General features: G+C 37.1%; 3 protein-coding genes and 1 pseudogene across 5 annotated transcripts; all 4 read right to left on the reverse strand.

Annotated features, from left to right (window-relative positions):
- Positions 1-15,124: 15,124 nt before the first annotated feature.
- LOC114318484 (peroxidase 7) lies at positions 15,125-17,945 on the reverse strand. The gene is made up of 2 exons (XM_028265381.2): positions 16,116-17,945; positions 15,125-15,957 (listed from the first exon to the last, which is right to left on the reverse strand). The coding sequence occupies exons 1-2, from the start codon at positions 16,458-16,460 to the stop codon at positions 15,223-15,225; spliced, it is 1,080 nt and encodes a 359-aa protein (XP_028121182.2). The 5' UTR covers positions 16,461-17,945; the 3' UTR covers positions 15,125-15,222.
- Positions 17,946-21,553: 3,608 nt separating this feature from the next.
- Positions 21,554-93,161, reverse strand: NUA (nuclear pore anchor). Of its 2 annotated transcripts, XM_028265414.2 has the most exons (48): positions 92,577-93,161; positions 92,255-92,401; positions 89,558-89,656; positions 88,014-88,142; positions 86,342-86,434; positions 86,181-86,246; positions 85,202-85,291; positions 84,919-84,996; positions 79,026-79,135; positions 73,065-73,185; positions 72,879-72,971; positions 72,070-72,118; positions 69,786-69,889; positions 69,644-69,712; positions 69,386-69,529; positions 69,177-69,281; positions 68,944-69,057; positions 68,758-68,836; positions 65,717-65,760; positions 65,550-65,623; positions 57,617-57,719; positions 57,327-57,461; positions 57,150-57,248; positions 57,001-57,042; positions 56,864-56,917; positions 56,552-56,731; positions 56,356-56,403; positions 55,967-56,017; positions 53,023-53,106; positions 52,869-52,943; positions 52,592-52,776; positions 52,408-52,510; positions 38,048-38,164; positions 35,187-35,279; positions 34,070-34,228; positions 33,928-33,981; positions 29,340-29,453; positions 26,923-27,000; positions 26,663-26,812; positions 26,516-26,587; positions 25,566-25,721; positions 25,401-25,454; positions 25,181-25,268; positions 25,019-25,095; positions 24,571-24,699; positions 23,975-24,079; positions 23,284-23,458; positions 21,554-23,165 (listed from the first exon to the last, which is right to left on the reverse strand). In XM_028265414.2, the coding sequence occupies exons 1-48, from the start codon at positions 92,880-92,882 to the stop codon at positions 21,778-21,780; spliced, it is 6,282 nt and encodes a 2,093-aa protein (XP_028121215.2). In that variant the 5' UTR covers positions 92,883-93,161; the 3' UTR covers positions 21,554-21,777. The 2 variants fall into 2 exon arrangements, with proteins under 2 accessions (XP_028121215.2, XP_082740705.1); XM_082884579.1 differs by lacking the exon at positions 55,967-56,017 and having other exon boundaries at positions 92,577-93,137.
- Positions 39,575-45,089, reverse strand: LOC145797431 (uncharacterized). Its single transcript, XM_082884580.1, has one exon. The coding sequence runs from the start codon at positions 42,309-42,311 to the stop codon at positions 41,361-41,363; it is 951 nt and encodes a 316-aa protein (XP_082740706.1). The 5' UTR covers positions 42,312-45,089; the 3' UTR covers positions 39,575-41,360.
- Positions 48,423-51,823, reverse strand: LOC145797432 (vesicle transport v-SNARE 12 pseudogene; annotated as a pseudogene). Its single transcript, XR_014338995.1, has one exon. The product of XR_014338995.1 is annotated as a vesicle transport v-SNARE 12 pseudogene (transcript).
- Positions 93,162-144,179: the final 51,018 nt, after the last annotated feature.

Below are 144,179 nucleotides of genomic sequence, written 5' to 3' on the forward strand. Positions count from 1 at the left end.
GGCCCTAAGGTGTCATGCACCAGAGGGGGCTCCGAATCCGGAGACTTAGTTTGGCTAATCGTGATATCCACGAAGGGCGCTCCGAATACGAAGACTTTAATCGGCCCTAAGGTGTTATGCAACAAAGGGAGCTCTGAATCCGAAGACTTTAATTGGCCCTAAGGTGTCATTCACCAAAGGGGACTCCGAATGCGGAGACTTAGTCGGCCCTAAGGTATCATGCACCAATGGGGGCTCCGAATCCAGAGACTTTAATCGGCCCTAAGGTGTCATGCACCCAAGGGGGCTCTGAATCCGGAGACTTAGTTTGGCTAATCGTGATATCCACGAAGGGCGCTCCGAATTCGGAGACTTTAATCGGCCTTAAGGTGTCATGCACCAAAGGGGGCTCCGAATCCAAAGACTTAGTCGGCCCTAAAGTGTCATGCACCAAAGGGAGCTCCGAATCCGGAGACTTAGTTTGGCCAATCCTGATATCCACGAAAGGCGTTCCGAATCCGGAGACTTTAATCGGCCCTAAGGTGTCATGCACAAAAGTGGGCTCCGAATCCAGAGACTTGGTTTGGCCAATCGTGATATCCACGAAGGGCGCTCCGAATCTGGAGACATTAATCGGCCTTAAGGTGTCATGCACCAAAGGGGGCTCCGAATACGGAGACTTTAATTGGCCCTATGGTGTCATGCACCAAAGGGGGCTCCGAATCCGGAGACTTAGTCGGCCCTAAGGCGTCATGCACCAGAGGGGGCTCCGACTCCGGAAACTTAGTTTGGTCAATCGCGATATCCACGAAGGGCGCTCCCAATCCTGAGACTTTAACCGGCCCTAAGGTGTCATACAACAAAGGGGGCTCAGAATCCGGAGACTTGGTTTGGCCAATCGTGATATTCACGAAGGGCGCTCCGAATCCGGAGACTTTAATCGGCCCTAAGGTGTCATGCACCAAAGGGGGCTCCGAATCCAGAGACTTTAATCGGCCCAAAGGTGTCATGCACCAAAGGGGGCTCCAAATACGGAGACTTAGTCGGCCCTAAGGTGTCATGCACCAGAGGGGACTTCGAATCTAGAGACTTAGTTTGGCCAATCGTGATATCCACGAAGGGCGCTCCGAATACGGAGACTTTAATCGGCCCTAAGGTGTCATGCAACCAAGGGGCCTCCGACTCCGGAGACTTTAATCGGCCCTATGGTGTCATTCACCAAAGGGGGCTCCGAATCCGGAGACTTAGTCGGCCCTAGGGTGTCATACACCAAAAGGGTCTCCAAATCCGGAGACTTTAATCGGCCCTAAGGTGTCATGGACCCAAGGGGGCTCGAATCTGGAGACTTAGTTTGGCCAATCATGATATCCATGAAGGGGGCTCCGAATTCGGAGACTTTAATCGGCCCTAAGGTGTCATGCACCAAAGGGGGCTCTAAATCCGGAGACTTAGTTTGGCCAATCGTGATATTCACGAAGGGTGCTCCGAATCCGGAGACTTTAATCGGCCCTAAGGTGTCATGCACCAAAGGGGGCTCCGAATCCGGAGACTTGGTTTGGCCAATCGTGATATCCACGTAGGGCACTCCGAATCCGGTGACTTTAATCGGTCCTAAGGTGTCATGCACCAAAGGGGGCTCCGAATCCGGAGAATTAGTCGGCCTTAAGGTGTTATGCACCAGAAGGGGCTCCGAATCCGGAGGCTTAGTTTGGCTAATCGTGATATCCACGATGGGCGCTCCGAATCCGGAGACTTTAATCGACCCGAAGGTGTCATGCAACAAAGAGGGTTCCAAATCCGAAGACTTGGTTTGGCCAATCGTGATATTCACGAAGGGCGCTCCGAATCCGGAGACTTTAATCGGCCCTAAGGTGTCATGCACCAAAGGGGTCTTCGAATCCGGAGACTTTAATCGGCGTTAAGGTGTCATGCACCAAAAAGGGCTCCAAATCCAGAGACTTAGTCGGCCCTAAGGTGTCATGCACCAGAGGGGGCTCCTAATCCGGAGACTTAGTTTGGCCAATCGTGATATCCACGAAGGGCGCTCCGAATCCTGAGACTTTAACCGGCCCTAAGGTGTCATACAACAAAGGGGGCTCAGAATCCGAAGACTTGGTTTGGCCAATCGTGATATTCACGCAGGGCGCTCCGAATCCAGAGACTTTAATCGGCCCTAAGGTGTCATGCACCAAAGGGGGCTCCGAATCCAGAGACTTTAATCGGCCCTAAGGTGTCATGCACCAAAGGGGGCTCCAAATACGGAGACTTAGTCGGCCCTAAGGTGTCATGCACCAGAGGGGGCTTCGAATCTAGAGACTTAGTTTGGCCAATCGTGATATCCACGAAGGGCGCTCCGAATACGGAGACTTTAATCGGCCCTAAGGTGTCATGCAACCAAGGGGCCTCCGACTCCGGAGACTTTAATCGGCCCTATGGTGTCATTCACCAAAGGGGGCTCCGAATCCGGAGACTTAGTCGGCCCTAAGGTGTCATACACCAAAAGGGTCTCCGAATCCGGAGACTTTAATCGGCCCTAAGGTGTCATGGACCCAAGGGGGCTCGAATCTGGAGACTTAGTTTGGCCAATCGTGATATCCATGAAGGGGGCTCCGAATTCGGAGACTTTAATCGGCCCTAAGGTGTCATGCCAAAAAGGGGGCTCTAAATCCGGAGACTTAGTTTGGCCAATCGTGATATTCACGAAGGGCGCTCCGAATCCGGAGACTTTAATCGGCCCTAAGGTGTCATGCACCAAAGGGGGCTCCGAATCCGGAGACTTGGTTTGGCCAATCGTGATATCCACGTAGGGCACTCCGAATCCGGTGACTTTAATCGGTCCTAAGGTGTCATGCACCAAAGGGGGCTCCGAATTTGGATACTTTAATCGGCCTTAAGGTGTCATGCACCAAAGGGGGCTCCGAATCCGGAGACTTAGTCGGCCTTAAGGTGTTATGCACCAGAAGGGGCTCCGAATCCGGAGGCTTAGTTTGGCTAATCGTGATATCCACGATGGGCGCTCCGAATCCAGAGACTTTAATCGACCCTAAGGTGTCATGCAACAAAGAGGGTTCCAAATCCGAAGACTTGGTTTGGCCAATCGTGATATTCACGAAGGGCGCTCCGAATCCGGAGACTTTAATCGGCCCTAAGGTGTCATGCACCAAAGGGGTCTTCGAATCCGGAGACTTTAATCGGCGTTAAGGTGTCATGCACCAAAAAGGGCTCCAAATCCAGAGACTTAGTCGGCCCTAAGGTGTTATGCACCAGAGGGGGCTCCGAATCCGGAGACTTAGTTTGGCCAATCGTGATATCCACGAAGGGCGCTCCGAATACGGAGACTTTAATCGGCCCTAAGGTGTCATGCAACAAAGGGAGCTCCGAATCCGGAGACATTAATCGGCCCTAAGGTGTCATTCACCAAAGCGGGCTCCGAATCTGGAGACTTAATCGGCCCTAAGGTGTCATGCACCAATGGGGGCTCCGAATCCAGAGACTTTAATCGGCCCTAAAGTGTCATGCACCCAAGGGGGTTCTGAATTCGGAGACTTAGTTTGGCCAATCGTGATATCCACGAAGGGCGCTACGAATTCGGAGACTTTAATCGGCCCTAAGGTGTCATGCACCAAAGGGGGCTCCGAATCGGGAGACTTAGTCGGCCCTAAGGTGTCATGCAACAAAGGGTGCTCCGAATCCGGAGACTTAGTTTGGCCAATCGTGATATCCACGAAAGGCGCTCCAAATCCGGAGACTTTAATCGGCCCTAAAGTGTCATGCACCAAAGTGGGCTCCGAATCCAGAGACTTGGTTTGGCCAATCGTGATATCCACGAAGGGCGCTCCAAATCCGGAGACATTAATCGGCCCTAAGGTGTCATGCACCAATGGGGGCTCCGAATCCGGAGTCTTTAATTGGCCCTAAGGTGCCATACAAAAAAGGGGGCTCCAAATCTGGAGACTTGGTCGGTCCTAAGGCGTCATGCACCAGAGGGGGCTCTGACTCCGGAACCTTAATTTGGCCAATCGTGATATCCACGAAGGGCGCTTCGTATCCGGAGACTTTAACCCGCCCTAAGGTGTCATTCAACAAAGGGGGCTCTGAATCCAGAGACTTGGTTTGGCCAATCGTGATATTCACGAAGGGCGCTCCGAATCTGGAGACTTTAATCAGCCCTAAGGTGTCATGCACCAAAGGCGGCTCCGAATCCGGAGACTTTAATCGGTCCTAAGGTGACATGCACCAAAGGGGGCTCCAAATACGGAGACTTAGTCGGCCCTAAGGTGTCATGCACTAGAGGGGGCTCCGAATCCGGAGAGTTAGTTTGGCCAATCGTGATATCTACGAAAGGCCCTCCGAGTACAGAGACTTTAATCAACCCTAAGGTGTAATGCAACAAAGGGGGCTCCGAATCCGGAGACTTTAATCGGCCCTAAGGTGTCATTCACCAAAGGGGGCTTCGAATCCGAAGACTTAGTCACCCCTAACGTGTCATGCACCAAGGGGGTCTCCGAATCTGGAGACTTTAATCGGCTCTAAGGTGTCATGCACCCAAGGGGGCTCTGAATCTGGAGACTTAGTTTGGCCAATCGTGATATCCGCGAAGGGCGCTCCGAATTCAGAGACTTTAATCGGCCCTAAGGTGTCAATCACCAAAGGGGGCTCCGAATGCGGAGACTTAGTCGGCCCCATGGTGTCATGTACCAAAGGTGGCTCCGAATCCGGAGACTTAGTTTGGCCAATCATGATATCCACGAAGGGCGCTCCGAATCCGGAGACTTTAATCTGCTCTAAGGTGTCATGCACCAAAGGGGGCTCCGAATTCGGAGACTTGGTTTGGCCAATCGTGATATCCACGAAGGGCGCTCCGAATCCGGTGACTTTAATCGGTCCTAAGGTGTCATGCACCAAAGGGGGCTCTGAATCTGGAGACTTTAATCAGCCCTAAGGTGTCATGCACCAAAGTGGGCTCCGAATCCGGAGACTTAGTCGGCCCTAAGGTGTAATGCACCAGAGGGGGCTCCGAATCCGGAGACTTAGTTTGGCTAATCGTGATATCCACGAAGGGCGCTCCGAATCCGGAGACTTTAATCCGCCCTAAGGTGTCATGCACCAAAGAGGGCTCCGAATTCGGAGACTTGGTTTGCCCAAACGTGATATCCACGAAGGGCGCTCCGAATCCGGAGACTTTAATCGGCCCTAAGGTGTCATGCACCAAATGGGGCTCTGAATCCGGAGACTTTAATCGGCCCTACGGTGTCATGCACCAAAGGGGGCTCCGAATCTAGAGACTTAGTCGGCCCTAAGGTGTCATGCACCAGAGGGGGCTCCAAATCCGGAGACTTAGTTTGGCCAATCGTGATATCCACGAAGGGCGCTCCGAATTCGGAGACTTTAATCGGCCCTAAGGTGTTATACACCAAAGGGGGCTCTGAATCCAGAGACTTTAATTGGCCCTAAGATGTCATGCACCAAAGGGGGCTCTGAATCCGGGGACTTAGTCGGCCCTAAGGTGTCATGCACCAGAGGGGGCTCCAAATTCGGAGACTTAATTTGGCCAATCGTGATATCCACGAAGGGCGCTCCGAATCCGGAGACTTTAATCGGCCCTAAGGTGTCATGCACCAAAGGGGGCTCCGAATCTGGAGACTTGGTTTGGCCAATCGTGATATCCACGAAGGGCGCTCCGAATCCGGAGACTTTAATCGGCCCTAAGGTGTCATGCACCAAAGGGGGCTCCGAATCCGGAGACTTTAATCGGCCCTAAGGTGTCTTGCACCGAAGGGGGCTCCGAATCCGGAGACTTAGTCGGCCCTAAGGTGTCATGCACCAGAGGGGGCTCCGAATCCGGTGACTTAGTTTGGCCAATTGTGATATCCACGAAGGGTGCTCCGAATCCGGAGACTTTAATCGGCCCTAAGGTGTCGTGCACCAAAGGGGGCTCCGAATCCGGAGACTTAGTCGGCCCTAAGGTGTCATGCACCAGAGGGGGCTCTGAATCCGGAGACTTAGTTTGGCCAATCGTGATATCCACGAAGGGCGCTCCGAATCCGGAGACTTTAATCGGCCCTACGGTGTCATGCACCAAAGGGGGCTCCGAATCTGGAGACTTTGTCGGCCCTAAGGTGTCATGCACCAAAGGGGGCTCCGAATCCGGAGACTTAGTTTGGCCAATCGTGATATCCATGAAGGGCGCTCCGAATCCGGAGACTTTAATCGGCCCTAAGGTGTCATGCACCAAAGGGGACTCCGAATCCGGAGACTTGGTTTGGCCAATTGTGATTTCCACGAAGGGCGCTCCGAATCCGGAGACTTTAATCGGCCCTAAGGTGTCATGCACCAAAGGGGGCTCCGAATCCGGAGACTTTGTTTGGCCAATCGTGATATCCACGAAGGGCGCTCCGAATCTGGAGACTTTAATCGGCCCTAAGGTGTCATGCACCCAAGGGGGTGTTGAGAAATGAATGGAGCCACGATGAAAAATGGTTTGCATTGTAGAAGTGATATATATACAAGTATCAAAACCCACAGGTCGGGTCAGTGATTTGGTTTTTTTTAAATCTCTGCTTGTGCAGATTGGAGGGAGCCACGGTTCTCTTCAATGCCATGGGCTGTCGAGAAGTGCACAAGTTGATGATAAGTGCTTGGAACGGCCTTCATAATATATATCCAAGTTCGTCCCATGATGACATTATACGGCAAAGGGAGCTTTACGACCAGGAATTCTACTTCGACCGTTCTGGAGCCCACTCGAACAAGTAGTATGATCTTCCCTAACGGGTATTCTGGATTCATATTTAAGCCGAACAATGGGTGAGGCGCCGGAGACAGATCTGACTCGTTGAGGCTGAGTTTGATGAAAGTTTGGTAATACATAACCTCTGAAGTACTCCCCAGGTCTATGAGAATGCGTTCAATGGTGAACCGATTTATGCGTAATTTAATGACCAACAAATCGATGTGGGAAGCTGTTGTGCCGCTAAGATCGGAGTCATTGTAAGTAATTGTCGGAGCTTCTTTGGGCCATTCAATCGGAATACGTTACTTTTGGGAGATTAGATGCGACTGAATTGTGTGCACGGTTGAGGGTGCAGGCAGGCTGTAGATCATATGGATCACGCCAAGTGGAGGTGAGTCCTGTCTCAAGGCTAGTGCCTAGGTTAGCTTTCCCTTTCTCACATACTGTTGCAGTCGGCCGTCTTGCACCAGTTCTTCCAGGTGATCTTTTAATGCGTAACAACTTTCCGTTTCATGGCCGTGATCTTTGTGATATTCGCACCGCCTATCCCTTCTTCGCATGTCGGACGGCCCCACCATCTTTGACGACCATTTGAAGAATGGAAGATGTTAGACTTTGGTCATTATTGCAGTGATTGGTTCTGACAACTCTGTGTACTTCTTGTCGGCACACCTCGAACGTTTGCTGTCGACTTGCAGTTGTTCATTCGTCCGGTGGGAGCATTGATCGCTTGATCGGCGAGTATCCCGCCTTTTGTCTCGTTTTCCGTTGCCGAGGCTCTGGGCTAGGAGGTGGCGCGGAACTTATTGGTTGAGCAATTTCAGGGGGGGCCGTTTTGTTGGACATTTGGCCGGCTTTTATTCTCAAGGCATCATCTTCCACTTTGCAATACTCTTCAATTTTCTTCATCAACGCCCAAACTATTTTGGGGGGTCTTCTGGTCAGGGAACTGAGAAGAGGACTGTCAGGATGTAGTCCCATTTTGAAGGCGGTGATGGCCATGGAGTCGTTGCAAGCATCGTGACGAGGTTGAAGCACTCCCAATAGCGCGCCGAATACGCTCTAAGCATTTCTCCTGACTGAATCTGCATAGCCCAGAGAAAGTCGGCCTGCTTCGGTTGCACCTCGTTGGTGATGAACCTGGCCCTGAAGGATTTCTGTAATTGATGGAAGCTGTTGATCGAGGCCGGCTCCAACTTGTAATACCACCTGACACCTAATGGCCCCAGGCTGCTGGGGAATATTCGGCACATGAGGGGTTCGTTGTCTGCATGCAATGTCATGGCCTGCTTGTAGTGACGGACATGATCAATGGGGTCTGATTTTTCATCGTAGAGAGTGAATGACGGAGCTTTGAACTTCTTGGGCAGGGTCGCCCTTGCAATCCGTCGGACAAAAGGATCATGCTGGTCCTCTTCGTCTGAACTGCTCCTTCTGCGCTTGTTCCTTGTATGTAGACTCTTTTCGGAGGAGCTGGGAGTTTCGGATCGTCCCTTCTTGTTGAGCTCCGTGGTTAATGAGTTGGAGTCGCTATCGGTATCCTTTGGTCGGGCTCGAGGTCGTTGTCCACCGGCCCTCGGGGGTCGTTCGGGATCTTAGCGCATGGCTTCTCTCGATTTTGCGACTTCGAGGGCCAAATCTTGACGGAGACGTTCATGTTCAGTGATCATGTTCTCCAGCCTTTGTTCATTCTGCTTTGCTTGTTCGATGATCGCCTGCATTGTCTCGTGCGCTGAGGTCGTTGGTGAGTCGAAGTTCAAGGCGTGTCTTGCAGCAATGGTTTCTTTTCCGAGCATATTTGCTGGAGTGAGGTCATCTCCCTGTGCGGTCTCGTCAATGGCTACCGGAGGATCTTCAGTCACGTCTGCCATGGATGTATTTGAGTATTCCCACAGACGGCGCCAATTGTGAAGAAGTGGTTTGGAAATACTTTTCGGATCCTGGGAGACGCTAGTGATCCTCAGCTAGTCACCTGAAAAGATACAAACACTCCGGTCGGGGGTGCCGGAATTAGCACTCCAACGGACAAGTTAGTTTAGACACTCAGGGTAGCTTCTTTACTAAGTTTTGTGAAGTGATTCTTACATACCTTTCTATAACCGTTGTTCCTGTATTTATACCTGTTCTTTTTGATCCTCGGGGCCAGGGCCTACTTTTTAATCATTGTCCTTTTTTTTATTCGGCCCTAAGGACTTACACTTATTCGGCACATCTATTATATTCGGCTCCCCACTCTCGTAGGATATAGCCGATTAATATCAGTCTTCCAATGGTACGCACCATCTGATTTTTCCATGTATTCAGCCTCCACATTACCTATGAAAAACGAGTGTAATCATCAACGGTTAAAAAAATGTATCTTTTACCTCCAATGCTTTCAGTACGAGTGGGTCCCATAAGATCCATATGAACCAATTCAAGAGGAAGTTTGGTTGTGAAACTGTTCACCTTTTATGAGGAGCACGAGTTTGCTTCCCAAGTTGACACGGACCACACACATGGTTCACATTCTTACCCACTTGGGTACTCCCCTCATAAGCTCTTTGTTGGCAATCTTAGTTAGATCTTTGAAATTCATGTGACCTAACCTTTAATGCCACAGGTCAATGTTACTTATGATAACTAAGTGACAAGTAAGATCATTAGTGGTAACAATCTCATAGCAATTATCAGATGTGCGAACCCCATGCATGACAGTATTTATTTTCTTATCCAAAATTTCACATTTATTTTTTGAAAATAATACTTCATGATGGGAATCACACATTTGACTAATGCTCAACAGATTAGCTTTAAGGCCGTCAACAAGCAAAATATTTTCAAGCTTAGGAAGGCCAGCGGCACTTATAGAGCCCTTACCAATGACTCTAGAAGTCCCACCATCTCCAAAGGTAACAATTCCTCCTTCATATTTATCAAGAGATGTGAAGCAGGATTTGTCACCAAACATATGACGAGAGTACCCACTATCAAGATACCACATGTGTGGGTCACAACCTTTTAGTGCAATGTGAACAACGAAACACGTTAAGTCGCTCTTTCTAACCCATATCTTTTTGGTCTTAGTGAAAACAGGACTGGCAATCTTGGTAGACGTCTTAGCGTTGTGAACACCCTCATAAATCTTGGTGTTCCGCCTAAACATGTAAGGTTGTCTCCTAACCCAAGAAGTATTAGAATTTCTACCTCTTTTAGACACTTTACCAAACAACTCAAAAAAATAAGGACAAATATGGCCATACCTCCCACAAAAATGACAAACAAACACGGGTTTTACCTCCAGTTTTTCGATCTTACCCCATTTGAATGAAGAGAAGTATCACCCTTGAGCTTTCCCTCAGGTCATGTGATGTAGAAGCCTGTCCCTTTTGAAGTGTCATAGCAGTATAGCATATCCCACTTTTATCACCACTCATTTGTTGAGACCCGATGATGCTTTCAAGTGTCTTTGATCCTTTGTTCCACATATTTATTGTGGCTCTAGCAACTTTGAGTTCTTCCTCTTTCTGACCAATCAGCTCTTCCAACGTGGCTTGTGACATCTCAAGGATTCCAATCTTGTTTTCAAATGTGGCATAGATGCTCAGAAGTTCATTCCTTTCGGTTTCACAAGATAGAAGCTTTCCGCAGAGGTCTTGCTTGTCATTTGAGATCTTGATGACATCCCTTTTTGCAACTTCAATCTCTCCCTTTAGCCTGGCATTCTCGCTTTCACATGCTTTGAGCTTGAGAGTGAGTTTGTCATTGATCTTAGACAAATTTAAAGATTCATCGTAAAACTTTTCATAAGCTTGATGTAGGTCATCACCATCAATCTCATCATTGTCTTCTGAGGTTTCATCATATTCTTTTTGCTCCTCTTTCTTCTGGACCTCATCTAGTCGAGCAACTAAGGCATGAAATTTGGTAGATGGTAGTGAAGATAACTCTCCTTTTTCATGAAATTGACTCAGAATATCCCATGCATCTTTGGCCTTTGTGCAGTGAGCAATCCGTTGTTGTTCTTCATCAGAAATTGCTTCACGAATGGTAGTCAGAACTCTTTGATTGCTCAGATTATCAGCGCTTTCAACATCCTTTTCAATGGCTTGCCAGCCCTCAGGGTCGTGAGCTCTCAGAAACATCCTCATTCTGATCTTCCAGAACATGTAATTACTCCCATCAAAGGTAGGAGCACGGTGCAGATTCTGACCCCGAGCAAATTCCACTGGCTTTGGAGGAGGTTGAGTGAGAGTAGACCAGAATGCCTTGTAAGTACTATCTCCGTCTTCACCGGTTCGGTTTCTTCGAGTTCTTGCTCTGACCCGCTTTCATCATCCCAAGTCACTGTATAGACTTTCTTTTCATTATTTTTCGATGGATATTCAAGAGCAATATGTCCAAACCCTTGACATTCGTAACACTTGACACCTTGCCCCTTTACAATCTTCTTTTCAGTTTTTGGAGCAATTTTTGGTGGACAAATTTTGGGTTTTTCATTACTCTTATCTTTTGAAATAGGGTCCTTGAAATTAGATTTATTTTTCTTTAAATCTTTTTTAAACTATTTAGTAAACATAGCCGTCATTTCGGACTCTAGATCAAACTCAATCTCAAGGGTCTTTGCAGTCTCATGAGCACTTGTAAATGCCACACTATCTTTTTGTTTTTTTCTTAGAAATCTGGTGGGCTTCATAAGTCTGCAAGTTTCCAACCAACTGATCAAGCTTGAGGGTATCAACATTCTGAGCCTCCTCAATAGCTGTAACTTTTTATTAGAACCTCTTGGATAAAGACCTCAAAATTTTTCCAACAACCTTAGCTTCAGGGATTTTTTCACCGTGTGTGAAACAAGAATTCACGATGTCACTGAGTATAGCATAAAAATCATCAAACGTCTCATCATCACGCATAAAAAGAGTTTCAAAAGAAGATGTGAGACATTGAAGTTTTGACCTTTTAACAGAAGTAGTACCTTCATGAATAGTTTCAAGAATGTCCTAAGCCTCTTTTGCTACCTCACACGTGCAAATACGACGAAACTCTTCAGGTGTGACGAAACAAAAGAGGGAATTGAGAGCCTTACTGTTCCAACTCGAGTTTTGATAGTCGAACGCATCTCATTTATCAAGAGGTTCGGGAATATCAATACCATCAATGGTGACAACAAGTTCACTCCACCCATAGATCACACAATGCCAAACTTTCTCATCGATAGATTTTAAAAACGCTCTCATACGAGATTTCCAATAAGAATAGTTTGTACCATCAAGTAACGGAGGTCCATAGGTCGAGTTACCTTCTCGAATTGAATCCAGATCACCAATCATACTCCTATAGTTTTGATAAAAACAAAGAGTGACCTGCTCTAATACCAATTGAAAAACCTAAGTGATTCATGATTAGATCAAGATTTAATTGTACCAATTTCCAAACAGTTAAAACTAACAATCTAATCATCAAGCACGTACGAAAGTGATTTAGATTGTTGTTTCAAGAACAATAAATTGACACAAATGATTTTTACGTAGAAAAAATTACTATTGGAGCACCTCCAATTATGATTAAAAAATCACGAACGAAATGCCACAAATCAATCCACTATGAGAGAAAGAAAGAATACAAAATACCCAAACAAATTACCCAAACTCTTTCAATTTGTCTTCAACGATTTGTATATATTCCACCGCAACCTTCGTCTCAAAATTGATTAGATTGATGTTGATTCCACAACATCCACATCAACTCAACGACCGCACACAGTTTCAAACACCTTCGAACACTCTACGCTTGAATCTCTGGATTCCATCGAAGAAGAACACACTTGAAGATGATCACTCAAACAACCCTTTGATGTGAATTATCAAACCATGTGAGTTTAATACTCGAGCAAACATCAAAGGAAAACTAGCAAAATAGCCCCAAAAGAAAACCCTAGAGCCCTCAAAACATATCTAGAAGCGTTAAACCTAAAAACGAACTTAATCACGTATATATATAGAAAACAGGGGCCACGAACCCCGCTCGAGCGCAGGACTTGCCGCTCGAGGGAAGTCACTAGAACGCGTGCGATAAAATAGGTCTATGCTCAAGCACTGAAACTCATGCTCGAGGGCAAAAACACGCCTCCCAGTATATTTGCAGACAAGCCAAACTACTGAGAATGTGCAAACTCCGCTCGAGCGTAACTTTGGCCGCTCGAGCAAGAAGACCAAAAAACAAGGAACAATTACAACTCAGTTAAACTAAGCTTATTCGAGGAATTGGCAACAAGTAGGGACCTAACATATAGTAATAAAATTCAAATAGACATCACACTTGAAGTCAACCATTTGCCTCTTTTACTTGTAATGTGGAAGGGACAAAAAAATAATTACATAATTATATTCATATTTGTAATTATTTTTGTAAAAAATGTTATGCTATTTTTGCAATTATTTCATTTTCTTTCCATTTATATATATATATATATATATATATATTTTTCTGAGAACTAACGTTAACAACTTCTATATGAAAATGTTTGACTGAAACTTAACCCATGTTGAATCTTTTTTTGGTAGTTAATGCAATTGAATCTAAACCATAGTTCTAAATATCGGCCGGTGCGGTACGGTACGGTACGGACCGACTGATTCGTACCGAAAAATCATAGCACTAATTCGGATATTCACCGGTATACCGGTGAGAATGAAATTCACAGCCGTAGCGTCCGAGTCCCGGTACGTAACGGCGTGAATCCGATATATGCGCCGATACGGGCCGATACAGTCTCTGTTTCTGTTGTTGTTGTGCCGCAGCTCTGTTTTTCTTCTTGATGTGCTCTATTTCTGTTTCTGGTTTTTTTTTTTTTCCCCATCGATCTAAAGCTGAAGTTGCCTGGGTTTGGCGGGATTCTGCAACTTCTGGTCAACATTTTGAGAGAGAGAGAGAGAGGTGGTTGTATTATGGTATAGAAGTATGAGATTAAAGTGGATATACATGGAGGTGCATTGGGAGTCCAAGTTGAGATGGGTAAGAAGAGAGAGTTATTTGGGTACATGGAGGTGCATGGGTTTACGGTGGATTTGTAGATTCAAATGCTTAAGTTTTTTTTTTTTTTTCTATTTATTTGTTTATAGTATGACATAAAAGAGAGAGTTACTTGGATATTACTTGTAGTGAAGAAGCCAGGGACAAGGGTTTTTTTTTTTTTTTTTTTTTTTGGAGGTGGTGTGGTTACACCTGTTTATACACCTACACCTCTATTTATATTAATATATATTTTTATTTTTTTCTCAGTACAAGAAAAAATAAATATTCAAATCAATTTTTTTATTAAAAATTTAACATATGTCAAAAATAAATACAAATCATTTAGTTGAAAATGAGTCAAAAATGTTCCTACATAACGAAATTTTGATTGAAATGTAACAAATTAAAGTTAAAAGAGTCAAAAAAAATGCATAAAATTTGGTTTTAGAGGGATTGCTAATGATTTTTAAAATTTCACGGTTGCGGCACCCGATTTCCGATACGTACCGGCCGATACCGATACTCTGTGATCGATACCGTTACGTTAGTCGATACCGCGATTTAGAACTATAATCTAAACATCAATAAAATGCATTCCTTTCGAGTAGCAAATGTATATCTTTGTTGGACGATAAGAATATTTGAAATTTTATCACTTTCTTGTAATTTTTTTAATAAAATAATATAAGGTGTTGTTAAGATGCATACGTAAAGCAAATTTTAAGGAGCAAGGATTCTCTAAAGTGATTTTTTCCTAAAGTTTCCTAGAGTGCTACATTGTGTGGTTGAGATTTACTGGCAAGTCAAATCAATTTTTCTGATGTGACTTGCCAGTAAATCTCAACCACACAATGTAGCACTCTAGGAAACTTTAAGAAAATTTCACTCTAGAGGATCCTTGGTGAATTTTAAGAAGTTTTTACCTTTTTATTATACTAGCTTTTAGTAGAAAATGAAATTATATATAATATATATATATATATATTTTAAAATTTACCTGATTTATGTCTAGATAACCGTTTCTACTAAACAACCACAGTCAATAATAGATCATATAACCAGCAAAAGAAAGCGGCCGCATGGAATGGAAGGTCGTGGAGTGGAGACCTCCAAACCGACGTACCAGTGTCAAGATATTTTCCTCTCGAAAGCATATGCGTTTTTTTTTTCTTTCTGGAGAGCATTAAAGTGCTACAAAATTAATTTGATAGAACCTCAAACCTCGTAGCAAGAATTAATAGATTGCAGAATCTAATAAAAATTAGTAATTAGTGGTAGTACTGGCACTGTTGTAGCATCATTTTTACTATTTGAGTGCAAATCAATCAAATTTGAAATATATATATATATATATATGGAATTAAAATAGAAGAAAAATGGAAAGAGGAGGAGGAGGAGGAGCGGAAAGAACAAGGCGAATTAAGGAACACGGTAGAATATATTTTTCTCAACAATGAAATGAAATTGGAAGGAGTCTAATAATAAGTAATAGTAGTAGTCGTCGTCATCGTCGTCGCCTAAGGATTGACATAGTTGCAGTTAAGCCGAACTTCGCCTGCAGTACGAACTTGGACATTGCCGAGCTTGATCATGGAGACTGCGAATTGGTTAAAGAAGAGAGAGGGTTGAGATGCCAAGGCAGCAACAAGGGGTGAAGTTCTTGCATCCGAGTAGAGCAACTGATCCGTCTGTAGTAGTCCCATCTTCTTCTCAAGATTTGTGTAGTAAATCTCGTCGAACGTGTTGGGAGTGGTAGCATCCAGATCAACAAACCGATTAAGATTAATATTAATATTACTGTTGTTGCATTGCCTCCTGAGAGAATTCAGATATTTAAGATCGATGTTATCGGTGGAGAGCCTCTGTCGAATGGAATAGCAGGTAGACCTTCCGATGGTGTGGGAGCCAGAGAGGATAACCAAGTCAAGAATGTTGAGTCCGCGTGCTTGGAAGAATTCAATCAAAGCAGTGACATTTTCGTGTCCCTGGGGAACGGAGTTGGCTTCGTTGGCGAGGGAAACTCGGCCGTCTTTCCTACCGAAGGGGACTTCCCAGAATGGACCACCAGCCATGACGGTGGCATCTCTAGCTGCAGCGGTCAGGATGTCAGCACAAGACACTGTCTTAGGAGGACAACTCTTCTCCACCTCCGCCTTTATCTCATCTATCAATTCGAACCCTCTCAGCGTCTTGCTTGCCAAAGCTCTCCTCTCGCTCCCTGCGTGGTTTAGCAATATTGAAGCATCGCATCCCTGCAAATTTAATTTAAACCACGTAAGTATTTACATACATACATACATATATGTTTTATTAGATAGATAGTTTTCCGATTAAATAAATCAATAATCTAGAATCAAGAATCAAAGGGAATCAGATCGATTGATTGACTGATTGATTGATTTACACCCACCCTAACAGCGCAGTCGTGAAAGTGCAGGCGGATGATGCTTGCAGCCATGGTGTAGTCCCTCTTAACCCAAGCATTGACTTTCTGTTGGATGATGGCTTCAAGATTGGGGCATGATTTGAGATAGTGAGTGGGTGACAGGTAAGCTAATTCCGTAGGAGTAGGAGGAATGATTTTTGGCCTTGGCCGTGCCACCGGAACCCGCCACTTGGGAGAAATGGTTTTCTTCATGGTCGTGGGAACAAGTGGTGGTGTTACATCTTTGGCTGAGAGGGCCATGGCCAACTCCATCTCCATGTGATGAACAAGGAGGACTAAGACGATTGAAAAGCACCACCTCCACTTCATCCCTTTTTCTCTCTTCTGCTTTTTCTTCCTTCAAATATATATATATATATATATATAACTTCAATTAGTAGTCTCTGCAGCGAATAGCCACACACACACACACCCAAAGCGTTAGGCTCACAAAACAAAAGATAAATTATTTATGTGTTCCTGTTTTGTTTTTGAAACTTCTTCTGCCTTTCCTTCTTTATATACACATGACAGCAGCAGCACTACAGACACGATTATGTGGTTCCTTGTGGAGAATACGTGACATACACTTTCTTATATTTACCCTGACTTGCCAACATGTCTTGAGTTAGTTGTTGGACGGAGTTTTTATTTTATTTATTTATTTGTTTATTTATTTTTGGGTGTTTTGACAAGCTGATAAAAAGTCAGGTTTTTTACTTTTTAACTTTTTTTCAAGTCTTATTACTTCTCTATTTTTTATATAAAAAAGTTTTAAAAATCTAAAAAAAATTAAAAAATCAATTTTTTACTAACTTTTCAAAACATCACTTTAAATCAAAGGTTGGCATTATTTTAAATGCATATACAATTTAAATAAATAAAAAAATAAAAAAATTAATATTATAATATATACATAATTTAAGTGGTATGAGTCTTTTTATTTGAAATTTATGGTCATAGGTTTAAATCTTACCAACCTCTTTGTGTAACTTTTTCTTTTTCTTTTTTTTTTAATAAAAAGCACTACCACATGGCATGAGAAGAGCAAGACTTTACTACACTAATTAAGGCCTTCACTTAATAATAATATAGAAGATAGATAGATATAACTTTTATACAGGAAGCTTATTGGTGGTTTTTTTTTTTTTTAATTTTTTAAATTATGAACTGAAGTTTAGAAAATATATATATATATATATATATATTTAAATAGAATAATACTCTATATAAGCAGATTTCTTATTATATGTCCTATTACTAAAGCAATGGGGTTTCGTTAATAAATATATATGATCCATTACTTTTGTAGCTAGCTATAAGAAACTCAATTATAAATTCTGTTTATGTATAGTATTTTAATTCTTATAATTTTAATTGGATTAATTTTGACTACTAATTTTAGATTTTGTATCAAATTAGTCCAATTAATAACGTCGTTAAGGTTTTTGGCGCAAAATTTTCATTGCATGAAACATGCCGCTCACATGCATATTTGTCATTAAAAAATGCTAACAATTGGAAGGAATTGGACCAATTTGACAAAATTGAAAAATTCAAGGTCAAAATTCAATTGAAATTATAGGAATCAAAATGATATAAGGACTAAAGTATAAGGACTAACAGTATAATTTGTCCCAAAAAAAAATGGTGTTAGTAATTATATGGACCTTATTGTTTTAGTAAATTACACTAACTCTTTAGAGATTTATATAACTTTAGAGATCTTCCCTATATTTTCAATATTACATGACTTTCTTTACTTTTAAAACTATTGTCATTATTCTCACTTTTATCATCTATCCCGTAGAATACCTAACAGAACGTATTAAAATGTCAAAATTGCCCTTCATCATCTCTTTTTAGCAATGACCTCCCTTGAGGTTTTACATAATTACAAAGACGTCCCTCAACTACTATAATCCTATGGGCACAATTACATTGAATCATGACCCATATCATTTTCTTCCTTCAATAAATTGACCCTCTCTCTATTGTTTCTCCGTCTCCCTCTTCCATTTTCCCTCTCATTTTCATCTTTCTTTTCATAGCTTTTATTTCACATTTCCCTTATTTTTTTTCTTCTTCTACTTCTCAATTCCAGCAAAACTCACACTGTCCCTCTAAAAATTAAAAAAAATAATAAAAAACAATTTCTATTTCTTTTGCTCTCTCTGATACACAGAGTGTTTAGCCATATAATTCTCAGAACATATGAATAAGTACATGAATAAACAAGATAAAAAGCATTAATAAAGACAAAGTGATGTGCATGAAGTGGGTAAAAATTAATCAAGTCTTGGTGCTAGGTCCATTGCGATGCTCACTCCAAGTGGAGCTAGGTCGGACCTCAGCCCTATGGCCAACACTTGCTCCGAAGCAAGACAATCATAGGAGTTTGGCCCAATGTACGAGCGTCACTCCAAAGTGGGCCGAGCAACATGGTGGACCTTCTGGATGGACAGAACCACTCCGAAATGGGTTGAGCAACATGCTAGACCTCCTGGTTGGACAACCGTTCTAGAGCAGACCAACTTAGAGAAGGCCAATTCACTAGAGATCTTTCTTGGGCCCACAAGAGACAAACAACCCTGCTCCTCCCCCTCTGTATGAACAGAACGTGGAGACATGGAGACGCAGAGGGACAAGGTGCATATATGACAGACCTGCATCTGAATGGCAGGCGGAGTGGTCGTCCTCCTCCAATGAGAGATGTCCGCTAATGAGACAAACAAAACAAACCTGCACCCAAGTGTCAGGCTGAGTGGTCGTCCTCCTCCAATAGGAGACGACCACGAATAAGACACATTGGACAGATGGCGGAGAGAGAAGGACTTGAACGACAAACAACCTTCTCCTATAAAAGGTGAACACTATTCACTCTCAAGGGATCCGAAATCCACACACTGAACACATATACACTCTTTATATTCTCTCCTCTCTTTTTCCTCTCCCTGAATCCCTGACTTTACCATCGGAGGGGTTTCCGACCAAACCCCGGTCGGGCAGCCTCACCATTTGTTATTCTGTGCAAATCTTCAATTTCCAAAGCCTGCTGTTCATCCACGAAGTTCAACCCTTCTTCATAGTGCGGAAATCACCCCCGTACAGTGCACATACTCATAATTGCGAGAAATTTGATGGAGACATGTGAAACGTGGTGGACATCATAACTTGTAGCTTTATTATAGACCTAGGTAAATTTTAGGTGAATTCCATATGTTTAGGCCTTCAGTTTCATAATTTGGCCTTTTTCAAAAAAAGTTTTGATTTATCCAGTCTACATGAATATTTATTTTTCTTTCTTTTCTTTTTGGTAATTTTCTTATTTTATTTAATTGTTCTGTGTTAATTAAGGAACTACCTTATTTGGTTGTTTCCTAACTGGTTTAAGGTCATATCATAAAAAATGATTGGAAGTCTTATGACTACTTAATTTTTGATAACTAACTTATAGTTTCGTTGAAAGAATTCTCTTATTTTTCTTATAATTTTGATAGTTTTTGAATTTAACAGATTTATAGAAGAGTTTTCATACTCTTGTTGCTACATGTTTTATCTTCACATTTTTGCGATGCATCAAACTCTTTTTCTCTCTCAAATCAGTTTCCATTACCCATTCCTCTTTCCAATTTATGTTTTTCATTTTCTTTCCTTGTTTCTTTTTCTTCTCTCGTTGATTTCCTCCATGGTTACCGCTACAATTAACAATGCCATATATTTGTTTTGTTTCTCTTCCCTCTATTTTCTCCTTCATTTTTCTCTTCCATCACTGCTAGCCCCATCATCCAACACCATCGCAACTCACTAAACACACACATATATTTGTTTTGAAATATATATGTACATCAAAAATAGTTTTTTTTAATAGCAAAATTAAATATAAAAACATTTCATATTCATAGAAAAACATGAACATGTAAATATTACCAAATGCTACATTATAAATATCATGTGTTGCTTTTTTCTTTTTTCTTTTTTCTTTTTTAACTTGCTTATTTATACATATAGGTAAATTATCATTTTATCTGTTCACAATCCAATGTTTTTCTCAAATTTAGTTTTTCTATTTGAGTCCTTAAATCTATCATTGATGTGTGATAAAAAAAAAAAAAAAAAAAAAAAATGGCCAGACAATATTCTCCAATTTAAAAAAAAAAAATTTGACCCAAAAAAAAAAAAAAAAAAAGTGGAGCATAATCCTATTACAACAATTAAAATAGTTAACATGGAATAAGAGTCAATAAATTATTTGAGAATAATAAACTATTCAGACAATTTGTCATTTATTATTAAAACTGAACTTTAGTTGAAATAGTTAGTTCCCTATGTTTATCTTTGTTTCTTTCATTTAAACTATTTTTTTTTTTTTTCTCAATTCAAATCTTAAAATTAATTCAAACAATATGGATATTCGTTCTCAACAAAAAAAAAAAAAAAAAAAAAAAAACAATATGGATATTTTTTCCCACCTTCATTAATGATTGACCTTGTATAAAAGTTTATGAACTTTATATAAGAATTGAAAGACATCACATATATTTTGGAAAAGTTTTAGAAACAAAATGATAATTTATACTTGCAAAATTATATTAGGGAAAATTCCACTCACCTCACAAGATTTTGGGCCATGTTAATGGAATGGGAAATTATGATAATGTTAGAAAAAGTAAAAGAGGTCAATGTAATTTCAAAAACTATAAAAAAAAGTTCCTGTAACTATGCAAAACCTCCAGCACAGAGCGTGTACTTCACCTTCTTCAAAAATAAATAAATAAATAAAAATTGCCAGTTTTTCCTGTACTTGATTTTCACAGATCCGTCTCCTGTCCAGCCATGCCTTGCACTCTCCAGCAGATGAAGCCATGTGACAACCAGGGATCCAAAGGTGAGGGAAAAGCCACGTTTTGTGCGTGTCTATCAATCGCCCAAACAACCAGTATAACTCTTGTCTACCGCAATTGTCACTTTATTAACAGTGGCTATCACCATATTTGCCGGATTACCAGCCGGATGACCAGCAACTGAGTGCAAGACAATGAGTGGATTGAATAGTGCTGCAGAGGAGGCGATCCAATTTTCACGCCCAGCCCAGTACTTATTGGGAAGGAAGCACCTATTGCTGCATGCCTATTACCATCAGCATAGCAAGGCAATGGCGAACAGCGAAAATAGAAAAATGCTATAGGCCCCAAATTTTCTACCAAATGAATGACCAAACCTCTCACATGGGTGTGAGAGGTTTGGTCATTCATTTGGTAAAATTTTTTGTATCTCTAGCATTACTCCCGAAAATATAACCCTGAAGATCTTTCTGACACGCGTCATCACCCTCCTATTTTCAATTAATTTTTAGTTTCTTGACGTTCTCATCAAAATAACAGTGGCAATTGAAGTGTTCACCCACAAAATCTGCATAAGAATTTTGAAAAAACAAATGTATATAACATAAAAGTCCACCTTTTAGTGCATCTACTGCAATAACATCAACAGAGTCAGAAATTCCCCAGGTAGCTGCTTAAGGTCATTCTGTACAAGAAGAAAATGTAACAATGGATTGCACCGCCAAGAGCACAGAAACACATACAGGTATAAATTCATTCAACTAACTAATGATGTGCACCAACTTCCCCAAAAAAAAAAACCCTTAGCCTCCCTGTCCACCAGAGGACTGTCCACGTCCACCACGAGCACCACGGCCACGAGCTGCTCTTCCACGACCTCTACCCACTGAGGAAGAAATCACTCCTGCCTGCCTTAATAGTGACCTTTGCTTTGCCCTTTCTTGCAGATTAATAGTAGTTGAGCTTGAGCTCTGTCCTACAGGGGATACCTGTTTTACTTCTTGCGTTTCTGCTGAGACACTTGGCCTACCTTGTTTTGACATACCAATTTCTACAGTACCTGTTTTAGTTCTCACCCCAGTAGTAGTTTCTAAGGCGGCAGCAGCTTCAGGGTTCTGATCTGCTTCCATTGCTACCTCCTGGTGGTTGTTACCATCATTCAAATTGTCTGCACCCTCAGCATTCGCTTCTGCTGTATCCCCTTCATCATTCAGAACTTGGGGAGAACTAGTTTCTCCAAAATCGACTGTAGCAGCAGCAGTAGCAGCAGCAGCAACTAGAGTTTCCTCATCACCCACAGGTGAACTCACAGGAGGAGGAGCTAGCGCTGCAGCCTCAGGCTGATTTTCCCCAATTTCTTGGCTCTCCACCACCATCCCAGACATATTGCCACCACTTTCAACATCAGCGACATCGGGGACCAACTCTCCCTCTTCCTGCTCACTTCCAGACTCCACCGCTGACTGCTGGAAATCCTGCTCAGCAAGAACCTTCGACCCTTCATCAAAGACCCCCTCTGATTCATTTTGCTTATACGGTATCTCCTCCAAAACATCATTGCTCTCGCTCTGCAACTCAACTTGATTATTATCACCACCCACCTTTGGCTCCTCATCCTGCTCCCCACTAGTCTCTACATCATCCTTCTCAGCATCAATGGCTTCCTCATTGGAACCTTGGGGCAAATCACCAATAGCATCTGAAGGTTCTTCCACAGCAGGTAGAGTTTCCAAATTTTCCAAAACAGCAGCAGTTTGTCCTTCAGCACCGTCTTGTGAAAAATCTGAGCCTTTGGATTTCTTCAGCACAGGTGCTTCCACATCGGAGCTAGTGCCACATTGAACAAGTGACTCTTCTTGTAACTCAGGAGAGGTTGAAGAAGCAAGGCGTTTGCGAACAGTTGTATGGGTCAGTAGCGTTAGGCTTCCTTGAGTTTCTAAGTTATGAGAGGACACAGACTTTCCATCATTGTTGGATCCCTCAATTTCTGGCATCTCTGTATCTCCCTGAGGCTCTTCAGGCTTTATAATACGAGGTCGAACTAACTTCCTTCCCGTTTTACGGGCTTCAACATTCGATTTTGGTAAAGTAAATCTCTTCTCTCTTTCTTCTGTCGGTTTAGCTGATGGCAAACTTGTTGTGGAGCCAATTGCAGGTAAGATGCTTGGCACCTGGGAAGGAACTGACTGACCTGCGGAGGCATAAACGTACTCGAATTAACATTTCTGGGAAAAATAAAAAAGGGAAGGAGAAAAGTAAGGATCCAATCATCTACATGGCATCCTAAAAGATTAAAATAGTAAAGAGACCTATAGCAAGTCCTGAAGATGAAGCATCCACTACTGGAGAAATGTCTGCCAGAGGAGCTCCAAGTTCACTGGAAACTAAATGAGCAACACGTTCAAAATTTTCCACGGCCAGAAAATAGGCAGCAGAAAGGTCATCCAAGAGAGTCCCAGAAAGAATCTGAACCACTGTTGTACCCTGAAAATAATTAAAGCCAGTGTCAAAATCAAGATGCAGTTATCAAAAAGAATATTTACAAAGAACAAGAAGGTAACAAAATGGCAATCTGGTTGTCTAGGCATCAAAGCTGCTTCTTAGAGAGGATTGTGCTTCGAATACATTAAAAGACTAAGTAAAGCAAATAATGTTAACATCCACCTTTTTACGTTATGAGAAGCCATTCTAAGCAATTTCAGGAACAAAGGAGATATGAATGGAATTGCAATGCCCTACTTTACAAGTGGAATCAGTTGGGGGGTTGTTAAAAAACAAAAATTAAACATAATCAGAGAAAAAGAGCAGCATCAGAAACTGCAGACACAAAGGTGCTAATACAAGAGATGTGTATGAAAAGAAAAGAATCAAAAAGCACTAGTCAAAAATGAAAAAATCAAACAGCAACTAGTGTAAGAAGACAGACCACTCTACTAGTCAAAATTCCACATTATTCACAGAAAGGCATGCAATTGATATGCAGTAGAATAACAGCATTACCTCTGGAAGACTGGTTTTGGCATGCTTAAGCTTCTCAAATTCCTCTGACAACCTCTTTAGGGCCTGCTTATGCTTCTCAAGCCCATCTACCAGCTTGTTTCTTTCCTAAATTGACGTAAGGTATAATAAGAAATACATATCCCTATAAATGTTATATATTCGAGAAAAGAATGTTTTGCCAGAAAGCAGAGCAAGCACAATCTCAACTTCAAGAATTGAATGCAAAGCATTACACTGTCTCCGTGTAAAATTGCATAAATAGCAAAATTTGCAAATTAAAATAATAATAATAATAAAAGAAGACAACTAACATCTTATTTTCCAGTATCAAATCAGTAGCTCAAGTGAAACTTAGGGTCGTTTGGGAACATGTTTTTTTAGTGACTTTTTTATTTTTTGGCTAAAATATGAGATGAAAAAAACTAATATGATTGAAATGACTTTTTGGTTTTTTACGAAAAGCTGTGCAAAAAGTAGAGTGAATGGAAAGGAATCTGACTTTTTGGTATTTGTTGGTGGCTTTTTTAGTGACTTTTTTACTTTTAGGCTAAAATGTGAACTTGATCGAAGACAAGGACAAGGACAGGGACAGGCACCTGATTGACAGACTTTATAGAATCCATTATTGTCCTCTCTGTCTTCAGACGCTTTGCTTTCTCTGTCTTATGGTCATCCTTCTCCTTCTTCAACTCCTCTCTCTGCCTCTCTACAGTTTTCTCTAGAATCTTCGTACGCACAAGTAATGCAAGAAGTGAGCACAAAGGAAAAAGGGGGACATCGGGGGATAAAAATTAAAATAAAAAAATAGAAGAGTGATGATATATAAACAGAAAATTCATACAGAATTTTCATACACAATGATGTGGCTTAATGATGACCTTCAATTTAAAACAAAATACCCATAAAGATGACTTATATTTACAAAACTGCCACTGCCATATCATTCATGTGGTATTTATTGTATAATTTTTATGTATGGATAGAGTTTTCCAAAACAAAAAACTTAGGAAGAAAGAAATCTCTAACAATTCTTGTCACACAAACCTGTATTCTTGTGTCTTTCTCCTTCTCTTTTTCCTTCATTGCATGTTCAGCTAACGCATCCCCTACGCCCCTCCTCCCTGCTAATTGGTAACTAAAGAATGAAACAAAGAATTTGATAGCAAGATAATGCCATGCATTTACAGCTGAAAAGAAAATGATTACCTTGCTTATAGTCCTCTAACTGTTTGGAAAGAACTTGGTTCTCCTTGCTCAGCTCCTCCTTTTCCTTCGACAAGTTTTCCAGCTTCTTCTGCAGAATGAAGAAAAATTTAATAAACAATTTAAAAATAAAAATAAAAAACCAAATACTATCAGAAGAATATATTTGAAGTATGAAATAAAAATTTTGAATTCAAATGAATAATGAATGTATCATAACCACCTTTAATTGAGCTACCAACTTCTTTTGCCTCTCGACCTCATATTTCAGAGAAACCTGAAAGACAATGACAATGAAGAGACATTTGATTTTTACAGGTCGCCAGAATTATAACTATATGCAAGCCACAATAACTTGACTACTGCACAAACAATTGAGCCCAAGTACCTCAACTTGCAAACTTTCGTTAATCCTTCCCTCCCTCTCATTTAGTTCGATTCTGCTCTTTGCAATGTCCTGCTCCAATTCTGATATTACAACCTGTTTTTCGGAAAGAAGTTTCTTATTTTCCTCCAGCTGCGCAACCTTCTCACTCAGATTTGTCTGCATAAAGAAAATAATTTAATAAAATATGAATTCAATAACCAAATGCCAGAGCACACTAAATTGATTTAAAGAAGCTTTTCCCAAAAAGCTATCTTATATAAGCACAACAGAATGAATCCCATATTAACACAATGGTCACTAGAACAAGGGTGACCAAAATTTTAGAGGCTGCTTTGCAGTTCCAGACAGAAAAACGTCTCTCCAGTGCCAAGGAATGGTAAGATGATTACACCAGCTAGGCATGTTTAATATATACTTCAACCCTAATCTTTTTGTTCCTAAATTACAAAGACCCTAAATATACTACCTTGTTGAAAAGTCAATTGAGTATTTACTACTTCATTACCAACCATACCCTTTTGCCGTAAATTAATGAATGCCTGACTAAAAAATAATAAGAAATCACTTGGGACAAAACTGAAATCCCACATCATTATGTGCATTCCTACAGCACAGTGTCTTGAAAGTGGGGACAATAAGTAGGCAGAGGGAGTATATGCTAATGACAGCCAGGTCTTCTTTTAAACCCTGAGTAACACTAAACATGATATTAGTGGCAGTAACTTTAGTCTTCCGTTCTACAATGTAAGGCATACCATATCCAGTAAGTGAATAAACTGGCAGCCGATGAACATACAATGGTTTCCATGACACTAAAAAGATATAATTTTGTTTTTCCTGTAAAGAATGGTAAGATATAAACCATCAACATTGTATCTGAATTTCCAAGAATACAGTAACTTTTTTTGTTTTTTTTTGACAAGTAAACAGAGAAAATAAAAATATGTTACCTGCATCCGTTTAATATCTTCTCTCATGCGTCCATAATCTTCCACATCAATATTCTTGCAGCTCACAAGCAACTTCAAATGATTTTAGAAATTAGAATGATAAAAAAGAGAGAAAACAATATAGAAAAAAGATTAAACAAGCAACACCTCATCAACCCTCTTTTCCAAATGCTCTTTCTCTATTTTCTGCATTTCAATTTCTTTCTTCCAAGCTTCCACCTCAGTTTGACACTCTCTCAGTGAAGTCTCCAGTTGCTCGGTTTCCATCCTTGCTTTATGGGCAACTTCACGTAATTTCTACGAGCAAGTTCAAATTTTTCTGGTTACTAACTGGCACCATTATCATCACCAACAAACCAAAAACCACAACCATAAAACCATGAAAATGATGAATAATCACTCCAAACCTGGCATTCCTCAAAATTATACTTGTTTTCCTCTCTGAGTTGCATGTTGCTTTCACGAAGCAAGTTCACTTCTCTAACCTGCAAGGGTATCAAAAAAAAAAAAAAAAAAATTCAAATATTACAGTATGAACTATGAACACATATATTGGGATTAAGTGATAACATTTTCTATGCTAACAAGAAATATCTAGAAACTGATCTGTTAATCCCAATAGTCTGTCATTCCCTTTCAGGATGTCTCAAAATAGTGTCCAGCAAGTCTAATACCCAAAAACATTTAACTTCCAATTTTACTATGTTGGAGTTGCAGCATTTCATCTTGAAACCAATTCCACTCACCAGCCACCAAAATGTAGAGAAATATTTATGTACTTACAATAACTGGATTGAGGCACTTTATGCATAAAAAGTCTAACCAATCCAAGTATTTTTTAAAATGTAAGCCGTTGATACTTTTCCAATATCATAGAAGAATGAAAAGCATGATACAAAAGGAGAGGGAAGTTAGTGACATAGACCAGTAGTGCATCAATGGTAGAACAAGGAAGACTGGTTTCATGCCACTGTATCAGCTTCTGACATCAAAACTATACTGGTATGATTTTTAAACACTACAGGAAATAAAAACCAGCTTGAAATATTACTTTAGAACTCGTGGGACTTCTAAGTTAACACAAATTGTATGCAATTAGGAAGATTCTAGGACAAGTCAAACTCAATTATGATAGAACATGCCTTTTTTCTACCTCGCATTTGGAATTTGGAGATACAACTGAAATTTCCATGCAAAATGATAAACCCACTTTTGGCAGATTATTAGAAAATTAATCACAGATAAATTGCTAATTAATTGGTAATTAGCAATGGATGCCAAAGTTTAGTCATATCAGTAGATTTGTCATTGCGCTTGATGAGTAACAGTGCAGAATCTTTAGACCAGCAATGTATCACCCAAAAGGAGTCAACCTATGAGGACCTGTTGACAATGAGAAGAAATGAACCTTGCCCTACATATACACTGCTGATAAACTTTTTTCAGTATGCCGGAAAGTAGTTAATAATTGTATGAGATTTAGGTAATATTACAGTTGTCATTTTAATGAGTCCATCCACCGAATTAGGTTAAAGACCAGCCTGTAAACTGTAAGTTAGGCAGTTTGCACAAGGCTCAAGAAATGCAAAGAAATTGAAATGATTTCAATAAGAAACCAACAGAAGTTCACAAACGTATGTAGACTCCATGAAAAAAAACTTGGGGGCAAAATCTACTTTCCTACTTGAGGTATGGCCAAAGAACCCCCACATGTGGTTTTCAAGTAATCTGCAACCGTCACATTTTCCTTCCAAATTGATGGAATTGTGTCGCATGTGCCAAGTTTGAGAGTTGGCAAGAAAAAAGTTAAGTTGGAGTCAAATTCTAATGCAAAAAGATTATATTGCCCTTGTCTTCATCTACCTCCTCCAACCTATGTGAAAACCCTAACCCTAAGCCAGCCACTTCCCTCGCCACCTTCCCCCCACATATTGAGAACACCTAAGAAGCACAGACACAGACACGACATGGACACGCGGGCACGTAAATTTTCAAAAAATGCAGGACACGACACGTTGGGGCCACATTCAAAACATATATTTTTATTATATGTATATTTTTAAATATTTAATATATATTTTATGTCAAATATTTAATTTTACCAAATTTATCAACCTTAGGTATGCTATTTTAGTAAAAAAATTAAAAAAATATAATTTTTTTTGAAAAAAATAGTACTCAGTGTGTCCCAAGCGTGTCCTCAACGTGTCCCTTGCATGTCCAAAGTGTCCCAGCGTGTCCAACACGTGTCCAGATTGTGTCTGTGTCAGACACATGTCGGACACCTATACGCGACCTCCAGAGAAGTGTCCGTGCTTCATAGAACACCATTGCCTTGGTAAGACACGTTCAATTAATTACAGTGACATAAACTTCGATACAAAAATCCCAGTCTATTGAGGCTGAAATGCTTTTGGACAAGCACAAAAACCTAGAACCAAAATTTTAGTATGGGAACCGTCTTATGTCAATGACCCTAATATTTCATGAAAATGACAGCACCACAGGTTTTTGTTTGGGCCGCCAATCATACAAGTCCCAGCACCACACAGTTTACTCTTACAAACAGTGCATCTAGATTCCAAATACTTGCTTCCTTGTGTTACTGACTTATAAGAACATCAAGTCATCCACAATTAAATATATTTAGTTCGCATCCTTCATTTGAAAATAACAAGGTATTGTCACAGCAGAGCTAGAGTCTCTGGAAGGGGCAAAACTTCGAGGTCCACCCATTAATACAAAGAAAGAAATTATGCTAAAAGAATAACAGCAAACAGAAAATATGTTTAAAGCTAATACATTGATCAGTAGTAAAATTAACCTGAAGTTGTAGAGATTTAAATTCTTCCTCTGTGAACAACATTGCTCTTGAAGTTGCTCGCTCAGCATGAAGTGATGCTTGCGTAGTCTCTGATGCCTTTAGAGCACTCTCAAGCTACAAAGAAACCAAAAGAGCTTTGAATATACAAAGAGTTCAGTTCAGAGCACTCTAATTTTGCCACCACAAGCAGAAGTTCATCCATAACCAAATGCAAAGATAATAGAGCATCTCAAACATCTACTAACAAATATGACATCACTTTTTCCTAATTCTTTAATTTGCAGCATAATTCCAAACATTAATTTGCCATGCAGGCCTATCCAATGTATAAGAAATTTTATCAATTACACAAAGACAATATCCATAATAAGCAGACCAAATAAATCTAGTGATGTGGAGAGCATCTACTAACAAATATATTACATTAAAAATGAAAATTTTAAGCCTCAATACTCATAGTGGCTCATAAATGATGTGCAGAAGTAATATATTATCAAAGTTCACAACTACCTTGGGCCAGTCATATAAAATTGACCCGGTCTACTCTTTAAACTTATCTTAGCGCAAATGTTATATCAAGTATTTCATTTGCTTAAAGATAACAGAATATAAAAAAACCAAATCAACTCCATTTCAGCCAAGTACAGCAAGATTAAAAGTTGCAACAAAATTTAGAACTAATTTGGGGTATCTGTAGCATATGCAAAAGTGGTTTTTCTAGAATAGTTTTCCAATTAAATGGAGAGCTAGAAGAATTTCGTTAGCTCACAAAAATGATTAACAATAATGCTGTTAACTGATTAAATATGTTGAACAGGTACGTTTACTCTTATTGGTAAATAATTACAAATCTATTAAAGGTAGGTTTACACAAAGATCTAACAACTAGTAGACAATATGAACATAAATACTCCAATATGCATGCGCATGAATCCATGCATATTCGCCATTTTTCACATATTTGTTTGTGTGTTTGTGAATTCATTTGAGTGGTGTAAATATTAAAGAATGTTTCCTTTTACCAAATCATTTACAAAGACGCTATATACTCGATATTTTTTAGTATATATGTAAAATCAGTTAACTATTTAATAAAGAGCAACATGATCTACAGGTTAAAAAAACCTAAGGCCAAGAGAGAATATAAAAACAAAAAAACGAGAATAAACTAAAACATAGAAACAGATATGGAGTCCTACATAAGTAGGTGCACAAGGAAAGATTGCTAGCACCAAAGGGAACCAGATGCCGAGTGAGCCAGACATCACTTGGTCTAAGTGATTGAGTGAGAGGGGAACAAGTTGAATATAATTGACTGAAAGCAAAATAGGGGTACAAGTTAAAAAGCATCATTACAGAAATGAAAATGGCCAAAAGATATCCTTGTGTAGGTATAAGCTAAGTACGGATTTCCACAATTTTACTGCGTCTCTAATAGCCAAATGCCACCTAAAACCCACAACAGCCTATGTTACACGGACTCGGGTACGGGTATCGGGTGCGGGTGAGTATTTAGGGGTTAGACACTTAAAAATTAAAAATTGAAAATACATACATATGGATTCAAATTTGGATATGAATAGGGGAATACGTTAAATAGTTATTTTTTAAATATATTTATTATATGAAGATGAGTTAAAAAAAGCCAAGGAATAACAGATTTGTTAAAATTATTTTAGACATAAAATAAATTATATTATTTATGGTATATTATATTAAACAATATTTTTTTGAGTGAATAATATTATATATTATTATATTAACATAATTTATATTATATAATATAAATCTAATTTATATTATATAATATAAATCTAATTTAAAAGAAGAGAAAGAGAACAGAGAGAAGAGAAGACGAAAAGAAGAGAGAGAGAAGAATGCAAACAAACTGAGATCAAGAAAGAGAACAGAGAGAAGAGAGAGAGAGAGAGAGAGAGACCACAGGGGAATCGAAGCCCTAGGGTCATTTTCTGAGTGGAATCGACTTCGCGATGATCTCCTTCAATTCAGTCGAGCTCACGACTAGGGTTCACGTTTCGATCTTGCTTTGCGACTCGACTTGCTTCGCAAAGGTGAGTTTCAACCCCCTCTCTCTCTCTCCATCTCTAAGTTTCAACCGTATCCGTTTGTATCTAACCGTATCCCGGCCGTATTCTGCACCCGTACCCATGTCATGTCATGTCGTGTCAACACGGGTACCTCTCACAAAACAGAGAGTCCATGTAACGTAGGCAACAACACCCATAAATAGGGCCTTTGAAAATCTTAGGGCATATTTGGTATCGTTTTCGTTTTCCGAAAACCTATTTTTAGAAAACACTTATAAGTAGTTTTTTGAATTCTAAAAAATTATTTTTGTACAAAAAATGAAAACGGGAAGTATTTTAGAACCTCTGATTATTGTTGTTCCAAAAAACATGAAAAACAAAAACCAATATTTTAAAAACAATATCACATAGGGCCAAACAATTTAGTTTACACATAGGACCTTGGAAAACTAATAATAAATTTGGGTAAATTACACTGACACCCCCTGAGGTTTCTGTTTAATACAAATCCCTCCTCACATTTGAAAAATTACATTCCCCTCCCTAAAGTTTGCAATCTCATTACACATTGCTCCTGCTTTGCTAATGTCATGCCCTAAAATTTTCTAAATGACTATCTTGCCCTTTTTTCTACCATTTCTTCTTCCTATCATCATGACTACATGCTACAACTTTCCATCATTAAATTTTACCTGAACATATTCTTATTGAATGATGATACACAAACATAAATTTCATGGAGAATTTTCAAACACGATGATATAGTTTACTTGTGACCTTTGACTTTAAAACAAAACACCCACAAATATGATTTTTATTTACAAGAATATCACTATCACAACAATTTTTATGATATTTTTTGTATAAATTCTTATATATGAATATAATTTTTCATTTTTTTTTCCACCATTATTTCTAGATTAGATCAATTTAATCTAGATATATTTAAAAAGTACAAAATTTGTAAAAAAAAACTTTTAAAAAATCCATTGAATACAATAAAATAAGATAATGTATTGGATTTTTATATTTTTATATTTTTTTGTATTTGGTGAATTGAAAAAAAAAATCACAAAATATTATACTTCTTAAGTACATTTAGATTAGGTGTATCTAAAAAATTTTAAAAAAAAAAAAAATTCTTAAAATATTAAAAAAAAAATCAATAAAAATAAAAACAACTCTATTTTTGTGAGTTAAACCAAAGAAGATGATTGTTATTCCCCTTGAAATGACATGAACAAAATATCTGCATTATTTTATTATTTTATGTGTATAAAGATTAAGGAACAAATATGTTATTTTAATGTAACAGGAGGTAAGTGTAATTTTTCAAATGTGAAAGGGATCTGTATTAAATAGAAACCTCAGGGGTGTCAGCGTAATTTACCTAATTTATTTTATAACTCCAATTAATATATTTCAAACATCAACTTTCCAATTTCCCTATATCTATACATGGAATTTCTAAAAATTTAGTGTACGAATAGGACCTTAGAAAACTTCAAATTTCATTAAAAACTCAAATCAATATATTTCAACCCATCAACTCCCCAATTTCCCTATACTTAGCAAGTAAATGGAATTTCTAAAAGGTTATTCTACTCCATTATAAAGCAAACACCGTCTCTGATATGGAAGACTGCAAACAAAATTTAAAATTTGAGAGAGAGAGAGAGAGAGAGAGAGAGAGAGAGAGAGAACTCAAATCAGTTTTGGTATGGGAACCTGTGACTTGGCAGAACTTTAAAAAATATAAAAGAGATACTGCATAGGAAGTGCACTTTAACTAAATGTTAAAAACATCTCACAGCCCACATGCATTGCAGTTGCCCCCCCACTAAAGACATCTATAAAACAACAAGACGTCCATATTTGAAAGCATGCCCCAAATCATTCTTTGAAAATCATCAAATCTAAATAACCTCAAATCTGAAATACAGCAGTGCACATTATACTAGCATTACAAAAAAAAAAATGAAGTTTGTGAAATGAATGATGACCAAAACCTAAAGTCTAACAAGTGACATTTTACAAGAAAGTTGCAACTGTGTAGGTTCCAATTAATAAATCACAATCCACAAGTGTTATGAATGGGATGCTGGGAAATGCAGAAAAACCAATTGAGAAATTAGCATTGAGAAATTAGCATCACAACAGAAATTGACATTATGTGAGACATTGAACAATTTCTGATAACACACTGGAAAAATCACTTTCATAAAGATAGAAAAAGAACAAACAAAAAAAAGTAAAAAATAATTTCCTCATAACGTAGCTTGTACATTTGTATTCTAACTTTCATCCAAAGAGGCAGCTCACAAAGTATAGCAAGTCATACATCTTAATCCTACCAGAAACTTTGTTTTCCCCACAAATTTTAATGAATTGTTAAAATGGCAAACAAGTGTCTGCCAGATAATCCCCAACCACATAAGGACAATTGCAAATGTGAGAGAGAGAGAGAGATAGAGAGAGAGAGTAATAGTCAAGTTATATGCAAAAAAATTACACTTGAAACATTTGTAAAAATTGGCTACCTGTGATTGCAATCGAAGCTTTTCCTGCTTTAGCAAAGATATCTCAGTTTCTGCCTGTAAAAGTAGCAATTAAATTAGAACATTACAATAGTCAAAACTGAAATCAAAAATTAAAAAACTTCAGAGGGTGAGATACACATACAATTTCCTTTGACCGGCGGAGATAATTTACCACATTGTGTAACCCAGTGTCAAGTAGTGGATCCTGAATAGAGTTTCCAGAGGATATCCCAGCAGAATCACGATCATTTTCAGCTAATTTAATGTGCAAAGCCTCGAGCCTATTGTGCAGTATCTTGTTCTGAGGAAAGTTGGAGTCCGGATGAGGGAAAGGCCGTAACAATTGCCAACAAAACACATTACCAATGATTTGATGCAAACACATGAAGACTAAACCCATAGAATGGGTTCATAAATAATATAAAATGTAACAATTTTAACAATAGAAGTCTTTTAGAAAGTGGTATAGTTCAAGAAATGTTGCAAAATACAAGCAAAGAATTAGAATATTTGACAACCTGACCAAATCAAGGAAAAGTTAAAAACATAAAATGAAAGATTTATTTATTATTCACCACAGCTCATTAGTTTCAGTCTCTTTTTCCCCTATCATTTTTTACTGCATATCTGATTCGGAACCCCAAAATCCATACTACTACATAAAGAGAAAACAACCTCTTGCAGGTCCCCCCTATTTTAAGTTCTGTAAGTCCCATCCCCCTCTCCTTCTACCCTATCATAGAGAATAACAACAGAAACAAAAAAAAGAAAAAAAAAATGGTTGACATACAACCCAAAATTGTACACTCCCGCTACGCAAGAAAGACAGTTACCAATGTAAGAGACAAATGGCGAGGGAAAGGGTTGCCTTTCATGACCCACTTTAATGGGGGGAGACAATGAACTTTGCGAGAGGTAAGGGAATTACAAAAATAGAATTAAAGTGGGTTCTCAAAGACCTCTCTCTCTCTCTCTCTCTCTCTCTCTGACTTCCCACTTAATTTATTTGTTATCTTCTTCCTCTCTCAATGTGAGTTACGAATGTGACTTACAAATTATAATGACATGCATTGCTCTTGCACAACTTCTAGCAAAATGAAGAGGAGTTTGGATACGTTTTCACACTTATTTTAATTGATTTATGGCATTGACTAAATATACATGCATACAGTTATGTACATAAATATGTGATATGTGATGTGCATAAAAGAGTCTACTGGACATCATAAGCATATTCATGAAGCAAATCAATCAATGACCTGTTCGTTAACTTCATTGTACTTATTCTCAGCTACGTTCTTTGATTCTTCTAGCATTGACTTGTCTACATCCCACCTGGCCTTGAGCTCATTCTGTTAAAATGCATGAAGATATAACAAATTAGCACATAATGTTGATGAAATGTGAAAAAATCACTTAACAAATGGATTCTTTTATGTAATTATGCCACCACAGACTGCATCATGAAAACATTTAAAATAAAATAAAACAAAACAGGAGTTTATGCTTTGGGCCCAGTAAGAAAACAGAGAAATAGAAGAACTAAACTAACATAAGAAATGAAAACAAAATATCCTGCATAGAAGAAATCATTGCAAATAAATTGAATGAGAATCAATCACATTGTCTAGATAATGAACGATGTCAACTTCACTACCCTTTTGTACTCATCTCCTCGCCTTAAAAAAAGAGCCTAGAGATAAATCCAAACAAGTTGAAGGCAAGCATTCCACTTGAAAACCCAAAATGGAGGATAAAGCCACATCCATTAGGCATATCAAAGTCAATTTTCTTAGTTTCACCTTGAGATCATGCCTCAAAACAACGAAGCACACAACGGAGGTGGCCTGACTGCCTTGCATTCGCCTCACAAAAATAATAGTATCTTTAGTATAAAGCAATTGGGACATTGATAATAAAAATATATAAAACCAAATATATTCCCTCGATTTGCCCAAATCCATCCTTTCCAACGAGTAAAGAAGCCACATCATCACCTCCACTGCTAGTTGTAGTCCTTTTGAAATTCAAATGTAGCGGCCTCTTCCTGCTTTGCCGCGAAACTCCTATCCAAGCAAGCCAAATCTCCTTATATTACAGACTTAACCCTGATGCAATGCACATGTCCACATCAACTTCCTGTCCAATGACCTAGCATGCCCTTGGTCACCACATAAACTCCCCCGATAGCGAAAAAGACCACATCCACAGATGAACAGGGAGACCCACCACCCTATTTACCTCATTTCTATAAGACAATATAGAGATCTAAAGCAAAACATTCCCAAAATCCCACTCCTTATCCATGATTCTTTGATCCTCTTGTTTCGAATGGAAGACAAAAAGGTAGTAAGCTCCACCAATGTCCAATCAACCCTTCTTGTAACTTGCCACATCTGAGCAACACAATCTTGAATGAACTTGGCCTCCAAAACTAGTGGATCCAAACCCCATATGAGCCCCACCAAGCAAAGACTCAAATAAGCCACCAAATCATCACAGCATGCAGGTTCTACTTCCACATCAGAGTCCCTCTACTAATCTCATTGAACAACCCGAATGATCATCAAAGGCCATTTTAGAATAAAATCTGCGTGCGTAAATGACTTCGGGTGAGCTGCCTTCATCATGCCACCACCCAAATAGAACTCTTGTAGAATCCTAGTCAAACCAGCCCACCCATTCCTAAAATCAAACACTATAAAACATACCTTTGTGCAACCTCTCAAGGTAGAAACAACCAATTCAAAAAACCTCCCCTTCATTTTGTTGACACAGACCCTTCACCATTTTATCGCCTTCTCATACTTACCCAAGAACCACTCCCCACCCTGCCCTTAAGACACCTCGTTTATTTTTTTACGAAGACATTGAACCTCAAAACCAAGAAGCACAAGAGAACGTTGATGACCTTTACCGCGATCCACCACCACCATACAATTCCTCTCTTCACATGCATCTACAAAGTCAAAGGTCTTTGAACTTTATTGAGCTATTTTCCTCATTATTTCTTTTCCTATAGTGTGTTCACAATTATTTGATGCTTCAACTTATAGACAATAAAGGTTGAAGTCAACCTTATTTCCCAAAGTTAATAGTACCAAGACCATCATCCTCGAGCTTTGATCACAGATCTTAACGCAAAATGATCTTTAAAAATCTAAGACTTGATCCTAAAGTTGTTTTTAGAGGTGAAAGCCATCCAAGCAAAGTACCCAAACGTAACTAGGGGTGTAAACGAGATGAAACAAGCCGAGGATGAAGGTGATTGAGCTCATCTTGACTAATCTCGACTCAACAATGTAAGCAAGCTTCTTTGCACAAATAACCATGGTAGTTGGCTTGAGAAAAAGTGCTGGTTGAAAGAGAGATATAATTTGGTAATAAAGCACAACATAGTGGGTGTATAATGTTTATAATGGAATTTGAACGGAAAATGCAATTTTTATACTACACTGATCCACCCTGTGACAGGAGTCCAGGCATTTTCTATCATCTTGCAAAGTAGAGGTTCACAAGGGGCATTACTGTAACTATATTTGCAAGCCTACCCTTCTCGCTTCCCTAGTTATCATTACAAAAGTAACACTACAAGGCAATTTGCTCTCCAACCAAGACTTTTCAATTGTGGGGTTAGTTGAGAACATCTAAATAATAAATGAATTTGGAAATAACATCAAGCTGCACCACGACACAGCAAGCCTGAACAAGTCTGTAACAAGCTGAACTTAAGCCAGGATCGAGTAGCTCTCATTTCAGCTTTACAACTTATATTAAGCATAGTGCAAGTTGAGGTGAAGTTTTATCTAACATAGGATCACTGAGGTAGCAGGAGCAGAACTTCCCATATTCAGTGAAGAATGACACAGACAACCATATTGCCAATGACCTTAAATCCTTATGAAATTCAATGTTAAAAGGGGAAAGAAAGAATCATTAAAAAAAACTAGAAAAACAACAAAATAACAGAGAAATACTTTACTAATTACTATACTAATGATAAAAAGACAAACTAGTTTTACCCAAATTGAAAACTCGAATACTGCTGAAACAAATTAGCTGTGCTAACAAGACAAATGAGAAAACAGGAAAAATTTTAAGTGCAAAATAAAGAAATTACATTTTCAGTTTTAAGTGCATCAACCAATTTATGCAGCTCAGATGCCTCGTATTGCAAAGCAGCCATAGCTTGAGATGTTTTTGTCAACTCTTGAATTGTCTCTGACTGTAGTATAACCTGCACAAATTAAAACAAAATATCAAAATTTCCTGAACAACTTTTGAGATGTTCACTAATAAACAGTACAATGATAGCAATATCCAGGTTATATAATTTTTTTCAAATTGTTGAACACATGGTGAAAGAAAACTAATTTCCTGTAATTTCCTCAAGCCTTCATAGAACAGAGTTAAATTCATAAATAACAATTGTCGCATGTATTTGATATGAGACTCTTCTAACAATAGTTCAACTGTGTGAATCAGAAAAGATTTAACCTTTATCATAGCTGTAAATAGAGCCTTCAACCATGACTAACAAACCAAACCAAACAAAACCTTGTGTCCCAATCAGGTGTTTCAGCTACATGAACCATTTTTCACCATTCTGCACTGTCAAGAGCTATATGCTCACTTAAATTAGAAAAATTCATACTTGTTTTTTTTACTATTATCACATGCCATGCCGCTCTTCTGTACCTTTCATGTCAATACCCTACCCGTGACATTTCAGTGATTAGCTCTTCCTCTCCTCCTACCATTTCCATTTACGGTAATCAGAACAAGAACCGCATTTAAAGCATCCCATCCTGAATCTACCCAAATAGCTCTATATATTTTCAGAAATACACACTTTTTATTTTATGCTTTTCTATACAGTAGTCTCTTTCAACCTCAAAAACTCCATCCTGCATTTATCTATGTAACATTCTATTCTCACCTACCATTCTTGTGTTTTTTTCCAGAATGTGTCTCACCATCTTTGTTTTTTTCCACTCTTTAATTTTCAATGTAATTATTTTGCTATTTTCCTGGAGGACCTCTTGTTCTCATTGCACTCTGATGTAGTTCTTTATTTTCTTTTCAATAATATTTCTTTGTTGCCGATCCCAAAAAATAAATAAATAAATCCTCTAGACACCAACTGCTGCCCATTGTCGCCGCCGCTGGCACTAGTTCAAGCCAACTACATAATATCATCTTCTACACCGACTGTTCTCTCATCTACATCACATGTGCAGTTTGTGTACATATATAAATGTGAATGGAGTTGAGCAGGGGTCAAGTTAAGGAGGTCAAAAATGATCAGGGATGGGGTTTTCAATCCCAACCTGTCTCAGGTTCGGGACGGTGGTGAGGGGAGGGTCTTTCTATGTGGGGTAGGGTTGTGGCAAACAGATACCAAGAACCGCATTTAAAGCATCCCATCCTGAATCTGCCCAAATAGCTCTATATATTTTCAGAAATACACACTTTTTATTTTATGCTTTTCTATACAGTAGTCTCTTTCAACCTCAAAAACTCCATCCTGCATTTATCTATGTAACATTCTATTCTCACCTACCATTCTCGTGTTTTTTTCCAGAATGTGTCTCACCATCTTTGTTTTTTTCCACTCTTTAATTTTCAATGTAATTATTTTTGTAAAATTTAATGTATAAAGAGAAATAGAGAATTGTATTATTGATTGATATAATGTTATATCTATTACAATGTTTCATGATTCCTATATATAGAAGAGGGTGAGTGTGTAGTAGGTAAGGAGTAGGTGAAGTGGAGGTGGTAGTGGTGTAGTGGGTTAGGTTTAGTGGAGTAGGTTTAAGTGGGTGAAGTAGGTGATAGTGGTAGGTTTTGGTACATTTTTAACAGCCCCCGCAAACTCAAGGGGGATAGGAACTAACCAACTTGAGTTTGGAGTGACTAACAAAACAAGAAAATAGACAAATACAGAAAATAAAAAAAGAATAGGAGACACTGTATGGTCGTGTCAGACCATTGGTGAAGACACTGGATGGTGGTGTCATAACGTTGTAGAGGACACTGGATGGCGGTGTCAGACCGATGTAGAAGACAGTTTATGGGGTCATGTCGGACCGTTGTAGCAGACAGTGTTGTGACAGTTGTTGTAACAGTTTACGGAGTCTTGCTGGACCCTTGTAGAAACTAACCGGAATCAATGTCGGGACAGTTTACAGAGTCTTGTCGGACCCATAAAGGAACTAACCGAAATTAATGTCGGGACAGTTTACAGAGTCTTGTCGGACCCATGAAGGAGCTAACCGGAATCAATGTCGGGACAGTTTACAGAGTCTTGTCGGACCCTTAAAAAGTCGCACCCTCAAAAGATGTGCCCAATCTTTCAAAAGGCGTGCCATCAAAAGGCGTGCCCAATCCATAAAAAGACTTGCCATCAAAATGCGTGCCCAATCCATAAAAAAGGCGTGCCATCAAAAGTTGCGCCCTCAAAAGGCGCGCCCACTTCATCAAAAGTCGTGCCCGACAGAAAGCGTCGAGCTATCAAAAGGTGAGCCGGAGACGCGGCGAGGCACGTGAGCGACAGAGCGGCGTGTCGGCCGCGTCGTCAGTGTCAATATAAACCAATGCGGAGGCGGAGGAAACCAAACCAGACTAAAACCTCTGAACTTGTTATTCTGAAACAATCTGTAAATACTCTGTATCCAACCCTTCTCAGAAACACTCAGCAACCCAAAAAACATGGCCTCTTCTTCCCGTTCAGCTACCCAGAATATGGCCTCTTCATCCCGTGGTCTACTCACTCTCTTTCCCGACCTCAATGAGTCAACAAGAGAGAGAACTGGTGCGGTGGCCAGTGAACCTCAACCAAACACCTCTGTGTTTGCTCCGTTGAACTTTCCGATGCGGTCGGTGGAGCAAAAAATGGCGGTGCAAACTGATATTGAGGCCAATCAGTATACTCTGAAGTCATGTGTGGAAACCATGACTGCGGTCACAAACTTGTCGCACCGGCTGCAGAGCAGGACAAATGAGGTGCAACAGTTAAACGCCCAACTGGCTCTGCTCCAACGCATGTATAAGGATGCGCGAGCAGAGATAAGTGTGCTAAAGACAGAAAACAAGGAGCTGAAGCGGAAGGCCACCGTTATGTTCCGATTTGGAGGGCCGCCATATGCTGTAGTGGAGGAGCAGGGTGGAGTGATCGTGCCCAGTGGAGTGGGAAACACGGAGGCAACACCGTCAAGGGCCGTCCAGGACGTAGGCAAGAAGAAAAGACCGGCGGAATAGGCGAAGAAGTGAGGCCGGTGGGTGGCCGTCTGCAGAAAAGAAAACAAATCTTTTGGTGTTGTGTTTTGGTTTGTTGTTGTTGTTTTTTTTTTTTTTTTTTTTTTTTTGTGTGTAAAATTGTGATCGGGGTTGATCCCTGAGATGAATAAATTATGGTGTGGTGTGCAAAGCTATATGGTATGAATGGAATTTGAAAAAGATAAAAAATAATGTGAAAGAAAAATAAAGAAAGAAATAATAAAAATAAATTTGAAATCAAAATGAAAGATGGGGAAATAAGGAAAGTGGTTTGGAGAAAATAAATAAAAATAATGGATTTTGAAATCAAACTGAGGAGAGAGAGGGGACAAGCCCATGTGAGGGAAAGAGGGGTTTAAAGAAAGTGAGGGAGTGGGTTGATTAAAAAAAGGATTGTGGGTTTGAAAGTGGAAAGATGAAACAGATGTGTCCCCAATTGCAGGCCGTGATTCAAGGACATTGCCTTCATTACCAAACATGTACGAGGAATTGCCTGCATAACGAGCTTCTGATTTGATCATCACCCCATTCATTCCTTGTATCATTCCCGCAGTTGAGCTCTGAGCCAAAAAAATGTTTGGTGAAACATCAATCCTTCTGGCATGAGCAGACATATCAACAGCATTTTGCATGCATGGGTCTAGTGATGATGACCCACCATTGGGAAAAGAGTTGGGGAAACTTGAATTGATAGGTTGGTGCATGTTCTCCACCTTCAGAGGCGGTCCGACATGTTCTGGAGCATAGTAGGCTGAGTTCTGGTGCAATGGTGGGACATGAGATCCATTAGACATAGGTATGGAAGCAACTCCAGGTGGGCACATCTGATCCATCAACTCAATTTGTTTCTGAAGTAACCTGTTGAATTGCATTATTTGGTCCTTCACCATCAATCTTAAATAATATGCCTTGAAAAAGTCCCGATTTTCATCTTCAAGCTTTTGCCAAACAAGTTCAGTAAAATCAGGTTCTATTTTTGCCTGAACCAAGAGAGTATCCACGACTTCTTTTTGGCTCATGTAAAGTTGTAGGCATCGCTCTATAAGATTTTGCACCAGTTGTATGTCTTCCCGTGAGACCTTTCTGACCTCTCCACTAGACATTTTCCCAAGAATTAAATCAAAGAGATAGTTGCAAACAAAATTTATGCCAATTCGCTTTTCATGCTACAGTAAGTCGCATATGGGTTATTTCCTTCAGCTTTTGCTGATGAAAATTATCGTAAGTAATATGTATCACCTGGTTTTGATTCGGAGTAATCGCAGAATTTCGAATTTGCAACTCTCTATAGAGAGAGAGAGAGAGAGAGAGAGAGAGAGACGGTGGCGGTACCCGGAGTTGCAGCAGCGGGCAGTGAGCAAACAAACGAAGCTTTGGTTGACGAAGATGCAATCTGTATCTGCAGTAGGCCGAAATGAAACACTGGTTGCGAGAAGAGTTGGCGTCAATTCGAGCTAGCAGTGGTTTGAGTTGCTGCAGTGGTTATTGGCGGTGATTGGAGAGGAGGTATGTGTTGGAGGTTTCAATTGGTTGAGGTCTGGCGGGCGGTTAAGGCAAAGTTGCCGCCCGCCAGAAGGCGAAGAGCACCAAGAGCTTAACCTATAGCTCTGATACCATGTAAAATTTAATGTATAAAGAGAAATAGAGAATTGTATTATTGATTGATATAATGTTATATCTATTACAATGTTTCATGATTCCTATATATAGAAGAGGGTGAGTGTGTAGTAGGTAAGGAGTAGGTGAAGTGGAGGTGGTAGTGGTGTAGTGGGTTAGGTTTAGTGGAGTAGGTTTAAGTGGGTGAAGTAGGTGATAGTGGTAGGTTTTGGTACATTTTTAACAATTTTGTTATTTTCCTGGTGGACCTCTTGTTCTCATTGAACTCTGATGTAGTTCTTTATTTTCTTTTCAATAATATTTCTTTGTTGTCGATCCCAAAAAATAAATAAATAAATCCTCTAGACACCAACTGCTGCCCATTGTCGCCACCGCTGGCACTAGTTCAAGTCAACTACATAATATCATCTTCTACACCGACTGTTCTCTCATCTACATCACATGTGCAGTTTGTGTACATATATAAATGTGAATGGAGTTGAGCAGGGGTCAAGTTAAGGAGGTCAAAAATGATCAGGGATGGGGTTTTCAATCCCAACCTGTCTCAGGTTCGGGACGGTGGTGAGGGGAGGGTCTTTCTATGTGGGGTAGGGTTGTGGCAAACAGATACCAAACCCCCCCCCCCCCCCCCCCCAATAGGCTACACCTAATGGGGCCTGTTCTATTAACTTAAATTTTCTATAAACATGCCTAGATCTTCACATGGATATAATAGCGTATTGAAAAGTATGATTAAAGCCATTAAATGTGCACATAGTAGAGAAGAGAAGAGAAAAAGCACTGAAGGATTTCATCAAGTCCCAGCAAAAAGAAATTAAGAAGTCCCAATAGTGAAGGAGCAATAAAATTATTGTAAAGAGTTCTAATTTTTTTACTAGTTCTTACAAGACTTGCTTCTACACTTAAAAACACTCAATACGAAAGACTTACAAACACTTAATAAACATATACTTACTAATTGTCTGCATAAGAATTAGCTAAACATATACTTACTAATTGATAAAACTTTAATAAACACATAATACTCAGCCACGAGCTTAAAAAAAAAATTAAAAATAATAAAAAATAAAATCCTACGAACTGAATTCTATTTGCTTTCCACAAATGCCAAAAAACACAATTTGTATTTAGAAAGATTCTTGCCAGCTTAAGCAAATCTAGCTCATGGTGGTGCCAGATGTGAACAAACTGACCACTGCCATAGACAATAATATCACACATACACACTCCAAATGAAGGCAGACTACTCGTGCCATGATTGAAATGATAGTCTGTTCCCTATAGCAACTAGATATTACTATGAAATTTTGAGCACAAAAGCAATCACTTTTTTTCTTTCAATATTTAAAAGCAAAGCACCAAAAAAAAAATTTTTTATGGAAATATTATGTTAATTATATTAGACTGATTGTGAGAATATTATGTTAATTATGGAAATATATTAGACTGATTGTATATTTTAGATTGATTGTATAGGGTTATTCTTATTTCCTTTTTTAGATTAGGTCTAGGATTATTATATATATCGGTTGTACTCTTTATATCATTGACAATTGAATATACAGATTATTCATAATTCTTACATGGTATCAGAGTTTTGTGATTCCTGACTTCGTGGTAGCTAGGGTTACGACCGAACAGGTCTAACTTGCTCGTGATTCATTTGATTGATCTCTTATCGACTTGTCTGATACACGATCGAACTACTTTGGTTTGATCTCTAGTTCTGGTTCACGCTCGCGAGGCCCCCTCTGGTTCTAGTTCGTGACATCTCCTCTCTGGTTTTGACTTGAGACTCTGGCTCGACTCTAGTCTGGGTCTGATCGTGAGGGTTCTCGTTGGCTTGTGAAGCTGGGTCATCACCATCGCTGTCTCGTACAATTGGTTTTTGCTACTCATTTGGTTCACTTCTCTCACCTCTGGTTCATGATTCATCTGTCACGTGGTGGGTCAAAGCTTATTGCCTCTCTCTGTCTCTCTCTGACGCGAAGGTTTTCTTCAGCTTCAGGTTCTCTTTCTGAATTGGTTTTCTCGGCTTATCTCGTTTCATTGATATTTGTGGGTCTTGGGGGAATTGATTATTATACATCTAGACCCAACACTTGGATATTACACTGTGGTTTTGGATTTGGGGTTTATTCCACTTAAACCCCTTATCTCTCTGATTATTATGATATCTCCAGATTTTGATGAGTGTGCCTTCTACCAACAGCGAGGCCATTGGAAGTATCATTGTCCCAAGAAGGGACATCTATCTATCTCGTCCTTTCAGCAGTCTCAGACTTGGTTCTACGCTCCTTCTCAGAGTGCTTTTCAGACTCCAGCTATTTATATTGCATCTGCTCCGGCCCCTGATCCTAACTTGGCTTTCTCGAGTGCTCAAATTTGTCAGCTTCAGCATATACTATCTACCTCCCAACCATCCCCATCTGCCTCCATTGTTTCCTCTCTTCATTTAGGTTTGCTTAGGTTTTCTTCAGGTATCTCTTCGTCTGTTTGGATTTTTGACTCTGGTGCCTCTCATCATATGGCTCCCCATCTCTCCTTACTTCAAAATTGTACTCCATTTATCTTTCCTATTACTGTTAGTGCTACTAATGGGTCTGGTATGTCTGTTATATCTGTTGGGTCTGGCTTACTGTCTGTTGTTTCTATTCCATCTGTCCTTTATATTCCTCAGTGATCTGTCAGTTTATTATCTATCAGTCAGCTTGATGCCTTCGATTTTGATGTTATCTTTTCTTCTTCTATCTGTTCTGTGCAGGATCGGATGTCCAAGCAGCAAATTGGGATTGGTCGTAAAGTTGGAGATCTCTATGTGGTGAAGAGCCTACATCTGCCTATGACTACCTCTTCGACTGTTTTTTCCTCTTTTCAGTTAGATTCTTTGTTAAGTCCTTTCTATTTGTGGCATTCCAGATTAAGGTATTTGTCTGTTAACTGCTTACGGTCCTTAACTCAGTCAGGTATATTGGGTCAAATTTCTCCTAATCAACTTACTGAGTATCAGGGGGTAAACTTGCCAAAATAATAGCTTTACTTTTCGTAAAAGTACCTCTATATCTGATACACTGTTTTCTTTAGTTCATACTGACGTCTGGGATCCTTTTCATGTTCTCACTAAAGGGGGTTCTGCATACTAAGTTTGATTTGTTGATGACTGCACCCGTTACACTTGGGTTTATCTTATGACTCAAAAGTCTGACTTTTACCAGATATACCGTACTTTTTAGTCTATAGTCACTACACAGTTTGGGCCTACTATTAAATTGTTGCGATCTGACTTAGGCAGGGAATACTTTAAAACTAAATTTTGTGAATATTTGGCCAATTTAAGTACCATTCACCAAACTTCCTGTACTGATACACCTACCCAAAATATTCGAGTTGAGCGTAAACACCGTCATCTTCTTGAGACAACGAGGTCTCTCCTCTCTACCTCCGTTCCGGCTCCTTTTTAAGGTGGTCATTCTCCTTATGAGGCTCTATTTTTTCAACTTCCTAATTACTCCCTCCTTCATGTGTTTGGGTCTGTTTGTTTTGTCCTTTTATCCCATAAAGATAGGACAAAACTTAGTGCCCGGTCTGTTCTATGTGTCTTCTTGGATTACAGACTCACTCAAAAAGGTTATCGTTGTTATAACCCTATTTCCTGTTGCCTTTATGTCTACCGACATGTTGCCTTTCTTGAACGTCTACCTTACTTTCAGCTTCCTCCTCTCACAGCCCCGTTTCCATAGAGGATTTAGTTCATATTGATCTATTTCTTTCTGAGTGTAAAAATCAATGTATAAAGAGAGAAATACAGAGAATATTGTATAAAGAGAATATTGTATAAAGAGAATATTGTATCTATTGATGTATTATTGATTGATATATGTTGATTTTTAATTACAATGATTCATGATTCCTATATATAGAAGAGGGTGAGTGTGTAGTAGGTAAGGAGTAGGTGAAGTGGAGGTGGTAGTGGTGTAGTGGGTTAGGTTTAGTGGAGTAGGTGAGGTGGTAGTGGTGTAGTGGGTTAGGTTTAGTGGAGTAGGTTTAAGTGGGTGAAGTAGGTGGAGAGTAGGTGGATTTTAACAGCCCCCCGCAAACTCAAGGGGGATAGGAACTAACCAACTTGAGTTTGGAGAGAGTAACAAAACAAGAAAATACATAAAAATAAAAGAGGATAGGTGACACTGTATGGTCGTGTCAGACCATTGGTGAAGACACTGGATGGTGGTGTCATAACGTTGTAGAGGACACTGTATGGGGGTGTCATAACGTTGTAGAGGACACTGTATGGTGGTGTCATAACGGTGTAGAGGACACTGGATGGCGGTGTCAGACCGATGTAGAAGACAGTTTATGGGGTCATGTCGGACCGTTGTAGCAGACAATGCTGTGACAGTTGTTGTGACAGTTTACGGAGTCTTGCTGGACCCTTGTAGAAACTAACCGGAATCAATGTCGGGACAGTTTACTGAGTCTTGTCGGACCCATGAAGGAACTAACCGGAATCAATGTCGGGACAGTTTACAGAGTCTTGTCGGACCCATAAAGGAGCTAACCGAAATCAATGTCGGGACAGTTTACAGAGTCTTGTCGGACCCCATGTAGAAGACACTGTATGAGTGTGTATATAGGCTGCCCAAATATATATATACATGGATATATATATCGAGCCCTCAAAAGTCGCGCCCTCAAAAGGCGCGCCCACTTTATCAAAAGATGTGCCCGACAGAAATCATCGAGCGGCGAGCCATCAAAAGGCGCGCCAGACACGCGGCGATGCACGTGACCGACAGAACGCGTGTCGGCCTCTTCGTCAGGGTCTTTATAAACCGAAGCGGAGGCTGAGGCTTGGAAGCATAACAAACCAGTTGAAACCTCTGCATTCTCAGAGAGCTTGTCTCGAAGAGCTGCAAATCTTGAAACACTCTGTAACCAACCCTGTCTGACAGTACCAATCGGTAATCGCTGCTTCTTTGAAACACTTAGCAACCCAAAAACATGGCCGCTTCTTCTCGTTCAGCTACCCAGAACATGACCTCTTCTTCCCGTGGTCTGCTCACTCTCTTTCCCGACCTTAACGAGTCAACAGGAGAGATTACTGGTGCGGTGGCCCGTGAACCTCAACCAAACACCACTTGTTTTGCTCCGTTGAACTTTCCGATGCGGTCGGTGGAGCAAAAAATGGCAGTGCAAACGGATATTGAGACCAATCAGTATACATTGAAGTCATGTGTAGAAACCATGACTGCGGTCACAAACTTGTCGCACCGGCTGCAGAGTAGGACAAATGAGGTGCAGCAGTTAAACGCCCAACTGGCTCTGCTCCAGCGCATGTATAAGGATGCGCGAGCAGAGATAAGTGTGCTAAAGGCGGAAAATAAGGAGCTGAAGCGGAAGGCCACCGTTATGTTCCGATTTGGAGGGCCGCCATATGCTGCAGTGGAGGAGCAGGGAGTAGTGATCGTGCCCAGTGGAGTGGGAAACACGGAGGCAACACCGTCAAGGGCCGCCCAGGACGGAAGCAAGAAGAAGAGACCGGCGGCAGAGTAGAGAAGAAAAATCCCGCCTGTGGATGTGTGTTTGTGGGTTGGTTTTTTTTTTTTTTTTTTTTTTTTTGGTGTAAAATTGTGAACGGGGTTGATCCCCGGCATGAAGAAAGGATAAGTTTGTGGAAAGAAAACCGAGTTGGAATGGATTGGTTTTTTTTTTTTTTTTTTTTTTTTTGTGGTGCTTTGTTTAAGAATAAAAATAAAATGAAAGAAAACAAGGGATAAAGAAAATAGATAAAAAATATTTGTAGATGGATTATATGAAAAACATCAGTGTGATTGTTTCAAAATAAAATTGGGGTTAATGCCCCTACAAAAGATATATTATTGGAGAGTGGGTATTTAAAAAAAGATTAAAAGTGATTTGGAAAAAAATAAATAAAAATAATTGATTTTGAAATCAAACAGAGGAGAGAGAGGGACAAACCCACGGGATAAAGTGGAGAGAGAGAGAAGGTGAGAGTAGAGAGCATAATAATGAGTCTGGGGTCATGGGATAGCGAATTTTCTAATAGATTTTCAAGTCCCAAACTAGGCTGGCAATTTGGCAAAGCAGAAATCAAACCAAAATATATATGTAACTATATATAAAGGTTATATAGCTTTTACCTTTTCCAACCCACATCATGCACAGCCTGTAAAGAGGTGTTGAACAGCTCAAGTTGCACAACACTGTTTAGCACCAAGATCACACTCGGGAGAGAGAGGAGAGAGAAGAGAGATGATGAGTGGGTATTTAAAAAAGAAGTAAAAGCAATGTGTTTATCTGTGTATGATAGGAGAGAGAGAGAGAGAAAGTCCAAGACCAAGGGGGCCACTAGAGTGATAGCCACAGTAGCCTCACCATTGCCTTACTGTTCAGAGGTCCATTGCGAAGATCCAACGGCCTAAGTCTCTGCTTCAACACCAATAACAACAGCAGATTGGTTCCTAAGAGGAGGTCCTTCACTTGCACTGCTCTTTACAAGCCTGAGATTCACATCAAAGAAGAAGGCCAACCTCAAACCCTAGACTTCCGAGTCTTCTTCCTCGACAATTCCGGCAAAAAGGTTTCTCCCTGGCATCGTCAATCCCATGAAGCTTCTTATGGGAATGCAGGAGAGTTTCACGTTGATTATGCAAATCTTGAAGGATGGAGACACCAAGCTCTTCTGTCTCCAGCGTAGTTCTTCTACTCTCCTTGACCCTGTCGCTTGACTGATTTAGTCTCTCGGTTGACATTGCCAATCTTTCTCTTTGATCCACAGAAATCACATGTGCATCTGCAATTCCAGACTTCAACAACTCTTCACGGACCTGATTAGCATCATTTGATGAGATTTTCTTAACTTCCCTTTTAACCTTATTTAGATCAGCCTTGTATTCCCTTAGCTTGGCAAGCAGGACAGCCTTCAAACTTGGCTGCAAACTTCTTGCCTCAAGATCCATTTTTCTTATCAAAACATCAGCTTCATCCACTCCAGTTTTTATTTCAGAAATCTTTTGCATCTTTTCCTCTCCATCAGGAAGAAGACCAGCAGAGTTACATTTTCTGGATAAATTGGCAGAAAGCTCGCAGTACTGGCGCTCATATCCTTCGAAAACCTGACTCATCGCTCCTCCAAAAGCTTCACAACACCCTCGTCAATGAAGTCAATTCCAAGGTCCACAGGGAAGGAAAGAGAGCGACGATTGGGAATTTCGCAGGAAAAGCAGCAATCGGATCGGACTTCTCAGTTTTCGAATCCAAGAATCTCCGATTAAACGTAGACAGTGGGTGTGTGTGTGTAGAGGTCCGGCGGGCGGCCAAGGCGAGGCTGCCGCCCGCCGGTGAAGCGGAATTACTAAGTTTTCAACCTCGCTCTGATACCATGTAAAAATCAATGTATAAAGAGAGAAATACAGAGAATATTGTATAAAGAGAATATTGTATCTATTGATGTATTATTGATTGATATATGTTGATTTTTAATTACAATGATTCATGATTCCTATATATAGAAGAGGGTGAGTGTGTGGTAGGTAAGGAGTAGGTGAAGTGGAGGTGGTAGTGGTGTAGTGGGTTAGGTTTAGTGGAGTAGGTGAGGTGGTAGTGGTGTAGTGGGTTAGGTTTAGTGGAGTAGGTTTAAGTGGGTGAAGTAGGTGGAGAGTAGGTGGATTTTAACACTGAGGTCCCTCCTAATGAGTACATCTCTATTGTTCCCCATGAGCTTATTCCCTCTTCTCCTTGTACCACCCCTCCTACCGAGTCCCTCTCCACTAACCCACATGAGTCTGTTCCCTCCTCTCCTCCTCCTTCCTTGCCTACTCCGACTCCTCCTCCTTCTCCTCCTCCTCCTCCTCCTCCTCCGATGTTAGTCTATTCTCGTCGCAAGGCTCTCCATCCACCAGTTGTCTCTGCCCCTACTATTAATCCTCCTGCTTCTGACAACTCTAATCTTGCTAACCGTAAGTATCCCCTTCGCCTCCGTAAACAGGTATTCAAATTTAATTTTGCTAAAACATGTTTTTCTCCTTCATATGGTACATTTTTGTATGCTATTCACTCTTTTTTAGAACCTCAGTCTTGTAAGGAAGCCTGTCAGGATCTTCATTGGATTCAAACTCTAGAGGATGAGTTGTCTGTTTCGGAGAAAGCTAGTGCTTGGGAGTTAGTTTCTTTGCTTGCTGGTAAGAATCTGGTTGGTTACCAATGGGTCTACAAAGTCAAGACTCATTCTGATGGTTCTCTTGAGCGCTACAAGGCTCGACTGGTTGCCAAGAGCTTTTCACAGGAGTATGGTATTGATTATGAGGAGACATTTGCCCTTGTTGCCAAAATGACTATTGTTCGTACTTTGATATTTACTGTTGTTATTCGTCATTGGCCTCTTTATCAGATGAATGTTAAGAATGCTTTTTTTAATGGTCATCTCGCTGAGAAGGTTTACATGCATTCTCCCCGCGGCCTTCACCATTTCTCTAGACAGGTTTGTTGTCTTCAGCGTGCTCTGTATGGTCTGAAGCAATCTCCTCGTGCTTCGTATGATCGCTTTCAAACTATTGTTACTAAGCTTAGGTTTCATCCATTTGCCCAAGACTCTACTTTGTTTCTCCTCCACACCTCTGCTGGTTTCGTTGCCTTATTACTATATGTGAATGACATGATTATTACTGGCTCTGATTCTTCTATTATCTCTTATGTCAAGCAGCATCTCTTCCACACCTTCGAAATGAAGGATTTGGACCCATTGCGGTATTTCTTGATATTGAGGTGGCTTCTTCTCTAAGAGCTCCTTTCTGTCTCAGGCCAACTATGCTAATGAAGTTATTCACCGTGCTGGCCTTACTGACACTAAGATTGCTGATACCCCAGCTTAATGTGAAACTTAACACTACTGATGGTGTTCCTCTGCCTTGATCCTACTTTATATGAAGAGCTTGTGGGTTGCTTAGTCTATCTGAGAGTTACTATGATTCAAATGATATTCTGTTCCCTATAGCAACTAGATATTACTATGAAATTTTCGGCAAAAAAGCAACCACTTTTTTTCTTTCAATATTTAAAAGCAAAGCCCCAAATTTTATTTTTTTTTCTTTTACCCCAAAGAATTACAAATTCTCATTTACGAAACAGTTTCAACTACAAGATGTACTTTTCTAATCACAAAGAGACATTTTTTCCCAGTTTAATATTCAACAACTGCATGCAGCCAGGGTTTCTCTCACGCAACTCCCCTTAACAAAAAAGGTAAAGAATAAAGTTTTTCTAACAATTTTTATTTATCATCAATTAAAAATGTTTATACTTCAATCGTAAGATTTAAGAATTGAGATGACTATAAACTGAAACTACACAAATGGGAAGCTAATATACATAAGAACTGAGATGACTATAAACTGAAACTACACAAATGGGAAGTTGATATATACCAGAAAACAGAACGATTACCAAACTCAAAATAATACTATATAATTACAACTCAATATCTGTTAAAGTATAAACATGTATGCAAGTATCATTCATTTATTAATCAGATTACGAAGTATGATCAGTCAATGTTTCAAGAAAAACCTGTCTTTCATAGTTGGTTTGAGCATCACGCCATCTCTGATGCTCCTTCTCCAAATCTTCCTTCAAAGCAGAAATTTGGATATCCATTGTAGCAATTTGGGACCTAAATGTGCACAAAGTATATGAGAAAGAAACAGAAGATTTACAATCAGATGACAAATAGCAAAAGAACAGGAAGCCCCACATCTTAACAGAACTTTCTTGCTTAAGTCGGTCAATTTCTGACAAAGCAGAAGCAAGAGCTGCTTCTCTCTCTGCAGCTGAAGATGATGCTTCTTTGGACTTCGAACTACATTCTCTTTCAAGTTCTTTAACCTGCTCCCTAGCTGACAGAAGTTCAGCTTCAAGTGACATCCTCATTTTATCTGCCTGATAAACATTTAAAATAAAAGCAAAATTTAACCACATTATCGAACAACATATGCTATATAATCCACTGAATAAAGTCGCATCAGAAATACCTCGCTTTTGAAGTTCTCATGAGCAAATTCCATCTGTTTCAATGCAGTCTCATTCACCTGTGCAATGCTCTTATACTGCACAACAAAATGCATTTTAGCCAAGAAACTTTGTAAGGAATAACACAATAAAAACAATTCTATACGAGGTACATACCTGCAGCATGTGGGTCTTAATAACTTGTGTTTCCTCTCTCAGTTTTTCAATCTCCTCTCTTGCAACACACAAGTCGGAAATAGCCTGCAGAAAGTTATGACAAAAATGGTCAAATTTTTTGTGATAACCACAATTGAGAGGGAAAAAATAAGAACGCTCCTATACAATAAAAAATTAAAAAAATTAAAAAAAAAAATGAGGGGGAAAAAAGAAGAAAAATAGAAGTAAAAAAATAGACTCTTGCGCAGCTGATCTGAGGGGTTAGAATGTCGATAAACCAGATCGCAGAACACACATTGTCCACTTTTTTCCCTTTAAGCTGAAAAGTTAGTTTTTATATATTGACCAGTCACTTGAAAATTTCAAAACTTATAAAAGGAACCCCATTATGTCCATGAGATGTTCTGAAAAACATATCTGCATGTCTAGCTAAAATAGAAAAACAGCACACAAACATACACTTGTCTGAAGTGTTGGACATGTGTATGTTCCTTGAAAGATGTGTCCATGCTTCACAGGAAAGAAGAAAGGGAAGAGACAAGTACAAGTCATATTAAAGGGAGTTGAAATTATGTCAACATTAAGCGCATTCGTCTTTTGCCCCAATTACTGGATAAATTTACCAGACAAATATAATTAATGAAAACTACTCAGCTAAAGATGTTGACGACGGTGGTATCATATACTCATAATGCCATTGTGGAGGAGCGACTAAATTTCGAATGTGGTAGTGGCTAATGAGTAGGTTGACTCTAGCTTGAGAAGTGGGAAGGCAGAGGTGATTTGCAAGGTGGACATTGAAAAGGCATATGATAAAGGAGACGCAGAGTCAGAACTTAAGGGGATTGAGGCAAGGGAAGCATTTATCTCCCTCTCTTTTCATTTTGGTTATGAAGCTCCACAGATGATTAGTAGGATGGTGCAAGGGGGTTTTGGAGGGGTATAGAGTGGGTATGTTGGAGAGGGTGCTCCAATGGAGTTTCTCATCTGTTATATGTTGATAATATGATGATTTACTGTGGTCAAGGGCAGATGACTATGTGGAACATTCTTTTGCGGCGTGATGTGCAGGATTGGAAGGTGGGCCAATTGGTGGATCTTCTGGGATTCTTGTATCAGGTGCAATGTGGGGAAGCTGGGGGGGATTCACTGGTGTGGGCGTGTCTAAAGTCCAAAGGGTTTTTTTCGGTAGTTTCATATTATCGTGAGCTTGTGGGAGGGACAGCGGTGGTGTTTCCTTTGCAGTGTTTGGGTCACAAGGTCTGCTCCTAAGGTTGCCTTTTTTGTATGGACAACAGCTTTAGGGCGTATTTGACTATTGATAATTTGATTCGACGCAAGCATATTTTGGTCAATTGGTGTTACATGTGTCGTGGAGATGCTGAGTCAATGAATCATTTGCTTATCCATTGCTTGGTAGCAACACGGCTTTGGTCGCTTCTTGTTGGTTTGTTTGGGTTGGTTTGGGTTCAGTTGTGGGGGTTCTTCAGAGTTAGAGGGGGGCGAGAGTTGGGAGGTGTCGCCGGAGGCAGTGGTTGCTTGGTGCTCATTGCTTGATGTGACTGATTTGGTTGGAGCATAACAGATGAATTTTTCAAGGGATCTATCATCCAGTGTCTTGGTTGGAGAGCAGGTTCTTTGTGGTTCTTCATAGTTGGGTTACCCTGTCGGTGAACCCGGATGTCTTGGCCTTTGTAAATTTTGTGGATGATTTGATTTCTTAGGTTTTTTTGTTCTGGCCTCTTGTGGGCAGTAGTTTTGTATTCTTTGCATTACCTTGATACTTTTTAATAATCCTGATTTTATTTATCAAAAAAAAAATATATACGATGATTTACTGTGGGGTAAATCTTGTCCAATTTGGTTATCTCTAGTATGTCCTTTTTTTGTTTTGAGCTCATTACAAGCCTAGTGATGAACTTGAGAAAGATTAAGTTGATTCCGGCGAGAGACGCCCCACATGTTGAGGCTTTTGCTTCCATTCATTGTTCCAGTAACATACCATGGTTTTGTTGTGGTATCGTCATTTAAGGCCATTATTGTTTGGGATGGAGAGAAGATTGGCAAGTTAGAAGAGAGTATCAGTGAAAGGGCGGTCCATTCAATCTTGTTAAAAGCACTTTTGAAGGCCTATTGGCCTATTTCATATTGCTTCACACTACTCCAGTCTCAGACGCGAATAAGTTAGGAAATTTACCTTGTGACTTTAGATGGGGTAGTGTAGGAGAGGACTTTTAAGTACCATATCATGGTTTAGATGTGGTATCGTTATTTAAGGCAAAGGTTGTCAGGGATGGAGCGGATACTGGCAAGTTAGGAGAGAGTATCACTCTAAGTGCAGTCAATTCAATCTTGTAAAAAGCACTTTCACAAGTCTATTGACCTAATTCATATCAGTTCACACTATTCCAGTCTCAGATGTGAATAAACGTGAAAAGTTATTGTGTGACTTCATATGTGGAGTGTAGGAGAGGACTTTAAGTAACCATCTTGTTGTTTCAAAAAAGCCCTCGTGGATAAATGGCTGTGGGGATTTTCTTGTAAGAGGGACAGATACTGGAAAAGAGTGGTGGTGGTAACAAAATATGGTAGATGGTGGGGCAATTGGAATTTGTTCGAAGTGAATTTGTTATAGAGGGGGGCCCCGGAGCAGCTTCTTTGGGCCTATGTCAAAGCTAAAGCACATCAACTTTTTGTTTGATGAACTTGGCAGCAACCCTACTGATGATTTTCTAACTAGTCATAACGTGTCACTCATTTAAAATGTTAAATAAAATCCAGAGGAGTCTGGATACTGATAATTGGAGTGCCCAAATGCCAAAGTTTTACAGGAGCTGTTAGGAGCTAGGATGTGATTATATACAAATATGTAGCAGACACAGGACACAAAATACTAGAGCACAAACATTCATATAGATCTTGTTCAAGGAAGAAATACACTCACATCATTGGTTGAGGGAGAGGAAATTCCGCATTCACTGTCATTCCCAGCAATCTGCATTGAAGGAATGGGGGCAGGGGGGAAGAGTTGCATGGACGGGAATTAATTTAAATTTCTAAACCTTATACCCGCTCAATAAATACCAGGTCTAATGAAAAACAAAACAGCAAGAAGAAACAAATTTCTCAAATGAGAAACAAAGCTTTCACATGGACTTCAAGGTTCAGTTTACACCAAGACATCTTTGACAAAAAGAGAGAAAGATGTTCAGCTAGCAACTTCTGTAGACATAGTACAGAAGATGCTTGACCAAAGACAACAAGATGTGTACTTTAGAGTAAAATTTTCGGAAACAAGACTACTACAAAGTTAATTCAAATTATTAGAAGTACCTTAGTTTCTGGAGATTTGATCTTCTTCTCCATATCAGAATATCGGGCCTGAGATTTACCAATATTACAACAACTATCAAACTTCTTTTCATCGTCAAGAAATGACTAAAAAGAGCATTAATGAAAACTAGATAAATTTATTTTTCTCCAGGAAGAATTGTTGGTTGAACGGGTAATTAAATTTGTAGTTAGAGACCTCAGCAACAGCTGCCTTAGACTCAGCTGCAGCAACAGCATTCAAGGCATTAGCTAATTCTTTCCCCATTTCCTCAACTTGTCTCATAGCATTCTTCATTGTCTCTTCTCGATCAAGTGTGAGCCGCCGAACATTATCACGCTCTTCTTGAAGCTCTTTCTTAGCCTCGGCCCATTCCTTCTGCAAGCATATTAGACCACAAATATCAATGCCCCAGCATAAAATATGATCAAGTGAAAGGTGATAACAACCCAAAAAAAGGTTTGAAAGAGAATGGGAGGTCTTCAGTATGACATCCAACAAGTCACACACCTCAATCTGTCTAATGTACTCCTCTTGTTTTCTCCTCTCCGCCCTTCTCGCTTCCTACAGTACCATATAGAAGTGAACATGGTAAGGTTGTACATTTACAAGGAAAAATACACATTAATATTATATCGATTAGCTACCTCACGAACTTCCTCTGCACTCTGGATAGTGTCTAAACTAGCCTGCACACAAGCATACAAAAATATGCCAAAGAAAAAAGAGAATATAACATATTATTCCATGTCCAAACTGCAACCAACTTAAGTATTTCAAAGAAATTTTTAAAAACCTGCAAACGATGAACCCTCTCAGACAAGCTACGAACTTCATCACAAGCTCTCTTTTCTGAGTTCAACAACATCTCTTTTTCATGCTTCAAGACAGAGACCTGTGAAGCAATACGAAATTTGATGAATAAGTTCAGCATGAATCCTTGGCAACCATTCAATCAAACAACAGTATTCACCTCCATCGATAACTTTCGTGGGAGCTCCTCAGCAACGCGCAAAGACTCAGAACCTTCACGTAGCTTTCGTTGGTAGTCAATTATTAACTGTGAGAATTCAACATTTCTGGATATAACAGCATTGGTTTCATCTCTCTGACATGTTATCCACCGTAGAAAGGTAAGAAAAAACCAATACAGGCAACAATGCTCAAGTCTACCATAACCATAAATAAATAAAATAATAAATTGTACAGAGAGAGAGAGAAACAGAGAGAACAGTAGGTAGTGGTGAAGATGCCTAAATTAACCTGATGCTCAAACTCTTTCATAAATCTGTCAAGTTTCTCACGTGCAAAATTTGCTTCTAGAGACAACTTGTCACGTTCTAATCGTAGTGATATCATCTCACTCCTGATGCAAAAATGAAAAATTGAAGGAAAAAAAAAGGCTTTCCATGTAAGTGATACAATTGCTTGTGAATTTGACAGCAAATAAAAATATACTTAAAAAGAAAATAATAGAGGCGAAGATGATAAATTGCGTGTTCAATTAACCCAGACCAAAAGCAACAAAAACAAATCAATGTGAAGAAAATGCCTACCAAGAGAGGGATAAAAGTAATGGAACTTGGGGCCAATATTATCATTAATATTTACCGCCTCTAGAATGGGATTTCCTTGATTGTCTTTTATTGTTATCATTTGTTGGAGAAAGAAGATTAGGGTTATTATAAGTTTAAGGCAATATAAATTGGAGAGTGACGATTAGCGTTATTACAAGTTGTACCCTATCTATAAATTACAGTACTTTAGAGTTGTACCACCACTTAGATATTGTGCTTCAGAGTGGTAAACTCACTCAAATTAAAGTGGGATTGTTTTTCTGTGAGTTTGAAGAAGTTGCAAAGCTGCTACGTACTCTCCGCTTCCTCATTCTCTTTTTCTTTCTCCCAATTCACCGGTTCTTCCTTCTTTTCTTATTTAAATCTTATTGTGCAATGAGGACAAATATGACACCACCTGCGACTTTTATGCACAACGTGTATGCTGAATGTTGTTCAAGAGGATTGAATAACTTGGTGCACCTTCCCTCTTGCTGAGTTGTACAACCTCCCTTTTTCAATCCATCCATTGATCATTGTTTTCCGTTTATTCCTTTGCAGTCAAACTCAATTATTCCACCCGACATTCTTGTTTCCCCGTGAGTGGACCATTCACTGTTACTAACTCTAAGGGATAACCACATGTTGGAAGCCTCTAGATCTAGTTATTCAACCTTAATTTTTATATGGCCTCAAGATATGATGTTTTTTATTTCATTTGGTTTTCCTGATACAAATTGTGGACAGTTACACCATCAGAAATTGTGGACAGTTACACCATCAGAAAATTGATCTATAAACTTGTAGAAAAATTTAGCATCTTTGCTCTGATTTGATGATGATTATTGACTGTCACGTGTTTGTGATGATTGATAGTTGAATTGCTTGTTAAGGACCTCATTCACACATTTTTGTTTTCCAAAAACAGAATTATACTATAAAACCTTATGTTGCGTCAAAATACAAAATACAGAAACACTTAGAAAATATGAAGAAGAAGAACTCCGAAAATATGAGGAAGAAGGAATATATTTCTGTTATATTCAAAACTTCTTATCTTACAAGACCAAATGACACTCCTTATATAGGAGATATTACAAACATCATCATAACCCATTATATGCCACTTACATATTATATATTACCACTATCTACCACTATCATATTATATACATGCCACTATCTACCACCAACACCACTATCATATTCTATACATGCCACTATCTACAACCAACACCACTATCATATTCTATACATACCACTATCTACCACCAACACCACTATCATATTCTATACATGCCACTATCTACCACCAACACCACTATCATATTATATGCATGAACACAATTTCCAGCACTCCCCCTCAAGCTGGTTTGAAGATATCTTCCATAGCCAGCTTGCTAGTCAGCTTATCAAATTGCTTCTTGTGTAGTCCCTTCGTTAGCACATCAGCTAATTGTTCACCTGTTGGAAGGTAGGTCATACAGATTATGCCAGCATTGATTTTCTCCTTGATGAAATGTTTATCCACTTCTATATGTTTTGTGCGATCATGTAGAACTGGATTATGAGCTATAGATATAGCTGCTTTGTTGTCACAATAGACCTTCATAGGTGTCGGGTGAGAAAGCTTTAATTCTTCAAGAATTCTTTTAATCCACATTACTTCACAGATTCCATGGGCAACAGCTCTGAACTCTGCTTCTGCACTACTTCTAGCTACCACATTCTGTTTTTTACTCCGCCATGTAACTAGGTTCCCACCTACAAAGGAGCAGTATCCGGATGTTGATCTCCTGTCTGTAACACTTCCTGCCCAGTCTGCATCTGTGTATACTTCAACTTGAAGATGTCCATGTTTCTTGAATAGTAAGCCTCTCCCTGGAGTTCCTTTCAAATATCTTAAGATCTTATAAACGGCCTCAAAGTGCTCTGCCCCTGGTGAGTGCATGAACTGACTTACCATGCTGACTGCAAAGGCAATATCAGGCCGCGTATGAGACAAGTAAATCAATTTCCCTACAAGTCGCTGATATTGTTCTCTCTCTTTGATTTCTTCAGCCTTAGCAGCTTGTAACTTCAAGTTAGGCTCGATCGGAGTCTCCGCCATCTTACAACCAAGCATACCTGTTTCTCCAAGGAGATCAAGAACATATTTTCTCTGATTAACGAATATACCTTCCTTGGATCTTGCAAATTCCATTCCGAGGAAACACTTGAGGGCTCCCAGATCCTTAATGTGAAATTCTTTTGCGAGTTTCTCTTTGAGGGCTGCTAACTCTGCTTCATCATTACCAGTTAAAATGATGTCATCAACATAAACAATCAAAATTGCAATTTTACTGTTTTTTGAATGTTTATAAAATATTGTGTGATCTGCTTGACTCTGCGAGAAGCCACAACTGATAACTGCCTTCCCAAAGCGTTCAAACCACGCTCTTGGTGATTGTTTGAGTCCGTATAATGACTTGTTCAATCTGCATACTCTGTCACTTCCAAGTCTCTGCTCAAATCCCGGCAGTAGGCTCATGAACACCTCCTCTTCAAGATCACCATTGAGAAATGCATTTTTAATGTCAAGTTGATGTAGAGGCCAATCTGAATTTACTGCAAGAGATAACAGTACTCTGATGGAATTTATTTTAGCAACAGGAGCAAACGTCTCCTGATAGTCGATCCCATAAGTTTGATTGAAGCCTTTAGCTACCAGTCTCGCCTTGTATCTCTCAACGCTTCCATCTGCGTTACATTTTATCGTAAACACCCATTTACACCCAACTGTTTTCTTGTCTTTGGGTAGATCAACTATCTCCCAAGTACCACTTCTCCTTAAAGCATTCATCTCCTCCATGACTGCTAATTTCCAATTCGGATCATCCAATGCTTCCTGTATATTCCTTGGAACAAACAAGTGTGAAATCCTAGATGTGAAAGCTCTATGGTTTTTAGACAGTCTTTGATAGGAGAGGTAATTTGCAATAGGATGTTTAATGCAATTTCGGACACCTTTCCTAATTGCTATAGGTACATCAAGGTCGGAAATAGAAGGAATAGGATTACCTAAAATTTTGATGCCAGAACTCGGGTGGACATTCGGGTCATTAGGATGGACATTCGGGTCATTATTCCTCAGATGAAATCGCTTCCTAGTATAAACCTGAAGCTCAGGATTTAGATCATTTTGTAGTACTTCTCCCCCTAAACAAGAATCTTCTTGACTAGGCACCATAGAACTTGGTTCTCCTAAGTGATCATTATCAGACAGATGTGATTTTTGTGTAGGATAAATGACATTGGGGAGCGGAATAGAAATATCCCAAAAACGGTCTTCTACTCCACTTGTCTCCCCCTGAAGAGAAGTGTTGGGGAAATAGGATTTTGTTTCCACAAATGACACATCCATACTCACATGAAATTTCTTGTTTTGAGGATCGAAGCACTTATACCCCTTTTTGTTTGAGGAATAACCCAAAAAAACACATTTTATAGCACGGGGGTCAAGTTTTGAACGAAATTGACTGGGAACATGAACATAGGCAGTACATCCAAAAACTTTGGCGGGTAAATCAGAAAACAACCTCGTGTCAGGAAAAAAAGTTTTGAGACAATCAAAAGGTGTTTTGTATGTTAACACCTTTGTAGGCATCCTGTTTATCAAATAAGAGGCTGTTAAAATTGCTTCACCCCATAAATATTTAGGAACATGCATGTAAAACATTATAGCACGTGCTACTTCAAGTAGATGTTTATTTTTTCGTTCTGCAATGCCATTTTGTTGAGGGGTATCCCGACATGTAGATTGATGAAAAATCCCCTTTTTTTCCAAAAACTCACCCAACTGCTCATTGAAATATTCTGTTCCATTATCAGAATGTAAAATACCAATTTTGGTTTGAAATTGGTTTTCAATCATATTGTAAAAATTTGTGAATAAATTTTTCACGTCAGATTTTTTATTCATCAAATAAATCCAACATAAGCGGGTATGGTCATCAATAAATGTAACAAACCATCTTTTACCAGAAAGAGTAGTGATTTTAGAAGGGCCCCAAACATCACTATGAATCAAATAAAAAGTTTTTGAAGCCTGGTAAGGTTTTGGCAAATAAGTAGAGCGATGAAATTTTGCAAAAATACAACTTTCACAATGAAAAGAAGAACAATCAATCCCTTTAAATAATTCTGGAAATAAATGTTTCAGATAAAGAAAACTAGGATGTCCTAGCCTATAGTGCCATAGCATTATTTTTTCTCGAACAAAGATTGAACTGGTACTATTAAAGCTCTGAGCTTTTTTATTACTAACAGGTACTTCATCAAAGTAGTAAAGACCTTCAAGCATCCTAGCACGCCCAATCATCATCCCCGAGTTCTGGTCCTGAAATTCACAATGGGATTCAAAAAATGTAACACGACAATTAGAATCCTTAGATAGTTTACTGACAGACAAAAGGTTACAGGCTAAGTTGGGGACGTGAAGAACAGCATTGAGATTAATTTTCTCAGTTAGTTTAATAAATCATTTTCCTGCAATAGGTGAAAAACTGCCATCGGCTATTCTGATTTTGTCATGACCAGAACAAGGGAAATAGGTACTAAATAAATGGGAAAAACTAGTCATGTGATCGGAGGCACCGGAATCTATGATCCACGGAGAGAAGTTTAGGCAAGAGAAGGCTTTAGGATTTCTACCTGTTTGTGCCAACAAAACACTAGGAGTACCGGTTGAGGAGTTGGATTTTATCAGCTTTAAGAGTTGATCAATCTGCTCTTTGTTGAGGGGACCTGAATCGGCTTCATTAGCGGTAGGAAAGCCACGATTCTTCTCTCCTTGTTTGCTGCTTTTCCAGTTGACAGGTTTGCCATGAATCTTCCAACACGTTTCGCGTGTATGACGAGGCTTATTGCAAAAATCACACCAGACCCGTGGCTTATCATCAAACCTGCGCTGGTAATTTGCAGCCTTGTTGGCCGCAGCATCGCTAATAAAAGCAGAAATTTCAATTGATTCACCATTACCTTTTTTCTTAAGCATGACGCTCCTTCGGCTCTCTTCCCTTCTGACTTCGGCAAATACTTCGCCAATGGATGGGAGAGGAGGTCTGCCAATAATTCTTCCTCGCACTTCATCGAACTCAATGTTGAGGCCGGCAAGAAACTTGTAAATACGGCTGTCTTCCACAGTTTTCTTGTGGTGGTTGCAGTCGTCAACCGATTTCCATTCGTATGTGTTGAAGATGTCAAGATCCTGCCACAACCTTTTCAACGAATTGAAATATTTGGTGACGGAATCATCTCCTTGACGAATCTCTCCCAACTTCAAAGTTAATTCGAAAACTTGAGATTGATTTCCTAGGTCAGAATACATCTGACTAACATTGTCCCACAATTCTTGTGCAGTAGTATAGCACATGTAATTAGAGCTTATATCCTCCTCCATGGAATTGACCAACCATGTCATAACCATGGAGTTTTCAGCGTCCCAATTGTCGAACAGCGGATCATTAACAGCAGGAGCCTTCTTGTCACCAGTGATGTAACCAATCTTTCCTTGCCCACGGATATACATCCGGACAGATTGTGACCAGCGGAGAAAATTATCACCATTTAGGCGGATGGTGGTGATTTGGACAGAGTGAGAGTTGGACGTTTTCACCGGAATGGCAGCGGCAGGGGTTGAAGTGGTTCCGGACGTGACTTCCGACATGGCTATGACGGTTTTAGGGCTGCTGTGTTTTTTGTTGCTCTGATACCAACTTAGAAAATATGAAGAAGAAGAACTCCGAAAATATGAGGAAGAAGGAATATATTTCTGTTATATTCAAAACTTCTTATCTTACAAGACCAAATGACACTCCTTATATAGGAGATATTACAAACATCATCATAACCCATTATATGCCACTTACATATTATATATTACCACTATCTACCACTATCATATTATATACATGCCACTATCTACCACCAACACCACTATCATATTCTATACATGCCACTATCTACCACCAACACCACTATCATATTCTATACATGCCACTATCTACCACCAACACCACTATCATATTATATGCATGAACACAATTTCCAGCAGAAACTTAACAGTAATGATCGAATATAAACATCATAAAGAATAAAGTTCTCCAATAAAAAAAGGGGGCAAATCCATTTTACTCCCTTGTGGTTTGCCCTTGAAGCACTTCACCCCCTGACATTTAAACAGGGCTAATTCACCTTCACAACGTTTTGGACTAATCTGCAACCGTTACACTTATCATCAAAATAACAGAAAGTGTAAGGCACACCTATTTAGCAATTGTGACATGAAAATCAGCATGTCCCTCCAAATGCATCAATGAACTTTTTTATCATCAAGTAATGCCACCACATACGCAACACACTAGAACTTGATTGATCACCTTTAGCGATAACAAATTTGGTTTGCACCCTCTTAATGCCTCTTTACTATGCTAATTTGTAAGGAATTGAGAATGCGATCATTGTATTCTTCTTAATTGAGGTATAAATACATCTTACAACATAAAGAAATTATGCCTAAACCTAAACATAAACATACGTAACAAAACATTTGCAAATATTCAAAAAGTCAAGGGACACCAAATTAGGGGGATCGTCTAACATTCCCCTGCCACTCAACAATCTAGGGAGGATGAGCTCAGACCGCAAAAGCTCAAAGCAATGTTTGTGTGGCCTCTCAGTAAAGATATTGCAGTTTGGTCTGCAAAAGGAACGAACTAAACTCGATCGCTTCTAGAGAGAACAATCTTCCAAATGAAATGATAGTCGAACTTAATAAGCTTGGTTCGAGCATGGAAGACAGGGTTGGAAGCCATGGAAATCATATTAAGGTTGTCACAGACACAGTAGAGCATGACAAGAGTGGAAAGAGGCACATGAAACTCAAGCAGAAGATTGCCTAATCAAAACAAAGACCTGAGCACTAGAACAAGATACCATAGGTTGTTTCTTAGCACTTGAAGAAATGAGATTCAGACCCAAGAAGACACACTACCAAAAGTAGAACATCTCGTATGCAGGCAACCAACTCAATCAGCATCAGAGAATGCATGGAGGACTAAAGAAACAGAGGAGGGTCAAAAAACCAAGCCAAGAACAAAATAATGACGAATCTAGTAACTGAGTGCGTCTTCTTCTATTTGTATTGTATTCTAACCTCATGATAGATGAAAAAATATTTTAAAGACAAAAAAGGCAAGCTGACGAAGACGTGTCAAATGATAACAGTCTCCACCTTCCAAACAGCGTTACATATCCAATACCTATGTATTAGCTGCCTGTGTTATAGCAACATAAAAGCCTTTTAGCTAATTTATAGTCTTTATTATTTGAAACAACAAATCACCCTCTTTAGCAGACAAATTGTCCATGGATCCATTTTCAGGAACATAAAGTGGCTCCAATTTCTGCTAAGCATGGGGACCCACCAATACTGATATATATTAAAGTATAAAACATTTTAAGAAGAAGAAGGTGTACAATCCAAGTTAAAATTCACAAAACAGATCACCGAGTTCTTTCAACAGTGCAAGCTTCTAAGCTTACAGTAGAAAGTAGAAAATGAAGAAGAAAAAGAAGAAATTCAAACAAATCAAATATACCTCAACTTTCCCAAATCTTCTTCCAGACATCTCACATGCTCAGAAGCCTCTTCTTGGGCCTTTTTTGTAGCTTCCTGTAATGAAATATTAACAAATAGGTTAAAAACACCAAAGTAAAATAGAAGTAGACACGACCATCTATTCATAAGGCTTTTTTTCAGACCTACCTGTGAACCTTCAAATAGACGCATAAGGTCTTCCCTACCATCATCTGCAAGAACCAAGGAGTAAGTTGAATTGGCTGATGCAAGGAAATAACCAAAAACAAAATAATGCCTATATCCATATAATGCCACCCCCAATCATCAGGAACCCCCAATGAGGGACAGATTTGAGAAAAATAATGGTCTCGTTTGGTGTACCTGTTAAAACAGCTTATAGATTATAGATTATAGATTATGACTTTAATCAGAAGTTATTAATCTGTTTGGTGTAATTGTTGGATTATAGATTTAACTTGCTGAGTAGTGTTTGTTAAATAAGGTGTGAAATAGCTTTTTCAATTAATTTTTATTTTTTGTTTGTCTACATTTCTCATAAAAAATAATAATAATAATCTATAGTCCATTTGGGTCTTTTTCTATTTTTAAAAAAATAAAAAATAAAAAAATCTAAGAGTATAACCATAAATTAACATGTCCACAGCAGAAACTGATAATCAGAAGCAAGGGGTGAGCAGCTTCTCAAAATCAGCTTTTTTGAGTTAAAATAAGCTGTTAGAATCAGAAGCTGTTTGAAATAAGTTTAACCAAACAGTCCAAAATAACTTTTTCAAAGCTAAAAGCCATAAGTTAGCTTTGAAAAGCTGAAACAAACACCCCCAATGTCTTCAGAAAACAAATGATGATGAAGAAATAAAAATCATGTATTCAGCACACTGATCCACTTGTCCATATCCATGTAATAAAACAAGCAATTGAGGAGGTGGAAAAAAAATAATGACTTCAAAAAATAATGTTGTTCCATCAGTCACTATCCCCATAAATATAATTAATATACAGCTTTCACATTGTCCATCCATCTCAAAGAATCTCAGCAAGTACTATCTGACTTCAACTATATTCAGACACATTCTAAAAAAAAAATTCTTAAAGACATGCCATACCACCTAAAATTGAAACTCTTTGTTTCTGAACCAGGTGAAATTTCAGTTCAAAATCTATCCCGAGATTCACATAAAGGTATTTGGTCGTTTGCTTTTAGTTCTTGAAGGTAGTTACACAATCAGAGGTTTTCAGGATAATGCCTTCGTAAATGTTTGTCTGTGCAACAATAACTTCCCACTTTGCTAGGAAAAAGAATATCCCTATTTAGACCACCCCTAATCACACACCCACCATGTCTATATATGCATCCACTCACAGTAGAAAATGCCTATGAATTGAACAAATATCAGCACAACTATCTATGGTTGAGAAGAAATCTATACAAAAGCCAGCCAGGTTTATGGTTCAATAAAAGTTTAGCAACCACTATACTTCAACAAAGTCCTCAGGACCAAACTCGCCAGAGACCCCATGACAAGAACTCCATAATACATAACGACATGACCAATGTTCAGAGATTGCTAATACCCTAGCGATTTACATTTTGGTATATGGGTGAACTTTTGTTCCAATGTGGTGAATTAAGCAATCCAAAGTGATCCCCTAAAAAAATGCCAACATATTTTATTAAGGTCTCCTTATGAGGAAATAAAATGAAATAGAAAAACTAAAATCTAAGAAGATTGGAGTTTTGGCATAAGAAAATGTACAAAAATGGGTCATAATACTCAAAGAGAAGTTTTTTTACATGATTAGTTCGGGGGGACAAAAAACTATATTTTATAGGAAAGGAATGCTAGAGACCCACAATAACATGACAAGGGAGTTGGGCCTTTACATGGTTTAATTCGTGACAAATAAAAAGTTAACATGTAACTTGTCATGTCATTGTGCGCAAATTCGGGGAGACTTTTAGGGGTCTCAATCTTTTTCCTTTATTGGATGTCTAATTGCTCTAGGAGTACCTTAAATTTTAATAGAATAATCTAGACAAGTCTAACTGTATCACACCACATTTTTGAGCATGTGGCGCACCAGATACCACATTCCACTTCTTGTTTCCATTACACAAACCAGGTCTGTCCATGTTCCAGATAACACTCAACATGACAAACAATTGCCTGAAGGAAATCTTTTTTCAGCTCCTATTAGATCACACCGTGATCTCAGACCCACATCTCTTACCATAGAAGCAAGCGTCTAACCTATTAGACCGACCATGTTATCATCATTCAAAAGAGTCTAATCATTGATTTAGGTGTAAATTTTTCATATATAACATATCTTTAATTTCTAAATGCATATATATTTCTATGTAAGTTATAAATTATGACCGAATCTTTACGATTCACAATTTAGAGAAAAAAAAATGGCTTCAATTCACACTTTGTCAACTATGGATGTGACTATAGCACTTCCCAACAAACAAGGATAGAAAATACCAAAATTAAATTTTTTTCCTAACAAAATCTTCTTTGTTTAATTTGATCTCAGCATCCAAGAGAAGTTCCTGACAGCAGTTGTTCAGTTAAAAAAAGATTAAACCTAGTGCAATTTTATTACAGAAATCAAGCACTCTAGAAATTCCGAGACTAAATCCACAGTAATATACACATGTGACCATAAAATACCGTAAAGATTAATCCCTAGCTTACAATACTGATCAGACACTAGAGTTTAATATAAGGGGTCTCAACCTGATGCTGGTGATCAAAAATGGGAAAAGGTAAAAAGTGGGTGATGTGGGTTCTTATTTCCTTTTGTTTTTTACTTCTTCTTCTTCTTCTTCTTCTTCTTCTTTTTTGTGTGGTGCTGTGGTGGTGCTCCAGAGGACGTTTATCTGTGTGTGTCAAATGTTACTTGTCTATCTATTTCTGGCTGTACTGCACATATGGCAAAGAATCTCAGGAAACCAAAAACAAACATGAAATGGCACACACACGATTGCAACACCTATCAATATTAACTTAGCAAAGCATGCACTAATTTCTATCAATGAGAATCTTCTTTATTACCAATCACATATTTAGTCAGACAAGCACTTAATAAAAGAAGACGGGTTTAATATCTCAATTGAGAAGGAATATTGGCCTGGCTAAAAATTAGTATAATTAAATCAATTAGATGGGAAAACCATACAACAAAAATTGTACGGAGAGTACCTGGAGCAATTTCCGCAGTGCGGGGGTAAGGTGAATGAAGTTTATGCTCCTCTTCATATAACCTTTTGTACATTGCAACCTATCCAAAGCACAAAAAGAAAAAAGAAAAATATGTCACATGGCATTAGAAACGATAAGAGTCCAAGCAGTGCTTGTGTGAAAGTCTAAGCCTTGAGGAATGCTTACAGAGGTGTGAAGTGATTCGATCATCTGCCCTTGTTCTTCAGCTCTCGCTAGTACAGCATTAACTTTGGCAGCAGCCTCATCAGTGTGTTTCTGAAGTTCTACCTCAAACTTCTCCTGAAATTGCAGAAAAATCAATGAGACACTTCAAACAAGTCTATTGACACAAATGCAAAACCAATGGGGCGCAGTACAATGAATGAGATAATATTGCAAACAAAAGGTGTGCTTTAAACCTTCAGCTCCATTTCTCTATTTTCAATCTGGTCAGAAAAACTTCGCACAAGGCTTCGGAGCTGGACATTCTGCTCAACTAACCCATTTATATCCTTAAAGGTCAACTGTAACAAGTTTTATATTCAAAGACACATCAACATTTTGTCACTAAGTATTGAATTGCAAGAAAGGCCCATTGAAAACTGAGGAACAAAAAATCACAATTTACCAGCCTTTCAGAAATAACTTTTTCAGCATCAGAGTCAGCATTTAACTCAACAACAGGAAAAGTGGTACTGTAATCAGCATAATCATGACCCACAGATCCACAACGAAGTTGTACATCTCGGCATTCCTTTAGAAGGATCGTCACCTATGATATTAACTTATTAGTAAGAGAAGTGTAGACAATTAATATGAAAAAATAATGAGTTAGCAATCCGATGTGGTTCAAAACTAAACAGGTTTGTGATGCTCTCCCCATTACCTGTTTCTGGAGATCAACAATCTCCTTCTGTGCTATAGAGTAGTCTCGTTCACACCTCCTCAAATCAGCCTACGAAGCAAATATATAAGCATCAATGCAAAAATGAAAGAACAAAACCCTTGACCATGATAACATCACAAACCTTGAATTCCCGGATGGTCCTCTCCAAATTAGTCTGTTCAGAAAGAGAATGCTGCAGTTTTTGGTTTACAACTGAGTATGCTTCAACCAATCTCTCATGTTCCACTGTGTAAGTGACAGCAATGCAATGGAAACATCAATATGACACTAAGAAACAAATCAAAAGAACAAAGTTTACTTCGCATAACAATTTTTTAAATCATATTGCTTTTAGCTAAATAAGAACAACATTTCTTCTGCTTCACCCACTTCGTTCTTACAAGCAACAAAAATATTATTAAAAAAGAAAAAAAGAACAATAAGAGGTACAAAGAGTTCAATGGTGTACAAGAAGTCCATCAAACATGAAAAGAAAATTACATGTCACACACCGCACTCCAATCTCTACTAAAAACAACGGAATCACCATAGAGGAGACATCAAAACCAAAACAAATGTCAAACACAAAATTTTATCCCACTAACCCTCCATATCTTCTAATTTATCCTCAATTCTTCTGTTTCTTTCTAACCATAGAAGACAACACCACAAAAACTACACATCTTCAAAAAGCAAGAGGCCTTCCTATTACGACCAAATCCCCAAAAGTCAAAAACAAGCATGTGAGCAGAAGGTGGGATGACCCAATCAACCTCCACCAAATGAAATAATCTCCACCATAAGACCAAAGTCACATGACAATGCAAAATAGGTCGTCAATACTCGCTTCATCCCTTACACAAATACGACACTTCTGCGGAAGAAGATAGCAATTTGGCCTTTTTCTTTCAATCATATCCTTAGTATTGAGTTTCGCGTGAGGCACAGGCCAAGCAAAAAACATTAACCACAAGTAGCACATTTGCGCCATAAATCATCTAGTGAGGAACAAATTGGTGCACTTGAATCATTAATAATAGCATCAAAAAGGATTTACAAGAAAAGACTCCACAGGAATTAATAGACCACTTTCGTTTATCAATTGCCGTAGGACTCCAAAAAAATACCCTCACACAGATATAACAAAGAAGCCAACTCATTTGCCTCACAATCATTGAGATTTGAAAATTTTGAAGTTCCAAAAAATTGAATTTGAATTGGAAGAAAACATGGAAGTGATAAATGCAACATTATGCTTATGAGATAACCAATACAAACTAGGGAACAAATGGTCAAAAGTATTCTCACCCTTCCATTCATCGTCATAAAAATAGAAAGTTTCCTCATTACCACAATGAAACGAGTATATTGAGAGAAGAGACACCTTGACAATGTTTCACCAACTATTTCATCTATAGCTAATAGCAAAACCAACTACCATCATGGAAACTATGCTTTCTCATGTGAACCTCTACAGCTTATGTCAAGTATGAGATTATAGGACAAGGCAAAGAACATTAGGCTAGATCACTACGGTTTCCTCGCAAAAGAAAATCCTCTTCGAAAACCATAAAAATTTGTCATATTTTGTGATGGAACATGAGAACGAGTCAATGCAACATCAAGACAGAATCAATGATATTGCTTTTGCATACAAAGCCCCCCATGATGGAAATTTAAAAAATGAAAGGTGGATGTTTCCTTTCTCTTTGTTATGAGCCATATCCAAATAACCACTCAAGTTGAAAAAGGAGTTCATTGTGCACATCAATGGCACCCAAATGCTCCCATGCTAGCGTAGATGTCAAAAGTAAAGCCAAGTGTCATTGTTCGACTATTTTCATGCAGAAAATAAAGACCATGTGGTGCCTAGATTCCACCAAGTCCAAGCTAGCCATAACCACCCAAGTCTACAAGATACTTTGATTTGTCAAATTTCAATCCCATGAGATTTATCAACAAAACTGTTTCCCTTAAGGCAGCCCCAAATATCAAATGTCCCTAATAGACATGCTTGTCCCAAGCTGCACCTCAGCCATGCCAACTGGGTTGCTTCACTGTACCAAGCTTATAATCAAGCAAGGCACTTGCCCCACTGATGGTTCCATCATCATCAAGGCAGGCTCCTTACCACATCAACCCACACAATTATGTCCACCAGAAGTGTTACCAACAAGAAGGCCACTTGCGTATGCCATAGCACCTATGACTCATTCACTAGTGCTACAACTCCACAAGCTGCCCACCATGTGCTAGCATAGACCCCAAACCAGCCACCAAGTTTGCATTGCATTGTGCACCTCAAATAGCCAAAGGGCCACTCTTGCGCCACACAAACACTGTGGTTCACTTGTGTGCCATTAGCACACTCCTCGTGCAAACAAGGCAAAAGGAAAACAGTTTTTATACCATTAAAAAGCATATACCTCGCTCATCCAAAATGACGCCAGCTTTCTCCTCTATTTCATACAGGACCTATAATGAAATATTAAGCAGGCATAAGGCAATCTTTTCAAAACAAAAACAAAAACAAAACATACATTATGTCAAAAATTGATGATATGAAATAATAAACTAGCATATAAAGACCAGTGGCAGTTACAGTATTACAAAAATCAAAACTTCATTTACAAGAATGGAAAAAATCTCGTCATTTCATTCTTAATAAACTGTTACCCCTTTATTACCCTAAACAAACCCGTAAAACCCCTATACTCTTATTGCAATTTTTAACCATAAAACCTAATTAAAATCAGCCCAAAAAGCCCACTGTTGCTGCTGTCCCTACTTGTCCTGCATCACTGGTCCTCCTCCATCATCTGTAAGTTTGGTTCCCAGGGGTTTTAAGGGTTTGTCTACCCTAAACAAACCCTTAAAACCCCTATACTCTTATTGCAATGTTTAGCCATAAAACCTAATTAAAATCAGCCTGAAAAGCCCACTATTACTTGTCCTGCATCACTGTTCCTCCTCCATCATCAGTAAGTTTGGTTTCCCAACTGCTCACCTCCTTTCTAAGTTAGTAACATATGTAATTAAGTAATCATTCTTCCCAAACTAATTTTTCTATTGTGACCCCCAAAATGGTCCAAACAGACCAAAAAATATCAATTTCCAGTACAGAGATTAACTTCTAAAGAAGATTTGAAAAATAGATAGTTTGTTAGAAATGCAAAAAATTATTACAAGCAATTGCAAGTGAACAATCAAACATCAAACGTGTTAATCAAAATACCCGCTCCAATATTGCTTGGGACTGCTTTCTTCCCAATTGCTCATGTCGCATCGCATCAACAGCCTCGTGGTACTTGGCATACATTTTTGCAAGCTTAAGACACAAAACAAATACTAAGAAAAAAAGAAATAGAATAGGTTGAACTAAGTTAATTAAAGTAGAAAGAAGTAAGAATAAATAACTCACACTCCAACCATCCCGTAGAAGTGAAGCAGCCAATGCTGTTCCTGAAACACCTATGGGAATACTAGGGACAACTGTGCGATTGTTGCTGACCATGTCATTTCCTTCAACTGAATCCACCCATCTGCAATTAAAAACAATCAAACCACTAGCAACAGTGATAGGAATCCATTGAAAAACTGATTCAATCAAAAAACAATGGCCAGTACCCAACCCAAGGCCTGTACTATGTAAAAATATTGATGTATTATTGATTGATATATTGATTACATTTTTGTCTATTACAAATGGTTCCTTATATAGATGTAGGTGTAGTGGATGGTGTGTAGTGGATGGTGATAGTGGTGTAGTGGGTTAGGTTTAGTGGAGTAGGTGAGGTGGTAGTGGTGTAGTGGGTTAGGTTTAGTGGAGTAGGTGAGGTGGTAGTGGTGGTAGGTGATGGTAAATTCTAACAGCCCCCGCAAACTCAAGGAGGATAGAAACTAACCAACTTGAGTTTGAAGAGAGGAACAAAACAAGAAAATACATAAAAAAAAAAAAGGATAGGAGACACTGCATGGTCGTGTCAGACCGTTGGTGAAGACACTGTATGGTGGTGTCATAACGTTGTAGAGGACACTGTATGGTGGTGTCATAACGTTGTAGATGACACTGTATGGGGGTGTCATAACGTGGTAGAGGACACTGGATGGCGGTGTCAGACCGATGTAGAAGACAGTTTATGGGGTCATGGCGGACCGTTGTAGAAGACAGTTTATGGGGTCATGTCGGACCGTTGTAGAAGACAGTTTACAAAGTCTTGTCGGACCCATGAAGGAGCTAACCGGAATCAATGTCGGGACAGTTTACAGAGTCTTGTCGGACCCATAAAGGAGCTAACCGGAATCAATGTCGGGACAGTTTACAGAGTCTTGTCGGACCCTTGTAGAAACTAACCGGAATCAATGTCGGGACAGTTTACAGAGTCTTGTCGGACCCTTGTAGAAACTAACCGGAATCTATGTCGGGACAGTTTACAGAGTCTTGTCGGACCCTTGAAAAAGTGGCACTCTCAAAAGGTGTGCCCAGTCTGTCAAAAGGCGTGCCATCAAAAGGCGTGCCCAATCCATCAAAAGGTGTGCCGGACATGATGGCAAGGCACGTGAGTGCCTTGGTTGGCGTGCCCGTTTGTCGTCTGGCGGCAAGTGGCGTGCGATACGCGTGGCTGCCTCGGCTATTTAACCAAGACGGAGGCAGAGGCCGAGGCAGAGGCTGAGACAAGAAACTGAGAAAAAACTCTGAAAAAAAACTCTTCGTTTTGCTGAGAGAGATAGTGCGTTTTGCTGAGAAAGATAGTCTGTAACACGCTGTTGCCCAGAAAATGGCCTCGTCCTCGTCTTCCCGTGGACTGCTCACCCTCTTTCCCGACCTCAACGAGTCAACAAGAGAGAGAACTGGTGCGGTGGCACTGGAATCTCAACCAAGCGCCCCGGAGTTTGCTCCGTTGAACTTTCCGATGCGGTCTGTGGAGCAAAGAATGGCAGTGCAGTCGGATGTGGAGGCCAATCAGTATACTTTGAAGTCATGTGTGGAAACCATGACGGCGGTCACAAACTTGTCGAACCGGCTGCAGAGTAGGACAAATGAGGTGCAGCATTTAAACGCCCAACTGGCTCTGCTCCAACGCATGTATAAGGATGCGCGAGCAGAGATAAGTGTGCTGAAAGCAGAAAATAAGGAGCTGAAGCGGAAGGCCACCGTTATGTTCCGATTTGGAGGGCCGCCATATGCTGCAGTGGAGGAGCAGAGAGTAAATGTGCTCGGTGGCGTGGGAAATCCGGAGGCAACACCGGCAAGGGCCGTCCAGGACGGAGGCAAGAAGAAGAGACCTGCAGCAGAGTAGAGAAGAAAAATTCCACTGTGGGTGTTTGTGTATTTTGTTTTTGTTTTCGGTTTTTTTTTTTTTTTTTTTTTTTTTTTTTTTTTTTTTTTTTTGTGTGTTGTTGTAGAAATGTGATCGGGGTTGATTCCCTGAGATGAATAAAATATGGTTTGTTGTGCAAATTTATAAATTGTGTTGGTGTTTTTTTTTTTTTTTTTTTTTAATGGAAAAAGAAAGAGAAAAGAAAATAAATAAATAAAAAAAACGAAAATGTGAGAGAGTCGGTGAGTGGGGTGTAAAAGGAAAGATGGGTTTTAACATGTAGCCCACTGTCCAAGGCAGGGACAGCATCATTATCTCACCCTCCCCACTTCTCCATTACCAATTAAAAAACACCCTCCAATTCGCCACTTGATGACCAAAGGAGGTGAGGCCAGGCAGGGGGAGTTTCACGAGAACCCAGCAGCTTGCATCTGTGAAAATACAGAGGCCAAGGAGAAAATGGAATCAGGTCCTAGAAAGCTTGGTAAAGTGATTGGTGCAACAAGAAAAGATATTGGTGAAGTAGTTGATGATGAGAATGATGATGATGAACCAGAATGGCCTGACCCCGACGATGAAGAGGATCAAAATACCCCTCTAGGTAATGGTTGGTTTAATAGAACGGGGGTGGACGATCGATGTAGAGAGAATCACTCCGGCCGCGAAGCACTTGAGTATGAGGATCGCCTTGTCGTAGACCGACTTGCCGTGGAGGTTGATGTCGGCGACTCGGCGTGTGGTGGGGTCGCAGCTCACGCCGAACCAGAGAGCAGGTTCCAATGGTGGAACGGCCAAAGCTGCTAACAAATCTCAGGGCTGAGTAGATCCAGATGTTGGTGGAGAACACTGTGGAGAGGCCAGCAAGTGACATGAGGAGGCAGGATAGGAGTAGCATGTTCTTGCGACCAAGTGATGAGGAGTCTGCAAGTGTGGTGTTCGACGAAATGTCCCAGACAAAATTGGACCGTCGGATCATGAATCACAGCTGATCTTAAGGTGATGATTGTATAGCAACATGGCGGGCCTTGTTAGTGAAAAAATTCAAGGTATGTGTAGAGGTCCGGCGGGCGGCTAAGGCGAGGCTGCCGCCCGCCGGTGAAGTGGAATTACTAAGTTGTTAACCTTGCTCTGATACCATGTAAAAATATTGATGTATTATTGATTGATATATTGATTACATTTTTGTCTATTACAAATGGTTCCTTATATAGATGTAGGTGTAGTGGATGGTGTGTAGGTGAGGTGGTAGTGGTGTAGTGGGTTAGGTTTAGTGGAGTAGGTGAGGTGGTAGTGGTGGTAGGTGATGGTAAATTCTAACATACTATATCACCAGAAAAGAAATGCACCAAAATTACTGCAACCAAGATTCAGTGACATAAAAACCAACATACTGAACAGGGGAAATTTAGGAGAATTTAAACATCAATCAGTACAATATCAGTCGGAAATGAAGCAGCAAACATGACATAAGTTCAACTTGTCAAGTTCAAGAACATGCAATGCCCTCCATAAATGCAAAGCAACATTCTTGTACGGTTAAAATATTATACAGATGGTTTGACCATTACAAGCTAAGCACCACAAGCTTACACAGCACATCAGTCTAAAGCTTTTAACATTTAAATACCATGGATTATATGAAGAGTACAAAAAAAACTTTTCCAGCAACCACTCCATTCACCTAAGTCATCAAAGTTATATTGGGTCACTACACAAATCGTATCCAACCATTCCTCTCTGTCTAAGACTATTTCTCTAGTTCACCCACAGACCATCACAGCAATGTTTTGGAACCCGGACCGGACCGGCCAGTCAAACCGGTTGGACCGGGCCTTTGTCCGGCCCGGTCAACCCCCTAAAACCGGACTAGGAGCAAAACCGGCCTGGAAATGAAAAACCGCTAGATCCGGCGGTCGAACCGGGAAAACCGATGACCCGGACCGGGTTTGGCCTTAGTTGCACGAAGCGGGAGCAGGAGTGGGGAAGCGTGAGCTAATAGAAGTTTCTTAGGTTGGGAGCACCTCGGGGAGCGGTAATATATATATATATATATATTTTAATACACATTAGAAGTTTTTTTATAAATATTTTTTATAATACACATTAATTATTTTATTTATTTATTATATTTTTTAAATAATATGTTATTGTTAATTTATTTTTTTATTTTTAATTGATATATATATTATAAATAAAAAAATATAACAAATAAGGAATAATAAAATATGTTAAAATAAATAATAAAAAATTGGATGATTTATTTTATAAATTTTATTAGATTTTTTTTATTATATATGATTTAATTAGATTTATTATATAACAAATTATATTATTTATTATATAACAAATTATATTATTTATTATATAACAAATTATATTATAATTATATTATTTATTATATTCATTAAATGTTAAAAACGGGAGGGACACAGATCGACGAGAGAGAGAGAGAGAGAGAGAAGAAGAAGAAGAAGAAGAAGAAGACGACGACGAAGACGACGAAGAAGAAGAAGACGATGACGATGAGATGCTGAAGAAGAGAAGACAGAGAGACAGAAGAGGAGATCAAGAGAGATGAAGAAAGAGAGTGAAGAGGAGATCGTGACCAGATCAAAGGCGATGTAACAGAGATCGAAGGCTATGTAACAGATCAAAGACGTGTCCGAGAAACCCATGCCCTAAACCAGCGAATCCATGTAACAGATAGACGGCGAGACCAGGTTTCTCTCTCTCTCTCTCTCTCTCTCTCTCTCTCTCTCTCTCTCCCCTTTACGATCCCATCGTTGACTGAATCGCGTTTCTCTCTCCACAGAAACGCGATTCTTACACGTTTCTTTCTAGGAAACGCAGAATCGCGATTCTTACTCGGAATCACCACCTGGTTGCACGATTCCTGCAACTAAGGGTTTGGCAGGTTGGACCGGGGTTTTATACTATTTTTTTTAATTATTTTCTTTCTTTCTTGCTTTCTTATATATTTATATATATATATATATATATATAATATTATATATATATATATATATTTCAAAATTTTGACTAAAAAATTCTTACTTCAAGAGTTTCCTCTCATAAGGAAAAGTGTCATTAGAAGTTTGAGAAGATTATGAAAGTCTATTCCTATTTATAGGAAAATATTTTTTAAAGAGAACCTACAAAATTCTATGTGGGATTCAATCAAATTATTTGAAACATATTGATTGGAAGGAGAGTTGAAAATTTTATTTTCCTCCAAAATTACTTAGCATTCAACCAATTTGTTTGGAGAGAATGTTTAAAAAATTTAATTTCTTTAAAACAAGTGACTTTTTTTTTTTTATCAATTATGACTTTATAAAATATTATTAATAAATACTATACAACAATTTTTATTTTTATTTGAGTATTTATATATTTTTTTATTTATTTATAATTTTTAATTATATAATATTAATTATGACGTCACGGTTCGACCGCTTTGACCCGACGGTTGAACCGGTGACCCGTCCACCGATCTCTTTTCCGGTTCACTCACCGGCCCGGTTTTCAAAACATTGCATCATAGATCTTCACTTACAATCACTATTGAAACTCTAATCAGTAAACTTCTTCAATGCCTTTGCAAAAATTAGACTATTGTATCCCCGTTCTTGGATTTTCCAAAAGTGTCTACCCCAGTAACCAAAAACAACCCACAATCTAAAACCATTGTGCTACCTTTGGTTGCACAACTCTTTATCAAAGAAAGACGTAATTACCAATAAATAGTTAAAAAGAGCCTACCATGGATATTATTAGCCATTCAATTGACTCTAGGAATTGAAAAATAAATATGCAAACCCAATGCCGTGTAAGGACACCAACAGTATTGAAACAATGGAATTAAGGATAAGCAAATCAAGGGACAAAGGATGCAAAGCAAGACAAAAAGGACCTCAAACATGAGTATTGTTAAGTAATCCCTGTGCAAAGCAATTTGTGCGACATTTTGTGCATGCACACCAGTCCTGATAGGAAAATGACTTGAACAGGATAAGATGAAAGTAAAAATAGAAAGGTCCCCATTTAAAAACCTAACTTACGTTTCTGTAGTGTAAGTGCTCAGAGGAAGAAGATTCAGCTCACTTGCTTTCCTACTGTTCTCAACCTCAGCTTCACACTTTTCAAGCTTCTCCTTCAAATAAACAGCTTCCTATGAACACCAAAATAAATTTAAAAAACAATTTATCAAAAAAATAAATAAATTTAAAAAACAAAAACACAAGTAAACTAACAATAAGAACATCAATATTTAAAGAATTAGGAGAGTATAACTGAAACGAGGTATACAAAATAGTATCATGCACCTAATTGCAAAAATATAAGCACGCATATTATGGAACTATTCAATCCTGGCTCATATATTGACACAAATATTTGAAGTCATTTGCTCCTCACAAGTCTTTAATAGGAACAACATAGAAGCAAAAACAATTAAGAAAAAAATATATTCTATATCAGAAACATATAACAAACATATTAACATTAAATAACCATACTTCTTCCAACTTCTTCAAAACATAAATGTATATACCAAATTTTTTGTCAAATGTGATAATTTTTCACATAGAACTTTCTTAGAGTTATTGATAGCACAAAAGTTAGGTAACATTTGGAGCAGATAAATCTAACAATGTTTTCATATAAAAATTTATCCTTTGAAGTAAATCTTTTAGACTAACATTAACTCCTCCGAACTTCAAGAATTACCCCTTGAGATTTGTTACTCCAAAACTAATTCAAAATAAAACATGTGCTGGCATAATCTGTATGACCTACCTTCCAACAGGTGAACAATTAGCTGATGTGCTAACGAAGGGACTACACAAGAAGCAATTTGATAAACTGACTAGCAAGCTGGCTATGGAAGATATCTTCAAACCAGCTTGAGGGGGAGTGCTGGAAATTGTGTTCATGCATATAATATGATAGTGGCATATGATAGTGGTGTTGGTGGTAGATAGTGGCATGTATAGAATATGATAGTGGTGTTGGTGGTAGATAGTGGCATGTATATAATATGATAGTGGTAGATAGTGGTAATATATAATATGTAAGTGGCATATAATGGGTTATAATGATGTTTGTAATATCTCCTATATAAGGAGTGTCATTTGGTCTTGTAAAATAAGAAGTTTTGAATATAACAGAAATATATTCCTTCTTCCTCATATTTTCGGAGTTCTTCTTCCTCATATTTTCTAAGTTGGTATCAGAGCTACAAAAAACACAGCAGCCCTAAAACCGTCATAGCCATGTCGGAAGTCACGTCCGAAACCACTTCAACCCCTGCCGCTGCCATTCCGGTGAAAACGTCAAACTCTCACTCTGTCCAAATCACCACCATCCGCCTAAATGGTGATAATTTTCTCCGCTGGTCACAATCTGTCCGGATGTATATCCGTGGGCAAGGAAAGATCGGTTACATCACTGGTGACAAGAAGGCTCCTGCTGTTAATGATCCGCTGTTCGACAGTTGGGACGCTGAAAATTCCATGGTTGGTCAATTCCATGGAGGAGGATATAAGCTCTAATTACATGTGCTATCCTACTGCACAAGAATTGTGGGATAATGTTAGTCAGATGTATTCTGACCTAGGAAATCAATCTCAAGTTTTCGAATTAACTTTGAAGTTGGGAGAGATTCGTCAAGGAGATGATTCCGTCACCAAATATTTCAATTCGTTGAAAAGGTTGTGGCAGGATCTTGACATCTTCAACACATACGAATGGAAATCGGTTGACGACTGCAACCACCACAAGAAAACTGTGGAAGACAGCCGTATTTACAAGTTTCTTGCCGGCCTCAACATTGAGTTCGATGAAGTGCGAGGAAGAATTATTGGCAGACCTCCTCTCCCATCCATTGGCGAAGTATTCGCCGAAGTCAGAAGGGAAGAGAGCCGAAGGAGCGTCATACTTAAGAAAAAAGGTACTGGTGAATCAATTGAAATTTCTGCTTTAATTAGCGATGCTGCAGCCAACAAGGCTGCAAATTACCAGCGCAGGTTTGATGATAAGTCACGGGTCTGGTGTGATTTTTGCAACAAGCCTCGCCAAACGTGTTGGAAGATCCATGGCAAACCTGTCAACTGGAAAAGCAGCAAACAAGGAGAGAAGAATCGTGGCTTTCCTACCGCTAATGAAGCCGATTCAGGTCCCTTCAACAAAGAGCAGATTGATCAACTCTTAAAGCTGATAAAATCCAACTCCTCATCCGGTACTCCTAGTGTTTTGTTGGCACAAACAGGTAGAAATCCTAAAGCCTTCTCTTGCCTAAACTTCTCTCCGTGGATCATAGATTCCGGTGCCTCCGATCACATGACTAGTTTTTCCCATTTATTTAGTACCTATTTCCCTTGTTCTGGTCATGACAAAATCAGAATAGCCGATGGTAGTTTTTCACCTATTGCAGGAAAAGGATTTATTAAACTAACTGAGAAAATTAATCTCAATGCTGTTCTTCACGTCCCCAACTTAGCCTGTAACCTTTTGTCTGTCAGTAAACTATCTAAGGATTCTAATTGTCGTGTTACATTTTTTGAATCCCATTGTGAATTTCAGGACCAGAACTTGGGGATGATGATTGGGCGTGCTAGGATGCTTGAAGGTCTTTACTACTTTGATGAAGTACCTGTTAGTAATAAAAAAGCTCAGAGCATTAATAGTACTAGTTCAATCTCTGTTCGAGAAAAAATAATGCTATGGCACTATAGGCTAGGACATTCTAGTTTTCTTTATCTGAAACATTTATTTCCAGAATTATTTAAAGGGATTGATTGTTCTTCTTTTCATTGTGAAAGTTGCATTTTTGCAAAATTTCATCGCTCTACTTATTTGCCAAAACCTTACCAGGCTTCCAAACCTTTTTATTTGATTCATAGTGATATTTGGGGCCTTTCTAAAATCACTACTCTTTCTGGTAAAAGATGGTTTGTTACATTTATTGATGACCATACCCGCTTATGTTGGATTTATTTGATGAATAAAAAATCTGACGTGAAAAATTTATTCACAAATTTTTACAATATGATTGAAAACCAATTTCAAACCAAAATTGGTATTTTACATTCTGATAATGGAACAGAATATTTCAATGAGCAGTTGGGTGAGTTTTTGGAAAAAAATGGGATTTTTCATCAATCTACATGTTGGGATACCCCTCAACAAAATGGCATTGCAGAACGAAAAAATAAACATCTACTTGAAGTAGCACGTGCTATAATGTTTTACATGCATGTTCCTAAATATTTATGGGGTGAAGCAATTTTAACAGCCTCTTATTTAATAAACAGGATGCCTACAAAGGTGTTAACATGCAAAACACTTTTCGATTGTCTCAAAACTTTTTTTCCTGACACGAGGTTGTTTTCTGATTTACCCGCCAAAGTTTTTGGATGTACTGCCTACGTTCATGTTCCTAGTCAATTTCGTTCAAAACTTGACCCCCGTGCTATAAAATGTGTTTTTTTGGGTTATTCCTCAAACAAAAAGGGGTATAAGTGTTTCGATCCTCAAACCAAGAAATTTCATGTAAGTATGGATGTGTCATTTGTGGAAACAAAATCCTATTTCCCCAACACTTCTCTTCAGGGGGAGATAAGTGGAGTAGAAGACCGTTTTTGGGATATTTCTATCCCGCTCCCCAATGTCATTTATCCTACACAAAAACCACATCTGTCTGATAATGATCACTTAGGAGAACCAAGTTCTATGATGCCTAGTCAAGAAGATTCTTGTTTAGGGGGAGAAGTACTAAAAAATGATCTAAATCCTGAGATTCAGGTTTATACTAGGAAGCGATTTCATCTGAGGAATAATGACCCGAATGTCCATCCTAATGACCCGAATGTCCACCCGAGTTCTGGCATCGAAATTTTAGGTAATCCTATTCCTTCTATTTCCGACCTTGATGTTCCTATAGCAATTAGGAAAGGTGTCCGAAATTGCATTAAACATCCTATTGCAAATTACCTCTCCTATCAAAGACTGTCTAAAAACCATAGAGCTTTCACATCTAGGATTTCACACTTGTTTGTTCCAAGGAATATACAGGAAGCATTGGATGATCCGAATTGGAAATTAGCAGTCATGGAGGAGATGAATGCTTTAAGGAGAAGTGGTACTTGGGAGATAGTTGATCTACCCAAAGACAAGAAAACAGTTGGGTGTAAATGGGTATTTACGATAAAATGTAACGCAGATGGAAGCGTTGAGAGATACAAGGCGAGACTGGTGGCTAAAGGCTTCACTCAAACTTATGGGATCGACTATCAGGAGATGTTTGCTCCTGTTGCTAAAATAAATTCCATCAGAGTACTGTTATCTCTTGCAGTAAATTCAGATTGGCCTCTACATCAACTTGACATTAAAAATGCATTTCTCAATGGTGATCTTGAAGAGGAGGTGTTCATGAGCCTACCGCCGGGATTTGAGCAGAGACTTGGAAGCGACAGAGTATGCAGATTGAACAAGTCATTATACGGACTCAAACAATCACCAAGAGCATGGTTTGAACGCTTTGGGAAGGCAGTTATCAGTTGTGGCTTCTCGCAGAGTCAAGCAGATCACACAATATTTTATAAACATTCAAAAAACAGTAAAATTGCAATTTTGATTGTTTATGTTGATGACATCATTTTAACTGGTAATGATGAAGCAGAGTTAGCAGCCCTCAAAGAGAAACTCGCAAAAGAATTTCACATTAAGGATCTGGGAGCCCTCAAGTGTTTCCTCGGAATGGAATTTGCAAGATCCAAGGAAGGTATATTCGTTAATCAGAGAAAATATGTTCTTGATCTCCTTGGAGAAACAGGTATGCTTGGTTGTAAGATGGTGGAGACTCCGATCGAGCCTAACTTGAAGTTACAAGCTGCTAAGGCTGAAGAAGTCAAAGAGAGGGAACAATATCAGCGACTTGTAGGGAAATTGATTTACTTGTCTCATACGCGGCCTGATATTGCCTTTGCAGTCAGCATGGTAAGTCAGTTCATGCACTCACCAGGGGCAGAGCACTTTGAGGCCGCTTATAAGATCTTAAGATATTTGAAAGGAACTCCAGGGAGAGGCTTACTATTCAAGAAACATGGACATCTTCAAGTTGAAGTATACACAGATGCAGACTGGGCAGGAAGTGTTACAGACAGGAGATCAACATCCGGATACTGCTCCTTTGTAGGTGGGAACCTAGTTACATGGCGGAGTAAAAAACAGAATGTGGTAGCTAGAAGTAGTGCAGAAGCAGAGTTCAGAGCTGTTGCCCATGGAATCTGTAAAGTAATGTGGATTAAAAGAATTATTGAAGAATTAAAGCTTTCTCACCCGACACCTATGAAAGTCTATTGTGACAACAAAGCAGCTATATCTATAGCTCATAATCCAGTTCTACATGATCGCACAAAACATATAGAAGTGGATAAACATTTCATCAAGGAGAAAATCAATGCTGGCATAATCTGTATGACCTACCTTCCAACAGGTGAACAATTAGCTGATGTGCTAACGAAGGGACTACACAAGAAGCAATTTGATAAGCTGACTAGCAAGCTGGCTATGGAAGATATCTTCAAACCAGCTTGAGGGGGAGTGCTGGAAATTTGTGTTAATGCATATAATAAGATAGTGGCATATGATAGTGGTGTTGGTGGTAGATAGTGGCATGTATAGAATATGATAGTGGTGTTGGTGGTAGATAGTGGCATGTATATAATATGATAGTGGTAGATAGTGGTAATATATAATATGTAAGTGGCATATAATGGGTTATAATGATGTTTGTAATATCTCCTATATAAGGAGTGTCATTTGGTCTTGTAAAATAAGAAGTTTTGAATATAACAGAAATATATTCCTTCTTCCTCATATTTTCGGAGTTCTTCTTCCTCATATTTTCTAAGTACATGCCACAACAAAAGGAAAGACAATAAACGAGTATACCTTTTCAAATTCTTTTCTTGCAGAAATTTCCTTTTCAAGCCTCTCTTTATATCCATTTTCAACTTGACTTAAATGAGTCTGCATAGCAATAACATCAAACAGTCAATACCATGTTAGCAGAGAGCATCAAATAATAAACAATCAACACCACAATAGAGTCTGAAGCAGCTTGAAAACCAAAAAAATCATATAAGCTGCAGATGTAGTAAAAAAAAAAAAAATTATTATAACAGACAGTAAATTCATATTTCAAATGCAACAGATTTGCAGATATTTATCTCACATCCAAAGCTTTGATCACACCCTCAAGCTCTCCCGCCTTTTTGGACCATTCTTTGGAACTCTCCTTATATAATTCAACAAGCTTCGTAACCTACAAGGTTCAGGAAAATTTAGATGAAATGTAAATAACCAATAGTCAAAGAAAGAAACCATATCGCAAAGAAATATGACTCAAATAATCATTTTAAACTGCAATCAACAACAAAATTATATCGCTAACTTTTTCTCCACACAACATGACGATCCAAAACCATAGTAAACCTATGTATCTACCATGGATGCCATCTAAAACAAGTGGAGTTGATCATTTTGACCAAAGGAACTGACGCGTTTCAGAAGGATTACAACCTGTGCAAGCAGCAAGAAAAATCAAACCATCCCTATTAACCACCCTTTCTAGGTTGACTATTAATTAATGCACATGCCAAATTGCTTCATCTATAGTCCATACATGAATAAACAGAACAGCACGTAGCACATGATTTATCAATAAAATATCAAAATTAGAAATGGGGCACAAAGTAATGGGGAATAAATATTTGCCATTGGATACCATTCAAAAAAAATATAAAATAAAAAAAATGGTAGAGTAAATTTTACATAAGGAAAAAATAATAAAACTACTATGCTTCTGACTATCAAAACCACCAGCATAACCCAGTCACAATGTTGCCAACAATTAACACACTAAAATAATATAGCCTCTACGATTATAATGGCACTACTGCTAGGATATTAATTTTACACCGTCCACCACTACATACAATCTCCACCATTTAACCACCATTGCCACAGAGCCAAGCACATACACCCACCAATACAAGTGTAGTCTCAAAAAAAACAAGAGAGTAGAAACCTCATAAAAAGAACTATTAAAATTCATTCAATGACAAGTATAAGAGATTATAATCAAGATTCTGACATGCATGGATGCAAAGAGAATAGCACCAAAGTGCATAAAGATTTTCCATAGGGCTTACAGTTGATATTTCAGCAGAATATCGCTCCTCATTGGCTGCAGCAGCATCTTTAGATGAGCTTAGCTCCTTTACATGAGATGAAGACATAAACATCATACAGTAGATATAAAAAGAATGACAAGCAACACAAACTAAATAGAGTTGTAGGGAACAGCACACACCTCCTGAAGCGATGTAAGCTTCATTTCCTGCTCCATCACTCTATCCTTGTTCCACTTTAAAGAGCTCAAACTTTCATTCAATTTTCTCTCAAGCTGGATGGGAAGAAAATGATTGAACAAAATAACAAGAATTGGAAAGAGAATGTTTGATAAAAGGGTAAATTACACTGAACCTCCCCTGATGTTTCTGAATAACACTGGCCACCCTTCTGCTTCACTTTTCCATTTCAAATTCACCCCCCCTGTACACTTTTGTTAAGTGTAAGTTTGGGAAGTTGGTTTTTTTAATGGCGTTTTGGTTTTTTCATGAGGTGAAAAAAAATAATGTATTTGGGAATGGTTTTGTAGTTGAATAGATAGTTGTGAGGGAAAAGGTGATTAATTGATATGTACGATGTGACCTTTTGCTAATGGGGTTGAATTTGTTGCCTTTTTTGTTTTTGTTTTTTTTGTCTTTTTTGTTTTTTTTAACCAAAAACCCTCTTGCCAAACAGAGCCTAACTTATATCAAAGGAAAAAGCTAATACCATCCATTCCTTTTTCAAAAATACCAAATTTTCCATTATTTATATAGAATATACTGATTTTATAATACACCCCTTGTATAAAAATATTTTGTTATAAATACTAATCCCCTATGCTTTCCTCTTTCTTTCTTTTTCTTTTTTTTACTTTCAGATTTTTATTATTTCTTCTATTTCTTTTCACGGCAGCAATACAGTCCCTCGACACCCACTCCATTGGACAACCCAATCATCTCATTTTAACTCACGGCAAAACCACATTATATGTTACCTCATTCTAATAATAACAATCACTACAAACTTACAAATGCAGAGGCTTGAAATTGACTAGAAGAAGAAAGAGGAAGAGATGAGAGAAAGAAGAAACAGAAGAGAGGGTTGGAGTTGTTGAACGACAGAGGGTCGAGGTTGCTGAAACAGAAGCCCCTTCCTCATCTCCTCTTCCTGTAACAAATCCCTTGCTAGATTGGCAGCTCCACCACACCCAATCCACCAACAAACGCATCCACCCCCACTGTATCCCAACCAATGGCACCCCAAATCCACCAAGAAGTCCCACTAATGGTCCACCGTCATGGTCATACCATCACTGCGCACCACCATGGTCTGCATCTGCAGCCTCCACACTTCCATTACCTCGGCCCAAAACTGACCTCCACTGCCACAATTTCACCTTTCACAGCTGCAAAACCCCTCCTACGATTTCATCCTTAGCCCATAACCGATCCCCATCCTCACTGCTTCCTTGCCAACCACCTCAACCAGCCCCTCATCACCTCCCTTACCAATCGTCTCACATTGGCTTTTACAATTTTAAATAGAGAGAGAGTAAGAGATTAAGGGAGAAATTTGAGTGGGTTTGCTCATTCAACATAAAATGAAAGAGAAGGGATGTGGGTTTGCTAGTAGAGTTCATCAAATAAATATATTTTAGTGAGAGACTTTTTTCTCATTTTTATTTCATTATTTCGAGATGTTAAAGTGAAGGGGCAAAGGTAAAAACTTAACTTCTGCTAAGAGCATTCAACCAACAACATTGAGGGGAGGTCAGTATCATTTTAGAAACCTCAAGGAAGATCTCGGTAAATATCAGTAACCTCAGGGGAGCTTAGTGTAATTTATTAAGAAAATATATTAAATGTGCTTACATCTACAATCTTAGCAGACATATCTGCATCAAGTTCACTATGTGCTTTGCGCAGCTCAATGAGACTGTCTACTTTGGTTGTCAACTCATCATTAAGCCAAATGTTATGCCTCTCAATAAGTTCTTTCTCCTGCTCATGCCCAACATAAAATGCAATAATCATCGATATTGCAACAGATACTGGCTTGGATGAATATTACAAGAAAAGGAAAGGAAAACACAAAAGACTTGAAACAGTTGCTAGCCAAGTATTAGTTCCTGCTGTGGAAGCTATCGGAGACTTACCAAAGTAACAATTGTACAAGGTAAAATCCAACCAAGCAAGCTCGCAAAAGAAACAAAAGAGGGGGGAAGTCTCACATTTGCTTCATGAAGTCAACAATTATGGTGTAATTTCTGACAAGGACCACACTATTTAAAATTTAGAGAGAGAGAGAGCATTCCCATCATCCAATGGACCCCGTCAAGATGGAAAGTTACTAACCATCAGACTAGCATTATCTCCACTGCTACTGCAGCTGTACATTGTGCCTAATAAATAATACCCTGATACTTTTAGGATAGTTCTTTATCTATTATGCTTTTCTTGAAAAAGAATCCACCCTTTTGAGTACCATTAATGATGCCAAAAGATTGTAAGTGATGATGGAAAGTTTCTTTCCTTCTTCACAAGCAATTCAGGATTTAAATTAAAACAAAAGTTTCAAAACGGGCACCACCAAGTACAAAAGAGTAAAAAGAAAAAACAACAGAAAAATAACCTATCCAAGACTCTAATTACACCAAGGGCAGCCAACAAGCCCCTCCACTACATCCCTCAGACCAATCCTTTATCTCTACCATCATAATTGATTGTGCTACCCAAATTTTTTAACTCACTTCCACATCTTGCTTTACAAAAAAGTTTTGGTAATTGAAAACATAATAATTAATCATGGTATCATTTGAAATTTTTTTCAAAAATTAGTAAATTGTTCTTCATTGTATTGACAACTGCTCATTCACATTAGCACTTATTTTCAGCTTCCACATCATTGTCCACAAATGTACAAACAGATTCAATTAATCAATATAGAGTTTATGTCTGCATGCAAATAGATTTTAATTTTTGTTTTAAATAGTATCTATGACTTTCCAAGTTTTTCCACCTACGTCATGCTTCAGAAAGGTTCTGGTTTCCTAGGTGAAACCATTATAAAAGATCCACTATTTTATCCAAAAAATATGCTCAGATGAAAATGGGCTACTTTTGGATGTACGTAGTCAGGACAATTCACCAAAGATGTGAGAAGCATAAATTTTAGTGAAGTGAAATTTCCAAGTTGTCATCAACATAATGCTTGTTAAGCAGACATGCCATGCAACAAAAACATGTATAAAACAGAAACAGGCTCAGGTGACCAACTTCACAATTCCATAAATCAGTACATGAAGTTAAGGTAAACAACAAACAACCTGGTGAGGGAAAGGAGAGGGGGAGGAGGGGGAATATTCCTCATAAATAAAGGGGGGATAATACAACAATGAAACAAAGAAACAAACTACCTGTGAAAGACGAGTACAGGAGGCATGAGAACGTGCCAACTCTGCCTCAATTTCATTCACTCGAGCTTCTCTTAATGCAGCACTGTCAGTCAAGTTGACCTTCAACATAATGGAACATAAGGAATGTTAATGTTCAGTGAATAAAAAAACATTGTTTTGATCTGCAACATAAAATATAATTTTATTAACAGAGATGTCAACATCAACAATGTTCATTATTCTCCAGCTGTATATCTCGGGTATTTTTTCATAGGCAAACTGCAACCATTAGCAATCAACTGACATTAGCATAACAATAGGAAACTGCCACAAAAGAGTACATGTACAGCCAAAAAGAACTCTGACCACCACTAAAACTGTAGTTGGACTAAAAAAACCTTTCAAATCAGAAAAACATACGCATGACCAAAACGACGACAATTTAGACCGCTTTGTGTGGCAAAATGTCCTCCATCTAATTTTTTCGGTCAAACTGAAAAAAAAAATCCAGTTTTTGGACATCATGTTAACACATTGGCGTCAGTTAAGACATCATTTATTGGATTTGACAAGGATCTGGAACTCACACAGCAGCTCACACCAAGTTTTTTTAACACCCACCCATAACACAACTGAATGACACTAAATTTTTCAACATGACGTGCATTATCTTTTATGTATAAAATTAGTATTGCACAAATATATTACCCACACCTATGTACATATACATTATCACAACACTTGACCATATAATTTTGTAGAATCCCCAACCTTGTGCCCTAACTCCTGCTCTCACTCTTGCTCTATGCTTTACTATCAAGATTATGAAACAACAGAACTTGACAAAACGAAAATTAGGTAAACCTTATAGTAGAGTGGCATACAAATATCTGTACATTCTCATTACAATGACTTGGTTTCCAAAGACAGTATGGCAGATCATAACTGGAAAGTACCCTCCTCGCTGAGATTTCATTTGATAGATGTAGGAACAATATGGCATTAGGATATGAATGTCTTAAGGTCTAATTGTGCTTCCCAAGGCCCTTGCCTGAATTCTAACCGCTAGCTGGAGAAGGAGGTCTATTACATGTTATCTACCTCTAGAATAACTAGACATTCTTGGCCAGACTTCATAATAGAAGTGAAGTTGTGGAATGAACTAAATTGGCCACGCACAGTGAACAGATGTATGAGAAAAAAGATAGTCTAAGACTCTTTGATATGATTTTATACTTGGAATTCAAAAGCATCCAAAATGCGCCACTCTACATTGCAGGCAAGGTAGAAAAGGTTGCTTAGATAGATGTATATGTGTATGCTAGAAGTAGTTAACATAATGCAATGCCTCCCAACAGCAGTAAGCCAAGTTAGAATTTGGCTTCATGAGAGGGAAAAGCCTTCTCTTCTTTAAGGCCTACATCTTTTAGTTCCAATGGGTGGCATGGGAGGGAGGCAAAGTGGAAGCCCATCACGCACCATACACTCCCTGATTGAACAAAACTTTTTCTCTGCACTTAGAATTCCACATGCCTAATAATGGTTCAGCAAAGGGACTCAATATTTCACTCATCAATTAGAAACAACGTTAAGGGATATTGGAAGAAAAGCCTTTCACTTACAAGAATAAAGACGCTTATATAAAGAAGCTTAAGTATCACTGGTTTAACCGTCGAGTCTAACCCAAATTGTACTATGACATCACAACTCTTTCATAAATATATTAAAAAGAATATGTAAATAACTAATATAAGTTTTAAAAAATATAGATAAGAAAACTATCTAACAATCTCTTTTTTTTAAAACCATATATGAAAATAGAGAAGGAAAAAGTCAAAAGAAAAAAAAAATCTTAAAATTACACCCACATATATATCGATGCCTCTCATATCTATGTAATTCTAGATTTATATTCATTTACATAGTAAATAAAAATTTATTAAAATTATATATATTTTTCCGTCTTATCCCCTATGTCTGTATCTTAAATCTTTTGAGGATCATTCTGTCCTGTGTTTGTATTTGTGTCCCTGCCCCTGCTTCTTAGGCAATGCAACATTAGGGCTACTCTCATTTTTTTCTAAACCTCTATTTTACCTATCTTTACCATAACTTATTTTAATTTCAATTTGTGGCCCCTAAAACTCCGTATAAGACCCATAAAATCTTTATAACTGCTCTTTCCTTTTCTTTTTTCACAAAATTACTGCAATTTCCGGTTGGGTAATGCAAATCCTGATAAGCACTAGGTACTAAACACTCAGTAGCAAGGGTATTTTAGTATTTCATAATTTGTGACCTATAACCCTAACACTACACATATGTAGTTGGAGGCGGCTATCTTTGTATCTTGGTTGCAATTCTTTTATCATAGTGATCCCGCAGCAACCACAAACATAACCCTAGTTTTGGAGTTAACTATGTAAATCCTAGACTCTTCTGTGTACATGTGATTTACAATTCTTTTTCATTGTTCATATTTGTTTTCGAGTCTCACCGATCATGGTTGGGTATGCCACGACATGCGCCAACTTTCAGCATAATTAACTCACCAAGAATAAGAAGATATGCTGCTCTGTAGCCAAAGGGAATGGTAATACTGAACTTATTTCAAAACCACATGAAAGAAATGCATAATATGCAACTCATTCAAGGACACTAAGCGTGAAAAGCATCGCAAATAAAACTGAAATTAAGGGGAGTGAAGATAATACGTACAATCTTATCGAGATAGCTCTTGACGGCAGCATTTTTCTCACTAATCTCTAAATCCTTCTGCTCCAACAAACCAATTAACTGCCTCTTGGATTTGTGAAGCTCAGAGACTTCAGTAGACAACCGCTCCATCTCTCCATCTTTCTCAATCTATAAAAAGTTAAGCAACCAAAATAAATGGAACAAAACAATCACCCACCCTTACTAATTATAAAAATATCAAACTTTAACTAAAACTTAAAATAAAAATTAAAAATTAAAAATAAAAAGAAGAAGAAGAAGAAGAAGAAGAGGAAAGAAGAATAATTAAGAAGAAAGAGATTACGGATTTGAGATGGATTTGGTGCTTCCCAGCTTGAACTTGGGCGAGCTCAGAGAGACGTTGTTGGAGGGCAGAATTGAGTTGGGAGTTTTGAGATTCAAGCTTGGCGAAATCGGAGGATAGGGATACGTACTTCTGTTCGAGGAGGGAGCAGGTCTGCTCGGCGGTGATAGCCGCTGCATCCGCCTGTGCCTTGACAGTCTCGAGTTGGTTGTAAACTTCTTTGATGAATGTGTCGGCCTTCTCTGCCACCAGAGACGCATCGTGCGAGCACCGCTCGTACTCTTCCTCTGACGCGAATAACGGCATGCCTTCGCTGTTCTGCTTCTTCCTCTTCCTCCAAATCCAAATGATGCGCCCTAGACTCACCCACCAATCTATTTGTTATATAAATTCGAAGAAAGGGGGAAAATCACAGACTATTGATTGATGCCCTACATACGGGCCTCCTCGCATATGGATTGTTTGCGATGACCATGCTGTGCTCTGCTCTTTTAAAGGGCTCCAACGTTATCGGTGCACTAGGCCCAACATTTGGAAAATAATGTTACACCGCATCCCTTCAGACTAATAAATGAAATTTCTAATAAATAAATTATAATTAGGAAATTACAAATAAATAATAATTTAATTCTTATAATAAAGAGAAATACTATAGTACATGTGTATCATAGGCAAATTATGTTATTTATTAATTTGATCAGCGCAAATGACGTATAAAAAATTTTAATAATTGAAAATTAAATACAAATTATTTTGTTAATAGCTGATAAAAGCGTTTGTCATTGTACGTGTGATCCTATATAAAAGATTCATAAAAACAATTTATTTCAAAGTTTAAAAAAAAAAAGATATATTCTCAACTTGAAATCAAATCCTCATTTGTGTTAATTAAATTGACCAAAAAATATGAATTCCACTTGTATTAAAATATTTTTTCTAAAAAAATAAAAACAACAAAAAATTTTATAACATACAAATTATGACTTGGTTATAACTCATAGTGTATTATTTTGATTATTAATGAAAAAAGTATTTGCAAATATCTTATGTTTTTGTTATGTCTAAAGCGATGAATCTAATCTTTAATTATACTTCAAGTGGTGTTTGATTATATTCTGTTATATTGGAAGAAAAATTATAAAAAACCATGGAAAAAACAAAAATTCATTAGAAAAAGTAGAACTTTTAATAGGACAAATTATAAGAAATTACCCAGAGAAGAAAAAAATAAAAGAAAACAAAGATATGTTAGAAAACCCAACAGTAAAAAATGCAATTGTTTTATATGTGGAGAACCCAATCATTTTGCAAAGAACTGCCCAAAAAGACAAAGACCAAATACCAATAAACAGATAGAAAGACTACATATTATAGAAGACTTAGAAGAAGATATAGTTAGCATAACTAGTGATGATTCAGAAATATATAGTATAGTCAGCGATTATGAATATCAAATAGAAGCCATAAGTTCAGATAGTGATTCAGAAAGTGATACTAATATAGATAATCTTTTAGGACAACTCAACCAAGAAATAGGATTAACACCTTCCCAAGATACTTTCTTTATGATGGAATGCAATGCAGATACTGAATGTTAGCATAACTTTCAAATAGGATTAGGATTTGATACCACTAGATGCAGCTATTGTAATTGGTTTCCAGCTAAAGATAAACGAGCTCAATGTTTGTTATGCAGCATAACCTATTGTGTAGTCTGTCTAGAAAAATTAAATATGACACATAAGATAGCTTTAGGAAATACTAGGGAAGATCATAATCTAGAAAGCAGAGAATTACATTTAACAATTAGAGAATTAGAATTACAAGTAAGAGAACTTAAGATACAAATACACGAGATAGAAACCAAGACTAGCTTTGACATAGAATGTTTAGAATTGATTAATCATGTGACATATTATAAATGTTTTAACCGCAAATTTTTTATTTCGGCTAAATTATTTTTGCATATCTTTTATGACAGAGCTCGTGAATGTGCATTATTAGTAATATTATAAATTTAAAAATTATTCAATAAATATCAATAAGTGCCTTAAATATATACAATAATTTTCGATGAATTATTATTTTTTAAAATAATACTTAATACTATTTATCATTTGTTATTTGTCAATATATCTTATAAAAAATTAACAAAAATAAAATATTGAGTTCTATTATTTTAATCAATCAATATCAAATTGGACGTTAAATGTGTATGCAAATCATTTTTTAAAATATGATATCACAATGGAATTAACTTTAATTAATGTAATGATATTTTATATTGTGGTATATGTTACAAAAGAGTAATATTAATTTTAATTTAAAATAAAATAGTAAATTAAATAATTTATTTTGATAATTTAGCCTTATCGTTCTATAAAAGTGTTATTTGAATACTTATATATATAATAAATTTAGTTAACTTACATGTTGATTTTGATAATTTTAGTTCTTTTGTGCTATAAAAGTATAATTATTATATAATAATTTTATATGATATATAAGGTAGTAAAACAAGCACTCACTTTGATATTAAAAATAATAGTTAATTTATAAAGATAGTTAGTAACGTGAAATTAAAAGTGATTCTAATTAATTTTCTTATGTTATATTTTATTTGGATAATAAAAATGCGTAGAATATAATTACACAAAATTTATTTAAAAGATTAAATATAAATATGTTGTGATTGGATTAAGAAAAAAATATATAAATTAATTATGTAGAGTATTGATTTTTTTTGTTTAATATTCTTTTTAAATTATTCATGCATATTGTATAGAGCTATATAAAATTTAAATTAAGTATAAATATTTTGTGATAAATAATTTCATGTTAAATAAAAAATTAAATATAAATTAATATTAAGACGTCAATAAGATAGAAAATAAATAAAAACTAGAAAAGAAAATTAATTTGATCTGTGTGATGCACATAATTAAGCACGTTCTGTCTTATTTATTTATATATCGTGATAGTTTTTTTCAAATATCATATAAGTAAATTATAATTATATATATGAAAAATAAGTATTTCTTAAATAAAATTCATATAAAATTTATTATTATAATTGAAATTGAGTTTGTATAAAACTTTATATGTAAATAGAAAAATAATGCTAATATGATTTTTTTTATAATAAAAACAAAATAGAATGTGCCACTTAAAAAAAAATCAAAAACTACTTGTATATATGTTGGTTTTTTGGCTTTTGAATGTTATTTTTGTAATTATGAGTATGCCAGTAAAGATCAATCAGTCCTTACAGAATATGAATTGCCAACCAATTATCAGACGACTGTGTTTTAGTTCTTTAAGGCTCAATGAAGAAGACTTTTACTTGTGACTTTGTTTAGGAGAATTAAGCAAACAATAATAAATGAATCCTTTAAGAGTTAGGATTCTGGGTATGGGGAGGATGCTATTATGAATGAAGTGCATGAAAAGGGGGAAATGGACGCCACAGATAAAGCCTTAAAGCAAATAGAATTCGAAGTGAAAGCCCAACAACTCACTTCTCAATTAAGGGGCTTATGAATTAGACAAGCCAAACTTGGACAAGATAAAAGATAGAGTAGGAAAAGAATTTTCGTTTATTGAATTTTGCTGGACTAAATTTCATGACCTCGTAACTCTGTCCATTTCGTATTTCTACGAAATCGAGAATGTAATCAAATGAACTCTAGTATCAATAGCATTTATTAATAAAACTGAGCTTTCTGAATTTCATTTGTTAAATTCTGATTTAGCACTCAAATTATGAACTACATGGTTGATGTGCTTTAACTCCATTTTGACTCAAACTCTTCTAAAGTGTGAAGTCTTTTCTTTTGAGAAAGCAATTTTTGCCTTTCATACCAACCCTAGGGCTTACATAATTCTTCACCCAACGGCTTCGAATTAACCAACCTTACCTTTCAAAACTTTATTCGATCATATTCAATTTCCCAACATATGGTTAATACAATCAAATAATTTCGAATCAATTAATTTTCTTTCAAACAAACAGACTAAATAAGGAATCCTCGTTTACACTATTTTATTCGAAAAAAGTGATTTCTTCTATATACTATCAAACCAACTATTGGTTTGACACTTAGAACAACAATTTCTATCCCAAAAGTGTTTCAAGTTTTGCTTCGAAGGATTTTACTTTTAATTAGAAACCTACAAACAGGTCCTTAATCCTTTTTGAAGTAAAATACCTAAGCACTTTTTCACAGTGAGGCGTGGAATGTGCTTCGAAGTCGGCTTCCTACATTCGAAGCCGTTTGTCATTTCATTTTGGCGCCAAAATTTGGCTTCGAAGCCAAATATTTTATTTCGAAACTAACATCAGTATTTGAGATGTGTTTCCCTCCATAATTATCAATATAGAAAGAAACTTTTCGTATCCGTAACTTTAGTACTTCTTTGTGAATTCTGTCTGTGCAACACAACTAGGTATATTTTTTTCAGACACAAAAGTTTTAAAACCCTTTTATTTCGTGCTTTGAATTCACCTATTTGCCTATCACATAAACCCTTCATCTCTGCTGACCTTCCTTTTCCTCTACTCTTTTTCCCGACTTCGCCTTCTGAGAAAACTCTTTATCAATGGATTCTTCTTCTTTGAAAATACCGGTCGCGGAACATGTGAGTCCATCTGTGACCTTGAAAAGAATTAATGACGCAGAGTACGAGAAGTACAAGGCCGGTGAGAAAAGCGCTATTGACGAACGCATCTTCATTCCTCGTCGTCATGAACAGCAAGAGTATGTGCTTGGGCCCATCTTCAAGGAGATTCCTACTGAGGTTCCATCTCTATATCCACGTCTAGAAGACCATTATCTCCTTTACGAAGGTGGTCTTGATTGGGGAAGCTAGAGGATAAACCTCCCCCATCGCTGCTAGCCCATGGTGAGACCAGAATGGCAAGAGTGGTATGATCGGGTTGTCCCTGATAGGACTTTGGACCTTCAAGAGCTCTACCTTTTCGACGCCCTCTAATTATCCAGGTTCACTATCTCAGAGGACCCTTTCTTAGTACCTGTTGCCTCTTGTTTTTGGAATTTCGCTTTTAATTTCTTTCAATTCAGATGTGGGATAATGGCCCCTACTATTCTTGATATCTGTCATTTATTAGGGTTGTCCCCCACTGGAAGCCCCATTGGACCAGATTATCCTGACCTACAAACCCATTTTTCCCTCCCCTCTCTTAACTCATCCTATAGTGACTTTGTCAAGATTGAAAATAAAAGGAAGGGCTCTATGACTGATAGGGAATTCTTTTATTTCATATTATATTGGCTTTGCAAATTCTTTTTATGCACCTCTTCTCAGAGGATCATGTCTGAATTCGCCTTTTCTTGCCAAAGCCCTTGTTTTACAGAAAAATGTGGCCTTAGCTCCATACGTTCTAGGTCACGTATATAGTGCTTGTTCCCATTTTTTGTGAGAAACCTTTGGATGCCAATCAAGGAGGTCCATTTTGGATACTTTAGCTTTGGCTTTTTGCATATTTTACTGAACTACAATCTAAATGCCTTAAGTTTTTGGAGCCAAATCCTACTACTCATGGCATGAGGCTAGCCAACGTTTCACTCTATCCTTCTACCTTTGTTTTTTACTTCTCTTTCTTCCACCAACTCCTAGTTTCCTTTTCTTCCCATAGCTTTCGTCCTTTCGAAGCTACCAACATTGGCCCATCTTGGTTGAAAACCTTTCTGAGTGATAGGTTCTGCTCTTCACCCCAACACAAGAACATATGGGCCTCTATTCTGATCCCTAGAGAATTATTCATTGGAACTATGAACCCCAGAGCTTACAAGTGCATTGCTGAGCCCTATTGTCCTGCTTAATTTGCTAGGCAATTTGGCCTCTCACAAGGGGTCCCAATACCTCTCTGCAGCCAAACCAATTCAAGTCTTACCAGCAGGGACTTAAAGGTTCGAAGATCCAGATTAGAAGAATCAACTTCTAAATTTATCCAGGACTTGATTGACTTTGAGTATGTCCCTTTCATTCCTCAAAGTAACATATTGAAAAGGTGCCAGAACTGGTAGGTGACCAATATGGAGGTACACTTGGTCATTCCTCCCCTAGACCTATTAATGGTACTGGACATACCTCAACCCAAATCGAAAGGGGTTGGAATTGTTATTCCTTCCACTGCTCCTGTTACTATAGTTCTTGCACCTGTCATTACAAAGCCCATTCCTGTTACCTCAACTCCTCCTAGAGTTACTCGAGCTGCCTCGAAGAAAGGTATGTATCCTTGTTTCTTTTCTCTTCTTTCCCTTTATAATGCTCTTAGCCTTACTTTTAGTTCTTTCTTTGGTGTAGATGGTGCGAATGCCTCACATGGAGGTTCTCCCCAAAAGGTCCAAGCTTTAAACCTTCTCAGAAGCAAACAACAATAACAAAAGCAAAGAAAGCTTTCACTTGATCCTGAAGAGGAGGTATAGACACCCCATTTTTGACCATCCTCAAGACTTGAACGTCGTCGTTTGAACACTCGATGATCATCCATGCTTGTGTTCGTTTTGAGTTCCCAAAGGTTCGGCTGCGCACCTTGCCTTAGGATCTCTCAACTTGTCTGTTTTGTGCTTGGTTGTGGACCAAGGACTTGTGGTTTTGCTTCTGAGGGAAGAGGGTGGCCTGTTGGCCATCCCTACAACCCATCGGCTAAGGCCTTGTGCCATCGGCCTTGTTTTCTCGCTATCGGCTATAAGTGTTGGCCGATCGGCACTCTTTTTGGTCGATCAGCACTCTTTTTGGTTAATCGGCCATATTTCTTGGCCGAGACCTTTCCACCTGCTTTTGCAGATATTTTTGTGCCAGTTGTGACAGTTAGTGAGCACAATTCTCATCATCCATACACGTGTGTAGAGGGATTGAATCAAGACTCAAGCTTGTTCAACAAGCTTGAGAATTGATTTTCTATAAAAAGGGAGGCCCCTCTCCCTTTCCAGAGGTTCTAAAAAGTTAATATACAAAACATATGTCACTCTCTCTCTATATTTTACCTCTCTCTCTCCTTTTGCTCTTGTTTGAGCTCAAAAGTGTAAAATCTTCATACTATTGCACACAAACACCTACTAGAACACCATCCTTTTGTTGTTGAGGTACTTAGGAGTTGGTGTTAGTGTTTTTGGGCTGGTTTAGAAAAGTTGCTAGAGTTGTGTTCTTGAAGGTGTTCTTCAAGGGTGAGAAACTAACCTTTTAATCCCTTGTTTTGGCTTAAGCTTTTAGACCTATTTGCATGCTGATTTAAGCTTAACTTTTTACTGTAAAAATATCTAATTTTTCATGCTTGTGATGTTTGTTTAAGGTCACTTTTGTGTTGAGGGTAGTCTACCCCCTCTTAGGCCTTGTTTGGCCTTGTTTTGAACCATCCTTTTAAGCTATTGGGACCACCTTGTTTGGGCCTTCTCATCACTGAAATCCAAAGGATTTTCAGTGGTGGAAAGGTAGTTTTGAGGTCCCAAATAGAAGAGGGTCATCCCCTCTCCTTGTATTTTGTATGCTAGTTTAAAAGGCTGATAATGGTAGCATGTTTTAGTTCCATTTCAGCAACTTTTTGGTGTTATTTTAGCATGCTTCAACTCTGTTTTAAGTTGGTTTGATAGCATCTTGCATGCTTCACATACTTGTAGAGCAATCTTACATGCTAGCATAACATGCATCATGTGTTTGGACCATCATTCTTGCATGTTTGGGCTCAACTCAAAGAAGATTTCCCTCATCTTTTACCATGCTTGAGCTCTGTTTGATGTTGTTTTAGTCATGCATGCATTGTTTTGTATAGCCGTGGTTAAATCTAGCTTGTTAACTTTGTGTATCAAGTCCACTAGCATGCATTGCTTAGACTATTCTCATGATTTGGCATCATTTGAAATGTTATTTCAGTGCATGTTTCATGGTCATACACTTGCCTTTGTCATTCTTTCAATACTTTGAAGAGTTGGTGTTTTATGCCTTAACAGTGGGTCATAGTACATGCCTCTATGCTTAGGCCTTTGGTTTATCATTTCAATGTATTTTTGGTCTTGTTTTACCATGATACATCTCTGATTTTTATTGTCAAAGTCATGCCATGTTTGGTTTTGATAGGTGTAGTGCAATCCCCTTTATTAGCCTTACTTGCATCATGCCTTATGCCTTTCATGTTGACTTGTTTTGGCTTTAGTCCATGCATGTTTTAGACCCATTTTGGTATGCTTTAGGACTAGTTTGGTTTGCTTAGGCCATTTGCTTCATGTTTTGCATAGCCTTAGTGCAAGTGTCTATAATAGCTTCAAGCTTTGAGCTTTCTTACATGCCATACTTGCATTGTTTGGTTGATTTGGCATCATTCCATGCATGATTCCAGAGCTTATAGTGTTGTTACGCTTCCACTTTTGTCACTCTTTAAGCACTCTTAAGAGTTGTGCTCTTATGCCTAGGTGATAGGCCATTACATGTGCATGCTTCGTTTTGCATTTCATGCCATCATTTCATCATTTTGGCCACTGATTTGGGCATGATTGAGGCCTGTCCATTTTAGTTTAAGTCCAATTTGCATGTTGTTCAAATGTTGTTACATTGCATCATGCTTGCATGTTTGGGTTGCATTGTGGTTTGCATGCTTGTTGCTTGCATTGTTGATACATGTTTGGTGCATTGCATGTTGTTGCATGCTCGTCTCATTGCATGATTTTGCATGCTTGCTGCATTGCATTGTGTGTGCATGCCTTACCTCTTGATCAAACATGATAGAGGTTAAGGTCCCTTATGTGTTTTTTGTGCATTTCATTTACATTGAATTGTGCGACTTGGCCTCTTTGGCCATTATGCATCGAAATGCCCGATTGATGGCTCGAGAGTCGAGCACTACACTCCTTTGAGCTTTAAACATGATAAGGAGTGTAGTTGTACAACATTTTCTTGCAAATACATTGTCGTGCCTCTGTTTGTGCTCTGTTGCAGCAAAAAGAGCGATTTGTAGGAAGAGATGGCCGATCGGCTATCTGGTGTGCCGATCAGCTAACAATATTTGGCCGATAGCTTCAAAACTAGTCAATGACCCTCATCTCTTGGCCGATGGCCTCACCTCTTGGCCGATGACCTCTCAGCATATCCCTGAGGTGGATCAGAAGTGCTTCAGAAGTTGGCACAATTTTCAGCAGTCTAAAACAGTGCAAACAGAGGCAACATGAGCCATGGCAACGGATTTCCGAGCGAAGCCGACCGAGCATGCATCATTCATCATTCTGAGGTAGAGCTGTGGCAGCTTGATTCAGCTTCTTTCTTTTCTTGCTTATTTGGTTTTGTAACTTAATTAATTTGCTTAATTAGTTAAGGTTTTTTTTTGTAATAATTAATTAGCGTAGCATAGCTAGCTAGTTGATTTATTCGGACCCTCCGTCGAGAGGGCGAACTTTTGTAATAAGTGTGCGCGAGTGTGTAAATGTCTTCCAACCCCATGTCTTTCTTTCTTTTACTTAATCGCTCATGATGGTTAGTTCTAGGCCATGTTTTGATTAGCATACTTATGATAGCATGTTTGCACACATTCATTCGTATTGCATACACCGGGCTTGGCACATTATACTAACCGCATTGTATTTCAATTCCTACTTGAATACGTGTTCAACAGCATGTTATGAAGTTGCATCTCATATACCATCTTAGAATAGCCGACCCTATTTCTAGCCGCATTTTTGCATGTGTTGCATCAGTCATCTTAACATAAACTAGGATCACGCATTAATTACTAACTAGTTGTTGTTTTGGCTTGGAGTACACTGTAAGTGTTTATGCTTTAGCATCTCTGCATGTGTGTTATTGATTGCCATGACAGCATGCTTGCCATGAGGCTATTTGCTTAAATGATATAACTGCCTGAATGCCTGTGGGTGAAGGTTGGATTGCTTGAATTGGAACAATTCATTGAAATGCGAGTTTTAAGCTCACTTGAGAGTGGCAAATCATCTTGTTTCCTAAGCCCACTTGAGGGTGGCAAATCCATATCTTAGCCTACTTGCGAGTAGCACCTTCAAACCATTTTCAAACAAACAAACATGAGATGTTTTGTTCCAGCTTAAGCGATCTAGTCTATACTTGTATGCTGTGCACATCACGTAGTAAGCTATCTAATAAACCGGAATAAAAACACACGTGTTTTCAAAAACAAAATATCATGTTTAGTAAAGGCCGATCTTTTTGATCAGGCGAGCGGGGGTGCTCATTGCATGACCTTCCCCTCTCATACCCAAGTTCCCGAGTCGAGACAACTTTGCTGATGACGGACACGTGGCCGTAGGCACAAGTCAGGGTTTCCTAAATTTTCAAAAATAAAATATTTAGGTGGCGACTCTGTATCTGAAAAAGCAGCCCATGTTTGGCACTTCTTTATTAAAATCAATTTTCCAAAACGATTTGCCGGATTTGGACTCTTTAGTGATTTATCGGTCTTGCATTGCACTTTGCGAGATTAGATTCAGAACCGCGACATTGAGTCTGAACTGTAGCAGCTAATGAACAAAACGGATTTCGCACCATTTGCGCGTGGAGCCAGGACGTTCGGGCATGTCTACAGGAGGCACCTGGGGTTCACGCAGCAGAAGAAGAAAAAGAAACAGAAAAATAAGAGATAGAACAAGAGCAAGAGACACCCTTGAAAAGAAAGAAGAAGATGACTGCCTCTCTTGCTGATTTTACTGGAGATCCCATCTACGAAGCATCTGCTAAAGTAGTGCAAGCAGAGCATTCCAAAGAGCTTATTGTATTTCAAAGGGTTGAGAAGAGGAAACAGCAGCAAATGCTCAGCGATGAGGCTACCGCCGCTGATGCACTCCAAAAGGAAATTGCAAGAAAACAACAAGCTGCTGGACACTATGCTCTTCGCAGCTCTCTAATCATAGTCACTACTTTTGAAACCAGTAAGTCCCTTTGTACTTCTATTCATCTTTCTCAAATTCTCAATACTGAGGCTTGACATTGTTTTGTATTTCTTCTTTTGACATTGTTTTGTATTTTTTCTTTTGCAGCAACAACTAATCTGCCTCCTTCAACAAAGACCGCTTCAATCTCAGTTGAAGTTGAAAGACCTAGAGTTGTAAAGTCAATTCAAGTAATACTTCCACCTCTTAGTCCCATATTTTCTATATCCTTCTTAAGGCCAAGTATTCATGCATCTCTTTCTTTTGGCTTAACTCCATACTTCCCTAATTTATCTTTCAATTCCCCTCAATTTACTTCCTCATTGAGCCTTGATGCCTCTTCTCCTCCTGAGAACCTTCCAGCTAATACATTATCTCCAATGATAGCTGATTTCCATAGAGAAGACACTGGTAGCTCTCCAATTCCTTGCTTATTATCTTTGTCTAGCTCCAGTCCCTCGTCTCTCGATTTACTGGTGGCCAAAACCATAGAAACTGTTAAAGATACTCCACCTTCTCCTCCTATTCCTATGCAGTCATTTATTCTTTCTACTAGAGCTCTTTCTGCACCTTCCATGTCAATGGATGAGATGGATATCTTCGAAACTAGGCTAGCTAGTCTCTTTGACATACCTTCCACCTCTCCAACAAATAGTAGTGAGACTGAGCCATTAATTCTAGCTGATTCTTTATTAGAAATTTTTTAGAGCTCTTCCTCCAGTGATAAGACTTCCTTGCCTCCAATAGACTTAGACAGTTGCCTGAAGCTGCTAACATCCTTTTCAAGGATTCCTTTTGAAGCCTTACAAAGGCATATAATAAAAAATGACTTTCTCTAGTGCTACAAGATTGTTGAGCAATCCAACATGACTGTTTCAAGTCATTTATCTCAGGCAGCAGCCACCATCGATTTTTACATCAACATCTGTCATACTGCCAAGGCTACAGGGGAGAAATTGTTGAGAGATCAGAGCTTTGTTTCTAAAATACATGCCGAAGTGTCAGAACTGAAAGAACAACATTCCTCTGTCTCTCAATTTCAAGCTCAACTGTTGGAAAAAAAGGCTCAACTTGAAAAAGAATTATCAGCAGTCAATTAGGCTTTGGATTGAACTGTCACCAAGCTGCAGATCACCAATCAGGAGCTGACTGATCGAAAGCAAGAAATGACTACAACCATTCAGTTGTTCCCATCTCTCAAGAATAAAGCATCTATTATAAAAGAACAACTGAAACAATGTACTAACTTTTGGACCAATCTATGGCTACATGTACTTAACTCATTATGAAATAAAATCCCCATTCATCATTTGAGTGTTTTCATGTTCTTTTACTTAGCATTTATTCTATTCCTTATGTTTCCCATATGGTTGGAAAATAAGGCTTCAAATATCTGCCATTAATCCTCTTGGGATGTACATATCCATTCAAATTTTTCAAATGATATGCTCCCGAAGGCAAGACTCTATGAATTTGATATGGTCCTTCCCAATTAGGTGACCATTTGCCAAACTTGTGGCTTTTAATCCCTATTGGGAATATTGTTTTCCATACCAAATCACCTTCATCAAAGCTAATATACTTTACCTTCTTATTATAGTTTTTAGTTGCTTTCTTCTTTTGGAAAAAAATGCTATTTAATGCCAGAATTCTAGCTTCATCTATACTTTCTAATTCTAAGTACATACTCTGATGGTATTGCTCAAAATCTAACTGATCCTGGCATCTCACCCTCAAGAACTTAACATTAATTTCCACAGGTAACACCGCATCATGCCCTTATACTAAGGCATAAGGAGTGATTCATGTATTTGACCTTAGAGAAATCCTATAAGCCCATAATACATCCAATAACAAGTTATGTCAATCCCTAGGATTGTCTTCCACAACTTTCTATATTTTTTTTTTCAAAGACTTATTGGATGATTCAGCTTAACCATTGGCTTGTGCATAACAGGGGGTAGAATTAACAAGGCTAATTCCAAAGTCTGCCACAAAAGACTTTACCATTTTTTTATCAAATATAGTCTCATTATCAACAGTTATAGTCTGTGGGATGCCAAATCTATGGATTAGATTTTTAATGAATCCAATAACTTCGATCTGGTCTACAGCCTTATATGGCTTAGCTTCAACCCACTTAGTGAAATAATCTGTGACCACTAAGATGAAACAATGATGCTTCGAAGAGGGTGAGTGTATTTTCCCCATCATATCCATGGCCCATCCTCTAAATGGCCAAGGCTTCACAACTGCATGCAGGTCAGTTATGGGCACGTGCCTTATTGTGCCATGATTTTAGCATACCTGGCAACCTCTAACATATTCTATGCAGTCTTTAAGGATAGTTGGCCAATAGTATGAGTGTCTTCGAAGCAACCATCTCATCTTCACACCAGGCTAATGAGCACCACAGATGCCTTCATAAACCTTAGCCATAGTTGTCAATGCTTCCTTTGGACCTAAACATTCCAACAATAACCCATCTGCCCCCTTTTGTAGAGAGCATTGCCATATATTATGTATTGCATAGATTGTAATTTAATTTTTCTGCTGGCTTTCGAAGATAGGCCAGCCAGATACTGCATTATTGGATGCATCGAATCTTGTTCTTGTAAGTCATTATGATTGACTTCTAAGACCATATTCCTTTTATTCAAAGGTAGTATTACCTTCTGAGATATTGTTTGGCTTATGTTTCTTTGAGTGTTGTCTCTTCTCTTGAAATTTGAAGCTTTCTGAGCCACATCATTAGCTTTACTATTCAAGAATCTAGGGACATAAGTTACATTTGCCATCTGAAATTGAGACAGCAAATGCAATGCAACAACATAGTATGACAACATGCTTACACTTTGACATTTGAAAATCCCTTTCACCTAGTTAACTACCAATTAAGAATGTCCAAATATTTCAACTACATGAGCTTGTAATCCAATAAGTATTTTCAGTTCTATTATTAAGGCTTCATATTCAGCTTGATTATTGAAACAAGTAATTTCATCCACTCTGAAACCATGTGTGGTTTCTACCCCTTGTGGCGACTTAATTACCACACCAATTCCAGTTAGACTATTGGCTTTTGACCCATCGAACCACATTTGCCATAAGTATTTTCAGTTCTATTATTAAGGCTTCATATTCAGCTTGATTATTGAAACAAGTAATTTCATCCACTCTGAAACCATGTGTGGTTTCTACCCCTTGTGGCGACTTAATTACCACACCAATTCCAGTTAGACTATTGGCTTTTGACCCATCGAACCACATTTGCCATGGTTCAACACTAACCATACCAAGTTCCATTATTTCTTGGCTTTCTGTTTGACATAGACGGTCTGCCAAAAAATTGGCTAAAACTTGTCCTTTTACTGCCTTTTGGGGGGACATATTCTAAATGAAATTCTGATAAAGCTAGTATCCATTTGTCAATTATTCCCCTCAACATGGGTCTAGATAACATATATTTAACCAAATATGTGGTTGCAATTACCAAGACAGTTGTAGGCAAAAGGTAGTATCTTAATTTCATTGCAGCAAAATACAATGCAAGGCACAACTTTTCTACAGCTGAGTATTTACATTCACAAGAATTTAGAAATCTACTAAGGTAATAAACTGCTTGCTCTTTACCTTCTTCATTGTCTTGAGCTAAGAAAACTCCTAGTGAATCTTCTGCTGCAGCTATGTACAACTTCAAGAGCTTATCACTCCTTGGTGGTATCAGCACTGGAGGTTTAGCCAAGTAGGCTTTGATACCTTCGAAAGCAGTTTGATGCTCTGCTGTCCATACAAACTCCTCTTCATCTTTTAACCTTAATAAGGAAGAAAATACTTTAGTTTTTCCCGCAGTATTAGAAATAAATCTTCGAAGAAAATTAACCTGCTCAAGGAATTTTTGTATTTCTTTCTTACTTGATGAAGGTCTGGCTTCGATGATAGCTTTGGCTTTGTTTTGATCAATCTGTATTCCCTTTTTATGTACTACATAGCCCAAGAAGTTTCCAGCTGATACACTGAAAGCACATTTAAGAAGATTAAGTTTCAACTTGAACTTTCTCATTCTTTCAAAAATTGCTTCCAAGCGAAACAAATGTTCCCCCATGGATTGAGACTTTACTACAATATCATCAATATAGCATTCTAAGTATCCTCCAATGAGATCATGAAAGATAGTGTTCATAGCTTTTTGATATGTAGCCCCAGCATTCTTCAGACCAAATGGCATTTTAACCTATTTGAATGTGCCAATGTTCCTAAGACATCTGAATGTTGTCTTATGGATATCCTCTTCTGCAATGCAGATTTGGTTATAACCAGAGTGCCTATCATCATTGATAAAATTTGATACCCTGCTGAACTGTCTACCAATAAATCTACTATGGGCATAGGATACTCATCTTTCGGAGTTGCTAGATTCAGATTTCTGAAATCAATGTATTCCCTCATTTTATCATTCTTCTTGACTACAGGCACAATATTAGATAGCCATTCAACATACCTAGCTGTCCTAATAAAGCCTGCCTTGAGGAGCCTAAGCATTTCTTCCTTGATCTTTTGAATCACTTCAGGACTCATTCTTCTTGGTTTTTGCTTGTATGGCTTGAAGTTAGGCCTCATAAGGAGCCTATGTTCTACTAATGATCTATCCAATCCTGGTAGCTCATTATAAGACCATGCAAAACAATCTTTATATTTCTTCAAGACCACCAACAACTGGTCCCTGTCGATAGTATTCAACCAAGCACTTATATAGGTGGGCTGCTGTATAGAACCTTCCCCTAAGTTCACTTCTTCCAAAGGGTCTTGCATCTGAGGACTCACTGATGCTTCTGTTTTGATTTCTTTTATCTTCGAAGCAATCTCCTTGCTCTATCCTGTTCCCAGCTTCTTTGTTTCAACATCTTTGCCCTCCTCCTCATAGACAAAGTCTGTCCACAAGGCCTCTTCTTCTTGTATCTCCTGGACTTTTATTTCAATGTCCAATGCACAGTATTTTCCCAAGGCTAACATCTTGACTTGTTGCTGCTCCTGCTTACAGCCAATTGCTGTGGCCTCTTCCTTTTGCTCTTGTATCTTCTGGACTATTGATTTTATGTCCAACATTGAGAATTTAATTAAAGCCAAAGATCTGGCCTTTTGTGTGTCATCTCTTTGCTTACAACCAGGCATCATTGTCATCTTTGGCGACAAACTCCTCATCAGTATTTTCTTGAACTAAATGTTTCAGGTGTGCTAATTCCTCATCAGCCATCACTTCGGCTGATCCATCAGGTTTCCTCGGTACACTGAGTGGTGCCACTTCTTCAGTATACAATTTGGCCTCTGCAAAATCTGCACAAGCTATAAAGGGTTGAGGATCTGCATTGATCTTCTCTGTCTCTCCATTGCCCAAGGCCATCATTATTTTCTGATGTAGAGAGGAAGGCACACACTTGTTAGTGTGAATCCAATCCCTACCAAGTAGAGCATTGTATTTAGCATTGCTGTCAATAACGAAGAACGCAGTCATACAGTCCCTTGTTCCCATACTCAGGTTGATGGGAAAAATGCCTTGAGCCATCTGTTTGTCTCCAGCGAAACCAGCAATGGTTGTACTGGTTAGGATTAGTTTGGGGTTCCTCTTTCCTAGTTTCTTCAAGGAAGATTTCGGAAGTAGGTTTACTGCTGCCCCATTATCTACCAACACTCGGTTCATCTGTATCCCAACGAAAAAGGCCTTGATATACAAGGGTTTGACATGCTGTGTCATGGATGTCGTGAGATACTCAAAAGGGTATGAGAGGTTAATGCTCACCTCTTCCTCACTCTCATCTCCAGTTTCTATAGGTGTGGCCACTTTGGATTCATCTTGCACCATACTCACTTGTGAGTCTTCACTGGAAACTAGAATTGGGTCAATTTCTTAACCTTCTTGGTTTTCATCTTCAGCTTGGAATTCTTGTAGTGGTAGGTGTACCATATTCACTTATACTGGAGGAAACGAGCCAAATTGGATGACTGGCTGTACCTGTTTCTCTTCCTGGCCAAGTTGTTCAATTATTTCAAAAGCATCTTCCATGCTGCATTCTAGCACTTCAGTACTCGTAAATTCCTTCAAATGATTTGTTTCTGCTGGTTTTTCAACCAAAAATGTTTTTTCAGCCATGAAGGCTTCAACCATCTTTTTCTTTTGGCCTAGGCCAATTTCTTCCTCTGTCTCATTATCACTTTCCATCAAAGCCTTTTCCAGTCCTGCCAAACTGGATCTCTCTTTGGCTTTCAGTTCATAATGAACTTTGGCCAATTGCTCTCTGCTGCAACTCCTCTTGTCTTAAAGAGTTGATTTTGGATTATGATCTAACTTTAAACTTTTTCCTCGCTCTGCTTGGCCCTTTGGCTGGACCAATAAAGAGCTTTCTCCACTTTCTTTCTGATCTTTCTGGTACTGAGTGTACCTTCGTTGGATCTTCTTCCTTTGGGATTTAGAGATCACTGGAACCATATCTGGTTCCTTTGTTTTTGGATGCTTTAGTAACACCTAATTATTTAGAGCTACCAAAGAGGGTTTAACCATCCTACCCTGATCTCGGACAACATTTCTTTGGGTAAGTATTTCCCTAGGTTTGTTCTGCATGACAAACCAATCTGGAACTTCAGGTACCCACGAACCTACCGGCCCAGTTGTCGAACTACCTCTTTCTTCCTTCGAAGCCAATTTTGAAGCTGGCCTGTGAAGACCACTGCTTGGCTCTAACCCTTTGTTTTGGGCCTAGTTCAGGCCTTCCATGAAGGTGGTCATTTTCTTTTTTTATGAGACTGGTCTAGGGGGCCAATCTCTGGCTTTGATCCCATGACTCGAACCCACTTCAAGTCTCCTCTCAAGGTATTTGCCCTCCGTTCTATAATAGTTAAGTGGTCTGAATTCGTGTAGAGGTCTCTTGCCCTTGGACTACATTCTCGTGGCTGCTGGCTCAGTCATGAATGGCTACTGTCTAGTACCAATTGGATATGGTCTCTTATTATAGGCATTGGTTGGTTTAGGACGCCTCTGCACATCCTTGTAATATTGTTTCCCATCAATCGAAAGCCCTTTTAACCACTTGTTGCTCAACCTACACCTAGGACACATTCTTTGCACGACAGCCGCCTCTAAAGAATCATCATCCAGTGCCTCTTTATCAGAGTCTTCCTTTTGACCTACAAAGCCTTGCCCAATAGCTGGTAAACTTCTAGCATTTGTTTTGATAGTAGTTTGGCTGGCAACATGCATTTGCACATTGACCTCTTCCAATTCTTTCAAAAGACAAGTTCTGGAAGTCTGGTACAATAACATTGGCTACCATTTCTCCAATTTCTAGGAATGGATTAGTGTCAATCCCCATGGCCTTTTCTGCTTTAGCTGGGAATTTTAAACTCCTTTTCCGAATATGCTCTTGGATCCTATCTCGAAAAACAATGCAGTTTTTAGTTGAGTGAGACCAAGAATTATGCCATTTACAATACACTTTTCCTTTAAGTTCCTCTGGAGATGAAATTTTGACTCCTTTTCGTAACTTCAAAAAGTTTGCCGCAAACAAATGATAAAAAATGTCATCTGCCTTTGTTAAATCGAAAGAGTATTTCCTATGAAGGTCTTTTTTTTTGAACTGCTGGTCTATTGTTGTGTCTTTATGAATTAATGCTTCACAGATCACAGGTTCTTTTCCCACAATCTCTGCCACATCAATTTCATAATTAGGATCTCTATAATATGTCTTGTATGATGCATTACTTCGACCTTGCTCTTCCTCTAATAATGCCTCGTACCTAGACACCTTATAGGTTAGTTCCACCAAGTCTCTAAACTCAGTTGAGTCAAACTTCTTTCGAAGCCTAAACTCTAGACCATTTTGAGCTAGTCTCACGAATTCTAGCTCTGGTAAGATGATCCTACATTTGTTTCGTGCTCTTTTGAATCTGGCAATAAACTAAATAGCCTTCTCATCAAGCCTTTGACTCATTCTTGTCAAGTCTGCCCTGGACACTTCTGGCTCTGTTTGGAAGAATTGGGCATGAAATGCCTTCTCCATTTGTTGCCAAGTTTGGATAGAGCCATGTGTAAGGTTAATATACCATACAAAGGCTACCCCAGTTAGAGAATTTGGGAATAATCTTAACTTCATATAGTCATTATTGATAAATTCACCACACTGAGCCGCGAATCTAGCAATATGCTCAACCGTTGACTGGTTTCCATTCCCATAAAAAAGGGCAAAGTCTGGTATCCTGAAACCTCTTGGGTATTCATGTACCTTATCTACCCATTCTAGGTACAATTTCCTATACACAGGAGTCTGAACCCCCGAGCCATTAGTCCACACATCTCTTCAACAATATCAGCAATTTGATCCCTAGAGACCATATTTTATGCCTGTTGAACCACTACTGGAGAAACAAACATAGGATTTGGTGGACAACCTTGTGCCTGGGGTCCTCTTGGTCCATAGGGTGGTATGTTTGGGACTGGTTGTCCTTGTGGTGCTAGTTGCTGTTGAGTGTATGGGTGACCCCTTTGAGCTTGTCTTGTGAAAAGACCTACAAAAAGTGCTGGAACAGGTGTTGTGTCTCTTCCAATTGCAGGAAACCCTTCCAACCCCTCGGGTATAAATTTGAACAAAGGATTAGTGAATCCCGTCGTACCAGGTATGGCTTCAAACATGGGATTTGGAAACATCCTTACGCCATTTTCTTGTGTTGAACCAAATTCACCAATTTGCATGGCTTCACTGTTGAATAAGGAGGCATTTTGATTTGCCACAGGCCTCGATAGAGGCTCATACCAAGACTGAGGTGATGGTCTTTCATTGTTTTGGTTACTAGTTTGACCATTAGTATGTCCATTACTCTACATAGGTTGTTTATCTTTAGCCAATTTTTGCTGAGGGACATTTGAATTTTCCTCTATATGTCTTACATTAGTTGGTTGATGAGTGTTCATTCGATCCAAAAAGGATGTTGCCCATCTTTCCATTGTGTTCATTAACTGATGTCCCATAGCATCTACTAGGCCACCCCATGGATTCATTGACTGAGTAGATGGAATACTGAATGGTCCAATTCCTTAGCCTCGTCTAATATTATGAACACATGGTACTTGTTCCGAAGTGCTGGCCTGTTCGACCATAGGTTCTGATAAAATAGGTGTTTTCACAGGATGTGTTATCACATTATCCTCTAGATTAGGTATTTCTACCTCTCCTTCCACACCTTCTTCCAAACGTTCATTTTCTCCTTGTCTCCTACGTCTAGCCATTTTAATTAGTGCCACTGGGCGTGCCAAAAATATATGTTGGCTTTTTGGCTTTCGAAAGTTATTTTTGTAATTATAAGCGTGCCAGCAAGGATCAATCAGTCCTTACAGAATATTAATTGATAACCAATTATCAGACGATTGTGTCTTAGTTCTTTCAGTCTCAATGAAGAGGACTTTTACTGGTGGCTTTGTTTAGGAGAATTAAGCAAACAATGATTAAATGAAGAACAATTGTAGTATTTCATTAAGCAAAATGAAAGACTTACAAAGATCCAAATAAGCTTCGTAGAGGTTTACAACAACAAGCTACTTGAAAACTACTCCTATGAACGAAATGCAGTGCAGGAATTTGAAGTACAGAAATGTAAAGAAAGAAATGTAAAAACTAGAAAGGAAATAAAGTAGAATAAAACTGGTTTTTTGGATCTAAGTCTGGGGGCACTTTCTGGGGCCTTCTCTGCTATTTATACTTCTCACTGAAAACCATCGAACTGCACTTCTAACTGTCGAACCACCCCTCCCTGATCGCTGATCATGTTTGTAACAACTCTCACTTCAACTTAGTCATACTTGCATACATTTATGTATAATCTTGTTTTGTTGTGTTACATCTGCAAATCTTGTCTTGTTTTACTTGAATGTTTCTTGCATACTTTGTTCTTTCCTGGTGTGTTACCGAGATCATCTTAAGCCTAGTCACCTTCGAACCATTTTTCACTTAAAACTATCTTGGAACCCCTTCGGTTGACCTCCATCTTCACCTTGGCATATTTGCCGAGATGTCGCTATCTAGGCCGAGGTGCGCAGCATCAAGGCCGAGATGTGCATCATCTAGGCCGAGATGTTTATCCTTGCACTTAGTGATTTTGTTCCTGGAATAGTATGACCTAGACAGAGGTGTGGCACATCTAGGCCGAGTTGTGGCACAACTTAGTCATGTGTTATCCTTCCAAGTCGATGTCGTTGTCACCCTACTTGCCGAAGCTTTGCCCTTAGCCGAGATCATCACTTGTCGGAGTGCTCTTGCCGTCTAGCTTGTTGAATACACTTTGTCATGGTCTTGTTTTGTCAGTCAGTCACCTTTTTTAGTAGAGCTAATCCGCCGATGCCACGTGTCCCAGCAGAGGGTTAAGTCAGTGACTGTCGAGAAAAAAAAAACATATCATTTTGTATCAAATCTTGTCTTTTAGAGAGAGAGGCTCTAAGAAGGAGGAGGAGAAGTTTTAAGTGAGAGAGTAGACTTCCAAGCTTGATCGTTGGAGTTTGAACCGTTAGATCCTAGTTTTGAGGTTAGAATCTTAATCTACTCTTGTTGTTCTTATTGGTCATTTAGCTGCATTGCATGATCGAATCTGTTTTGCATGCCATGCATTGATTTAAAGTCGGTTTTAGTAAGAGAAAATAGTGTTCTTGTGTTCTTGAAGAAAAGTCTTGTTTTGATCCGAAAGTTTGCATCTAGAACCATATTTTTGTGTTTGTTCTCACAAGATCTTTGAATATGGGTGCCCAGGTCCATGTTTTCAAACTCACAGCACGAAATCTCAGACCTTATAATAACAAGTTATGATTCTAGCATGCATATTCTTCATCTTCTCCATCTTCATGTTCTTCATGTTCCTCCAAGGGAAACCCAGATTTTTCCCAACTTCGCTTTTGTATGTGGCCGTTGAAACCGCACCTCGGCGAGATGGTGTGGGACCTCGGCCAAGACCTAGTTGGTGCCCAGCACGTTCTCCTGAGATGAGAAACAGTGTTTTGTTTTGATTTAACTTAGTTTTGATGAATGCCGAGATCATCCATTTGCATGTGAATCTTGTTTGAAAATACGTTCAATAGACCTTGTCATGTGTTTGTAGGACTCGAACTTTTGCCTTGACCCCGACGTTGTAGAAATAAGTGAGTGGTATTTTTAATAAAGCTATGTTATCAATGTTTTGAAGAGCTTTGCTTTGCTTTGTCTTGAAAAGTATTTGTTAAGCATGAATGATTGTCCCTATTTTGTATATCAAGCATTATCTTGTTTTGATGACATTCTTGAAAAGTCTTTAGTGCCAGGGGACTATAACGCAACTGTACATCTTGTTTTGAAAGTCCTTAGTGCCAGGGGACTATAATGCGACTGCACATCTTGTTTTGAAAGTCCTTAGTGCCAGGGGACTATAATGCGACTGCACATCTTGTTTTGAGAGTCCTTAGTGCCAGGGGACTATATTGCGATTGCACATCTTATTTTGAGAGTCCTTAGTGCCAGGGGACTATAATGCAACTGCACCATTGTTTGAGATATCTCCCTTGCTTTGTCTTGTTTTGCCACTGACGGTTTACCGCGTGGGTTTGTTTGTCCGGAATGTCATCATTTATAATATGTTGATGCTAGTAAGCATCCCTTGAAGCTTTAAAGATTTGCTGTTATATAAAGTTTTGATATGTATCGTTTTGAAAGGACGCCGGCTATTATTCATGTAAACCTTTTATTATTTATATCATTCACTGAGTATCCAAGCTCACCCTCTCTATATATATGTAGGTGATGAGTGAGAAGGCGGTGACGCCTAGAAGTGATTCGCGAGCTTGTTTTGGATTTTTGTTATGTCGGCTTAACTTGTATTTACGTCGGCAGTCTTGAAAATCATGCTTCTCGACTTGTAATACTTGTATTTTGCACACGTCGACTTCAGAAGCCTTTTGATCAAAATGTAATAAGTACTTTGTTTCATTTATACTAAGTTGTAACCCATGTGAAGATGTTTGCTATTTCATTTGACTTACGCACAACTCTTATGGACTAATCTGATTTGTATGTATTGCTTCCGTACTCGTGAGCCCCTTATATTTATACTCTGTTGTATATGGATTTTGAAAATTGGCCTTCAGTAATCTCGGATTACTGGCCATCACGGCACCATCCTACTAGGGGCGGTTTGGGGTCGTGACAGAATGGTATCAGAGCACAAGTTCCCTAGTATACGTTATTCACACACTTTGAGTCCTAAAGAGCATAGGATTTCTCCTTAGAAGGATGTTAGGATTGCATCATATTGCTTGCTATGTGAACAAGATGTGCATCGTCTCGGCATACTTAATTGTTACTTGCCTACGCGTTTATTTGTTCGTTTTGTTTTAAAGTCACATTTTGCATACTCATAGCATCATGAGGAGAGGTAGACCTCCAGTTGGCCGAGATCAGTCCGAGGACAGATTAGACAGACTGGAAAGGTTAGTTAAAGGTTTGGCCCTCGAGTTAAGGCAGACAAGACAACAGTACGCTAGTGCTACATCGACTCAGGCCGAGCAGACAAACGGCCGAAATGTAGTTCAACCTCTACCTCCTCCAGTACCACAAGTGCCCCCACAGCCAGCTTTATATGGGGACGGCACGATAGCTTTGATCAGAGAGTTCAAGAAAAATGAAGCCACCGAGATTCCAAGGGGGTATAGAGCCGATGAAAGCCGAAGCGTGGGTTTTGGAAATGGAGAAACTGTTCGAGATCTTTCCCAGCACCGACACCCAGAATGTGACATTAGCAGCCTTTACACTAGATAACGACGCTCGCAGATGGTGGATGATGGTTCGGGAAGGCAATCCATACTTGACCTGGACCCAATTTTTGGAGTTGTTTTACACCAAGCACTTTCCCCTAAGTGTTCGAGATCGCAAGGCTACCGAATTTCAGACTTTGACACAAGGCAATAGAACAGTAGCTGAATATGACCGTGCTTTTACCGAGTTAGCGAGGTATGCACCCCACATGGTCAACGATGAATATATGAAGGCTAGGAAGTTTGAAAGTGGGCTTTGTGGACCGATACAAGACCGAGTTAATATGCTCAATATGCCGACTTACGCCGGAGTACTAGACAAAGCCATTCTGGCCGAAGCTAACTTGAACAGATATCAGAGTTCAAGAGAGAGCCAAAGGAAGAGGCAGAATTATGACAATCGCCGAGCACAATTTGGTACCAAGAAGAAAGCGAACGTTGGCAGTTCAAGCAACCCAAGGCAGGAAAGTGGTACTAAGCCGACATGTTCAAGTTGTGGGAAGCCACATTTTGGGGTCTGTCGTCGGGCGTCTGGAGCTTGTTATGAATGTGGGGAAATAGGTCATTTTGTGAGGGATTATACTAAAACAAGGGCTGACGATAGTAAGAAGGATGAGAATACCTCGGATTCTGTACAAAAAAGTAACGTCAGGAAAGGACAGATGAGGCAAGGCAGAGTTTTTGCACTAGTACTAGGAGACACTCAGAATGCTGAGACAGTGGTGTCAGGTATACTCCCAATTTGCTCTCAAAATGCATATATATTGATTGATTCGGGTTCTACACATTCATTCATTTCTGCTAAGTTTGCCGAGAAGATTAATAGGAAACTAGAACCCCTTGACTATGTGTTATCTGTATCTACTCCATTTGGGAGGTCTATGAATGTTGCATCCATCTATCGAGCATGTGTTGTTGTGATTAGGAATGTTGAATTGTTAGCTGATTTAATGCCATTGGACATAACTCATTTTGATGTTATATTAGGGATGGATTGGTTAGTGGCAAATCACGCATCCATAAATTGTGTTTCTAAAAGTGTCACGTTGAAACCCCCAAACCTAGCCGAGGTCACGTTTCAGGGTAAAGGAGTAGTATCCCCACCTTACTTAATTTCATCCATGAAAACCTATAGGTTGATCCAAAAAGGGTGTCAAGGTTATTTGTGTAGTGTACTAAGTAATTTGAATGGAAGTGTTGAGTTGGCCGACGTCCCAATTGTTAATGAATTCCTCGACGTCTTTCTAAATGATTTGCCTGGTCACTTAGTTGATAGAGAGGTAGAGTTTACTGTTGACATCATGTCGGAAACCCATCCCATCTCTAAAGCACCCTATAGGATGGCCCCCACCAAGCTTAAGGAATTGAAACTTCAACTACAAGAGTTGCTAGATAAGGGTTTTGTTAGGCCGAGCACTTCACCTTGGGGAGCACCCGCCTTGTTTGTTAAGAAGAAAGATGGCACACTTCGTCTTTGTATTGATTACCGGGAACTGAATAAGGTAACCATTAAGAATAAATACCCGTTACTGAGGATAGATGATTTGTTTGATCAGTTGCAAGGAGCACGAGTCTTTTCCAAAATTGACCTTAGGTCGGGTTATCATTAGTTTAAGGTTAAAGCCGAGGATGTTGAGAAGACCGCTTTTCGGACGAGGTATGGCCATTACGAGTTTTTAGTAATGCCGTTTGGAGTGACCAATGTCCCTGCAGCATTTATGGATTTGATGAACACAGTCTTTAAGCCATATCTAGATGAGTTTGTGGTTGTCTTCATCGATGATTTATTGATCTACTCTAAGAGTAAAGCTGAACACGAGGATCATTTGAGACTTACCTTACGGACTTTGAGGGATCGGAAATTGTATGCTAAGTTTAACAAGTGTGAGTTTTGGCTTTCCACTATTTCATTTTTGGGTCATGTAATTGATGAAGATGGTATTTCGGTCGATCCTAGTAAAATTGAAGTTGTTGTGAATTGGCCGAGGCCGACTAATGTGTCCGAGGTTCGTAATTTTCTAGGATTGGCAGGTTATTACAGGAAGTTCGTGAAGGATTTCTCAAGGATTGCAATTCCATTGACACAACTGACTAAGAAGGGAGCGGCTTACGAATGGACTGAGGATAGGGAAGCAGCCTTCCAAGAGTTGAAGGCGAGGTTAGTCGCAGCACCAGTTCTTGTACTACCATCAGGTAATGAGGAGTTTCATGTTTATAGTGATGCTTCGCATAAGGGTCTGGGTTGTGTATTAATGCAAGAGGGTAAGGTCATAGCATATACCTCTCGTCAATTGAAGCCACATGAAAAGGACTATCCCACCCATGATTTAGAACTAGCAGCCGTGGTATTCGCTTTAAAGATTTGGGACCACTACTGTAGACACCCCATTTTTGACCGTCCTCAAGACTTGGACGTCATCGTTTGAACACTCGGTGATCATCCATGTTTGTGTTCGTTTGGAGTTCCCGGAGGCCTCGGCTACGTGCCTTGCCTTAGGATCTCCGAACTCGACCGTTTAGTGTCTGGTTGTGCACCAAACACTGACATCTTGCCTTTGAGAGGCAGGGTAGGGCTTGTAGACCATCCCCACCCACCACCGGCAGTGGCTAGAGGCCACCGGCTGGTCTTTGCTTCCATCGGCACTTTTTGTTGCCAGTCGGCACTATTTGTTGCCGGTCAGCACTATTTAGTGCCGGTCGGCACTCCTTTTGGCCAAGATGGCATTTTTGGCCGGCCGACTACTGTGCATCTGCTTTTGCAGATATTTTAAGACAGCTATCTTGCTTTTGCTCCCCTCCATACACGTGTATGAAGGGATCTCCCTCTTATGAAGCTTGTCTTGTAAGCTTTACAAGACAAAAAGCTTCTATATAGAGAGGGGCTCTCTCTTGTTGCTAAGGTTAGACACTTGAGATATTTTGGGGAGCTTAGACAGCCATTGTTAGGGTTTGAGTTCTAGGGTTAGGGTTAGATACACATTATCTCTCTCTTTTTCCCTCTTGTGTGTGTTTTAGTGTGTTTAGTCCATACTATTGCACACAAACACCTAGTGTTTCACCTTCACTTAGCTACTGAGGTTCTAAGGGACTGATTTTGAAGTTTTGGTGTTGGATTCAAGCCAAGGAGGGCCATTGGAGCATCATTTGTAAAGGGGTCTTCAAGGGTGAGAATCTAGTCCCATTATTCCCCATTTTTGCATTGATTTTCTACCTATCTTAGAGCTATTTTCGTGCTTATTGTATAACACAAAAAAGTTCTATTTTTTAGTCCTCTTAATTGTTTATTAAGGGTGTTTTGTGGTTTGAGGGTGTTTGACCCCTCTTAGGCCTTGAAAGGCCTCATTTTGTGCTATTTTGTGCTAGTTTCGGGACTTTGGTGTTTGGGCCTCTTCACTACTGAAATCTTGAGGGATTTCAGTGGTGAAGATGGTGCCTTGAAGTCTCCAAAAGGGGAGGGCCACCCCCTCTCCTTGTTGTCCTTGAAAAGGGCATGTTTTGGCCTCTAAAGGGAGCCTATGTTTGAGTGTGTGTTGAGCATGTATAGACTGTTTCTCATGCTCATCTTTCCATAATATAACATGATTTTAAATTGGTTTTGGTACTTCATGCATGCTTAGCATAGTTGTCATGTAATGCCTTGTGTTTCCTTAACATGTCTTAGGTTGTGTGCCTTTGTTTCTAGCATGTTTTAGGCTTACATTTGTGAAGATTTTGTGCTTATCTTGACATGTTTTAGGTTTGTCCATAAGTGTTTGGGTTGATTTTGGCATGCATCATATAGCCTCTTTGCATTTTGGCTTGTTGGCCTTAAGTATGTGAATGTGTAGTATGCCATTTTTGCATTAATTTGGTGATTTGGGACCATCCACCATGTTATTTCAGTCCTTTTAGCATGCCTAAATGTTTGCACTTTGTGGCCCTTTTGTTGCTCCAAGAGTTGGTGCTCCATGCTTCATGTTTGTGCCATGATGTATACCTATAGGATTAGGTTGCTTAGATGCCATCTAAGTGATTCTTGAGGCTTGTTTTGCATGATTTAGGACTGTTTTGATTCATCTTGATCAATTGCTTCATGCGCCATGTAGTTACGGTTCAAGTCCTTGGATTAATTCCAAGCTTTTATGCATGCTTTGCTTGTTTTGTTTACTTGGTGTGGCACCATTTACAACATGATTTTCAGAGCTTACGTTGCATGCTAATTAGCCCACGCTATCCTTTTTCGAGTGTGCTTGAGAGTCCCTCTTTTGTGCCTAAGTGTTGGCCCTTAATAATGTGCATGTGTGCATGTGTTTTGGTCCTTTATTTTAGTCATTTTGGCCACTGTTTTGGGCCTTATTAGAGCTGCCCAAATCATGTTTAAGTCTATCTTTTCATCCATTTGCATTGCCTCATGTTTGCTTGTATGCTTGCATAAGTCTCTTGTCATGCCATGTTGCATCCTTAGCTTGTATGCCTAGGTTGCATTGCATCTTACATGCATGCCTTGTTCCTTGACTTGGTGATGGGAATTGGGCCTTGGTTTGTTTGATTGGTTTGCATTTCATTTGACATGAAAGTTGCATACTCGATTCTTTGGGCCATCATGCATGGAAATGCGTGATTGGTGGTCCGAGAATCGAGACACATGCCCCTTTGAGTCATTACCATGATAAGGAACATGATTGGTGCATATATGCCTTGAATTGTGCTGCCATGCTTTGCCTTGCCCTCTGTTGCTGTCATTTGCAGATTCTGCAGGAACACTCTGCCGACCGGCAGTGTAAAGTGCCGATCGGCAATAATTTCTCTGCCGACAGCTTCATTTTGTACCGGTGGCCATACAACACTGCCGGTGGCACTCCTCATTGTCCAGAAAAGCAATCCTGAGGTTTTGGCAACCTCCAGAGGAGTGAAGGAAGGAAAATAGAGGCAGCTCACGCATGGCGGCGCATTTCCCGAGGCGATTTACTGTTTTCTTAGCTTACTTAAATTTGCTTAGTTGATTAGGCAATTTGTAATATTTAATTAGCTTGTGTAGTTAATTAATTTGTAATATTTATTTGGTCCCTTTGAGTGAGGGCAAATCTGTAATAAGTGTATGTGAGTAGAGTGTATGTCTTCCAATCCCCACTTCTTTCTTCCCTTTTATTTACTTGCTTATGATGGTAGATTAGGGCATCTTTAAAATTAGCATACCTTATGCTATGCATGCGTGCATCCATACATTTGTATTACATACATTAGGCTCGGTACATCACGCTAACTGCATCTGTACTTCAATTCACAAATTGAATATGTGGTAGTTGATCGCATTTCACATGCCATGTTTAGGGTTAGCCGAGCCTGCCTAGATTGCATTTTTGCATGTGATGCGTTAGCCATTTTTAACATGAACTAGGACATGCATGTTTGCTAACTAGTTTATTGTTTTGGCACGGAGTACGATGTAAGTGTTTACGCTTTAGCATCCCGCATGCGTGTAAATGTTGCCATGACAGTATGCTTGCCATGCGGCTAAATGCTTATATGATAAACTGTTTGAAATGCCTGTGGGTGGAGGTTGGATTGTTTGAGTTGGAAAAACTCGTTGAAATCCGTGTTTTAGCCTACTTACGAGTAGCAAATTTCAAAACATTTTTCGAAACAAAACGGATATGCAATGCTTGTTTCCAAATTAGGCAATCTAGTCTATACTTGTGTGCTGTGCGCATAACATAGTAATTCTAGAGTAATAACTGGAATAAGAACACATAACGTTTTCAAAAACGGATATCATGGTTAGTAGAGGCCGGTCTTCGGACCGGGCGAAAGGGGGTGCTCATAGCTGACCTTCCCCGATCGTACCCAAGCTCCCGAGCCGAGACAACTCCGGTGATGACGGACATGTGGCCTTCGGCACCGAGTCAGGGTTTCCTAAATTTCCCCATTAAAAAATATTTACGTGGCGACTCTATATCTGGCAAAGCAGTCCATGTTTGGCACTACTTTTTCAAAAATCTGTTTCTCAAAACGATTTGCCAGATTTGGACTCTTTGGTTCAGATTAAGAACCGCGACGACAAAATCGCGAGTCCGAACTGTAGTAGCATAAGGCCCCCCTCCGCGGGCGCGTCTACAACTACTTGTATGGAGCTTCTTGTTAGGTTTTTACAGATAATAAGAGTTTGAAGTACTTGTTCACTCAGAAAGAATTGAATATGAGGCAGAGAAGATGGCTTGAGTTGTTGAAGGATTATGATATGCAAATTCAATATCATCCAGGTAAAGCTAACACCGTAGCTGACATTTTGAGCAGAAAGATAGTTAGAAATTTGGCATGTCTAACCACGATCTCAGTGGAGCCGACTATTGTTAAGGAAGTAAAGACAAGACAGATGGATGATGAATTCTGCAAGAAAGTAGCCGATAAGATTATCACAAAGCCGAGATCAGGGTACACCATAGAAAATCGAGTGCTCAAGTTTGAAGGAAGATTGTGTGTGGCCGACATCCCAGAGTTGAAAAGAAAAATTTTGCAGAAAGCTTATGGTTCTAAGTTTGCTGTTCACCCAGGAAACAACAAGATGTATCAGGATGTGAAGCAGATGTTTTGGTGGCCGAATATGAAAGGAGAAATAGCTGAGTTCGTGTCGCAGTGTCTGTATTGTCAACAAGTGAAAGCAGAACATCAAAGGCCAGCAGGACTTCTTCAACCTTTACCGATTCCAGAGTAGAAATGGGAGCACATCTCCATGGACTTTGTGGTTGGTTTGCCGAAGACACAAAAAGGTATGGATTTGATTTGGGTTATCGTGGATAGACTAACTAAGTCAGCACACTTCTTGCCTATTAAGACCACCTTCAACGCCGATAAACTTGCTTTGTTGTATGTGAATGAGATTGTTAGACTTCATGGAGTGCCGATGTCAATTGTGTTAGACCGAGATCCGAAGTTGGTTTCTAGATTTTGGCAGAGCCTACAAAGAGCTTTCGGGGCCGAGTTGAGGTTTAGCACAGCTTTTTATCCCCAGACTGATGGGCAAACAGAGAGGACGATTCAGACACTTGAAGATATGCTTAGGCTATGTGTATTGGACCTCCAAGGAAGTTGGGGAGTACATTTGCCATTGGTGGAATTTACCTACAACAACAGTTATCAAGCTAGCATTGGCATGGCACCGTATGAAGCGTTGTATGGAAGGAAGTGCAGGTCACCGATATGTTGGACCGAGGTAGGAGACAAAGCTCTGCTTGGTCCCGAGTTAATTCAAGTAACAACCAAGAAGATTAAACTCGTTCAGCAAAGAATCAAAACCGCTCAGAGTCGACAGAAGAGTTATGCCGACCAGAGGAGAAGAGAGTTGGAATTTGAAGTTGGGGACCATGTGTTCCTAAAGATTCGCCGATGAAAGGAGTTACAAGATTTGAGAAGAAGGGTAAGTTAGCACCCCGCTACATCGGGCCTTTTGAAGTCCTTGAGAAGGTTAACCTCGCTGCCTGCAGACTTGCTTTGCCGCCAGGTTTGAGCCAAGTCCATAATGTGTTTCATATTTTGATGTTGAGGAAATATATTCGAGATCCACTACATGTGATCGACTATTGCGGAATTATAGTTAATGAAGATTTAGGCTACGAAGAGAAGCCGATACGAATTATCGATAGGCAGGTGAAACAGTTGAGAAGTAAGTCGATACCAATGGTGAAAGTTGAATGGAAGGAGCATTACGGTGAGGATGCCACATGGGAAATGGAAGAGGAAATGAAAGTCCGACATCCATAATTGTTTTTGGAACAAGGTAACTCAAGTTTGGGGGCCAAACTTCTTTAAGAGGGGTAGGATGTAACAACCCTCACTTCAACTTAGTCATACTTGCATACATTTATGTATAATATTGTTTTATTGTGTTACATCTGCAAATCTTGTCTTGTTTTACTTGAGTATTTCTTGCATACTTTGTTCTTGCCTGGTGTGTTGCTGAGATCATCTTAAGCCTAGTCACCTTCGAACCCTTTTTCACTTAAAACTATCTTGGAACCCCTTCGGTTGACCTCCATCTTCACCTTAGCATATTTGCCGAGATGTCACTACCTAGGGCGAGGTGCGCAGCATCAAGGCCGAGATGTGCATCATCTAGGCCGAGATGTTTATCCTTGCACTTAGTGATTTTGTTCCTGGAATGGTATGACCTAGACAGAAGTATGGCACATCTAGGCCAAGGTGTGGCACAACTTAGTCAAGTGTTATCCTTCCAAGCCAATGTCGTTGTCACCCTACTTGCTGAAGCTTTGCCCTTAGTCGAGATCATCACTTGCCGGAGTGCTCTTGCCATCTAGCTTGTTGAATACACTTTGTCATGGTCTTGTCTTGTCAGTCAGTCACCTTTTTTAGTAGAGCCAATCCGCCGATGCCACGTGTCCCAGCAGAGGGTTAAATCAGTGACTGTCGAGAAAAAAAAAACATATCATTTTGTATCAAATCTTGTCTTTTAGAGAGAGAGGCTCTAAGAAGGAGGAGGAGAAGTTTTGAGTGAGAGAGTAGACTTCCAAGCTTGATCTTTGGAGTTTGAACCGTTAGATCCTAGTTTTGATGTTAGAATCTTAATCTACTCTTGTTGTTCTTATTGATCATTTATCTGCATTGCACGATCGAATCTGTTTTGCATGCCATGCATTGATTTAAAGTCGGTTTTAGTAAGAGAAAATAGTGTTCTTGTGTTCTTGAAGAAAAACCTTGTTTTGATCCGAAAGTTTGCATCTAGAACCATGTTTTTGTGTTTGTTCTCACAAGATCTTTGAATATGGGTGCCTAGGTCCATGTTTTCAAACTCACAGCACGAAATCTCAGACCTTATAATAACAAGTTATGATTCTAGCATGCATATTCTTCATCTTCTCCATCTTCTCCATCTTCATGTTCTTCATGTTCCTCCAAGGGAAACCCAGATTTTTCCCGACTTCGCTTTTGTATGTGGCCGTCGAGACCGCACCTCGGCGAGATGGTGTGGGACCTCGGCCAAGACCTGGTTGGTGCCCAGCACGTTCTCCCGAGATGAGAAACAGTGTTTTGTTTTGATTTAACTTAGTTTTGATGAATGCCGAGATCATCCATTTGCATGTGAATCTTGTTTGAAAGTACGTTCGATAGACCTTGTCATGTGTTTGTAGGACTCAGACTTTTGCCTTGACCCCGACGTTGTAGAACTAAGTGAGTGGTATTTTTAATAAAGCTATGTTATCAATGTTTTGAAGAGCTTTGCTTTGCTTTGTCTTGAAAAGCATTTGTTAAGCATGAATGATTGTCCCTATTTTGTATATCAAGCATTATCTTGTTTTGATGATATTCTTGGAAAGTCCTCAGTGCCAGGGGACTATGATGCGACTGCACATCTTGTTTTGAAAGTCCTTAGTGCCAGGGGACTATAATGCGACTGCACATCTTGTTTTGAGAATCCTTAGTGCCAGGTGACTATAAGGCAACTACACCGTTGTTTGAGATATCTCCCTTGCTTTGTCTTGTTTTGCTACTGACGGTTTACCGCGTGGGTTTGTTTGTCCGGAATGTCATCATTTATAATATGTTGATGCTAGTAAGCATCCCTTGAAGCTTTAAAGATTTGCTAGATGGACGAGGTCCATCCCTTGTTATATAAAGTTTTGATATGTATCGTTTTGAAAGGACGTCGGCTATTATTCATGCAAACCCTTTATTATTTATATCATTCACTGAGTATCCAAGCTCACCCTTTCTATATATATGTAGGTGATGAGCAAGAAGGCGGTGACGCCTAGATGTGATTCGCGAGCTTGTTTTGGATTTTTGTTATGTCGGCTTGACTTGTATTTACGTCGGCAATCTTGAAAATCATGCTTCTTGACTTGTAATACTTGTATTTTGCACACGTCGGTTTGAGAAGCCTTTTGATCAAGATGCAATAAGTACTTTGCTTCATTTATACTAAGTTGTAACCCATGTGAAGATGTTTGTCATTTCACTTGACTTACGCATAGCGCTTATGGACTAATCTGATTTGTATGTATTGCTTCCGTACTCATGAGCCCCTTATATTTGTACTCTGTTGTGTGTGGATTTTGAAAATTGGCCTTCGGTAATCTCGGATTACTGGCCATCATGGCACCATCCTACTAGGGGCTGTTTGGGGTCGTGACAATGTTGCCTTATAGTTAACTCCACTATGCCAATATCTGCAACTAGGTTTCCCTCCTAATTTTGAACTTAAATACGAGTAACTGTTGAAGCCACATCATTTTGCATTTCTTTGTTGATCCAGTGCTATGCAGATCTCATAAAAACTAATACTAACAACCACGTGTACGATTACGATCGAAGGTTTGAATTGTTTTCCCGCGTTGCCCTTATCTTGCCACGTGTCGAACTGTGATTGACTTATACAAAATATGTAGCCAACAATATATATGATTTATTTTAGGGATTTTTTTTAAGACTCCTAATATTAAGATTTCATAAAATAAAGGACATATAATATTTTCATAATAGTTAAGGTCTTTCAACATTTTTATAGAGAAAATTCGACTCAGATATATTTTACCCAACTCAGAGAAATTTCGCCCTAACTCATAGAAATTTCAATTTTCACAGAGAAATTTATCTGATTTCACATAAAAATTTTGAAATTTCTCTATGATCATACCAGAAATTTTTTGAAATTTATCTGAGTTAGGTCCAAAATTTATATGAGTCGGGTAAAATTTCTTTGAGTCAAATTTTCTCTATGAAATTGTTTATAAAAAAAAACAAATCTTAAATCTCTCATACTGTATAAAATTACAAAATAATGTTTCACTGGGATGATCTAAATAAGTACATTTTTTTACTTTTTATGAAATATTGGTTGAGTTTGGGTTGGATTTGAAGTGATGTATTAAAAAGATGATGTGATTTAAATAAGACAATATGACTTAAATATGATAGTAACTTTTTAATTTTTTAACTTTTTTTAAACATGCCAAACCAAGCCTAACCTAACCTAATTTTCCTCTTTTATCTTATCTTGTACTTTTTATTCATCTTTACTTTCACATATCATCATCATCGGCATTGTCCGGCACCTAAATATATATATATATATATATAGGCTTCGTTTGGTAATTATTAGTTAAATTAGTCAAAAAAAAATAGAATAAAATATATTAAAAAGTTAATAAAATAAAATGTCACATCTAAATAATAATTATTCACTTTTTTTCTTATAAAAATTATAATAAAAAAAAAAACAAAATAACAAAATAAGGTCTCGTTTGGGAATAGGCTTTTTTAGTAACTTTTGATTTTTTAGCTAAAATATGATGTAAAAAAATTAATATGTTTTGGATGATTTTTTTATTTTTTACAAAAAGATATGTAAAAAATAGAAATAAAATGAAATCTTTGATATTTTAATATAAATTATTGGTTTTTTAGTTTTTTTTTAATAATTTTTTGACTAAAACAATCACTTATCAAATGAAACCTCAGTCAATAAAAAAAACTTTTAATCACAAGCTAAGGTAACTAATCAAATGAAACCTCAGTCAATAAAAAAAACTTTTAATCACAAGCTAAGGTAACTAAAAAATAAAAAACTATTACCAACTGTAATAAAATTGTTGTTGAAAAATTCACCGGCATAAAAAAATAAAAATAAAAAGCGCCGACTAAACAGCAATGGGGGGACAATCACGTGAATAGATAAACAACTATGCAATCGGTGGTATGATATTTTTAAGTTGTTGACAAATAAATCTGCTCAAAAAAAAAAAAAAAAAAAAAAAAAAAAAAAAAATTGTTGACAAATAATGGCCTGTGTTTCGCGTGGAGTTTTAATTATGATTTTATATCATATTTGAGTTGTGTTTAAATAGAGTTTTCAAAATACATTTTTACATTTATTTTTGAAAACACTTTTTAGGTAGGATTTGAATTTTGAAATCTATCTATCTATACCTATATATATATATATATATATATATATATCTATATCTATACTATATATTAAGCAAAAGAAAGTTTTTAACCGCAAGACCTGTGGGAGCTCCAATCTTCTAATCTTAATTTTCTAATTTTTTGATTTAAAAAAAAAATCCTCAGCATTTATTGACTTCTCTCAACCCACAATCTCTTTTGACTTCTCTCATAATTATTGTAACACCCTTTTCAATTTCTCCACAATCTCTTTTGACTTCTCTCATAATTATTGTAACACCCTTTTCAATTTCTCCCATACACTATGGTTACACAAAAAAAAAATATATATAAGAATTTAGTTATAGATTTCAAAAAGATATAACATCTAAATTTGAATTATGATTTAATAATATAATTATATATTTTTTTTATGTATATCTATCAAAATTTTAAATCACTTAATGAGATAAATTAATCAATTTTTCAAAATTATTGATTTTTAATTTATAAAATAGATTAAAAAAAGCTATTGATTGATTTATTTATTTAATAACAAAAATATTTCATAATCTCTCCCTCTTAATCTCTCTCACAAATAAATGTAGGCATGTAGAAACACATGTGGATTGAAAAAAGTTAATAAATGTTGATAAGGAGATTTTGACCAAATCAATAAATACTGAGTTTTTTTAAAAAAAATCAAAAAATTAGAAAATTAGGATTAGTAGATTGAAGCTCCCACAGGCCTTGGGGTTAAAAACCCCCTTTTGCTTAATATATAGTACTAACATATCATCCGTGCTATGCACGAATTGTGTTTACAATTATCTATATATGTGAATTGTAATTTTTAAATTTTTTTTAAATGTCTTCTTTTTTTCATTTTTTATATTATATTAAAGTTTAATATTTTGATAATAATAATATGTGTTGGAATTTTCAAGGAATTAAATGTCTTTTTTTTCTTATTATATTATATTAAAGTTTAATATTTTGAAAATAATCATATGTGTTAGACTTTTCAAGGAATTAAATGTCTTCTTTTTTTTATTATATTATATTAAAGTTTAATATTTTGATAATAATCATATGTGTTGGACTTTTCAAGAAATTTTTTTTATACTTGTTCTTAATGCATTAAAGTGTTATTATGAGGGATAATAATCATATGTGTTGTGACTTTTCAAGGGTTTTAACCCCAAGGCCTATGGGAGCTCCAATCTTCTAATCCTAATTTTCTAATTTTTTGATTTAAAAAAAAATCTCAACATTTATTGACTTTTCCTAACCCACAATCTCTTTTGACTTCTCTCATAATTATTGCAACACCCTTTTCAATTTCTCCCATACACTATGGTTACACACAAAAATAAAAATAAAAATATAAGAATTTAGTTATAGATCTCAAAAAGATATAACATCTAAATTTGAATTATGATTTAATAATATAATTATGTATTTTTTTTATGTATATCTATCAAAATTTTAAATCACTTAATGAGATAAATTAATCAATTTTTCAAAATTATTGATTTTTAATTTACAAAATAGATTAAAAAAAGCTATTGACTGATTTATTTATTTAATAACAAAAATATTTCATAATCTCTCCCTCCTAATCTCTCTCACAAATTTTCAAAAAAAAAATATTAAAACTTGCATTCATTTTCTCTTCCCCAAAAAATCAGATAATATTTTTTATTAAAGTTATAGATATCTACCTATATTTTATATATTATATTATAATATAACAAAAAAACTATAAAACTATTTTTTTTTAAAGTTTATCTACATAAACTTTAAATCAATAAAACTCACATATCTAACTCACATCATAACTTACCTAAATAATAATAATTAAAAACAAATGGAAACCACAGATAAATTAAATTAAAAAAAAAGATACCCACAACTCCATCTTAAATAAATTGAAAAAAAAAAATACCCGAATAGAAACCACACAAAAATAAAAATAAAAATAAAAAGATATATCTATCTATCTATATATATATATATATATATATATATTAAGGAAAAAAAAAATCTCAGTATTTATTGACTTCTCCCAACCCAACCTCAGCATTTATTGACTTCTCCCAACCCACAATCTCTTTTGACTTCTTTCATAATTATTGCAACACCCTTTTCAATTGCTCCCATACACTATGGTTACACACAAAAATAAAAATAAAAATATAAGAATTTAGCTATAGATCTTAAAAAGATATAGCATCTAAATTTGAATCATGATTTAATAATATGATTATGTATTTTTTTTATGTATATCTATCAAAATTTTAAATCACTTAATGAGACAAATTAATCAATTTTCTAAAATTATTGATTTTTAATTTACAAAATAGATTAAAAAAAGCGATTGACTGATTTATTTATTTAATAACAAAAATATTTCATAATCTCTCCCTCCTAATCTCTCTCACAAATTTTAAAAAATATATATATATTAAAACTTGCATTCATTTTCTCTTCCCCAAAAAATAGAAAATATTTTTTATTAAAGTTGTAGATATCTACCTATATTTTATATATTATATTATAATATAACAAAAAAAAAACTATAAAACTAAAAAAAAAATCTTTGAAGTTTATCTAAATAAACTTTAAATCAATAAAACTCACATGTCTACCACATATCTAACTCACGTCATAACTTACCTAAATAATAATAATTAAAAACAAATGGAAACAACAGATAAATTAAATTAAAAAAAAAAAAGATACCCACAACTCCATCTTAAATAAATTGAAAAAAAAAATACCTGAATAGAAACCATACAAAAATAAAAATAAAAATAAAAAGATATATCTATCTATTTATCTATCTATCTATCTATCTATCTATATATATATATTAAGCAAAAGGGGATTTTTAACCCCCAAGGCATGTGGGAGCTTCAATATGCTAATCCTAATTTCCTAATTTTTTGTTTTTTTTTTAAAAAAAAAAATTAACCTCAGCATTTATTAATTTCTCTCAACTTACAACATTTTTTTACTTCTCTCATAATTACTGCAGTACATTTTTCAAAACAAATAATTTGTATATTAAAAAAAATTTCAAATAAATATAAATATCTATACCTATATCTATCTATTTATTTATATCTATCTCTAATCCACCAGTTTTGTGGGAGTTCCAATATATGAACCTTAATTTCTTAATTTTTTTTGATTTCTTTTGAAAACAAAAACTTAGCACTTATTAAAATTTTCCAAATCTTTTTAACTTCTCCAATACACACACTCTTTTAAACTTTTCACATACATATTGCAAACAGTGAGTCTCCTTTTTGTTTTCTCCTTTTTCACTTCTCACTTCTACATTTTCAACAGTAAGTCTTCTTTTTGTTTTCTCCGTCTTGACTTTTAATTTTGTTTACTATTTTAATATTGTAGTTAGATAGCGCAAAAAAATATTTATGATTTGTTTAGCAAATAAAAAATTATAATTTGATTTTTTAATATGATTGATATTAGATAAATATAAACACTCACAAAGAGAAAAATGTAATTATAATTAGTTGAATGATTCTTTTTTTTAATGTGATTGTAATTAGTTTAATATTTTTTTTTTTCATTTATTTACTGTTTGCATACGTGGTCACTGAAGTTAAAAGTGTAGAAGTGAGAAGTCAAGAAGGAGAAAACTGAAAGGAGACTCACTGTTTGCAATAAGTATGTGAAAAGTTAAAAATAGTGTATGCTTTGGAGAAGTTAAAAAGACTTGGAAGAATATAATAAGTGTTAAGTTTTTTTTTTCAAAAAAATAAAAAAAAATTAAGAAATTAAGGTTCAGATATTAGAACTCCCACAAAACCTGTGGGTTAGAGATAGATATAAATAAATAGATAGCTATAGATATTTATATTTGTTTTATATTTTTTTTAATATACAAATTGTTTGTTTTGGAAAAGGTACTGCAGTAATTATGAGAGAAGTCAAAAAGTCTTGTGGGTTGAGAGAAGTTAATAAATGCTGAGGTTATTTTTTTTTAAAAAAACAAAAAATTAGAAAATTAGGATTGGCATATTGAAGCTCCCCTGAACCTTAATTTCTTAATTTTTTTGATTTCTTTTGAAAAAGAAAACTTAGCAATTATTAAAATTTTCCAATTTTTTTTAATTTCTCCAATACACACACTCTTTTTAACTTTTTGCATACATATTGCAAACAGTGAGTCTCTTTTTTGTTTTCTCCTTCTTCACTTCTCACTTCTACACTTTCAACAGTAAGTCTTCTTTTTGTTTTCTCCTTCTTGACTTTTAATTTTGTTTACTGTTTTAATATTGTAATTAGATAGCGCAAAAAAATATTTGTGATTTGTCTAGCGAATAAAAAATTATAATTTGATTTTTTAATATGATTGATATTAGATAAATATAAATCCTCACAAAAAGAAAAATGTGATTATAATTAGTTGAATGATTCTTTTTTTTAATGTGATTGTAGTTAGTTTAATAGTTCTTTTTATTTATTTATTTATTTTATTATGTGAAAAATATGATGTGATTGTAGTTTGTTCAATGACTATTTTTTTTAATATGATTGTTGCAATTAGTTCAATGATTTTTTTTAATGTTATTTAATCTTTTTATTTAGTATTTTAATTTTATTTTTGATTTTTTAATATGATTGAAGTTAGATACATATAAACCCTCACAAAGAGAAAAATGTGATTATAATTAGTTGAATGATTCTTTTTTTTTAATGTGATTGTAATTAGTTTAATAATTCTTTTTATTTATTTATTTATTTTATTATGGAAAAAATGTGATGTGATTGTAGTTTGTTCAATGACTCTTTTTTTAAATATGATTGTTGTAGTTAGTTCAATGTTTTTTTTTTAATGTTAAAATCTTTTTATTTACTATTTTAATTTTATTTTTAATATGATTGAAGTTAGATAAATACAAACACTCACAAAGAAAAAAATGTGATTGTAGTTAGTTCAATGGTTCTTTTTTTTTTTAATATGATTATAGTTAGTCAATGGTTTTTTTTTCATTTATTTATTTTTTTTATTATCCGAAAAATGTGATGTGATTGCAGTTTGTTCAATGGTTCCTTTTTTTAATGTGATTTAATATTTTATTTACTGTTTTAATGGTTTTTCTTTACAATTATTTATGAAAAAAATATGATTATAGTTAGATAGCATAAAAATATTTGTGATTTGATTTGATTTTTTTTGTGATTTGATTTTTAAAGTACCAATTATTAATAATGATTAGATTGTATTTTGAAAAAAAAAATTGTAATTGATTTTTTTAACTCATTGTGTTTTTTTAAAAAAAAATTATTATGATTTTTTAACTATCAATTCACTTAATTTGTGATTTGATTTATAACTCACTGTGTTTTTTGAAAAATAAGATGGATTGTACTCATTAGGGTCACATAATGTACCAATTATTGAAGATGATTAGATTGTATTTTAACCAAAAAAAATTGTAATTGATCTTTTTAACTCATTATGTTTTTTGAAAAATAAATTATTGTGTTTTTTAATTATCAATTGACTTAATTTGTGATTGATTTTTTTAATTATTGATGATAATTAGATAGCATTAAAAAAATTGTGATTTGTATGATTAAATTTATCTCCTTTTCTAATTTTTTGTTTTTTTTTAAAAAAAAAAATTAACCGCAGTACTTATTAGCTTCTCTTAACCCACAAGACTTTTTGACTTCTCTCATAATTACTGCAGTACCTTTTCCAAAACAAATAATTTGTATATTAAAAAAAATTTAAAACAAATATAAATATCTATATCTATATCTATATCTATCTATTTATCTATCTATCTATCTATACTATATGTTAAGCAAAAGGGGGGTTTTTAACCCCCAAGGCTTGTGGGAGTTTCAATATCCCAATCTGAATTTTCTAGATTTTTTATTAAAAAAAAAACTTAGCATTTATTGATTTGGTCAAAATCCCTTGATCAGCATTTATTAACTTTTTTCAATCCACGTGCCTTTCTACATGCCTGTATTTATTAATACAATCCCCTAATCAGTATTTAAAATCCCTTCATACAAATAATTATAGATACAATCCGTGTATAGTTACTGCAGTACCCTTTTTAACTTCTCCCATACACTATGATTAGTGATAATATTGTTAAATTATTTTATAAAAAATCTTAAAAAACATAATTTATATATTAAAAAAAATCTAAAACGAATATAAATATCTATAATTATCCCGTGCATAGCACGGGTGATAGGCTAGTTATATATTAAGTAAAAGGGGGTTTTTAACCTAAAGTCTTGTGGGAGCTCCAATCTCCAAATCTAAATATCCTCATTTTTTGATTTAAAAAAAAAAAAACCTTAGCATTTATTAACTTCTCCCAACCCCTAAGTCTTACCCTTATAATAACACTTTAATGCATTAAGAACGAGCATAATTTTTTTTTTGAAATCTAACACATGAATTCCTTGAAAAGTCCCAACACATATGATTATTATCCCTCATAATAACACTTTAATGCGCATAAAAAAAAATTCTTGAAAAGTTTAACACATATGATTATTATCAAAATATTAAACTTTAATATAATATAATTATAAAAAAAGACATTGAATTCCTTGAAAATCTATACTTACTATATATTAAGCAAAAGAGAGTTTTTAACCTCAAGTCTTGTGGGAGCTCCAATCTCCCAATCCAAACTAGCATATCACCCGTGCTATGCACGTATTGTGTTTACAATTATCTATATATGTGAATTGTGATTTTTAAATGTCTTCTCTTTTTTTTTTTTAAATGTCTTCTTTTTTTTCTTTTTTATATTATATTAAAGTTTAATACTTTGATAATAATCATATGTATTAGACTTTTCAAGGAATTAGATGTGTTTTTTTTTATTATATTATATTAAAGTTAATATTTTAATAATGGGTATGGCTTCTGTCCAGTCCGGGATCGGACTGGACCGTGCAGTTGGACCTGTGGGGGCCCACCACGGGTCCCGTTTTGATAATCTGAACCGTTCAATGTGTATAACTCGTCGAGTACTATATGCTTGTAAAAAATCACGTTGATCGGATATCGATAGTTATATGATCAAACCAGTTTCGTATTAAAAAAATTGGACAGTGAACAAATTAACGGTTGACAAAAAATTGTTTTGATCACATAGCTATCGATATCCAATCAACGTGATTTTGTACAGGTATATAGTACTCAACGATTTCTACACATTGTACGGTTTAGATTATTAAAACGGGACCCGTGGTGGGCCCCAAAGGGCCCAACAGCATGATCCAGTCCGATCCCAGACTGGACAGAAGCCATACCCTTTGATAATAATCATATGTGTTGGATTTTTCAAGAAATTTTTTTATGCTTCTTCTTAATGCATTAAAGTGTTATTATGAAGGATAATAATCATATATGTTGGGACTTTTCAAGGAATTCATATGTGTTGGATTTCAAAGAATTTTTTTTATGCTTATTCTTAATGCATTAAAGTGTTATTATGAGGGTAAAACTTGGGGGTTGGGAGAAGTTAATAAATGCTAAGGTTTTTTTTTGAATTGCGATTTTTAAATGTCTTTTTTTTTTAAAAATGTATTCTTTTTTTCCTTTTTTATATTATATTAAAGTTCAATGTTTTGATAATAATCATATGTGTTAGACTTTTCAAGAAATTAAATGTCTTTTTTTTTATTATATTATATTAAAGTTTAATATTTTGATAATAATCATATGTGTTAGACTTTTCAAGAATTTTTTTTATATTTGTTCTTAATGCATTAAAGTGTTATTATGAGGGATAATAATCATATGTGTTGGGACTTTTCAAGGAATTCATGTGTTGGATTTCAAAGAATTTTTTTTATGCTTGTTCTTAATGCATTAAAGTTTATTATGAGGGTAAGACTTGGGGGTTGGGAGAAGCTAATAAATGCTAAGGTTTTTTTTTTTTTTTTAAATCAAAAAATCAAGAAGTTTAGATTGGGAGATTGGAGCTCCCACAAGGCTTGGGGTTAAAAACCCCTTTTTGCTTAATATATAGTATAGATTTCTTGATTTTTTGATTTCAAAAAAAAAAAACCTTAGCATTTATTAACTTCTCCCAACCCCCAAGTCTTACCCTCATAATAACACTTTAATACATTAAAAACAAGCATAATTTTTTTTTTTTGAAATCCAACACATGAATTCCTTAAAAAGTCCAAACACATATGATTATTATCCCTGATAATAACACTTTAATGCGCCTAAAAAAAATTTCTTGAAAAGTTTAACACATATGATTATTATCAAAATATTAAACATTAATATAATATAATAAAAAAAGACATTGAATTCCTTGAAAAGTCTAACACATATGATTATTATCAAAATATTAAACTTAAATATAATATAAAAAAGGAAAAAAAGAAGACATGTAAAAAAAAAAAAAGAAGACATTTAAAAATCGCAATTCACATATATTGATAATTATATACTATATATTGAGTAAAAGGGGGTTTTTAACCCCAAGCCTTGTGGGAGCTCCAATCTCTCAATCCAAATTTCCTGATTTTTTGATTTAAAAAAAAAAAACCTTAGCATTTATTAATTTCTTCCAACCCCCAAGTTTTATCCTCATAATAACATTGTAATACATTAAGAACAAGTATAAAAAAAATTCTTTGAAATCCAACACATACCAATGGGGGTTGGTCCAAGTGGAAAGGGACTTGGGTCGTTTAAGCAAAGGTCTCGAGTTCGAGCCTTTTGCGGATGCAGCAAACCCCCCTGGGAGAGGACTCTGCATATGCACCCGGCAGCTTCCTCAGTGGATTAGTCCTGGGTCCAAAAAACCTGGGGATACCGTGGGAGACCTAAAAAAAAAAAAAAAATTCACCACATATGAATTCCTTGAAAAGTCCCAACACATATGATTATTATCCCTCATAATAACACTTTAACGCATTAAGAACAAGCATAAAAAAAATTTCTTAAAAAGTCTAACACATATGATTATTTTCAAAATATTAAACTTTAATATAATATAATAAAAAAAAAAGATATTTATTCCTTGAAAAGTCCAACACTTATGATTATTATCAAAATATTAAAGTTTAATATAATATAAAAAAAGAAAAAAAGAAGACATTTAAAAATATATACATATTTAAAAATCGCAATTCACATATATAGATAATTGTAAATATATTAAGAAAAAGGGGGTTTCTAAACCCCAAGCCTTATAGGAGCTCTAATCTCTCAATCTTAATTTTTAAAATTTTTGATTTAAAAAAAAAAGTCTCAGCATTTATTGATTTGGTCAAAATCTCCTGATCAACATTTATTAACTTTTTTCAATCCACATGTTTGCATTTATTGATTTGGTCAAAATCCTTGATAAGCATTTAAAATCCCCTTATACAAATAATTATAAATACAGCTTGTGCATAATTACTGCAGTAGCCTTTTTAATTTCTCCTATACACTGTGGTTAGTGATGAGATTGTTAAATTATTTTTATAAAAAATCTTAAAAAACATAATTTATATATTAAAAAAAAATTAAAACAAATATAAATATCTATAATTATCCCGTGCATCGCACGGGTGATAATGTAGTTGTTTTGTCAAAAGTCTTCAAATATTTATTCCTAAATTCTCATAATTTTAAAACTCTCTCTTTCCTACGTGGCAACCTTCTTTGATTGCCTTTCATGTTTTCCATTTTTCTTCATTTTTTATTTGTTTGATTAATTAAAATTAAAATTAATTTCATTGCTTATGGATATAAAATTGAATTTCAAAATTCCTTCCTATAGATAAACATATAAAAACTGAAAATTAATTTATAGTTTACAAATAAATATAAAAATTAAACAATTAATTTCTTAACTTATAGATAATTTAAAAATTCTTCCCTTAAATAAACATATAAAAGTTGATAAATAACTTATAAAAATTAATTTTATGGCCTACAAATAAAGATAAGGATTAAATATTAAGCAATTAATTTCATAACTTATAAATAATTTAAAATTTATTCTCATAAACAAACATATAAAAGTTGATAAATAACTTATAAAAATTAATTTTATGGCCTACAAATAAAGATAAAGATTAAATAATTGATTTTAAAAAAATGAAATTATTCCTTTTTTTCCCCTTTCATTTTGTACTTTAGTTAATTTCATTGTAGATAAACATATAAAAATTCATAAATAATTTATGAAAATTTATTTCATGACCTATAGATAAAGATAAAAATTAAAAAAATATATTTAAAAAAATTAATTTCATGACTTATAGATAAATAAACATATAAAAATTAATAAATAATTTATAAAGATTAATTTCATAGCCTACAGATAAAGACAAAGATTAAATAATTGATTTACAAAAAATTAAAATAATAAAATTTAGATAAAGATATGATTTGTTAATCTATATATCTATTAAAAACATATGTATCTAAATCTTTATTTTGATTTACTCATATTTTTTTCTCCTTCTATCACATATTATCTTTTTTTATTTTAAATTTTTTATCTTATGAAATGTCCTTATCTATAATTTCTTATCTCATATTAAATTCTTAACCATTTCTTGATAATTTTTACCATTCGTTATAATCTACCAAGTGATAAAGATTTAAAAAAAAATTTATTAGTTCTGAATGAGAAGATTATTAATAATGATATTGGTTGACTTTGAATGAGAATCCTCCATATAGATTAAATAATTGATTAAAGATTTAGATATATATGTTTTTGATAGATATATAGATTAACAAATCATATCTTTATCTAAATTTTATTATTTTAATTTTTTGTAAATCAATTATTTAATCTCTATCTTTATCTGTAGGCTATGAAATTAATCTTTATAAATTATTTATTAATTTTTATATGTTTATTTATCTATAAGTCATGAAATTAATTTTTTTAAATATATTTTTTAATTTTTATCTTTATCTATAGGTCATGAAATAAATTTTCATAAATTATTTATGAATTTTTTTTTCTCATTCTGTCACATATTATCTTTTTTTATTTTAATTTTTTTTATCTTATGAAATGCCATTATTTATAACTTCTTATCTCCTATTAAATTCTTAACCATTTCTTGATAATTTTTATTATTCGTTATTATCTACCAAGTGATAAAGATTTTTTTTAAAAACATTATTGGCTCTGAATGAGAAGATTATTAATAATGAAATTGGTTGACTTTGAATGAGAATCCTCCATATAGATTAAATAATTGATTTACAAAAAATTAAAATAATAAAATTTAGATAAAGATATGATTTGTTAATCTATATATATATCAAAAACATGTACATCTAAATCTTTATTTTGATTTACTCAAATTTTTTTCTCCTTCTATCACATATTATCTTTTTTTATTTTAAATTTTTTATCTTATGAAATGCCCTTATCTATAACTTCTTATCTTCTATTAAATTCTTAACCATTTCTTGGTAATTTTTATTATTTGTTATTATCTATCAAGTGATAAAGATTAAAAAAAAAAATTATTGGCTCTTAATGATAAGATTATTAATAATGAAATTGGTTGACTTTGAATGAGAATCCTCCATATAGATAAACCTATAAAAACTAAAAATTAATTTTATAGTCTACAGATAAAGATAAAAATTAAACGATTAACTTAAAAAAATTAATTTCATAACTTATAGATAATTTAAATTTTTTTCCCATAAATAAAAATATAAAAGTTGATAAATAACTTATAAAAATTAATTTCATGGCCTACAAATAAAAATAAAGATTAAATAATTTATTTTTTTTAAAAAAAACGAAATTACTCCTTTTTTTTCATTTTGTTTTGTACTTTAATTAATTTCATTTTAGATAAACATATAAAAATTCATAAATAATTTATGAAAATTTATTTCATGACCTATAGATAAAGATAAAAATTTTAAAAATTATTTTAAAAAATTAATTTCATGACTTATAGATAAATAAACATATAAAAATTGATAAATTTTTTTTTATAAAGATTAATTTCCTGGCCTATAAATAGAGATAAAGATTAAATAATTGATTTACAAAAAATTAAAATAATAAAATTTAGATAAAAATATTATTTGTTAATCTATATATCTATCATATATATATATATATATATATATCTAAATCTTTATTTTGATTTATCCATATTTTTTTTTCTTCTATCAAGTATTATTTTTTTTTATTTTAATTTTTTTATCTTATGAAATGCCCTTATCTATAACTTGTTATCTCCTATTAAATTCTTAACCTTCTCTTGATAATTTTTATTATTCGTTATTATCTACCAAGTGATAAAGGTTAAAAAAAAATTATTGGCTCTGAATGATAAAAGTATTAATAATGAAATAGGTTGACTCTGAATAAGAAGAGTATTAATAATGAAATAATGAAGGCTGCATGGGATAAAGCAGCATAAAAATCTCACAAAACTAATTTTCGTCACTATATTTATACAGGGTAATAATTTGATATTCTTTCTATTAGTTATTAAAAATAGTTTGCTTTAGATCATTGTTATGTTATTTTATTTTATTTTTTATAAGGCTGTCATTCATTATAGTATTGCTTCAATTCCATCTCTAAATTCTCTCTTTGAAATTTTTGTTTTTTGCAATAATAAAATTTAGAATCAATTTTTTATCAAATTTGTTTTCTTGGTCCTTATTTTATTGAAGGATCGAAACGAGTAAAACTTTTATATGATATATGAAATTAATGAATATAATACAAAGATGATAGTGAAATATTACATATTTGTCAATATCTCTATGTTATTATTAGTTGATTTGCTAGATTATACTATCAAATTAGAGCCTACATGATTTACTTCAATGTCCATTACTTTATTTGTGTTTGATCATTTTTTTGTTGAGTAACCTATATAATTTTTTTTGATATATAATGATTAAAGTTATTATTTGTTATATTTCTACAAGTACAATTCAAATAATTTTTCATCATTTTTTATAAATAAAATGGATTAAAACTATTTTCTTCTATAATTTTTATAATCTTACGAAATTCTTATCTTGATTAATTTTTTAAAGATGATGTAGGAACTATGCAAGTATTATTTAAACTATATAGAACGATTTATACTTTGATATAATATGCGTGTATCATTGGTAGAGGAAATCAAAGATAGAGAGTTGCTAACATAATCAATTAATGATTTGTTTGAGAAGTTCTTTTTATGAGTAAGGCAACAAACTTAGATTAAAAAATTTTAAAAACTACTTATAAAGTATAATTAAAAGTTGATATTTATTCATAATTTGATCCCACAATAATAATATACACCATTGATTTAAAAATCCAAGTAAATTTATGATAACTTTTATGAGTTTATAGAATTTCTCTCTTTTAATGTTTTGTTTAGTTTGATACAAGTTATTTATGTTATTAAGTAATTGTGATACTATTATTCTCAACAATTTTTATAATTAATAAATTATTATGCATAGACGTAATTTAAGATTAAAATGATTTATTTATCATACAAAGTATATATAGTTTATTTTTTCCGTGCATCGCTCAGGTTATCGCTAGTTTGGTCTATTCAAACGTCTGACCGGTTGACCAGAATAATGTTCGTTTTTTTTTTTTTGGGTAATTGGTACTTGTTTTTTTTATATTTTAATAAAAATTATTTTCCAAATTTATAAAAAAAAATAGTGAGCTATCAATAGAATCTGAGCTTTGTATTTAGTTATGAGTTGTAAGTTTTTAAATCGAATATTATATGTCACGTCAAAAATTCCAAACTCAATTTAAAATTCTTTTCAAAACTCATAACCAAACAAATTTTTCACACTCAAATCATAATTTTAAAACTCACAAACTCAAAATACAACTCTATTCTCAAATCATATTTCTAAAACTCTACCAAACGCTACCATGATTTTTTGGCAACTTTAATTCAAAATTGAAATGGGAGACCCAACTGTCGGTTGATGTGGGTCTAAGTAGTTTTGTAGTATCTTAAGTGAGAAAGTTGCAACACAAAAAATAATGAACTAAAACCATTGGGTTATGAATGAGAATTGTCTCATAAAGTGGATATCAATAAAAGTTGTGTTTATAGTCTTGGTCTAGACTAGCCTAGACTTGTGTATGTGCATATGTTAGATTTAATCTTAGGTATAGGTCAAGTTGTGCTATACTAGACGAGGCTTATCTTGTGCATATGTTTTAGACTGTATTTTGATCCGGTTGTGACCCAACACCTGTATCTGTTTTGCAACTCATTTAGTTGGATTATTTAAATAGCATTATACATAATGCAATTGAGGTTTTCAACGTATGTAACTCTCATATTTTGATGATGGATTTGATAATTATATTAGTGACCATGAGTTTTTAACCTTTATAACCCTAGTCCTAATGGCTAGAGTTGATGGTCTTGATTAATGGCAATTTGATGACCCTATTGATGTTAGTTTTCATGGCTAAGGTTCTTCCCTACAAGTATAAATAGAGGTTTTCTCCTCTAAATTAGTAGAATAATTTTTTGAGACTTTTTTTTTTTTTTGAAAAATGGGATGGTGTTTTGAGATAATAAAGTTGGAAATGATTTTTATACCAAATATTTCTTTTCCTATTTTCTTTGCTAACCCCTTCTTTGGTTTCTATTATAGAGATAGTGCTACAATTGTCAAGTTCGCTGAAATTATTTATAACGTGTGTCACGACCCCAAACTGCCCCTAGTAGTATGGTGCCGTGATGGCTAGTAATCCGAAATTACCGAAGGCTAACTTTCAAAATTCACACACAATCAGAGTATAAATATATGGGGCTCACAAGTGCGGAAGCAATATATACAAATCTAGTTAGTCCATAAGAGCATGCATAAGTCAAATGGAATGGCATACATCTTTACATAGTTTTACAAATTAGATACAAATAAAATAAAGTACAAAAATACATATTACATCTTAACAAAAGGGCTCCACAAGCCGACATAAACAAAATACATGAACTACAGGTCAAGGAACATAATTTTCCAGATTGCCGACATCCTCACTGCCGACATGACATACATACAAAACACACATCTCGGCGTAGCCGACTTCTTGCTTGTTACCTACATATATACAAAGGGAGGGTGAGCTTGGATACTCAGTGTATGGTATAAATAATAAAGGGGTTAGATGAATGATTCCCGAGGTCTTTGTAAAACATACATATCATAGCTTGTACAAAACATGAGATGAATCTAGTTCATCAACCTTGATCTTACAAAACTTACTTACTTACTTACTTTGGATGTTAATAGCTTCTACATAATACAAGGGATGACATTCCGGACTTACAAGACCCACGCGGTAAACCGTCAGTGGCAAAACAAGACAAAGCAAGGGAGATATCTCAAACAAGGGTGCTACAAAAGTTTAGAGTCCTCTAGCACAAAGGACCTATGTCACAAGGGCCTGTAGCCCCCTAACACGAGAGTACTGCGAAAGTTTAGAGTCCTCCAGCACAAGGGACCTATGTTACGAAGGCCCGTAGCCCCCTAACACGAGAGTACTGCGAAAGTTTAGAGTCCTCCAGCACAAGGGACTTTCAAAACAAGATGTGCAGTTGCATTATAGTCCCCTGGCACTAAGGACTTTCCGAGAATGTCATCAAAACAAAGTTTACTTGATACATAAAAATAAGGGTAATCATTCATGCTTAACAAATACTTTCAAAACAAAGCAAAGCAAGGTCTTTATCAAAACATATAACATAACTTTATTAAAAATACCACTCACTTAGTTCTTCGGACGTCGGGATCAAGGCAAGGGTCCAAGTCTTACAAACACATGGCAAAGTCTACTGAATGCACTTCTCAAAACAAGTCTTACATGCATGCAAATGATCTCGGGAAAACATGCTGGAAGTCAAAACACTATTTTACATGTCAGGAAGACATGCTGAGTACCAACCAGGTCTTTGCTGAGGTCCCACACCTCCTGGCCGAGGTGTGGTTACCTA

The sequence above is a fragment of the Camellia sinensis genome, chromosome 8 (assembly GCF_055761805.1).
Source record: "Camellia sinensis isolate YWXY chromosome 8, ASM5576180v1, whole genome shotgun sequence".
Lineage (NCBI taxonomy): Eukaryota > Viridiplantae > Streptophyta > Magnoliopsida > Ericales > Theaceae > Camellia > Camellia sinensis.

Coding starts and splice junctions, on each gene's coding strand:
- NUA (XM_028265414.2), bottom strand. CDS start 92,882: ATGCCGTTATTCGCGTCAGAGGAAGAGTACGAGCGGTGCTCGCACGAT. Junction 85,292..86,180: donor ATTCTGCTGAAATATCAACT/GTAAGCCCTATG, acceptor TGAACCTTGTAG/GTTACGAAGCTTGTTGAATT. Junction 69,890..72,069: donor CGTCATTTTGGATGAGCGAG/GTATATGCTTTT, acceptor TCACTTACACAG/TGGAACATGAGAGATTGGTT.
- LOC114318484 (XM_028265381.2), bottom strand. CDS start 16,460: ATGAAGTGGAGGTGGTGCTTTTCAATCGTCTTAGTCCTCCTTGTTCAT. Junction 15,958..16,115: donor TTCACGACTGCGCTGTTAGG/GTGGGTGTAAAT, acceptor TTAAATTTGCAG/GGATGCGATGCTTCAATATT.
- LOC145797431 (XM_082884580.1), bottom strand. CDS start 42,311: ATGTCTAGTGGAGAGGTCAGAAAGGTCTCACGGGAAGACATACAACTG.